This window comes from Nerophis lumbriciformis, linkage group LG22, assembly GCF_033978685.3.
Source record: "Nerophis lumbriciformis linkage group LG22, RoL_Nlum_v2.1, whole genome shotgun sequence".
In the NCBI taxonomy this organism is placed as follows: Eukaryota; Metazoa; Chordata; class Actinopteri; order Syngnathiformes; family Syngnathidae; genus Nerophis; species Nerophis lumbriciformis.
Genome location: NC_084569.2, coordinates 31,613,931 through 31,735,826, shown reverse-complemented (window position 1 = coordinate 31,735,826; position 121,896 = coordinate 31,613,931). Strand labels below are relative to the sequence as shown.

At 40.2% G+C, this 121,896-nt stretch overlaps 2 protein-coding genes across 5 annotated transcripts in view; both read left to right on the top strand.

Annotated features, from left to right (window-relative positions):
• The first annotated feature begins 887 nt into the window (after positions 1–887).
• On the top strand, positions 888–62,792 carry carhsp1 (calcium regulated heat stable protein 1). Its single transcript, XM_061973341.2, has 5 exons — positions 888–1,067; positions 42,340–42,476; positions 42,559–42,667; positions 54,135–54,257; positions 62,267–62,792. Exons 2-5 carry the CDS (start codon positions 42,389–42,391, stop codon positions 62,427–62,429), a joined length of 483 nt encoding a protein of 160 aa, XP_061829325.2. The 5' UTR covers positions 888–1,067; positions 42,340–42,388; the 3' UTR covers positions 62,430–62,792.
• Positions 62,793–67,196: 4,404 nt separating this feature from the next.
• Positions 67,197–121,896, top strand: part of LOC133615244 (neurabin-2-like) — a 137,140-nt gene continuing 82,440 nt past the window's right edge. The window contains exons 1-6 of one of the 4 annotated variants that reach the window (XM_061973690.2): positions 71,238–71,309; positions 77,043–77,161; positions 108,964–109,347; positions 109,410–109,618; positions 113,394–113,768; positions 115,372–116,067. In XM_061973690.2, coding sequence (XP_061829674.2) covers positions 109,041–109,347; positions 109,410–109,618; positions 113,394–113,768; positions 115,372–116,067 — 1,587 coding nt within the window. In that variant the 5' untranslated portion in view covers positions 71,238–71,309; positions 77,043–77,161; positions 108,964–109,040. Of the gene's footprint in view, positions 67,274–71,237; positions 71,310–77,042; positions 77,162–80,326; positions 80,420–108,963; positions 109,348–109,409; positions 109,619–113,393; positions 113,769–115,371; positions 116,068–121,896 lie in introns of those variants that run through there. The other 3 variants (XM_061973691.2, XM_061973689.2, XM_061973692.2) reach the window with 3 other exon arrangements.

Below are 121,896 nucleotides of genomic sequence, written 5' to 3'. Positions count from 1 at the left end.
TGTATTAGTGCCCAAGACATGGGTAACGTACACATCTGTGAAGGCACCATTAATGCTGAAAGGTACATACAGGTTTTGGAGCAACATATGTTGCCATCCAAGCAACGTTACCATGGACGCCCCTGCTTATTTCAGCTTCATTGTAAAAAAGTGCGGGTACTAGACTGACCTGCCTGTAGTCCAGACCTGTCTCCCATTGAAAATGTGTGGCGCATTATGAAGCCTAAAATACCACAACGGAGACCCCCGGACTGTTGAACAACTTAAGCTGTACATCAAGCAAGAATGGGAAATAATTCCACCTGAGAAGCTTCAAAAAATGTGTCTCCTCAGTTCCCAAATGTTTACTGAGTGTTGTTAAAAGGAAAGGCCATGTAACACAGTGGTGAACATGCCCTTTCCCAACTACTTTGAGTTGCAGCCATGAAATTCTAAGTTAATTATTATTTGCAAAAATAAAAAATAAAGTTTATGAGTTTGAACATCAAATATCTTGTCTTTGTAGTGCATTCAATTGAATATGGGTTGAAAATGATTTGCAAATCATTGTATTCCGTTTTTATTTACATCTAACACAATTTCCCAACTCATATGGAAACGGGGTTTGTACATCAGAGTAAACAGTTTGAAATTAAATTAAATCAGGTTGAATAGTTTCAAATGCAATAATACTTAACATATTTAAAAACATTTAATGTAATAACATTTAACATGGTTATAGTGTCGTAAATTCCTCCTTGTTTTTCAAAGTGGATGCAAACAATGACATCATTTTACATGCGTGTTTTAGTCATGAAAAAAACGGCACGGTTTTGCGTGAACGCTGGAGCCGTACTTACGGTAAATCATCATTGATTGACGTCACCGTCCGGGGCAGCCCCGCCCATTTAATAGAAGCGCGAGACAGTCTGCAAGTGCTGAAGTTCCTGGATTCTCACCCGGATTCGTCGAACGCTTTTTTTACGAGCCAGAAACTACTCAAACCTGCTCGACTCAACTCCAGTTTACCTTAATATTCCTGCTTTTATTCTGTTCGTTCTTCGGTGTGCTGGTGAAGCAGCTAGACGGTGAGTGACACAGAACAACACGCCTTTATTCGAAAATACCGTCTTTTTACTGCTTAGATAGCAACCATATGCTAACTAGACTGCACTTTCAGTGTTTTTTTAATTGTGCTTGTTATTATCTATGCCATGTTTGGTCGTGTTAACACTCTGTTAGCAGTTGCAAATATAGTTGTTTTTAATACTAGTTGCTTGCACTGCAAAGTGTTTCTGGTAATAATGATAATTATATAATAATGATTTATGCGTGTTTACTCTTTCTGCAAACTCACCACTCTCTGTAATGAAAGTGCTGGATGATGCGCATCAATAACAGGGGTGTCCAAACTGTCGTCCCGGGGGCCATTTCGTTTTTTGCTGGCCCTCTGTTAGCCGAAAGTGGAAAACATGTACGCTTCTAACATAGAAATTAAGGTTGTACGGTATACCGGTATTAGTATAGTACCGCAATACTAATGAATCATATTCGGTACTATACCGCCTCTGAAAGGTACCGGTCCGCCAGAGGTGGGTAGTAACGCGCTACATTTACTCCTGCAGACTATAGCCCGATGCAAGATGGCGCCAGTATGTGCTTTGGCCTGCCGTCTCTCGCTGTCAGCTCTGTTCGTTTTTGTGTTTTTTGCGTCTATTTTCGTCTCTGTCAGCTCACTGCTTGTGTATGACCGCCAAACACTGTTGGATCTTTGCCCCTCTCCCACTGATATGATCAACTTCGACGTTGGTTTTTCGACGTCCCAGTCAGCTTTTTCACCTGGCCGGATTCCTGCCTTCCTTTCCCGCCCCCTGGCTCCTCTCCCCCGGCGGAAGCGTCTCCGGCGCCGCGGTAAACGTGGCGGCCAGCTGGTGAAAGTTAGGGCACTCCTGGCCCGGCTTCCCGTGGCTCCCCGAAGGATGAATGGTGCGGTATCCGGTCTCCTCCTGCACCCACGCTCGCTCGATCCGATCGGCTCCTGGCTGGTTCCTATCGTTGGTTTGGAGGAAGAAGCTTGCCGTCGTCGCTCCTGCTGTCCCCGCCCCCGGAGGCGCGGGGTGGATCACCGCCACCTGCGGGCTGTGTGTCGGGCCCCACCCGGATTAATTGCGGCCTTGGACGTGCTGGCCCCCGCCAGGTTCGGTCTTGTGAACGCAAGATCTTTGACAAACAAAACTTTTATCCTGAAGGATTTCTTCACTTCCCGCGGACTGGACTTCCTCTGTGTGACGGAGACATGGCTGAGAGCCGGTGAGTCCGCCCCTCTTAATGAACTTCTGCCTTCGGAGTGTTCCTACTTTAATTCCCCACGGCCGTCCGGTCGAAAAGGAGGAGGATTAGCAGTCGTTTTTAAAAATGACTTTAAATGCCGTCAGATCCGCCTACAATCCTCCTTTTCAAGCTTCGAACTGTGCATGTTTGAACTGGGTCTTTCTGATGTCGTCCTGTGTGCCGTCATCTATCGACCACCCAAGTACCACAAAGACTTTATAACTGACTTTTCTGAATTTCTGGCTGAAATCCTGCCCAAATATGATCGTGTCCTTATTGTGGGTGATTTTAATATTCACACCTGCTGCCCAGATGAGCCGCTTTCCAGGAGCTTCCTGAATATAATCGACTCATTTAACTTTGTACAGTCTGTGTGTGGTTCTACACATGAACGCGGGCATACACTCGATTTAGTGCTCTCGTATGGTTTGTGTGTTTTTAATTTGGACATTTGCGACGCTGTGTTCTCTGATCACATGCCGATCCTGTTTGATATTGCCACGCAGTGTCCAGTTAAATTGTGCGCACCGCCCCAACGCTCTCGCATGTTTAATTCTTCGTCTCCTGCTCGGTTCTCCTCTATTTTTTTGACTCTTTGTGATGATAATTCTGCAGCATCTGTGTGTCTGAATACTGAAGAGTTGGTTTCTGGGTTCAACTCTATCTGTTCACAAACACTGGACACGATCGCGCCTTTCAAATGCCGCCGCGCTAAAACCACGCCTCAACCCTGGTTGAATGACGTCACTCGGGCTGCCAGGCGCGTATGTAGAAGAGCAGAGAGAAAATGGAAAAAAGACAGGCTGCATGTGTCCTTTGCCATTTTTAAAGAAAGCCTGTTTTCCTTTCAGATGACTGTAAAAGCAGAAATGAATATATATCTATCTCAGATTATATCTTCTAACTGTAACAACCCCAGAGTTCTGTTTAAAACTATTAACACTGTCATTGATGCTCCCAAATCTGCTGGTTTTGATGCTTCTTTTGAATTCTGTGAAAATTGTCTCCATTTTTTCACTGACAAAATTGTGTCAACTAGAGCCAGTCTATCTCAGCCTTCATATGACCCTTCTGTTCCCCTGCATTTCTCTTCTGTTTTCCATCAGTTTGAGCCGGTGTCCTTTTCTTTTTTAAGTGACACAGTTAGTCGTATGAAGCCCTCTGGTTCTCCTGCAGATGCCCTCCCACCTCGCCTGTTTAAGGAGGTACTTGCTACTATTGGATCAAGTGTCCTTAACATTATCAATAGTAGCCTCTCTTCTGGAATAGTTCCAGTAGAGTTTAAACATGCAGTGGTACGACCTCTACTTAAAAAACCCAGCCTCGACCCCTCTCTCCTCTCTAACTTCAGACCTATCTCTAATCTTCCATACATTTCCAAAATATTAGAGAAGGTTGTCTACAGTCAGTTGCTGCCCTTCTTAGAGGATAATGGTATCACTGAGCTGTTCCAGTCCGGTTTTAAAGCCCTCCACAGCACAGAGTCAGCGCTTCTAAAAGTTTTTAACGATATCCTCCTGTCCACTGATTCTGGTAAATATGTTGTCCTGGTGCTTTTAGATCTGTCTGCTGCGTTCGACACCGTCGACCACGCCACCTTAATCACTCGTCTTGAGAACTGTGTGGGCATTAAGGGCGCCGCCCTCAACTGGTTCCGGTCGTACCTAACCGACAGGAGTTTTTGTGTAAAATTAGACAGTTTTATGTCGTCCACAGCTCCTTTACCACATGGGGTCCCCCAGGGTTCAATCCTTGCCCCAATTTTATTTGCGCTTTACCTTCTCCCCCTTGGTTCTATTTTTAGGAAGTACAGTATTGCATTTCATTTTTATGCCGATGATTGCCAGATTTATTTTCCCATGGCACAAAATAACACGGTTCAAAGTCTTATTGACTGCCTGCACGACATCAAAGTCTGGCTTTCAGCTAACTTCCTGAGCCTAAATGAAGACAAAACAGAAGTTATGTTGTTCGGTCCAAGTCGCTCTCCCTCCCCCAACGTTGACCTCGGCACTCTGACCCCGTATCTCAGCGACTCTGTCACAAACCTGGGGGTAAAGTTTGACTCAGATTTTAAATTCGAAAAACAAATCAGCAGCGTCGTTCAAAAAAGCTTTTATCAATTACGCCAAATAGCGAAAGTGAAACCGCTTTTATCAAGACATGATCTTGAGAAATTAATCCACGCTTTTATCTCGACTCGTCTTGATTACTGTAATGCCCTGTATGTTGGCATTAGCCAGGCCTCCCTCGCCCGCCTGCAGCTCGTACAGAACTCTGCTGCTCGTCTGCTAACACAGACCCGCAGACGTGAGCACATCACCCCTATTTTAGCGTCCCTTCACTGGCTCCCTGTGCGTTACCGAATACATTTTAAACTCCTTTTATTTGTTTTTAAATGTCTAAACAACCTCGCGCCAACCTATCTCTCCGACCTCCTTCAGCCTTACTGCCCCACCCGATCCTTAAGATCAGCCGATCAGCTGCTGTTGACGGTCCCTGACACAAGGCTGAAGCTTAGAGGTGACAGAGCTTTCGCCGTTGCTGCTCCCAAGCTCTGGAACGACCTACCCCTGAGTGTTAGACAAGCCTCCTCTCTTCCTGTTTTTAAATCTCTCTTAAAAACATACTTTTATTCCATGGCTTTTAACACTGAGTGATATCCATCCTGCAATGGCGCCCCATAATACACCTGCTGTGATCCTGTTTTTATGTTTTTATGTTTTTATTAATTCTATTTTAATTATTTATTTTTTATCATGTTCTGTTTGTGTTGTGTTGTGTTTGCTCGGTACTCGTTTTATCTTTTAACCTGCTCATTGTACAGCACTTTGGCTACCCCTGTGGTAAATTTTAAATGTGCTTTATAAATAAAGTTGATTTGATTTGATTTGATTTACATCTACTTGAGTAACTTTTGGGATAAATTGTACTTTTAAGAGTAGTTTTATTGCAACATACTTTTACTTTTACTTGAGTATATTTATAGAGAAGAAACGCTACTTTTACTCCGCTACTTTTATCTACATTCAGCTCGCTACTCGCTACTATTTTTTATCGATCTGTTAATGCACGCTTTGTTTGTTTTGGTCTGTCAGACAGACCTCCATAGTGCCTGCGTTTCAACAAATACAGTCACTGGTGACGTTCACTCCGTTCCACCAATCAGATGCAGTCACTGGTGACGTTGGACCAATCAAACAGAGCCAGGCGGTCACATGACCTGACTTAAACAAGTTGAAAAACTTATTGGGGTGTTACCATTTAGTGGTCAATTGTACGGAATATATACTGTACTGTGCAATCTACTAATACAAGTTTCAATCAATCAATCAAAAGTGTGAAGGAAAAAAGACCCTTTTATTTCAACCGTACATCCCGTCAAAAGCCTAAAGACTGACTGCACAGTTCCTGTCTTCACAATAAAAGTGCCGCTCCATCGCGCTTGCACTTTCAAAACAAGAGTCTCCGAAAGCCAGCGCAAACAAGCTAGCAAGCTACGGAGTTTGCCGCCAATGTATTTCTTGTAAAGTGTATAAAAACGAATATGGAAGCTGGACAAATAAGATGCCAAAAATCAACCACTTTCATGTGGTATTAGAGAGAAAGGAGGAACTTTTTTCTCCTCCATTTGAAAACGTGGACGCTATCAGCACTACTGTCTGATTACAATCAATGCAAGTCATCAGAATCAGGTAATACACCAACTTATATTCTTGTCTTCATGAAAGAAAGGAATCTATATGTGTTAAACATGCATGTATATTCATTAAAACACCTTTAACATGTAAACAAAAACGGCAAAATAAATAAATGTAAATTATATACTGTATATATATATATATATATATATATATATATATATATATATGATATGTGTGTGTATGTTACTCATCAGTTACTCAGTACTTGAGTAGTTTTTTCACAACATACTTTTTACTTTTACTCAAGTAAATATTTGGGTGACTACTCCTTACTTTTACTTGAGTAATAAATCTCTAAAGTAACAGTACTCTTACTTGAGTACAATCTCTGGCTACTCTACCCACCTCTGCGGTCCGCCAACCCCACACACCCCTGTCGTCGTCACGCCGTGTCATTGCTGGTTTTACGAGCAGAGGAGCGTGTTCGGCAGCACACAATCCCGGAGTACTTACAAGCAGACACAGTGTGTAGACAGAAAAGGGACAATGGACGCAATTTGGCTCAAAAATTAACGATAAAGGTGAAGTTATAACTAGAGATGTCCGATAATGGCTTTTTTGCCGATATCCGATATTTCTATATTGTCCAACTCTTAATTACCGATTCCGATATCAACTGATACCGATATATACAGTCGTGGAATGAACACATTATTATGCCTAATTTTGTTGTGATGCCTCGCTGGATGCATTAAAGGGGAACATTATCACCAGACCTATGTAAGCGTCAATATATACCTTGATGTTGCAGAAAAAAGACCATATATTTTTTTAACCGATTTCCGAACTCTAAATGGGTGAATTTTGGCGAATTAAACGCCTTTCTAATATTCGCTCTCGGAGCGATGACGTCACATTGTGACGTCACATCGGGAAGCAATCCGCCGTTTTCTCAAACACCGAGTCAAATCAGCTCTGTTATTTTCCGTTTTTTCGACTGTTTTCCGTACCTTGGAAACATCATGCCTCGTTGGTGTGTTGTCGGAGGGTGTAACAACACGAACAGGGACGGATTCAAGTTGCACCAGTGGCCCAAAGATGCGAAAGTGGCAAGAAATTGGACGTTTGTTCCGCACACTTTACCGACGAAAGCTATGCTACGACAGAGATGGCAAGAATGTGTGGATATCCTGCGACACTCAAAGCAGATGCATTTCCAACGATAAAGTCAAAGAAATCTGCTGCCAGACCCCCATTGAATCTGCCGGAGTGTGTGAGCAATTCAGGGACAAAGGACCTCGCTAGCACGGCTAGCAATGGCGGCAGTTTGTTCCTGCAGACGAGCGAGCTAAACCCCCTGAATGTCTTGGCTCACACCGTCAAGAGAAGAATATCGACCCTAGCTTCCCTGGCCTGCTGACATGAGGGTATGTCTACAGAATATATTAATTGATGAAAATTGGGCTGTCTGCACTCTCAAAGTGCATGTTGTTGCCAAATGTATTTCATATGCTGTAAACCTAGTTCATAGTTGTTAGTTTCCTTTAATGCCAAACAAACACATACCAATCGTTGGTTAGAAGGCGATCGCCGAATTCGTCCTCGCTTTCTCCCGTGTCGCTGGCTGTCGTGTCGTTTTCGTCGGTTTCGCTTGCATACGGTTCAAACCGATATGGCTCAATAGCTTCAGTTTCTTCTTCCATTTCGTTTTCGCTACCTGCCTCCACACTACAACCATCCGTTTCAATACATGCGTAATCTGTTGAATCGCTTAAGCCGCTGAAATCCGAGTCTGAATCCGAGCTAATGTCGCTATAAACTTGCTGTTCTATCCGCCATGTTTGTTTGTGTTGGCATCACTATGTGACGTCACAGGAAAATGGACGGGTGGTTAAAATCAGGCACTTTGAAGCTTTTTTTTAGGGATATTGCGTGATGGGTAACATTTTGAAAAAAACTTCGAAAAATATAATAAGCCACTGGGAACTGATTTTTAATGGTTTTAACCCTTCTGAAATTGTGATAATGTTCCCCTTTAAACAATGTAACAAGGTTTTCCAAAATAAATGAACTCAAGTTATGGGAAAAAAAATGCCAACATGGCACTGCCATATTTATTATTGAAGTCACAAAGTGCATTATTTTTTTTAACATGCCTCAAAACAGCAGCTTGGAATTTGGGACATGCTCTCCCTGAAAGAGCACGAGGAGGTTGAGGTGGGCGGGGGGTGTATATTGTAGCGTCCCGGAAGAGTTAGTGCTGCAAGGGGTTCTGGGTATTTGTGCTGTTGTGTTTATGTTGTTACGGTGCGGATGTTCTCCCGAAATGTGTTTGTCATTCTTGTTTGGTGTGGGTTCACAGTGTGACGCATATTTGTAACAGTGTTAAAGTTATTTATACGGCCACCCTCAGTGTGACCTGTATGGCTGTTGACCAAGTATGCTTGGCATTCACTTGTGTGTGGGTGAAAAGCCGTAGATATTATGTGACTGGGCCGGCACACTAATAGAAATGATCCAAAACATGCAAATAAAATAAGAGGGGTGTCCAAACTTTTTCCACCAAGTCACAGCATTTTGAAATGTTTCTATTTCGTAACAAAAATACTGAAAATAAACATTACATACAGTACAGGCCAAAAGTTTGGACACACCTTCTCATTCAATGGGTTTTCTTTATTTTCATGACTATTTACATTGTAGATTGTCACTGAAGGCATCAAAACTATGAATGAACACATGTGGAGTTATGTACTTAACAAAAAAAGGTGAAATAACTGAAAACATGTTTTATATTCTAGTTTCTGCAAAATAGCCACCCTTTGCTCTGATTACTGTTTTGCACACGCTTAGCATTCTCTCCATGAGCTTCAAGAGGTAGTTACCTGAAATGGTTTTCACTTCACAGGTGTGCTTGAAGCTCTTTATTTATCCCACAACGGGGAAATTACAGCATTACAGCAGCAAAGAAAACAAGTACACAAACAAAAATAAGGCTAAAAAAAAAAAAAAAAAAAAAAGACACAACAAAAACAAATATTGTGTGGAATTTCTTCCAGAAAAACAACAAAAACTGCAGCAACAAGTGTCATATTGACATGTGTTGATGTAAGATTCAAGGTTAGTTGCTCGAGGCAGACGTGGATAAACACCTTTTTCCTGGATTTAGCATGCATGTTGCATAAACACTCTTGCCTTTAATTTCCATCCATCCATCCATTTTCTACCGCTTGTCCCTTTTCGAGGTCGCGGGGGGTGCTGGAGCCTATCTCGGCTGCATTTGGGTGGAAGGCGGTGTACACCCTGGACAATGAGCTAAAAGTAGTACCTGTACAGTTTGAGAACGCTACGGTACCTTTAAACTTATCGCAATTACCGCTGTTCTTGTTGTTGCGTGTCAGTCAGAGAGTTCAGTGAGACAGCTTGAGCAGGGCATGATCCACCCACCCAGTTGATCATTATGAGCGCACTTACAACGGCGCCATCATCCCCACCCCAGCTCTTCCACCAGCCAGAACCTGACACCTTGCGCTTCATTCAACCAAACTGCAGTATTGCGCCACTTCACATTCTCAGTAACGGCAACGGCGTTGCAACGACGGGAACAGTAATTAGATTACTCATTACTGAAAAAAAATAACGCCGTCATTACCAACACTGCATATTGTAGGACGACACTAAGTGTGTGTGTGTGTGTGTGTGTGTGTGTGTGTGTGTGTGTGTGTGTGTGTGTGTGTGTGTGTAAGTGCGTGTCAGGAATATTATGTGTGGTAAGTTGCTCTGTACCGTAAAGTGAAGCTGATCGTTTAAGTTTTTGGCATGTCTCTTTTTAAAAAAAGAAGCTCTACACACTCCCCTGCAACTCATATTAGTACAATCTACCACTCTATTCAATGAAAACTATTGTATTAAATAGGGCTGGCCTTTTATTAATATCTCAATATTTTTAGGCCATGACACGATATATATCTCGATATTTTGTCTTAACCTTGAATGAACACTTGATGCATATAATCACACCAATATGATGATTCTATGTGTCTACATTAAAGCATTCTTGTTCATACTGCATTAATATATGCTCATTGTAAACTTTCATGCAGAGAGGGAAACCACAACTACCGTATTTTTCGGAGTATAAGTCGCACCGGAGTATAAGTCGCACCTGCCGAAAATGCATAATAAAAAAGGAAAAAACGTATAAGTCGCACTGGAGCCCGGCCAAACTATGAAAAAAAACTGCGACTTATAGTCCGAAAAATACGGTAAGTAAATATACCAAAAGTGTATTTATTAAACAGTTAAGCAGTGGCACAAACATTCATGTCATTTCAAAACAGAAAGTGCGAGATTGTCAGAGACATTTTAAAACAAGCTACCGGTATAAGTGCACTTTTGTGAATGATGTCACCAAGATGACTTATCAAAACAACACTAAATTAAAGTGTACTTCTTGTACAGAATGCCACTACAATAGTTAAAAACAAGTAAAGTGCACTTGTGTGCATGATGTCACACAAGATATTTCAATAACTCAAATAAAAATGAGCTGCATAATAGGAAATCAAATAGTGTATGCCCTTCACTATGTGGTAGGTTCCTGCGGACGTTATCTCATTCTGTTGTTGATTTTTTTTTTTTTATACGGTGTTGATCTGGAAATAGTTGCTTGGGCATTTTGTTGGTGTGGCACAAGCCGGAGATGTTGAGAAGCGGAGTTACAAGCACTCTTCATTCTCTAGCAGGTGACTTTTCAAATGATGCTACATTAGCAGTGCTGCTACTTTTTGTAGCAACGCTTTTGCCGCATGAGTGTTGAACATATTCCCGCTTGAAGCCAAACCACCGCCGGACGATGCACTCCGTGCTGTTTTTCTTGGGAATTAATTCTTCCTTCATTTGTTACCAGATTCGCACCTTCTTTCTCTCGTATTACCACTCGCACAGCACCGTTAGCATCACAGCTAACGCTACCATGTCGCTACCTCTCTGCTCCGCGGGAGCGTGTGACGTTGCACACGTGACGTGTGTAAGAAGGTGCGCTTGTTTTATGTATCTGTGAGAAGGAGAGACGAGAGAGTCGAAAATGCATACAGTGTACTTCTCGCAGCTAAAAACAACTGCGTGAGAATGTATACTCGAATTAGGGATGTCCCGATCCGATATTTGGATCGGATCGGCCGCCGATATGTGCCAAAAAATGCGTATCGGCAAGGCATGGGGAAATTGCCGATCCAGATCCAGTTTAAAAAAAAAACTCCGGTCCGTGTTTTCCAACGCACCGATTTAAATAATACATTCCACTTTTCTGCTGCTCCCTAATTTCCTTTCCGCATTTTCCAGCACACCTTCAACACATCCACAGGTCTGTGGATTCTCATGCAGTTGCATTTAGCTGCTGGTATTACACGACCGGCTCTTCTCACTCTTTCCTGTGTCTCCCTCTCACAGACAGCAAGCGCACCTTCTTACACATGTCACATACTGTCACGTCATACGTCACATACTGTCACGTCATACGTCACATACGTCCTCCCCGAGCAGAGAGGTAGCAGCATGGCTAACGTTAGCTGTGATGCTAGCGCAGCCGTGTGACCAACGCTCCCTCTCAGGTGCGCGCCTGTGCAATTGCGCACTGCTCAAGCGTCCTCTGCCCATAGCAATTATATGCCACGCACAAAATCAAATAAAAAAATAGGCGCATAACAATTTTCTACACACGGACACGACAGAGAAAACAGTTTTTGTCATCATTGTTCAAATATTGTAACGTCTGTCGAGACGCTTATCTCCATTCGGTGCCACACGCCCACACCATCAAAATGCAGAGGCAAAAATTTCCACATCAACACCGTATGAAAAAATTAGTGATTTTTTTAGTTGTGATTTCCTTCTCTGCATGAAAGTTTAAAAGTAGCATATATTAATGCAGTATGAAGAAGAATGTTTTAATGTAGACATGCAAGCCTTGAAAGAAAATTTAGAAAATCAAGACTACATTTCCTGCAAATGGGTGCATTTCTACCCTATATTTTAACTTTAGATTTATTCTCATATCAAACTCTTTTGGCTGTCTTTTTGACACTTACATCCGGCGCCCCCCTCCACACCCTGGATTATAAATAATGTAAATAATTCAATGTGATTATCTTGTGTGATGACTGTATTATGATGATAGTATATATCTGATAGTATATATCTGTATCATGAATCAATTTAAGTGGACCCCGACTTAAACAAGTTGAAAAACTTATTCGGGTGTTACCATTTAGTGGTCAATTGTACGGAATATGTACTTCACTGTGCAACCTACTAATAAAAGTCTCAATCAATCAATCAAAACACATAGAATCATCATACTGCTGTGATTATATGCATCAAGTGTTCATTCAAGGCTAAGGCAAAATATCGAGATATATATTGTGTATCGCAATATGGCCTTAAAATATCGCAATATTAAAAAAAGGCCATATCGCCCAGCCCTAGTTCAATGATGCCATTTCTGTTTGTCATGTATAATTTTGTCTATTTTGTGTTTATCCTTGAATAAACAGGTCAGTTTCTTGTTACCAACCATTGTGTATTATTCAAACTCCCCTAATTCAGCTGGCTAGTTGTTATCAAGAGTACTAAAACCCTTTTCAACATGATTCTGACAACTAAGTAGGCTAAATAACTTTAAACTTTAATACATGCTTGGATAGGCCAGTATCGGTCAGTATCGGTATCGGTCAGTATCGGTATCGGATCGGAAATGCAAAAACAATATCGGTATCGGATCGGAAGTGCAAAAACCTGGATCGGGACATCCCTAAACACAATACAGGGTAATACAAAATGTGACCCAAATAAATAATAAGACAACAAACACCATAATCACATCTTTCAGCCAGAACTGGTCCACCAGCAATAACATCCAACCATAACATTATTTTATATTTTCACTTCTTCTTGAACATTTGTTTTCTAATTTATGGAATTTCTTTTGATTCAGCCATAAAATTAATGAAATAATCTTTGAATTGTGTTTTCAAAATGTTGAAAATAGCCTTTTAATAATGTATTCTGAAACAGTTTAAAATAATCAGAGAACTGACTAACACTGACCCTACACAACTATGTTGCACAATTAAGTCTTTTTTTTTTTTTAAAGCGAAAGAGGTAATTTCAACAGGTACAGCATCCTATGTCATATCTACATGTAATAAGATTTGTAACAAGGCAAACCGTTTGTAAATTGGTCGAAAATCGAGCAAGTTATGGTCATTTAAATAGTACATGTACCATTGACATCAATGTAATGATTGAGGCCAGCTGTCCGAGGTAAGATGGCTACAACGTTGCTACGCTGGAGAATTATTGGTCATATGAAAAATGCTCAGAGCCAATCAGAAAGGAGGGGCCGTCTAAGCATACCCGCCCCCAAAGTGCCAAAACTAAACATGACAGCGCGAGGAGAGATGCCAGGAGTACACAGAGAGCGCACAGACCGAGACGGTGCGCGCAGAAAGGCACCGCGCGCACGCAGAAAGGCACCGCGCGCACGCAAAAAGGCACCACGCACGCGCAAAAGGGTGTCGCGCGCATGAAGTGGAGAGTCAGCGCGCGATAACAGTTTTTATGCGCTTGGATTTTTGGCACTAATGTGACGCCATAGTAACGGTACGTGCATTTGTATTGAACCGTTTCGGTACGGGGGTTTCGGTTCAGAGGTGTACCGAACGAGTTTCCACACGGACATATTAAGTATCGTACCGCACGTTGTGTAAGCAATGCACACCGAGGCACAACACACGGCATGCTAGCAGCGACCGGGCTACGACAACATGTGAAAGGCAGAGCTGGAAGACCCTCCTGCCTCGTTAAGATCTCCCGTTTGGGAACACTTTGCCTTCGCGGTGCTACACAACAATGGAGGACGAGAGGCGGACAAAACGAAAGCGGTTTGCCGACATTGTTCAGCAGCGGTAGGGTATGCTTCTGGCAACACGTCAAACATGCTAACCCATTTGAAGCAGCACCACCCCCAAGTTAACATCGCTTCAACGAAGAGAAAGACGAACAAACAGCTCCCACCGCATTCAAGCAGCCTCTCCTCGGCGAGTCAGGCAGGGCTAAAGCAATAACAAATGTTTTTATAGCAGCAGATTTAAGACCACATTGCATTAAAAACTAGATTTTGACCCACTTTTATGGTGGAAGAACAATAAGCCCATATATCCTCTTACTGCCAAGTTAGCCAGGCACTACCTCGCCATACCTGCTACCTCCGTGCCCAGTGAAAGGGTATTTTGGAGGCATTGTAATTGCAAGCAGGTCTGCTCTTTCTGCAGAAAATGTGGATAAACCTGTTTTTTCTGGCAAAAAACATGAAGATTGAGTGAAAGTCACCAGGGTTAAAGGCTGGGGGGGAAAAGAAATGATAATCTGAGGCTGAGTTGACTTGAAACTGTTTAATGTTGCACTTTTTATATGTAGAAGAAAAGTTGTCATTTTATTTAATCTGAACAACAATTTGAGGCAGTTTAATGTTAAGGGGAACCCAACATAAAAAAGTTGAAAAACGTATTGGGTTGTTACCATTTAGTGGTCAATTGTATGGAATATGTACTGTACTGTGCAATCTACTAATAAAAGTCTCAATCAATCAATCAAAAAAAGCACTTTATATGTAGAAAGGTTTTGTTAAGAAACCATTCTGAGCCTTATCTTATTTAGTTTTTATTTGATATATGTTGACCACATTAACCCTGCCAATGGACCCTGTGTGTATATGTATGTTATGCCATTGTTTACAAATTTGGTAAATAACCAAAAAATGTATATTTTGTTGTTTTCTTACTGTACCGAAAATTAGCCGAACCGTGACCTCTACGTACCGAACCAAAATTTTTGTGTACCGTTACACCCCTAATATATATTGTCGGAGGCAGATATTTACATATATCCGTATTTAAGTGTTACTTCTTTATTTTCATAATCGTATTACAAAACAGCTAGTGTTCTTCTTCCAATTGTGGTCTTTTGGTTGTCTGCAAGTACTGTGTGCTAACCTTGACTTTGGAATGTAAGGAGGAGAGATACTCCTTTTCCTTATCTGTTCCTGTGTCCAGCTGAGGAGGACAATGGGCATGTGTTTGGGCGAGAAAGCGAGACAAGACAACGAGGGTGGGAGGGAGAGACACTTTATAGAAGAGAAGGTTTCCATATTTTAGATCAGACCATCTTAGCTGCGCGATTGAATGTTCTATGCTGGACTGGTCTCCTTATATTTCCAAAGCTTTGGAGATAAAATTACAAAATACCTATTCTGTCTCTGGTGGTTCTTCTACTCAGCTTTCAGTGAGAGCTTGGGAGCGACCAGAAACTTAAATTCCCTGGGAGGAACAACTGGTCCAAACGCAACAATTTATATATAACACTATATCAATTCATACATTATATTACTTTATTAATTTCCGTGTAAATAACACTCATTTTTAAGGTGTGGCGACTTTTATTTGTTGTAGTAGTAATAGCAACTTCCTTGTTCATTTACAGGATCATTCAACTCCCTCTGTTTTCATTTGATCAAACTACATGCAAGTCACGTCGAGGCCACATTGGGGCCTGTGTGCGTTTTATACTGGAGTCTGATAAAGATCACATTCTACTTGCAGTGTGAACAGTCGGCTGGAAAAAATCTAATTTAGAAAAAAATCCGATTTGGGCCGCTTTAGCCTGCATTAGTCTTTGAGTACTGCTATCAGTTCTCAGGTGCTGGGAATTGGTAGAGTATCGGTTTAAATGTGAACATACCCACCCCTACTAAGCACCAAACCAGTGAGCAATAGAAGTATTTCTCCCTAAACGCAGACACGGACTGAAATGTATCCCGGCGTGACATGATCATGCATGAACAGAAGTCATCCTTGAAGGATTTTACCGGTGGTCTGTACAGATGGTTCTCGTGTTAAGATGTTTTGCCGCACTGCCTTAAATTATTAGTAACTAGTAACATGCAGAAAGAAGTATAGGTTGGCAGAAGACAATGTAGTTGCTGGTCTGAGGGAGGACAATGTTACTTCTGTTCTTTTCAGGTAACTTTGTTCTTCTTCTTATTGTCTCCCTGGAGTGAGAGTGAAAATTGTTGAAACATCAATGAGTGGAGCCGGAGGGAATGCTCGGTTGAAGACTATTGTTGTTTGAAACATAAAAACATCAGCTGACGGGGGAAAGGGTTGTTTTGTGTCGGTGAGTTGTGGGATTATTGTGACACCGTTAAAGTCAGGATGTGTCCGGCTTCAACAGGTTGAAGTGGCCAAATTGGTAAAAAGAGGTGGTAAATCAACCTCTTAACTATGTTTTGATGCTTTGTATAGCATATCTAGCAGCTCATTCATTCATACCAATGCCTTCGCTCTACAGATAGCACTTCTCCACATTTCTCAAGTCACTTGTGAATGCTTGTGTTCAAAACCTCTTGCTGAGGGTTTTATGGCTTTACCTGCCACATTGTTTTCAAGACCCTGCATGTTGTACCATATTAGTTTTGTGTGCACATACTGCAGGCCATAGAGCTTTTAGTAGAAAAATTTGAAAAAACTCAGGTCAACTAAGGGTGTAACGGTACACAAAAATTTCGGTACGGTACGTACTTCGGTTTAGAGGTCACGGTTTGGTTCATTTTCGGTACAGTAAGAAAACAACAAAATATAAATTTGGGGTTCAGTGAGTCGGCCTCAGGGGTTCGGCGGAGCCTCCGCTGCAGAGGTCAAGACACACCTGACTAATCGTGTAAATAAAAACCTCTCCCTATTGACGTATTATGGATAACCCCAAACAATGTTCCCTCTAATTTTCCATATGCGTGGGCAAACGTAAAAACTCCTTGAGCATTCAGTGGAGCACATGTGAGCGATGTCAGACGTACACATGCACTGTGGCCACACCTGCAGCACACCTGTCCCAAACCTGACTAAATAAGTTAAATGTTTTATTATAATAATCAAATGACAACAGTCATTTCCATGACATTATTTTCTGATATAAGTGTTTTGGCCCCCTTACAATGACAATAACAAAAAAATTTGTTTTTCATGAGCTGTGCACTAGTATTGTATGTCTGGGTGGGGGTACTGCTTTGGAAATAATTTGTACCGCTTTCAGATATTGCATTTAGTTCCCACTTAAACATTCACATGTTGCACAATGAGATGTAAATATGGGATCATGTGTACATTCCTGTAACTTTCTGTTTGTAAAATATATCTTTATTAGTATTTGTTTAATATAATAACATAATTTCATGATTATTATTTATAAATTAAGATTAAATTAAGAAAAAAACATTTTATTTTTCACTAGAGAAGGGTTCGGTGAATGCACATACCTCCAACAAGGTTAAGAACCACTGTACTAGACATAGGGAGGCCCGAAAAGAACACGTTACAGTAATCGAGACGAGACGAGACGAAACGAACGCATATAAATATTAGAGCGGAAACATCCGGTTTTGGCGGTATCGATACTTGAGTATCGATCCGCACATCTTTAGCTACTACTGCTACTGCTCGCCTGTTGTGGCCGAGATCTCCGCAGCCATGTCTTAAGTCTTCATTGGTCATTTCAAACGCCATCTCCTTAAAAAACACTACTGGTTGTGTAGTTACATGACAGGCAACCAGATGCCACAAAGTGTGAAGGCTGTTAGAAAATAAGTTAAGTTAAGACACAGAAGCGTCCTGGAGAAAAAATCAAACACAGAACCTTGACTACAACGCGAGTATTGTAGCACTTTGGCTACAATAAGGATGACGTTGACCAAAAAAGTACAACAGCAGTTGGCCATGGGATAATCGCGCATTAACCGAAACTGAGGTTAATGTGGTTTCTGCCATAATCACCTTATTTAGACTGCAAGCTTCTGGCATAATTGTGTCTGGATATTTGTGATCACTCTTCTTAGTCTCAGTATAGTAGATTTAATTCGGATTGGTTGGATTCTTGGCACGGAACCAGCTTTATAGCATAGTCTACAAATGTCTTCAGGGCTTTGGAAAGGCCTAATTCAGAAGCTTAATTTTAGCCTGTTTTATCCATTCCAGAACAAGTTTTTGATGTGTTCGGGAAATTGGGATTATTGTCCTTTCGGAACATTAGCGAGTCCAAGTTTTGGCCGTCCAACTGTTGTTTTAAGGTGGATTTAGGGATTTAGTTTGTATCCTCCATGATTAACACAATAAGAGAATTCCTAGAGAGTTTCTACTGCTGAAGCTCCACAGGTCTGGCAATGAACTGGAATAGACGGTAGTAGCAGTCTAAGTCAGCTTCAAAAGAAAGTGTCTCTGCTGCATCAGCTGTGTCACGCTGGCTTTGTGCTTTTATGGATTGTGTACTTGAGGCCACTATCCCTGCCAGACAACTGGAAATCGAGCAGGTCACTCTGACTCAGATGTGACTGGAGTCCATGCAAGGACAGGCAGATATAACACAATACGATAGTATCTGTATGGAAAGTAAATAGGCTTGTTATTGTAAAATTCAGAACAGTGAATCAATAATACAATACAGTAGTATATGCGCATCCGGAAAGATTTCACAGCGCTTTACTTTTTCCACTTCTGTTACAGCCTTATTCCGAATTGGAATAAATTCATTTTTGTCCTCAACATTCTATACACAATGTCAAAAGGTTTAAAAAAAAAAAAGTTTGTTAATTTACTAAAAATAAAAACATAACAAAATCATATGCACATATGTATTTACAGACTTCGCTCAATATTTTGTTGATGCACTTTTGTTAGCAATTACAGCCTCAAGTCTTTACAATACGATGCCACAAGCTTGGCTTGTTTTACATGTAGAAAAAAAAAATCACAATATGAGCCCCAGAAAGTACCAGTATAATGGAAAAAGAAGTTGACTTTATATTAGATATGTCCGATAATGGCTTTTTTGCTGATATTCCGATATTGTCCAAATCCAAATTACCGATACCGATATCAACTGATACCGATATATACAGTTGTGGAATTAACACATTATTATGCATAATTTTGTTGTGATGCCCCGCTAGATGCATTTAACACTGTAACAAGGTTTTCCAAAAATAAGAGAACAACTTTAACTCAAGTTATGGAAAAAAGTGCCAACATGGCACTGCCATATTTATTATTGAAGTCACAAAGTGCATTATTTTTTTTGACATGCCTCAAAACAGCAGCTTGTAATTTAGGACATGCTCTCCGTGAGAGAGCATTAACAGGTTGAGGTGTGGGGGTGTGGAGGGAGGTGTATATTGTAGCGTCCCGGAAGAGTTAGTGCTGCAAGGGGTTCTGGGTATTTGTTCTGTTGTGTTTATGTTGTGTTATGGTGGGGATGTTCTCCCGAAATGTGTTTGTCATTCTTGTTTGGTGTGGGTTCACAGTGTGGCGCATATTTGTAACAGTGTTAAAGTTGTTTATACAGCCACCCTCAGTGTGACCTGTATGGCTATTGACCAAATATATAGCATTCACTTGTGTGTGTGAAAAGTCGTAGATATTATGTGACTGGGCCGGCATGCAAAGGAAGTGCCTTTAAGGTTTATTGACGCTGTGTACTTCTCCCTACGTCCGTGTACACAGCGGCGTTTTTAAAAAGTCATAAATTTTACTTTTAGAAACCGATACCGATAATTTTGAAACCGATAATTTCCGATATTACATTTCAAAGCATTTATCGGCCGATAATATCGGCAGTCCGATATTTTCGGACATCCCTAGTAATAACATCACAGAAAACAAACCGTTTAAGTAGTACAGAATTACATAACATAAATAAAATAGAAAAACATTATTTCTACACAAAATAAATAACATAGCTGTGCAAATAATACAAAATGTATCAAACTCAGATAAAAAAAAAACATTTGCTTGCGGGCACTTTTTGATTTTCTTACTTTGTTCGATGATCTTGCCTCTGATTGGCCTGTCCCTAACCAATCGTGACTCATCATAGTAAACAACCAACCAATCATGGATGTTCTTATACGTGCAAGCACGTCTTGGAAGGAGGAAGGGGAGGGGTTTAGTAGCCTGTGGAGGAGGAGCGGGGGAGAACAAGGAGCACAACAAATAAGCGGCGTTTGGTAATTTTAACGTAAAATAAATTATATCGATATTACTATATTTTCTTAATGCATATCTTGTTTAAAAATATATCGATATATCTTACAAACTTGATATATTGCCCAGCCCTAATTTTAGGTATTTAAAACAAATAAATATAACTTGGTCAAAAGATTTCCGTGTGTGGACTTTGAGCACATTCAACAATACCGCGATAATAATGATAATTGGGATAATTTTGTCCCCGATGACTGTGATATTAAATGTTCATATTATTATATCCCTAATTGGATGGTATTATATAGTTGTTTTTTTTTCCAGTATCGCACAGCACTACTCTCGTCGCAATTATTGTATTCATTAGTAGAAACGACTGCACCAGATAATATTTGCGACTCTACAGCAGGTAATTATTCCCCTCAGTTGAAATGTGATGATGCAGCGAGTGGACAATATAATATTTCAACCGCACAGTGAAGAAGGTGTGAATTGCAGTTTACATCAGTCAGAGGATGCGGCGCATGACGCACGTCGAGGATGAATCATACCATTGTGGGATCAGGACCCTCTTCTGCCGTTGCGTCAACACATCACATTTGGCCTTGGACATGCACATGCACACCCACGCACGCTTTCAAGCCCACCAAGAGAGCAATATAATAGGCTGTTTTGTGTTTAACGTTCAGGATTTTTTTGCCTCTCCACGTGAATTAGCATTTGTCACATGTCTGCGCATTCAGGTCCTCAATTACCTGCCTCCAGCTTTCAATGGGTGTCTCCTTCATGTTATGTAATATGCATACATTCTGACCTCACCCGCAACTTCTGATCTTAACATGTCATTGACACAGTGGTGGATTCTTATTAATTTGAATACATTGAACGGTTCATTTTTAAGGAAGTCGATGGTGAAAAATACTCAAAATCACTCCCTTCAGGGTTTCGCAGGCTTTGTGATTGTTTTAAACTAAAATGCCTGATTTGGCGGAAGCTTTCTGGAAAAAACGTTTTGGCAAAAGACGCAATGGTTTAAAGCTTTTTTTTTGTTTCACTGCAGTGGTTCTTAAAGGCCTACTGAAACCCATTACTACCGACCACGCAGTCTGATAGTTTATATATCAATGATGTAATCTTAACATTGCAACACATGCCAATACGGCCGGGTTAGCTTACTAAAGTGCAATTTTAAATTTCGCGCGAAATATCCTGCTGAAAACGTCTCGGTATGATGACGTCTGCGCGTGACGTCACGGATTGTGGAGGACATTTTGGGACAGCATGGTGGCCAGCTATTAAGTCGTCTGTTTTCATCGCAAAATTCCACAGTATTCTGGACATCTGTGTTGGTGAATCTTTTGCAATTTGTTCAATGAACAATGGAGACAGCAAAAAAGAAAGCTGGAGGTGGGAAGCGGTGTATTGCGGCAGGTGTTGTGCTGGATAACACACCCCCGTCGTAGAATGCACCCCTTGACTGGTGTGCCGGATAGCACAGCCGGTGTTTCATTGTTTACATTCCCGGAAGATGACAGTCAAGCTTTACCATTGGCCTGTGGAGAACTGGGACAACAGAGACTCTTACCAGGAGGACTTTGAGTTGGATACGCAGACACGGTACCGTGAGTACGCACGCAGCTGCGGCTTCCAAACATTTGATCGCTTGCCCGTACGTGCGTGCCGCTATGTGCATGTCACGTACGTTACTTTGGGGACTTTGGGGAAATATATGTGCTGTATGAACTGTGGGGAGGTGAACGGTACTTTGGGCTGTGGGATTGAGTGTGTTGTGCAGGTGTTTGAGTTGTATTGGCAGGTTATATGGACGGGAGGGGGGAGGTGTTTGTTATGCGGGATTAATTTGTGGCATATTAAATATAAGCCTGGTTGTGTTGTGGCTACTAGAGTATATATATGTCTTGTGTTTATTTACTGTTTTAGTCATTCCCAGCTGAATATCAGGTCCCACCCGCCTCTCACAGCATCTTCCCTATCTGAATCGCTCCCACTGCCCTCTAGTCCTTCACTCTCACTTTCCTAATCCACGAATCTTTCATCCTCGTTCAAATTAATGGGGAAATCGTCGCTTTCTCAGTCCGAATCGCTCTCGCTGCTGGTGGCCATGATTTTAAACAATGTGCGGATGTGAGGAGCTCCACAACCTGTGACGTCACGCTACTCGTCTGCTACTTCCGGTACAGGCAAGGCTTTTTTATCAGCGACCAAAAGTTGCGAACTTTATCGTCGATGTTCTCTACTAAATCCTTTCAGCAAAAATATGGCAATATCGCGAAATGATCAAGTATGACACATAGAATGGACCTGCTATCCCCGTTTAAATAAGAAAATCGCATTTCAGTAGGCCTTTAACCTGGGTTCGATGGAACCCTAGGGGTTCGGTGAGTTGGCCTCAGGGGTTAGAGGTAAAGACACATCCGACTTATCGTGTAAATAAAAACTTCTCCCTATCAGTGTATTATGGATACCCCCAAACAATGTTCCCTCTAATTTTCCATCTGATATGCAGGTTGTTTGATTTATCGATTGAAACTTTTACTAGCAGATTGCAAAGGAAGAGAATACACAGTACAGTACATATTCCGTACAATTGACCACTAAATGGTAACACCCGAATACATTTTTCAACTTGTTTAAGTCGGGGTCTACATTAATCAATTCATGGTAATGTGTGTAAGGTGTGTAATTTGTTGTGAGTTCATGCACTGTGTTGGTTTTGTTCTTTAAACAAGGTGATGTTCATGCATGGTTCATTTTGTGCACCAGTAAAAAAAAAAACTTTTTCTTGAATTTCAAAAAAAACATTAGATTTTTCGGGGTTCGGTGAATGCGCATATGAAACTGGTGGGGTTCGATACCTCCAACAAGGTTAAGAACTGACATTGCATCAGATTGTGTGATGTTACGGCACCCACCAAATTAAAAAAAAAAAAAGTACTTTTACATATATTAGCCGGACTGGACTATAAGCTGCAGATATACAGTACAGGCCAAAAGTTTGGACACATCTTCACAACACAACTGATGGTCCCAACCCCATTGATAAAGCAAGAAATTCCACTAATCAACCCTAATAAGGCACACCTGTGAATAGGGCTGGGCGATATATCGAATATACTCGATATATCGCTGGTTTGTCTCTGTGCGATATAGAAAATGACTATATCGTGATATTCGAGTATACATTCTCACGCAGTTGCTTTTAGCTGCGGGCATTACACTAGAGGCTTTTATCACTTTCTTGTCTGTGCTTCTTGGAGACATAAAACAAGCGCACCTACTTACATACGTCACATACGTATACGCCCTCGCGGAGCAGAGAGGTAGCGGCATGAGTAACGTTAGCTGTGGTGCGAGTGGTAATACGAGAGAAAGAAGGTGCGAATCTGGTAACAAATGAAGGAAGAATTAATTCCCAAGAAAAACAGCAGGGGTTCCATCGTCTGGCGGTGGTTTGGCTTCAAGCGGGAATATGTCGAACAGACAACCGTAATTTGTCAAATGTGTTGCTACAAAAAGTAGCTTTACTGCTAATGTGAGAAAGCTCAAACAAAATGTTGTTGACATGTATGACTTAAATGTTATGACAATGACGATAAAGGAATTGATTGATTGTATGGAGTAATGGGTAGAGCGGCCGTGCCAGAAACCTGAGGGTTGCAGGTTCGCTCCCCGGCTCTTGACATCCTAATCGCTGCCGTTGTGTCCTTGGGCAGGACACTTCACCCTTGCCCCCGATGCCGCTCACACTGGTGAATGAATGATTGAATGATGAATGAATGAATGATAGGTGGTGGTCGGAGGGGCCGTAGGCGCAAACTGGCAGCCTCGCTTCCGTCAGTCTATCGCAGGGCAGCTGTGGCTACAAATAGCTTACCACCACCAGGTGTGAATGAATGATTGGTTCCCACTTCTCTGTGAGCGCTTTGAGTATCTAATAATAAAAAAGCGCAATATGAAATCTAATCTATTATTATTATTAATTTAGCAGCTGTTTCAAAGTGACCGTATCGACATTGTTTAGTTTAGGACATGTTTTGGGGATGAATAACTGCTATTTTATAAATCTTATTTTTCAAAACAAATGTTCTTACTCCTCACAATGACAGCATTTATGTCGATTTCCCTGATATTATTTTGCGTTGAACAGCGAATTCCGTTTTATTGGCCAATTATGTGACTCAGTCCGTGGTGACGACAACGCAGAAATGAATGGGCACGTTGCGCGGCCCGTTAATTATATATATTTTTTTAGATTGTCATATTTTCATGATCGTGGAAAGCCAAAATCAAAATTAAAATAATTGTCCAGCCATTTTTGCTGTGCAGGGGAAGACCGTTATTTTATTGGGAAATATTACTGTGTGATCTCATCTTTGTTGGCATGACGCTTCCTAACCTCCCTAACCGGTTGAAATAACCTGCTGTGCTTTTACTTCCAATTAGCAGTCAATCAGAGTTATGGCCTGCTCCGATAATGTTTGTGTCACAACCACAGAGCATTGTGGTCTGCCTGTAAGGCTCAAGACAGGATGGGAGGCAACAGGACTTCCTGCCACACAGAAATGATAGTCGTATTCAAACAATACGAGGATCTCACCTTAGACATATTGTACACTCAAAACCTGAGCTCTTTTGTCGCTGTAGATGATAGTCTGTTCAGTTCAGCAAGAAACGATGGAACTCTGATTTATAAACCTAACTGGTTCTTGAACAGGGTTCGTAAATAGTAGTCTGTATAGTAAACTTCTGCGTAGGAAACAATGTAAATATGAATAATTGGTTCCAGCCTCGGCAAAAGTCCATATTTTACTGAATGTTTGTACACTTTTTTTAACACAATATAACATTCTATACAGTACTCTATACCAAACAAACATAACAAGGGGGATGGATCAGCTTTCTCTTTAATAAGAACTTAAAACAACAACAAGCTGAACTCTCTGCCAACACACACACACACACACACACAAGACCCTTTGGTGCCCCCACAAACAATCTGAATTCACAAAAATAATTAAAGGTGCCCTATGTAGAAATTTAATGTCAAGTCATCATTAAATGGCCCTTTTGATTGATTGATTGAGACTTTTATTAGTAGGTTGCACAGTGAAGTACATATTCTGTACAATTGACCACTAAATGGTAACACCCGAATAAGTTTTTCAACTTGTTTAAGTCGGGGTCCACTTAAATTGATTCATGATACAGATATATACTATCTGATATATACCATCATCCTAATACAGTCATCAAACAAGATCATCACATTGAATTATTTACATTATTTACAATCCGGGGTGTGGCGGGGGGTTAGGTTTGGTTTTTATCATCAGTCATCAACAATTGAGAACAGAGAAATGGATATTGGGAGAGATCAGAAGGCATAAGAAAAAGTATCTGCATTTGATTGTTTACATTTAATTATTAACAATCCCGGGAGGGTGTTAGTTTAGGGTTGTAGCTGCCTGGAAGTGAACTTTTATTGCGGTTTTGAAGGAGGATAGAGATGCACTTTCTTTTACACCTGTTGGGAGCGCATTCCACATTGATGTGGCATAGAAAGAGAATGAGTTAAGACCTTTGTTAGTTCGGAATCTGGGTTTAACGTGGTTAGTGGAGCTCCCCCTGGTGTTGTGGTTATGGCGGTCCTTTACGTTAAGGAAGTAGTTTGATATGTACTTCGGTATCAGGGAGGTGTAGCGGATTTTATAGACTAGGCTCAGTCGAGAGGAGCCAGATGAGGTGGTTCGGACATCTGGTCAGGATGCCACCTGATCGCCTCCCTCAGGAGGTGTTTAGGGCACGTCCGACCGGTAGGAGGCCACGGGGAAGACCCAGGACACGTTGGGAAGACTATGTCTCCCGGCTGGCCTGGGAACGCCTCGGGATCCCCCGGGAAGAGCTGGACGAAGTGGCTGGGGAGAGGGAAGTCTGGGCTTCCCTGCTTAGGCTGCTGCCCCCCGCGACCCGACCTCGGATAAGCGGAAGAAGATGAATGGATGGATGGATGGATGGCTAAGTGCAAGTTGTTTTACTCTGTCCTCCACCCTGAGCCAGCCCACTTTGGAGAAGTGGGTAGGAGTGAGGTGGGATCTGGGGTGGAGGTCTAGAAGTAATCTGACTAGCTTGTTCTGGGATGTTTGGAGTTTAGATTTGAGGGTTTTGGAGGTGCTAGGGTACCAGGAGGTGCATGCGTAATCGAAAAAGGGTTGAACGAGAGTTCCCGCCAGAATCCTCATGGTGCTTTTGTTGACCAGAGAGGAGATTCTATAGAGAAATCTCGTTCGTTGGTTGACCTTTTTGATATGATATGTCAAAAGGCATTAATAAATCATGTTCTTTTCGAATACCTCTATAACTGATAACGGCAGTACAGCCGGGATATCCTCATTTTAGGGCTGCAACAACAAATCGATTAAAATCGATTTATAAAAATAGTTGGCGATTAATTTAGTCATCGATTTGTTGGATCCATGCTATGCGCATGCGCTGAGGCTATGTTTTGTTTATTTTTTTTACAAACCTTTATTTATAAACTGCAACATTTACAAACAGCTGAGAAACAATAATCAAAATAAGTACAAAAACAGTACAAAACTGCGCCAGGGCAGCGCTGAGGCTACGTCTCATGAGGTGGCAGCAAGCCAGCCAATGATGTGTCATGTGCAGCTCACGTGACGCAGCCGTCTTCTTTGGTGGAAACATTCGAAAAATGGCTTAGGAAAACAGTGCGGATAGTTTGTTGGAGCCATGGATGAATTAACAATAGTGTCACAGTGGCTTACTCTTGCATCGCATCTCATAAGCTTGACAACACACTGTCTCCAATATTTTCACAAAGATAAAATAAGTCATATTTTTGGTTCATTTAATAGTTAAAACAAATTTACATCATTGCAATCAGTTGATAAAACATTGTCCTTTACAATTATAAAAGCTTTTTACAAAAATCTACTACTCTGCTTGCAAGTCAGCAGACTGGGGTAGATCCTGCTGAAATCCTATGTATTGAATGGATAGAGAATCTTTTTGAATCGGGAAAATATCGTTTTTGAATCGAGAATCGCATTGAATCGAAAAAAAAAAATCGATTTAGAATCGAATCGTGACCCCAAGAATCGATATTGAATCGAATCGTGGGACACCTAAAGATTTGCAGCCCTACCATCTACGCACCTGTCGCTGACTTCGTGGCCGGTCCTGGCACACCCCGCCTCGCTGCAGGCCCGCAGGCCACACACCCCTCCACAATGTGTAACTCATTCTTACGGCGGATAACAATATAACAAGAAAATATGTTTTGTTAGTTGCTGTGGCATATTCCAGGTTAATACTGCCATGCTTTTATTTTGAAGTCTACTTTGCACCGAGGAAAGTAAAGTAGCAATCTTGCTGCGGGTAACTGCAGACCGGAGGTTAAAATGATAATATAATACATTTCTACGTCATACTAAAATATATGACATAGCATTAGTCACACTTGTAGATGTTTGATTGGACTATGATCACATCAAAAGTGCAAAGTTTATTGAATAACCTCTTGTTTTATAAATGTATGTACGTACTAGTACATGTTAAATAATACGAACATCTTATTAACTAATGTACTCTATAGTTCCATAAAAATTTCACTGTTTTGATGCAAAGTTTTAGTTTTTTTTTTTTAATTACAGTGAAACCTTGATGTACGAGTTAAATTGGTTCTAAAACATGGTTCCTAAATCAAAGTTTGGATAGTGAACCAAATTTCTCCATAAGAAACAATGTAAATATGAATACTAGTTTCCAGCCTTGGCAAAAGTCCATATTTTAGTGAAGGTTTGTGTCAGTGCTGTATGTCAAACAAACATATCAAGGAGGTGATGGATCAAATTTCTGTTTGTTAAAAGCCTAAACAACAACAACAAGCTGAACTGTCCTGTATTGCCTACTCAGCCAACACGCACACACACACCCTTTGGTGCCCTTACATCAGCGATCACAAAAATTAAGGATAAATGCGTTAAAATGTAATATCGCAAATTATCGGTATCGTTTTTTTATTTTTTTTATTTTTTAGTTAAATAAACATAATAAACTCAGGATACACTTACAATTAATGCACCGACCCAAAAAACCTCCCTCCCCCATTTACCATCATTCACACTCATTCACACAAAAGGGTTGTTTCTTTCTGTTATTAATATTCTGGTTCCTACATTATATATCAATATATCAATACAGTCTGCAAGGGATACAGTCCGTAAGCACACATGATTGTGCGTGCTGCTGGTCCACTAATAGTACTAACCTTTAACAGTTAATTTGACTAATTTTCATTAATTACTAGTTTCTATGTAACTGTTTTTATATTGTTTTACTTTCTTTTTTATTCAAGAAAATGTTTTTAATTTACTGTATTTATCTTATTTTATAAATTTTTTTAAAAAGTACCTTATCTTCACCATACCTGGTTGTCCAAATTAGGCATAATAATGTGTTAATTCCACGACTGCATATATCTGTTGATATCGATATCGGTAATTAAAGAGTTGGACAATATCGGATATCGGCAAAAAGCCATTATCGGAGATCCCTAACAAAAATCCTTAACTTTACCAGCTGTATTTCTACAATAATAAATATTTAAAATAATAAAATCCACTTATCGTACTTCCGGAGTTATAGGGCGCACCGGTAAATTTTAGAATAAATAATTATTTTTACATGTATTAGCCGCACCAGACTATAAGCCACAGATACGAAAGATTTTTGTAAAAGTTTATTTACATATCTAAACTGTTTCCAAACCGCAGGATTCAAAGCGTAGGAAAAAGGGTACATGAACATTGGCAAAGGAAAAGCTGACTTGAAAAGAGCACCGGCAGCAGGCGGGTGGGGGAGGGCTCGTGTGTGTGTCTTGAAAGAGGCGCTGCTGAATATGTGTAGCTCTTCTCCGCTGTAAAATAAATCTGCTTTGGCATAATTTTCCAGAAAAGTCGGGTCTCATCAAAATTAAAATTTGCTGTGGTACGAAGCCTGCTTCGTCAATTCTTCCATACTTGTGAGCGCCATTAATGCACTCCTCGCAAAGTATTTCCTTTTTCTTTTTTTCACTTTTGCCGCCGTAAAATTCCGTGCTGCGCACACCTTTTTTCACCTAGTCCATGGGAGAATAGGGGCCTTTAAGCATTGTTTGATTGCACATGCCAAAAGGTAAGACAATAATATAACATACGATAGTGAAACCTTCTCTGAGCTGTTGTTGCCGGTACTTAATTTCCCCCCTTTGATAATTGTGATGTGTGACTTGACCAACAGCAGAGCTGTGTAGTCCAGCAGAGCTGTAATCTCATTCATTTCACGTTTATTAAGTTAGAAAGCTCACTGGCTTCAATGCTTGCTCCTCTCCGAACCGTAAGATGTGTTCAAGGACAACTGCACTTTTTAGAGAATTTTGTCACTCTAAAAGCATTCAAAAGCCTCCATTATTGTTTTAAGCACATACACTATATTGCCAAAAGTACTTGACCACCTGCCTTGACTCACATATGAACTTGAAGTGCCATCCCATTCTTAACCCATAGGGTTCAATATGATGTCGGTCCACCTTTTGCAGCTATTACAGCTTCAACTCTTCTGGGAAGGCTGTCCACAAGGTTGCAGAGTGTGTTTATAGGAATTTTCGACCATTATTCCAAAAGCGCATTGGTGAGGTCACACACTGATGTTGGTGGAAAAGGCCTGGCTCTCAGTCTCCGTTCTAATTCATCCCAAAGGTGTTCTATCGGGTTCAGGTCAGGACTCTGTGCAGGCCAGTCAAGTTCATCCACACCAGACTCTGTCATCCATGTCTTTATGGACCTTGTCATGTTGGAAGAGGAAGGGGCCCGCTCCAAACTGTTCCCACAAGGTTGGGATTATGAAATTGTCCAAAATGTTTTGGTATCCTGAAGCATTCAAAGTTCCTTTCACTGGAACTAAGGAGCCAAGCCCAACTCCTGACAAACAACCCCAAACCATAATTTCTCCGCTGACCCCTCTCTTGTCAGTTTACGTGGCCTACCACTTTGTGGCTGAGTTGCTGTTGTTCCCAAACTCTTCCATTTTCTTATAATAAAGCCGACAGTTGACTTTGGAATATTTAGGAGCGAGGAAATTTCACGACTGGATTTGTTGCACAGGTGCCATCCTATGACAGTTCCATGCTGGAAATCACTGAGCTCCTGAGAGCGGCCCATTCTTTCACAAATGTTTGTAGAAACAGTCCCAAAGCCTAAGTGCTTGATTTTATACACCTGTGGCTGGGCCAAGTGATTAGGACACCTGATTCTCATCATTTTGATGGGTGGCCAAATACTTTTGGCAATATAGTGTATATAATGTAACAGGCGCATTCCTCATAAAATGTACCGGTAATATTTACATGTTTTGCTCATTTTAAGCATACATTGTGTTATTTCTAGGGATGATGTTTGATAAGAAATGATCGAGTTCGAGCCCATTATCGAATCCTCTTATCGAACCGATTCCTTGTCGATTCTCTTATCGAACCGATTCCTTATCGATTCTCTTATCGAATCCATATAGGTTGTTGTATATGGGAAAAAAACACAATATTTGGTTTAACAAAAGCTCACTTTTATTTTATAAGATAAAAAATAAAAATAAATATTGACTGTTGTTACCCCCCTAAAAAAAAAAAAAAAAAAAAAAATATTGACTGTTGTTACCCATGGCATAGTATTTATTTATTTATTTTTGTCATTAAAAAAATACAATCATGTGTGCTTACGGACTGTATCCCTGCAGACTGTATTGATATATATTGATATATAATGTAGGAACCAGAAATATTATTAACAGAAAGAAACAACCCTTTTGTGTGAATGAGTGTAAATGGGGGAGGGAGGTTTTTTGGGTTGGTGCACTAATTGTAAGTGTATCTTGTGTTTTTTTATGCTGATTTAATTTATAAAAAATAAAAATATTTTTATTTATTTCTTGTGCGGCCCGGTACCAATCGATCCACGGACCGGTGGTTGGGGACCACTGGTGTAGGCTACAAGATAACGTTAACGTTGTCAGACACATACAAAAAGGCTAACGTTAATGTTACCGTTAGCCACTGACTATACTTAGGTAACGTTAGTCTACCTAACATTACTGCAATCCTGGATTCACATACGAGGTAACGTTATTTTAGCCTAAAGGCTACGAGTGAGCAGATATGGAAATTAACCGGCAACAGTTAACGTTAGTTACTCACCAGCACTATCACTGGAATTGGCGCTGCAGGTTGAAGACGGGCGTGCTTCGTCGCTGCTTCTCCACGACACCTTTCTCTAACCTTCAGGTTATGTGCAGCCTGAACATGTTTCAACATGCTTGTTTTACTTCCCCCCCCCCTTACATGAGAGCGAAGCCTGGCAATAATGGCAGATAGCCGTTTCCTCGTCATGTTTTTTTGTAAAATGAAGCCATGCCTTGAGGCGTTTTTTCCGGTCCATTGTTGTTGCTGCTTTCTGTATCTGCCGCCTAATGGCTGAGCTACGTCGTTTCCTGGTACGTGCCACAGGGCATTTCCTAGTAAAAAAAAAAGGGATTCGTTCCCAGAGATTCGAATAAAGAACCAACTCTTTTTCTTTACTATAGTGGCCTCAATAACGGGACCCGGTTCTCAAAAAGGGATTCGAGTCCATGGAATCGGTTCTTTTCTTATCGAACAACCGGGAGAACCGGTTTCGAACATCATCCTTAGTTATTTTACAGACACATCTCAACGTTTGCTTTTCCCTTCAACAACAAACAGTAAGCATCATGCAGCAGTATTGCTAAGTGATGAACAAGACAAACTTCGAACGTAATAAAACAATCACTTACTGTACAATGTCTGCTCTCATTGGGATGGCGACTGATGGGATGTTCATATCTTCCCGTTTAGATGAAGAATTAATCATAATCCTCACAAAGGGTTAAAAAAAAAAGTGCCACGACCGAGTGTCTTTTCGTGTCTTTCTCGCCATCTCTTGGTCTAAGTTGAATGTCAAAGTTGACCAACTTCACGTTTAATGGCCACATCCTTCTGCTATCTATCCATCCATCCATCCATCTTCTTCCGCTTATCCGAGGTCGGGTCGGGGGGGAAGCAGCCTAAGCAGGGAAGCCCAGACTTTCCTCTCCCCAGCCACTTTGTCCAGCTCTTCCCGGGGGACCCCGAGGCGTTCCCAGGCCAGCCGGGAGACATAGTCTTCCCAACGTGTCCTGGGTCTTCCCCGTGGCCTCCTGCCGGTCGGACGTGCCCTAAACACCTTCTCGGGAGGCGTTCGGGTGGCATCCTGACCAGATGCCCGAACCACCTCATCTGGCTCCTCTCGATGTGGAGGAGCAGCGGCTTTACTTTGAGCTCCTCCCGGATGACAGAGCTTCTCACCCTATCTCTAAGGGAGAGCCCCGCCACCTGACGGAGGAAACTCATTTCGACCGCTTGTACCTGTGATCTTGTCCTTTCGGTCATGACCCAAAGCTCATGACCATAGGTGAGGATGGGAACGTAGATCGACCGGTAAATTGAGAGCTTTGCCTTCCAGCTCAGCTCCTTTTTCACCACAACGGATCGATACAGCGTCCGCATTACTGAAGACGCCGCACCGATCCGCCTGTCGATCTCACGATCCACTCTTCCCTCACTCGTGAACAAGACTCTGAGGTACTTGAACTCCTCCACTTGGGGCAGGGTCTCCTCCCCAACCCGGAGATGGCACTTCACCCTTTTCCGGGCGAGAACCATGGACTCGGACTTGGAGGTGCTGATTCTCATCCCAGTCACTTCACGCTCGGCTGCGAACCAATCCAGTGAGAGCTGAAGATCTTGGCCAGATGAAGCCATCAGGACCACATCATCTGCAAAAAGCAGAGACCTGCATCCACCAAACCGGATCCCCTCAACGCCCTGACTGCGCCTAGAAATTCTGTCCATAAAAGTTATGAACAGAATCGGTGACAAAGGGCAGCCTTGGCGGAGTCCAACCCTCACTGGAAACGTGTCCGACTTACTGCCGGCAATGCGGACCAAGCTCTGACACTGATCGTACAGGGAGCGGACAGCCACAATCAGACAGTCCGATACCCCATACTCTCTGAGCACTCCCCACAGGACTTCCCGAGGGACACGGTCGAATGCCTTCTCCAAGTCCACAAAGCACATGTAGACTGGTTGGGCAAACTCCCATGCGCCCTCAAGGACCCTGCCGAGAGTATAGAGCTGGTCCACAGTTCCACGACCAGGACGAAAACCACACTGTTCCTCCTGAATCCGAGGTTCGACTATCCGGCGTAGCCTCCTCTCCAGTACACCTGAATAGACCTTACCGGGAAGGCTGAGGAGTGTGATCCCACGATATTATTTATAATATAGAATTAATTTTCACCAACTCGGAGGCGATGCAGCAGCTCAGCATGTCATTATAGCAGCATAAGCCAGTTAGCGCTCTGTGATAACCGCTAAAAATAGTTGGTCGGCGTTAGCGCTTATAATAACAATATTGCCAATACTTGGTTAATATTCAGGTTGTTGGCGGTTTGTAGATGTTTACATAAAGGGTTTAATGGGAGGAATAGTACCCTTGTTGGCCACCTCGTACAAAAAACAAATGTTCTTGGCTCACATAGGGATTGCGAACGATAGGCAAAATTCACCAAAAAGTGCAGTTGGCACTGTAAATGTGAGTTTGCATGATGTTAAGTTTAGAGATGTCCGATAATGGCTTTTTTGCCGATATCCGATATTGTCCAACTCTTAATTACCGATTCCGATATCAACCGATACCGATATATACAGTCGTGGAATGATAAATGATAAATGGGTTGTACTTGTATAGCGCTTTTCTACCTTCAAGGTACTTAAAGCGCTTTGACACTACTTCCACATTTACCCATTCACACACACATTGACACACTGATGGAGGGAGCTGCCATGAAATGCGCTAACCAGCACCCATCAGGAGCAAGGGTGAAGTGTCTTGCTCAGGACACAACGGACATGACGAGGTTGGTACTAGGTGGGGATTGAACCAGGGACCCTCGGGTCGCGCACGGCCACTCTCCCACTGCGCCACGCCGTCCCTAATGAACACATTATTATGCCTAATTTTGTTGTGATGCCCCGCTGGATGCATTAAACAATGTAATTTTACCATGTATTGATGAACGTTTAACGACTAAGTTGAAAAAGTTATTCGGGTGTTACCATTTAGTGGTCAATTGTACTGTGCAATCTACTAATACAAGTTTCAATCAATCAATGAAAAACAAGGTTTTCCAAAATAAGAGAACAACTTCAACTCCAGTTATGGAAAAAAGTGCCAACATGGCACTGCCATATTTATTATTGAAGTCAGAAAGTGCAGTATTTTTTTTAACATGCCTCAAAACAGCAGCTTGGAATTTGGGACATGCTCTCCCTGAGATAACCCTGATACCCACTACAACTATGGGAAATACTACACTTTGACTTTTACAAAGTGCATTATTTTTTTATTTTTTTTAAACATGCCTCAAAACAACAGCTACAAAAACAATGAAGGCACACAGCTTCAGTCTAGAGCAGGGGTCAGCAACCCAAAATGTTGAAAGAGCCATATTGGACCAAAAATACAAAAACAAATCTGTCTGGAGCCGCAAAAAATTAAAAGCCATATTACATACAGATAGGGTGTCATGAGATATAAATTGAATTAAGATGACTTAAAGGAAACTAAATGACCTCAAATATAGCTACAAATGAGGCATAATGATGCAATATGTACATATAGCTAGCCTAAATAGCATGTTAGCATCGATTAGCTTGCAGTCATGCAGTGACGAAATATGCCCGATTAGCACTCCACACAAGTCAATAACATCAACAAAACTCACCTTTGTCCATTCACGTACAACATTAAAAGTTTGGTGGACAAAATGAGACAGAAAAAGAAGTGGCATAAAACATGTCCTAGAAAGTCGGAGAAAGTTATACATGTATACAAACTACGGTGAGTTCAAGGACCGCCAAAATTAGTAGGACAAAACGGCGCTCGCCAAATACTTGAATCAGTGAAGCATGTTTAAAACAAACAGTGTGCTTTATAACAATTAGGGAGGTTTGTGTCATGTTTGTCCTCCTACAGAAACCACATTAAAACAAAAAATATTTTTTCCCCCCTCATCTTTTTCCATTTTTCATACATTTTTGAAAAAGCTCCAGAGAGCCACTAGGGCGGCGCTATGCGGCTCTAGAGCCACGGGTTGCCAACCCCCGGTCTATAGTATACTAGAGCAGTGATTTCAACCACTGTGCCGCGGCACACTATGCCGTGATATATTGCCTGGTGTGCCGTGGGAAATTATGGAACTTCACCTAATTGGTCCAAAAAATATTTTTTGCAAATCAATAATCATAATAATGTGCCGTTGTCTAGTGCCTGTGCTGTGTAGAGCTTGGCAGGGTAACCATGTAATACTCCATGTCAGTAGGTGGCAGCAGGTAGTTAATTGCTTTGTAGAAGTCGGAACGCGTCGAGGATGGTTTGTCGTGATCCCAATAGGCAGAGCACAGCGGGAGACAGCGTGCAGGTAAAAAGGTATGTAATGCTTAAACCAAAAATCAACAAAAGGCAAGTCCCGCTAGGAAAAGGCACTGAAGCATAGGGATGGCTATGTAAAACAAAAGTAAAACTGAACTGGCTACAATGTCAACAAAAACAGAATGCTGGACGACAGCAAAAACTTACAGCATGTGGAGCAAAGACGGCATCCACAAAGCACATCCCGTACATGACATGACAATCAACAATGTCCCCTCAAAGAAGGATAGCGTACGCACAACTTAAATAGTCTTGTTTGCGAAAACAAAGAAGGGGCGGGCAATAGCGCTCAAAGGAAGGCGTGAAGCTGCTACAGGAGAACACCAACAAAACAGGAAGGGTCACCAAAATAACAGCGCAAGACAGGAACTAAAGCAATACACACAGGAAACAACAACAAACTCAAAATAAGGCACGACAACCTGGTGGGGTTTAATTTTTTAACCTTTTCTGCTGGTGGTGTGCCTCTGTATTTTTTTTATGAAAAAAATGTGCCTTGGCTCAAAAAAGGTTGAAAAACACTGTACTAGAGCATACTTGCCAACCTTGACACCTCCGAATTCGGGAGGTGGGGGGTTTGGTGGTAACAGGGGTGTATATTCTAGCGTCCCGGAAGAGTTAGTGCTGCAAGGGGTTCTGTGTATTTGTTCTGTTGTGTTTATGTTGTGTTACGGAGCTGATGTTCTCCCGAACTGTGTTTGTCATTCTTGTTTGGTGTGGGTTCACAGTGTGGCGCATATTTGTAACAGTGTTATAGTTGTTTATACGGCCACCCTCAGTGTGACCTGTATGGTTGTTGATCACGTATGCCTTGCATTCACTTATGTGTGTGTAAAAGCCGCATAAATAATGTCACTGGGCCGGCACGCTGTTTGTATGGAGGAAAAGCGGACGTGACGACAGGTTGTAGAGGACGCTAAAGGCAGTGCCTTGAAGGCACACCCCCAATATTGTTGTCCGGGTGGAAATCGGGAGAATGGTTGCCCCGGGAGATTTTCGGGAAGGGCACTGAAATTCGGGAGTCTCCCGGGAAAATCGGGAGGGTTGGCAAGTATGCCCTACGTCCGTGTTTTATCGGATATGTACAGCAGCGTTTGAAAAAGTCATTCATTTTACTTTTTGAAACCGATACCGATAATTTCCTATATTACATTTTAAAGCATTTATCAGCTGATAATATCGGCAGGCCGATATTATCGGACATCTCTATTTAAGATTGTTATTTTCTATAAAAGCTGTAAAATACAACATCAAATATATAATTGTGCCTTTACAGAAATAATAAGTCACGGTTTTGAAACTGTCTGCAATGTTCCAATTTAATCACGCCAATATTGTTTTGTTTCATTGTCTGTTATTATGATTGATGAACGCTACTGTTGTCTTCCACTCCTATTCCTGTCATTCCCAGATGGTCTCCACTTAGCAGTCTGTTTTATTTTAAATGTCAACTCTCTTTTTTATTCTTTTTTATTTATTTATTTATTTTACTTTTGAATGTATGCTTCGTGATTTTAAACAGCTGTAAAATGTTTCGATTGAAAATACATATTTTTCCTATGTAAAATAGTGGGTAAAGATAATAAAAGTCACCCTCGTAAAACCTTTATTAACTATACAGGCACATTTCAGGTCATAATTGACTGTCATAAAGGCGTAAAAAGAAGGTAAAACTAGAGTTAAAAACAATACTATTTAAAAGGAACCAATGATTTTTTAAAATATATCCATCCATCCATTTTCTACCGCTTATTCCCTTCCGGGTCGCGGGGGCGCTGGAGCCTATCTCAGCTACAATCGGGCGGAAGGCGGGGGTACACCCTGGACAAGTCGCCATCTTATCACAGATTTTAATATATTGTACATTTAAAACATTTCCTTGTAGTCTAGGTCAAAGGTCTTCAACAAGGGTCTGTGACCGAGGAAGTACTTGAGGGGTACCGTTAATTATTTAGTTCATTTGGCTTTTTTATATATATTATTTTTCCACAAATGTAACTATTTTTAAATACACATTAACAGTGATCCAACACACTGACTGTAGTGTTGTTTATAAACAACATTGGCATGGACACCCTTCTCACAGTACCACAGTATCATTTTATTCATGTGAGCTTTTAAGATAGCGAGCGATGTTGGCATTTAATGTAGCTCGCGAAAAGCACTCTAGTTGCCATCTAGCGATTAGCGTTGCAGTTGACAATTAGCGATTTACGCGATAGTTGCCAACTACACTGCAAAAACTGAAATCTAAGTAAGATTAAATATTTCAAATAAGGGTGATATTTGCTTATTTTCTGTCTGATAAGATAATTCTTCTCACTAAGCAGATTTTATGTTAGTGTTTTACTTGTTTTAAAGGTTTTGGTCTTAAATGATCTCAGTAAGATATTACAGCTTGTTGCTGAGATGTTATGACCTATATTGAGTAAAACATGCTTGAAACTAGAATATCAACTGTTCCAAAGCTGTCGTCAACAACTACTTTTTTAAAGTAATATTTTTTTATTTCAAGCATGAAATAAAAAATCATGACTTTGACACATTTGTGGCTCATAATTAAAACAGATGACAGCCAAATGGACTTTGCTGTTTTATTTTCAATGAAACAATAGAAAATAGGTACTCATACAGTAGTACAGTTGGCACAGTACAGTAAACTGACAGTTAATATTTAAACATTTAACTTGTGACATTTCAAACAATAATGAACAGAAATAGTCCATGCATTCAGGTAAATTCTTCAAAATTACAATTAAAAAACTTTTGGCCAGGGGCCGGGCTGTATATATGCGCACTAATTGACTGAAAGAGCACGCACTTGGCGCGATGATGTCATGTTATCGATGGAAAAATGCATTTTTAGACAATGGAAAAATGCATTTTTAGACAATATGACTTGCCTGAGCGGCTAGTAACAAGCGTTGTTGCCTTTCCATTAAGAACAATAAATTAGTTTTTAGTATAAGTTTGCTGGTTTCAAGAAATGTAATGCAGAGCGCATATCATTATGTCAAGATAATGGCACTAGCATTTACTTCATTGAAGAATATTTTTCAACATATTGAGCAAAAAGGTCTCATGTTTTTTTCTACCAAGAAAAGTGCACTTATTAGTGAAAATATACTGATTTTAAGGTATTTTGGGGTTCATTGAGGTTAGCTAATTTTACTTGTTTTGGAAAGTCTTGACAAGCCAAATTTTCTTGTTCTATTGGCAGATAATTTTGCTTAGTTCAAATAAAATACCCCTCATTTCTGTATTTTTTTTTCCTTGTTTTTGAACACTGACTTTTTGCAGTGTAGCAATTAGTTTAGATTAGTTTAATTTTTATGAGGTGGTTCGGGCATCTGGTCAGGATGCCACCCGAGCGCCTCCCTAAGGAGGTGTTTAGGGCATGTCCGACCGGTGGGAGGCCACGAGGAAGACCCAGGACACGTTGGGAAGACTATGTCTCCCGGCTGGCCTGGGAACGCCTCGGGATCCCCCGGGAGGAGCTGGACGAAGTGGCTGGGGAGAGGGAAGTCTGGGCTTCCCTGCTTAGGCTGCTGCCCCCGCGACCCGACCTCGGATAAGCGGAAGAAGATGGATGGATGGATGGATAGTTTAATTTAGAGACTGCCATTGTAGTTGCCATCTCGCGATAAGTGCGCCAGGCACCAGTTAGCAATTTGGGGACTAGTTGCCAGCTAGAGATTACCGCTTTAGTCGACATCTAGCGATTAGTGCACCAGTTGCCAGCTAGCAATTTGCGTATTAGTTGCCAGCTAGCAATAAATTCTCTTGTTGCCAGCTAACAATTACCTCTTTAATTGCTAGCTAGCGATTTGCGCTGTAGTTGCCAGCTAAGAATTAACGCTCTAGTTGCCAGTTAGCGATTTGGCGGCTAGTTGCCAGCTTGCAATTAATGCTTTAGTTGCCAGCTACAGATTAGCGCTGTAGTTGCCAGCCAGCGGTTTGTGCTGCGGTTGCCAGCTCGCGATTACTGCACCAGTTTACAGCTAGCGATTGCGGACTAGTTGCCATCCAGCAATTAACGTTATAGTTGCCAGCTAGCAATTGAAACTTTAGTGGCCAGCTACTGATTAGCGCTCTAGTTGCCAGCCAGCGATTTACGCACTAGTTGCCAGCTGACAATTAGATTTTAGTTTAGTAGCTAGCTAGCAATTAGTGCGCTAGTTATCAGTTAGCGGTTAGTGCGCCAGTTGCTAGCAATTTGGGGACTAGTTGCCAGCGAGAGATTACCGCTCTAGTTGCATATTGTAAAACTCCCGCAACCCCGCGAGGGACAAGCGGTAGAAAATGGATGGATGGATATTGTGAAATTTACAAACGTTGCTTAGAGTGATGAATAAAGAATCCATTAAATCTACAAATGTGCACTACATTCGCTAACTGTGTTACAAAAAAAATCACTTAGAATAATACATAATGTTGGATATAGAGAACATACAAACCCTTTATTTATTGAGTCAAAAATATTAAAGTTCGGGGATTTGGTAAAATTGCAAACAGCTAAAATGATGTACAAAGCAAACTATAACCTGCTACCAAAGAATGTACAACAATTCTTCTCAACTAAAGAGGAGACATATAACCTTAGAGGACTTTTTTTTTTAAACATTTATATGCACGTACAACACTTAGAACCTTTAGCATATCTGTATGTGGAATTAAATTATGGAATGGATTAAGTAAAGAAGTTAAACATTGTACTGATATGATCCAGAGGTTGTTCAAAATAATAGTGCTTACAAAGCACAAAGAAGAAGAATTATGAGAAATACTTTCAACCTTATTGAAAATAAGATATTTTTCATCTCAGTATGTTAATAATGACTGAATTAATTAATTACATATTACAAAACTGTTGTGTACACTAATTCACAGATGCTATTGGACTCTAGAAAGAGGTTCCGCAACCTCCGAAGCAGAACCTCCAGGTTCTGTAACCGCTTCTTCCCTCAGGTCGTAAGACTCTTGAACGCATCATAATTAAATTATCCCTCAACTCCCCCCAAAATGGATTAACTCGCTGGAATAAAAAAAGACAATATAACATACATCCATAAACGTGGACGCATGTGAAAAAGTGCAATATATTTATCTGTACAGTAATCTATTTATTTATATATATATGTTTATGTATTTTATATATATATTTATATATTATTTATATATATATATATTTATTTATATATGCACCGTATTGCTTTTTTATCCTGCACTACCATGAGCTTATGTAACGAAATTTCGTTCCTATCTGTGCTGTAAAGTTCAAATTTGAATGACAATAAAAAGGAAGTCTAAGTCTTATTTTATTATATAAAAAGGTCAGTAAATGATTCTATATATTTGTAAACGCTCTGAAGTGGGAAAGGGGTAGGATTAAATAAGTTTAGCTTCTTCCTACTCCTTTTTGGACATGATGTAAAGTGAAATGATATGAAATTGTGTGATGTATTATACTGTAAGTGTGTTCATGTTCGAAATAAACTAAAGAAAGAAAAAAATCCAGTAAAAACACTATGGACGGCTAGAAGACGGAATGACACTTCTACTTCCGGTTGAATGCACTAAAAAGAAGAGCACTGCAGCACCTGCAATAAGCGAACTAGTCCAGAAAATGGTGCCGTGGCACGCACAAACAACACAACTCCTCAGTGTCTTTATTTTTTTTTTCAGCAAAGAAAAATCCATAAATTAGCTGCATCGCTTTATAAGCCGCAAGGTTCAAAGCGTAGGAAAAAAAAGTAGGGGTTTAAAGTCCGAAATTTACGGTAGTTTTTATGTGATCGACCGGTGTACCTAACCCAGACGTGGGCAAATTGAGGCCCAGTGGCCACATGCGGCCCATTGAGCTTTTCAATCTGGCCCGCCGGATATTCTTAAATATTTTTTTTAGATGTTTAAGATGATAAGTGTAGCTGCCATTATGATGTGCAGTGATGTTTTCTAATGACCGTACGTCTTCAACTATACTATGTCTTTCAATGCTTGGAATCTGCATGATATACTAGTTACTATGGTCATCTAATTAGTTACTATGGTAATCTAATTAGTTACTTTGGTCACTATGAGATATCTCAGATTGTAGGTGGGGTTTTTTTTTTTTTACCATTCGCGTTCATATTTCACTGTTTGTTGCATTTTGGTTGTGTTTCGGTTGATTGTAAAATATGTTGTCAATATTCAGTGTTTTATCCTTCTTGGTTAATATTGTATATGCCACATTCTTTATTTTCTTGTACATTCTGGGTGTCTCATTCAGTAAAAAAATGTCAAATTCCATTCCGTTTTTTAAGGCGGTCTGTCATAACGTTTTTAGCTTTCAATCATTATTGTGAGGTTTTGTATTAGTGTTCCTAAAAATAGATATACCGGCCCCCAAACACACTTTTTTATCTAAATCTGGACCCCCGAGTCAAATAATTGCCCAGGTCTGACCTAAACCCAGTTCACCGGTGACCCAGAATAAGGTTGCAGTAAAAAATGAATGAATGAGGAGTATTCATGATGGGCTGTAGCACCAAGACAACGTGAAACCTTACCTCTCTGAGATCATGTCAGACATGAGGTGAGATGACTTTGGAGACCAACCATAACCTTGTTTTGGAATTGAACGCATTGTACAAGAAGTAAAGAGTTTGAACTATGTGTATGTCCTCCCACTAGGTGTCTTAAACCACTTTGGAGCACCGCCCTTTCTTTGTCTCCCAACGCAATGTCCTCGCAGGCCGAGTCCATCCCCGGGGCGCGAACAACGACCCCCCCGTTGAACTCTGCCAGTTCTCCACCTTTAAAATCAGCAGGTGAATCTTAGCATATTGTCGGGAGGAAGTAACCAGAAACCGAGATGTCACATGGTTTTTTTTTTTTGTTTGTCCAATCAAGAGTCCCTGCATCCTCCAGCATGCAGACACAGAGACCGCTCCCCTTCCCCCATACGAGGCTTCAATATTCCCAGCCCCCTGCCCACTCGCAGGAACAGGACCTGCTCAGCGTGAGTACACACTCAAACACACGTGGCTAATACTTAGACAAATACTATATGAACAGTTGTGGTACAAAATGTTGCCTCTGCAGTAATTCTCGCAGATATTATTGCGGGACACTTAAAGTTAAAGGTGCATTACCGCCACCTGCTGTATTGGAATGTTAACCAGAATTCCCTCCCTCACATAAATATATATATTACAGTTGAGGCCAAAGGTTTGGACACATTCTCCTCATTCAATGCGTTTTCTTTATGTTCATGACTATTTACATTGTAGATTGTCACTGAAGGCATCAAAACTATGAATGAACACATGTGGAGTTATGTACTTAACAAAAAAAGGTGAAATAACTGAAAACATGTTTCATATTCTAGTTTCTTCAAAGTAGCCACCCTTTGCTCTGGTTACTGCTTTGCACACTCTTGGCATTCTCTCGATGAGCTTCAAGAAGTAGTCTGAAATGGTTTTCACTTCACAGGTGTGCTTGAAGCTTATCGAGAGAATGCCAAGAGTGTGCAAAGCAGTAATCAGAGCAAAGGGTGGCTATTTTGAAGAAACTAGAATATAAAACATGTTTTCAGTTACATCACCTTTATTTGTTAATTACATAACTCCACATGTGTTCATTCATAGATGTGATGCCTTCAGTGACAATCTACCATCAATTAAGGAAATAAAGAAAACGCATTGAATGAGAAGGTTTCTCTAAACTTTTGGCCTCTTGTGTGTGTGTGTGTGTGTGTGTGTGTGTGTGTGTGTGTGTGTGTGTGTGTGTGTGTGTGTGTGTGAAAATTTGTTAGTTAAGGTGGTGACTCTCCAGGGGGAGGGGACCGGGGAATGGCGATATACGATATATATATCTCTATTTTTTCCGTAAAGTAAAAACAAAACAGTCCTAGTTACCTGAGATACTAATTACCATATTTTTCGGAGTATAAGTCGCACCGGCCGAAAATGCATAATAAAGAAGGAAAAAAACATATATAAGTCGCACTGGAGTATAAGTCGCATTTTTGGGGGAAATGTATTTGATAAAACCCAACACCAAGAATAGACATTTGAAAGGCAATTTAAAATAAATAAAGAATAGTTTACAACATGGCGACTTGTCCAGGGTGTACCCCGCCTTCCGCCCGATTGTAGCTGAGATAGGCTCCAGCGCCCCCCGCGACCCCAAAGGGAATAAGCGGTAGAAAATGGATGGATGGATAGTTTACAACAGGCTGAATAAGTGTACGTTATATGAGACATAAATAACCAACTGAGAACGTGCCTGGTATGTTAACGTAACATATTATGGTAGTTATTGAATGACTCTTACCATAATATGTTACGAGTCATTCAAATAACTATAACATATAGAACATGCTATACGTTTACCAAACAATCTGTCACTCCTAATCGCTAAATCCCATGAAATCTTATACGTCTAGTGTCTTACATGAATGAGCTAAATAATATTATTTGATATATTACGGTAATGTGTTAATAATTTCACACATAAGTCGCTCCTGAGTATAAGTCGCACCCCCAGCCAAACTATGAAAAAAAACTGCGACTTATAGTCCGAAAAATACGGTACGTCGTTATTATGACTTAGTAATTTACTAAGTCAAAATAATGACTTACATAGTCAAATTAATGACTTACTGTAAGTAAGCGTTTGCAATAAGCGTTTGGAAAAAAATAGTTAAAAGTGGGGCCACATGCTGACATATGCTCAACTCATCATACTTAATTTATTACAGCATTTGGGAAGCCTGTAGTTGATTTTTATTATGTAAATGTTATATTTTTATCAACATGTGATAGCAGGGACCCTGCCATTCAAAACTAGGCTGCTACATTACTAATGATTAATGTAACTATAGCTGGAAAAAATAGTACAATACCAATAGGAGAGACTATTCATCCCTGAACACCTTGGCGTTCATGTAGGCGTTATGATGCAGTTACATTATTATATCAACTATCAGAGACAGCGTCAGGAAGCTCTTCATTTAACATAATGTCCTTTTTTGCTGCTTTAACACAGCTCAATCAACACAGAAAAAGGTAAAGTGAAATAACTTAGTTGTTAACTGTAGGTCAATAATGCGTGTCTTTCTCTCAGACAGACAGGGCTTTGCTGTCCGTAACGCACGCACACATACCGCACAGTGAGCTAAGAACTGTGAGCGAGCTGAGCTGCCGCTTATGTTTCTAGAACGTCAACGGGCTCAGAGTGATGTTACTAGTAGTTGACTTGGAAGTGTTTATTATAATTTGGAGAGAGACCGCTGCATTATGCTTACCTGCTAAAAAAAACCCTTTCTGCTCACTCCACCGGAGGAGCACTGACTCCATGCGCTCTGAATACGCACTGCTGATTGGCTGTTACATGCGCTCTGAATACGCACAACTGCTTGTTGGCTGTTACATGCGCTCTGAATGCGCACTGCTGACTGGCTGTTACCGCTCTGCTTGTAACCAATCAGATGGATTCTGTGGGTGGGATAAAGCTGGGTGCTGCAGAGACGTACTGACAGAGGCAGAGGCAGAACTAAGCGGAGCAGCTTGTTAAGACTTTAGTTTAGGTGGTGGCTATTTGTTGTTAAGGCGGCCGCCTTAACAACTAAGCGCTGCGGGAATCCCTGATATACACACACACACACATTGTTCCCTTGTTTAACGCTGGGGTTACGTTCCAAAAAATAACCGCTTTAAGTGACATCTGTGTAGTAGAAGTTAATTATAATTTTTTTATGTGCGTTTTCGTTCATTATGTATTTTTTTCGTTAACACTGTTTTTTTCCATTTACTGTGCATGTTTTTTCGTTTACAGGCTGTTTAAATTTATGTTATGTTTTTTTCGTTTACAGTACTGTACAGTTTCTTATATGTTTTAAGTTTGTAAAACCATAACCACACACTTTATAAACTTTTCTCAGACGGGCATTAACATTTTCTCACATTTCTCTCATTTAAACACTCTCTGTCATGTCTGTGTAATCATGTTTTGTTTTAAGTCATGTTTTGTTTAGTTATAGGACTCTTTAGTTTCTGTCTTTTCACTCCCTTGTCTTGTTTCCATGATTACCCCATTAGTTTCACCTGTTCCACGTTTGGACTCATTGTGCACTCTTGATTGTCACCATAGCAACCCATTATTTTTCACCTGTCACGTCACGCACCTGTTTCACGTTTTGAGTCACGCACCTGTTTTCGTTAATCATGTCTGTAGTATTTAAGTTCAGTGTTTTTCAGTTTGTCTTTCTGACGACATTTATGCTCCTGCACACTCTCCACACCCTTATGACCCTTGCTACTCTTTTTTCATGCCGGTTCCATGCCAAGTAAGTTTTTGTTTATTAAGCCACAGTTAGTGTTTTGTTTAATTGTTCATAGTTTCTGCCAATGTGCAAGTTCTGTGTTTATAGTCTAGTTTTGTACCTCCGCCCCTGTGCGCGCTTTTTGTTTGATCCTTTTTTTTGTAGTTATAGTGTTCAAATAAATCATGTATTTACCTTCACGCCACATCTGGTCCAATTCACTTGCACCTCGGGAGAACAAACCAAGCCAGAGTCCAAGTCTTGACACTCTCAAAGTTCAAACCTTCGTGGATTTAAAAAAAAAAAAATAAGTACAGTACTGTATTAAAGAATTCAACCAAAGCTCGAAACCTGTTTTTTAGGGCTCTAGGATTTTTTTTGACCCATAAATATGCCCGGGTTTTATCATAAAGCCCACAGCCTTTCCACACATAACCAAAGTCACATGATCTTTTTGGGCCTTAAATCCTGCGCTTTTGGCTTCGTCCTGCATTATAAAGGTGCAAGAGGGCATTCGTTTCCAAAATAAGTCTGTCTCATCCATATTAGTACGCATTCTGTACTGTACAGCAGTGGTCCCCAACCTTTTTGTAGCTGCGGACCGGTCAACGCTTGAAAATTTGAAAATTTGTCCCATGGACCGGGGGGGGGGTATTTATTTATTTATTTTTATTTTGTTTTCATAAAGAAATACAATCATGTGTGCTTACGGACTGTATCCCTGCAGACTGTATTGATCTATATTGATATATAATGTATATATTATGGTTTTTTATGTTGATTTAATAAAAAAATCAAAAAAAAAAAAAAAATTTTTTTTATTTTTTTTAATTTTATTTATTTATTTTTTTCTTGTGCGGCCCGGTACCTGTCCGTGGCCCGGTGGTTGGGGACCACTGCTGTACAGGACACATGGCATGAAGAAGATTGATTGACAGTGGTCTACAGTCCTTTAGCGAATCAGGATGCAGACATTGTAAAAAATTGCACACACATAAAAAATCAGTGTAACAGCGAGGCTGTGTAAAGTGAACCGTGTTGTAGCGAGGGAACACTGTATTTACATGGCAAAGTCTGACGGTTTCTGTCTTCCATTCATTGACGGCAGTCTGTGGTTATATTGTTGCTCGGATCCTTAATTACGCATTTCTGGTTGCCCTCCTCTGTGATGAGGTGGCGACTTGTCCAGGGTGTACCCCGCCTTCCGCTCGAATGCAGCTGAGTTAGGCTCCAGCACCCCCCGCGACCCCGAAAAAGGGACAAGCGGTAGAAAATGGATGGATGGATGGTTGCCCTCCTTTTGTATATCTGTTTCAAGGTTTTTTTTGAGGTTTGAAGTTCGCTAGTTAGCCACAGTTAGCTCGACTTGCGAGTAACAAGTGGCAATCGTAATTGTTTCAAATCTAATCACTACCTCACACCAGACTGTATTAAAGCCGAGGGTATCGGCACACAATCTTGTGATTGTGATCAGGAAAGTACCAAAGTCGTCATAAAATGCGAAATTCAAAACTCAGGTAGTAAACTTTCCCTTCAACAGGATGGTGTGAGTCACTGATAGCCTTGTGGTTGACTCACCTACTTTTTGTAAGTTCAATTCCTGCTCAGTGATGGTTGTCAGTCACTGTGTGTGTCCTGGCGAGCAGTTGCTCAAAAAGGTTCACTATGTCTTCATATTCATATACTTTTTCAAATGTTCTTGTTAACAGACCATATTGGAATTTTTACCTGACATGTTTCAACTGTCATCTGCAGTGTTCTTCATAAGGGTCACCTGACCACCAGGTAAAAATTCCATCTGATATACCGAAAATATGGTCTGTTTACAAGAAAATTTAAAAAAAGTGTTGACCAGTTCGGTGTACTCTACCTTTCACTCACTGTATTTATTATATGGGTGCACGGTAATGGAAATTTGGACCGATACTGATAACTTCCAGCGGACCTTTTACAACCGATAATGATAACCGATATTTATGTATTAATATTTTACACAAGGTTTTGTTAGGAGAAATTGGTTTAACAGTTCTCACTATACTCTAACAAAAATATACAAATCTTGTAGGGATAAGGATAATGTCAACTGACACTTCTTTACTTAATTAATAGAGCTGTGAATCTTTTGGCACCACACAATTTGATTGGGGGGTAACGATTCGATTCAGATCCCATTCTTGATTAATAACTATTCTCGATTCAAAATCAAAACTTTTTTAATAGCATCGGGTGCCAGTTTTATGATTACCGTATTTTTCGGACTATAAGTCGCAGTTTTTTTCGACATGCGACTTATACTCAGGAGCGACTTATGTGTGAAATTATTAACACATTACCGTAAAATATAAAATATTATTTAGCTCATTCACGTAAGAGACTAGACGTATAAGATTTCATGGGATTTAGCGATTAGGAGTGACAGATTGTTTGGTAAACGTATAGCATGTTCTATATGTTATAGTTATTTGAATGACTCTTACCATAATATGTTACGTTAACATACCAGGCACGTTCTCGGTTGGTTATTTATGCCTCATATAACGTACACTTATTCAGCCTGTTGTTCACTATTCTTTATTTATTTTAAATTGCCTTTCAAATGTCTATTCTTGGTGTTGGGTTTTATCAAATAAATTTCCCCAAAAAATGCGACTTATACTCCAGTGCGTTTTTTTCCTTCTTTATTATGCATTTTCGGCATGTGCGACTTATACTCCGAAAAATACGGTAACTACATTCCTCCATAAAATCGATAAACAGCTCTGATACATTTTTATACTACCCAAAAGAAAACTGGTTTTGTTTGATAAAATCCTATCCAAAGATTTTAAGTGGCTGGACAGGACACATTTTAGAAAAAATAAAAATATAAAAAATTTACTTTTGATTTTTTTGAAGCCATTAAGAATCGTTTCAAATAAGAATTGCGATTAATTTGACAATCGATTTCCTGTTTCCCTTTATAATTAACTATAATTTGAGTACAATATACTATAATTCTGACCCATGCAAACAATTACAATCATTGCGTAGAAAAAAAAAAGTTGGGATTGATTGATATTTCAACTTTTCAATGATTTCATTAATAGATAAGTTTAGTTTAGTTTCAAGTTTATTCACAATACCATATAACAAATACAATAGTAGTAAAATATCATCATTTAAAGATGTTGGTACGTGAAAGGGTCCCCCAAATAAGCTAGAAGAAGCTTTTGACAGGGGGTCCAGAGGATAGAATATACATGAAATGATGGAATGATGGAACATGGTAGCAAGTACAACAACAAAAAACAAAACAAAAAACAACGCTATATGATTAACACAAGATAATAGTACTAAAGCAAGCATACACATACATACATACATTCATTCAACCATGCAAATCCCAACAGTAGTCTACCCTACATGAGGCATTAAATATAGGTGGTTAATAGATAAGTTTTTAGTTTATTTTTGAAGTTGGAGAATGGATACAGCATCTTGAGGCTCTCATTAAGCCGGTTCCAAATCTTTGGTCCCCTGCATACAACACTTCGAGCGGTACAATCCAGTAAACGATGTTTCCCTGATATCAAATCTAAGTTACGAGTGTTGTGGGCATGCTGGGGATGGTAGATAGGAACCAAGCTACAGAGCCTTAAATTCAGCCTGTAAATGACTTGATAGGTTAAACAAGCATTTTGATAAATATTGAACTCTGTCAGTCTTAAGAGATGATAATTATGGAATAGATGTCGAGTGGGGGCATTAAACTTGGACCATGACAGGGCCCGTATAATTTTCTTTTGCATAGATTCTAATTTGTGGAGGTAGGTAGGGAAGGTGTTACACCAGATGACATTACAGTAGTTTAGATGTGGTTCAAAGAGAGTTTTATATAGTGTGAGTAGAGCATAAAGAGGAAGATAATGACGAAGGTGAAAGAACAGGCCAACATATTTGGATAATTTGTTTAACAGATGGCTAATGTGACATTTGAAATTGAGGTATTCGTCAATGATGACCCCCAGGAATTTTGTGGAGTACACTCTCTGTATTTCCTGCCCATTGATGTTGATATGGCAGTGCTCAGTATTTGTCCGGTTTTTATTAGAACGAAATAGAATAAAATTTGTTTTATTTACATTAAGTGAGAGCTTATTGCATTTGAACCAGGAATCTACTTTCACAAGCTCTGAATTGACAGTTACTTGTAGATCGTATAGGCTCCTGTGTGAGGTAAACAAATTTGTATCGTCAGCAAAAATTATTTTATGAAAAGTTTCGGAGGAGTTTACAAAATCATTTATGTATAGGATAAAAAGGAGAGGCCCCAAGATGGATCCCTGGGGAACCCCATAATTTATGGTCATACAGGGTGAATTGTGATCATTGACGCATACACATTGCTGCCTTCCGTATAGGTAAGAGCGGAACCAATCGAGAGGTACCCCTCTGACACCATAGTGATATAGTTTATACAATAAGATCTCAAAGTCTATTGTGTCAAAGGCCTTGGATAGATCCAAAAAAATGCCAATACCGCATTTTCCTTCTTCAATACAGTCATTGACCTTTTCCAAAAGGTCGAGTATAGCCATACAGGTGGTGCTTTTTTTACGAAAACCATATTGGGAGGGGACAAGGATATTTAGTTTTTCCAGAAAGCCATTCAGTCGGTTATAGACCACTTTCTCAAATATTTTTGAAAATGTTGGTAAAATTGAAATTGGCCTATAATTGTTCATATTATTTTTATCACCTGATTTAAAAATTGGGATTATTTTTGCCACTTTGGACATTTTGGGTACAATGCCAGCACTAAGTGACAGGTTTATACAGTAACAGAGAGGATTTATGATCACATTTGCTATGGCTTTCAAGATTTTGCTACATATCCCGTCCACTCCAGCTGTATGTGATGACTTTAGGTCCATAATGATCGTATAAAGCTCATTGATGTCGGTTGGCTGCATGAAAAGGGAGTTTGGGTAGCTGCCTGATAAAAATTCTTTAAAGGAATACCCTGGAGGTTGACCTATTTTACTGGATAGGTTTTCCCCAATAGAAGCAAAAAATGTATTAAAACTATTGGCAAGATCAGCCCTATTTGACCCTGTATCCGGAACAACAGGGGCCTTATGTCCCTTGTTGAGAACAGTATTCAACACGTTCCATGTTCTCCTACAATCCCCCTGCGATGCTTGTAATAGTTTAGAATAATAGTTGCGCTTACTTTTCCTGATAATATGAGTTAATTTATTTCTATAATATGTGTATTTTTCTTTGTTGACAGTAGTAGGGTTCGAAATATAACATTTGTAGAGTTTATTCTTTTGTCTGATGGACTTTAAGATCCCCCTTGTAATCCAGGGATTTTTTTCTGAGGTATGATTTTTGATAATTTTTTCAGGGATTGTTTCCTGAATAGCATCCTGAATCATTTTAATCAGATGTTCATATGCAGCATCAGGACAGGTGCAATTAAACACAGAGTCCCATTTCCTGGCAAGCAGATTATTATTTAGGTGTAGTAGAGTTGTATTGTTGAGTATTTTGGTTTTACTAATAACAAGCAACTCAAATATTCTGAATGATTTCGTAAAAATAAAATAAAAATCTATCCTACACAACATATATACATGAGGCCAATTGAACTAAACAAGTGAAGTCATAACTCTTATTAATGACCAAAATAAAAAAATATTTTCCCCTGACAGTAATAAATGAATACAGTAGTGCAATATGTGCCTTCTCCTTAAAAGGGCAATATTCAATTGTAGAACTTAAAGAAATCATGATTCAAATGATAATGGGTTTTTTTTCACTAAAAATGAGAAAGCTTAACTTATTTTTACTATAACAATCTACAAGGTTAATATTGTTTATTCTTTTTCTTACCCTCCATTTATCTGCTTTATTTTGTATTACATTTATGTATTGTTGCATTTGAAACAATTGTATTGTTGATCATTGGGGCAATAATTATTATTATTCATTTTCAGTAGTGTTATTTATATTGGTATTTGTATTGCTCTATTTGTAATGTAATAATGTTCATTGTCATTTCTGTGTTATTAATATTCACTTCACTAACTGCTTTTTTGCTATTATTTTTCGCATCATATTTGTATGTATCGTATTTGCTGATCTGTTTTTGTTGTTGTTGTTGTTGTTATCTTTCTGTCTTATTACCCTTTTGTCCCCGCAATTTCCCCCTATGTCTTCTTTTTTTTCTTCTTTTTATCCCTTCCGGCTATGGTCCAGCCGCGCCAAATATTAGATCCATTTTATAAAGTCAAATACAAATAAGGCAACAAGAGAAGTATCCCACACTTCTCTTTTGGGCATTTACATCAACCATATGATTTGCCTGAGTGGCTGGACAGGACAACAAAAATTGGCATTAACTGCTTTCCCTTCAAGGTATTTTCTTTCAAACTTCTGACTCTTATCAAATGCTTTTCCTTCAATCCTGTGGCTTTAAGTTTGCTGTGGTCGCCGCTATTAACGCCGGTCTCATCTTAGCAGCACAGGTAGCTTCGTACAGTTTACATAAATCCGCCCAATAGTGAATTTTAAGGTAACTTATCAGACTTTGTTGTTGAAGCTTGTCTTTAACGCTGCCTGTTTGATTTGTGTGAAACACATTTTGCAAAGTTTGAGTGAAATGTCTTCTTCTGACATGCTAATGGAAACCCCACAAATATGTGATCATATCGTAGGGGAGGGAAGGGGTTAAGGAGCCAGGCAGCAACTCAAGCCACAAACACAGAGATGATAAGCCTTTATTATTATCGGCTCGTTTTATCGGTTGTTTTTTCATTATCAGAATTATCCATGTGACGTCATAATTGCCATTATGGGTCGCCGGTAATATCAAGCATCCTTGTTTTGTAGACGCTTTCTTGTGCCTTTTCAAAAAGGGCTCTCACAAATAGGTTTATATGTTCTGTTAAATCATTTCCCAAATAATAACACAAACACACACACACACATTCTTGTATTTGTTACCTTCTTGAGACCTCCGAAAAATGCCTACCTCTTTAGGTTTACCCTTTCTAGATATATAAAGATTTGTATTTACAACATTAATAATATATACATACTATGCAAATATATAAAAGGTAAGCTTTTAGTAAAAGAAAAGTTTTGAATTTTTTGTTTTGTACCGTATTTTTCGGACTATAAGTCGCTCCGGAGTATAAGTCGCACCGGCCGAAAACACATGAAGGAAAAAAACATATATAAGTCGCACAGGAGTATAAGTTGCATTTTTGGGGGAAATGTATTTGATAAAACCCAACACCAAGAATAGACATTTGAAAGGCAATTTAAAATAAGTAAAGAATAGTGAACAACAGGCTGAATAAGTGTACGTTATATGAGGCATAAATAACCAACTGAGAACGTGCCTGGTATGTTAACGTAACATATTATTATTAACTATAACATATAGAACATGCTATACGTTTACCAAACAATCTGTCACTCCTAATCGCTAAATCCCATGAAATATTATACGTCTAGTCTCTTACGTGAATGAGCTAAATAATATTATTTGATATTTTACGGTAATGTGTTAATAATTTCACACATAAGTCGCTCCTGATTATAAGTCGCACCCCCGGCCAAACTATGAAAAAAAACTGCGACTTATAGTCCGAAAAATACGGTAATTGTTTTTTAATGTTCATTATTCACTTGAAGTTATTACAATATGTCTCTATATACATATTTATTTATTTTTTTAAATTAATTTTGGCCAAAGGGGGCGCATTTCAATTTCTTACACACACTTGTTATTACATATGTTGGCCAGAGGGGGAGCACTTGAAATTTTTTACACACACTTATTTCATGTTTTAAAACTGACACACAGTCAATTTTGAAAAATCCCTCCTTTTTGGAACCACCCTAATTTTGATGGATTTCACCACCATGGGTGCAAATGAGACATTCTCTATTAGATGCAATGGTTTTCCGTATTGGGACCATGATTTCGGTCCTAACATGTTCACCGATCTTGTTGTCTCAAGAAGGGTAGAAATACAAGAACCCACACACACTTTCTAACCAATCCCAATTCCTCATGGCTGCAACAAGTGTATCTTTGTCTTGTGCTGACAAACACATCCATGGATGTTCTTCATCATGTGCCCCTCCCCCTTTCCACTCTCTACAGGACGGCTCGTGCATCAGAGGGTCCGGTGTTTAATGGTGTGTGTAAATGTTTCAACCGCTCCAAAGGCCATGGCTTCATCACGCCATTCGAAGGGGGCAGCGACATCTTTGTCCACATCTCAGAGTAAGTGCAGTCGCCAGCATCCCTGACAACGTGAGGTTTAATAGGATGCTAAATGTTGTAATGTGTTGGTGTTTAGTAATGATGAATAGAGGGTTTTTGTGCTTTGACAACACATGGAGGGGGGGGAGTCTCAAACATACTCACCAGAATACAGTCTATCCCGCTGCACGGTGTATAACCACAAACCCATAAAAAAGCCCTAAAAATGCCTTTTTAAAAAATAAAAAAATCTCAGAATCAGAAGTACTTTATTAATTAATTAAGATTTTCAGGACAATCCCATTCAAGAGCAGACAAACATTACAGGGAGACAGAACAGGATCGCTGACGGGTCTGCCAACTTCCGGCGCCCCTTACAAAAAAGGTGAGAAACAGGTAAACGCTGGGAATAAAAAAATAAATAAATATATATATATATATATATATATATATATATATATATATATATATATATACACACATGTATATTCAGTTTTACCCTGGGCACCTGGAGAGGGGGTCCAGACTGAGGCCAGGGGGGGAAAAACGCATAGCCATAGCACACACAAACATGAGTGTATTTCGGAGATCTTAACCTTTACATTCAGTTTTACACACAAACAATTCCTTTAATGAATTTTTTTTATGTAACTTTAAAAAAATATTTTTCTATTTATTTTTATTTTATTTTTTAAATATTTTTTTTATTGTTTTGTTTTTTTAATTGTATTTATATATATACATACATATATATATATATATATATATATATATATATATATATATATATATATATATATATATATATATATATATTTATTATTATTAGAATTTTTTTAATTATTATTAATTTTTTTAAACAATTCCAAGCACCATACTTGCCAACCCTCCCGAATTTTCCGGGAGACTCCCGAAATTCAGCGCCTCTCACGAAAACCTCCCGAGACAAATATTCTCCCGAAAATCTCCCGATTTTCAGCTGGAGCTGGAAGCCACGCCCCCTCCAGCTCCATGCGGACCTGACTGAGGACAGCCTTTTTTCATGACGGGAGGACAACAGGGTGACAAGAACTAAATCATCCAGACTAGAGATAAATTGTATTATTATGTTTATTTTACCTAAAAAAAAAAAAAATTTATTAATTGAAAAAAAAAAAAATAATAAATACATTTTTACTATATTTTGCTAAAAACATCAAAATTAATTGTATTTTTATTTGTATTTTTTCCTGACTCCTTATTACATCCAGCCATAGAATTATACATTAAAATAAACATATTTGAAATAATTGATTTTAAATCATCATAATAATTCATTTAAAATGACCATATTTAATTATTAAAATAATTGCTTGTTTATCAACAACTTTAGCATTTTATTCATTACATTTTGAAACTCTCAGAAGCCAAGTTATGTTATATTCCTTAATATTTATTTATGCAAGTTTGAAGTATCAATTATATAAACACAGTTTTGTTTGCATATTTTCAGGATATATATATATATATATATATATATATATATATATATATATATATATATATATATATACCGTATTTTCCGCACTATAAGGCGCACCGGATTATTAGCCGCACCTTCTATGAATTACATATTTCATAATTTTGTCCACCAATAAGCCGCCCCGGACTATAAGCCGCGCCTACGCTGCGCTAAAGTGAATGTCAAAAAAACTCTGCGCTAAAGTGAATGTCAAAAAAACAGTCAGATAGTTCAGTCAAACTTTAATAATATATTGAAAACCAGCGTTCTAACAACTCTGTCCCAAAATGTACGCAAATGTGCAATCACAAACATAGTAAAATTCAAAATGGTGTAGAGCAATAGTAACATAATGTTGCTCGAACGTTAATGTCACAACACACAAAATAAACATAGCGCTCACCTTCTGAAGTTATTCTTCATTCGTAAATCCTTCGAATTCTTCGTCTTCGGTGTCCGAATTGAAAAGTTGCGCAAGCGTGGTATCCAAAATGGCCGGTTCCGTCTCGTCGAAGTCATCGGGAGTCAGTGTCGCTGTTGTTCTGTGAATCCTGCCTTCCGGAAAGCTCGGACCACAGTTGTGACCGAAATATCTGCCCAGGCATTTACGATCCACTGGCAGATGTTGGCGTATGTCGTCCGGCGCTGTCTGCCCGTCTTAGTGAAGGTGTGTTCGCCTTCGGAGCTGTGTGAAAAAAGCCACCCGGCCTCTTCGCGTAAACTTCCCTTAACCACTCGCTCATCTTTTCTTCATCCATCCATCCCTTCGAGTTAGCTTTTATGATGACGCCGGCTGGAAAGGTCTCTTTTGGCAAGGTCTTCCTTTTGAATATCACCATGGGTGGAAGTTAGCATGGCAAGCTAGAACCACAGTGAAGGATGACTTCTCATTCCCTGTGGTGCGAATATTCACCGTACGTGCTCCCGTTCCACAGTGCGGTTCACAGGAATATCAGTTGCTGTGAAATACGGTAGTAATCCGTGTGCGGATGGAGAGATTGCGTCTTTTTATGAACCGGATCCTTTTCGCTTAGTAGGAGCCATTTTGTGGTCTTTACAGATGTAAACAGGAAATGAAACGTACGGTGATATCCGCGCGTTTTTTCTTCTTCTTCCGGGGGCGGGCGGTAGCTTACAGTAGAAGAAGAAGCGCTTCCTGTTCTATGGGGGCGGGTGCTTACCTTGGCGGTTGCTTGCGTAGAAGAAGAAGCGCTTCCTGTTCTACCGGGAAAAAAGATGGCGGCTGTTTACCGAAGTTGCGAGATCGAAACTTTATGAAAATGAATCGTAATAAAGCGCACCGGGTTATAAGGCGCACTGTTAGCTTTTGAGAAAATTTGTGGTTTTTAGGTGCGCCTTATAGTGCGGAAAATACGGTATATATATATATGAAATACTTGACTTGGTGAATTCTAGCTGTCAATATACTACGCACCCACCCCCCACCTCCCGAAATCGGAGGTCTCAAGGTTGGCAAGTATGCCAAGCACACAGTGTACAGTATTGTCACAATAACGTGCAGTCACACATGTCTTGTCATAGCGTTTCCTGCTGGAAAATGTTGAGACGAAGAACTTGTTAGACAGCACCCTCTGCTGGATTCATAGCTGCAGTATCCCCAATACAGATGGCGCCATCAGCCCACTTAGTATTAAAAGGGAACTGCAGTTTGTTTGTTTGTTTGTTTTTCTAGTATTTACAATCCCTATGTAAGACAAGAACACTTATTATTTTTCATGCATTTTAAGTCGTAAAATACGGCAAGTACGAGGTGGCTATCAATGCAGCGCATGGTGGTACGCCGTTCCACCCATAAATCCCTCTTAAAAAAACATCCAAAAACCGCCAGAAATACTCCATTTGCCGCATTTTTCGGAATATAAGTCGCAGTTTTTTTCATAGTTTGGTGTGCGACTTATACTCAGGAGCGACTTATGTGTGAAATTATTAACACATTACCATAAAATATCAAATAATATTATTTAGCTCATTCACGTAAGAGACTAGACGTATAAGATTTCATGGGATTTAGTGATTAGGAGTGACAGATTGTTTGGTAAACGTATAGCATGTTCTATATGTTATAGTTATTTGAATGACTCTTACCATTATATGTTACGTTAACATACCAGGCACGTTCTCAGTTGGTTATTTATGCCTCATATAACGTACACTTATTCAGCCTGTTGTTCACTATTCTTTATTTATTTTAAATTGCCTTTCAAATGTCTATTCTTGGTGTTGGGTTTTATCAAATAAATTTCCCCCAAAAATGCGACTTATACTCCAGTGCGACTTATTTATGTTTTTTCCCTTCTTTATTATGCATTTTCGGCCAGTGCGACTTATATTCCGGAGCGACTTATACTCCGAAAAATACGGTACATCTTGTGACCTGAATATTAACCAAGTATTGGCGATATTGTTATTATATTTTGCGTTAACTAGCTTATGCAGCTATTGACATACTGAGCCGGTGAGCTGCTGCATCGCCTCTGAGCTGGTGAAAGTTAATTCTAGATAAATATAGGTTGTGGCCATTAATCGAGAAGTCGGTCAACTTTGACACCCAACTTATTACCGGAGATGACGAGAAAGACACAAAATAACTTTTGTTTGCGGCGCGTTTTCTTTTCAAGCGTGGGTGAGGATTAGAATTAATTTTTATTCTAAACGGTAAGATATGAACATTCCATCCGTGGGCATTCCAGTGAGAGCAGACATGGTACAGTAAGTGATTGTTTATAGTGTTTCACTAAAGCTGGATCTGTATAGCACTCAGCTTTTCAAACTTTTGGCTCATCCTCATTATGTTCAGGCTCAAAAATATAAGGTTCTGAATCATCATTCGTCCCAAAGTAGTCTTTGTTGTCTCTCACGACGTCTGCCATGGTTAGTAGTGTTGAAGGGGAAAAAGCAATGTTGTGATGCATCTGTGAAATTAATACAGTGCCAAATGCTTAAAATTAGAAAATAATGTGAATAAAACATGTTGTTATGAATATGCTGTCACTACATTACACATATACTTACAGTGTGTATATAAAATGATGATGGAGGCTTTTATAGGCAAATTAGAGTGACTACCATTACCTCCCTTGTTAGCTGACTTTTGCTAGCGTTTATTTACGAGTTAGAATGCATAAAAAAAAGAAAAACGTGTGTGCTTGTCTTACATAAGGATTGTGAATGGGAGGCAAAATACCCCAAAAAGGTGCAGTTCTCCTTTTAAAGCTACAATTTAAAGCAGACGAAAGACATCCATGGATTATGTGAGGATCAACTGGACATAATGAGCCTCACTACAGTGCCTTCGTAGGCATATTCACATTTAATTTGGCACAATTTCTGCACCCTAATTAATAGTCACTCTTTCACCCTTTGTCACCTTTCATCTTGCAAAATTGAGTATGGCTCGCCTGGTCAATTTGAACTGATTTGATTTTGATTTCAAAGAGGGGGTTGACGTCATAATCTCTTTTTGCATTTCTCATGTTTTTAAACCGTATTTATGTCCCGATCGGTTTACAAATACAACTACTTTGCAACATTGTTTCAAAGTCAGTTATAAAGGACATGTACGTATAATCAACGTTGTATCAACGTCTTGTGCCTGCTGGGTTATGATATTGTATCGGATTATTACCGGTATCGGCCATACTGAAGGCTCCGATATCAGTATCGTATCAGGACACCTATATTATTTACCAACAGGACATTGGAGTTATCAACTTTTATTTTGTGCACACGTGCTGTTTATGTTTTGTTTTGCACTTTGAGGGAGATTTTGGTTCTGTTTGATAACTGGTGTGCAGAAACTGGACGTGCATGGAGTGGCTTTCTTAGTCCTTCAGCTGTGTAGTGGTGCTGCCCCCTGGTGGACTGATTTGTAACAAGTCGTTTTAATGTGAGAGGGTGAGCAGATTAGAGATGCGCGGATAGGCAATTATTTCATCCGCAACCGCATCACAAAAGTCGTCAACCATCCGCCATCCACCCGAACCAACATTTTATCAAAACCACACCCGCCCGCACCCGCCCGTTGTTATATATCTAATATAGACGATGCAAGGCATTAGTGAGGTTATACAGCTTTTGCCTGTTAAAGAAAGGAGACTGATCCAATGCAGCAAAGACATTCAAAGCGTGCCACGCTGTCACGGCCCAGACGCACACCAGTGCGCAATCATCTGGGAGCCGCGCTGAGCGCACCTCCAAGCGCGCTCGCGCGCACGTCACTCACACTGCTGCAGGCAGCTGCATTCCATCTTCAATCAACACACCCGGCACTGATGAGAGGGACGACTACTTAAACAACCGCTACCAGAGATCCTCCTCCTGCCTCCCGACCATGCTTCCGCCCCTGGACAAACCCTGCCTGCCTCGCCCTTGTCTGACAGCACCGCTCCTCTCAACACGCACCTCCAACACTTACGGTAAAACCCTCCAGTTAAATTCCACACATAGTCTGACACCCATTTCCTGTTTGGTTACATACACATCCAATATATATATATATATATATATATATATATTACTATATCAAACGGGCGCATATCATTAGTGCACAGGTCCACACATGCATCTGTAAGCCTTGTTTTAACATCCTGTGGCACTCTTCTGGGATCACGGCGGACGAAACTGCTCATGCTCAGGGTGTTTGTGGAGGTTCGGCGTTTTGCACAAATGTGATGCACCATGTTAGATGTCCCGGTTTTGTGACTGTCGTAGACATAAACAGCGTCGCAGCTCTTGCAAATCACATAGCCAGCATTACTATCATCCTGATTTACAACCTCATAAAAACGAGTCCACGCTGAACTTTTCTGGCCTTTTTTTCCCCTGGTCTTTAGTATTCCCTTTTTTAGTTTGTCGCGTACCACGTTTGCTGCCGGCGTTGCCATCTTTTTTTTTTCTTCTGTTGTGTTGTGTGGTGGTGTGCTGCAGTGCAGTGCCTGATAAATAATTGCCTGTTTCAAAGAGTGCTGCTCGTTTTTTGTATGTGGGTAACAACATTTAACTATGTATATATATTTCCGAATTGGTTTAACCGCCACCCGCCTGAATCTATTTAAAATCTAATTTTTTTAAATTTCACCCGCCCGACCCGCGTACTCCGCGGTTGTGTCCGCAAACCGCGCATTTCTAGAGCAGATAGTGCCAGGTCTTAAAAGCCTACTGAAATGCGATTTTCTTATTTAAACGGGGATAGCAGGTCCATTCTATGTGTCATACTTGATCATTTCGCGATATTGCCATATTTTTGCTGAAAGGATTTAGTAGAGAACATCGACGATAAAGTTTGCAACTTTTGGTCGCTGATAAAAAAGCCTTGCCTGTACCGGAAGTAGCGTGACGTCACAGGTTGTGGAGCTCCTCACATCTGCACATTGTTTACAATCATGGCCACCAGCAGCGAGAGCGATTCGGACCGAGAAAGAGACGATTTCCCCATTAATTTGAGCGAGGATGAAAGATTTGTGGATGAGGAAAGTGAGAGTGAAGGACTAGAGGGCAGTGGGAGCGATTCAGATAGGGAAGATGCTGTGAGAGGCGGGTGGGACCTGATATTCAGCTGGGAATGACTAAAACAGTAAATAAACACAAGACATATATATACTCTATTAGCCACAACACAACCAGGCTTATATTTAATATGCCACAAATTAATCCCGCATAACAAACACCTCCCCCCTCCTGTCCATATAACCCGCCAATACAACTCAAACACCCGCACAACACACTCAATCCCACAGCCCAAAGTACCGTTCACCTCCCCAAAGTTCATACAGCACATATATTTCCCCAAAGTCCCCAAAGTTACGTACGTGACATGCACTTAGCGGCACGCACGTACGGGCAAGCGATCAAACGTTTGGAAGCGTACTCACGGTACCGTGTCTGCGTATCCAACTCAAAGTCCTCCTGGTAAGAGTCTCTGTTGTCCCAGTTCTCCACAGGCCAATGGTAAAGCTTGACTGTCATCTTCCGGGAATGTAAACAATGAAACACCGGCTGTGTTTGTGTTGCTGCAGCCGGCCGCTAATACACCGCTTCCCACATACAGCTTTCTTCTTTGCTGTCTCCATTGTTCATTAAACAAATTGCAAAAGATTCACCAACACAGATGTCCAGAATACTGTGGAATTTTGCGATGAAAACCGACGACTTAATAGCTGGCCACAATGGTGTCCCAAAATGTCCGCTACAATCCGTGACGTCACGCGCAAACGTCATCATACCGAGGCGTTTTCAGCAGGATATTTCGCGGGAAATTTAAAATTGCCTTTTACTAATCTAACCCGGCCGTATTGGCATGTGTTGCAATGTTAAGATTTCATCATTGATATATAAACTATCAGACTGTGTGGTCGGTAGTAGTGGGTTTCAGTAGGCCTGTAAAGGATCAAAAGTACACTAAATCCTTCTGTGGCGGTCCAAAAGTAATTGATGTGTACCGCCACAGATAAATGAGTGTGTGGAAACCTGCACTTTGCCACTGTGACACCACATTTCACCCTTCCCCCAGCATCGAGGGCGAGTATGTGCTCGTGGAAGGCGACCAGGTGAGCTACAAAGTCTGCTCCATTCCTCCGAAATACGAGAAGATCCAGGCCGTGGAGGTCACCATCACCCAACTGAAGACCGGAACCAAACACGAGACCTGGACAGGAAACGTCGTCCAAAACTGAGAGCTCGAGCGTTACCGAGGTTAGATGATGGTGCACTCGGGAACAAAAGTTGGTTTGTTAAGGGTAGATTCATCATACAGGGGTGGAGATTCCCACCTCGAAATACTCCAAATATTTGGTGTCTTGGGTTATTTAGAAATGGTGATCTATTATTTGGGAACATGTACAATGTATTTTAGGTTACTGCTGAAATCCTGCAGCGAGTGTCAAGTCATGCAGGGATCTCAGGTCGAATGCCACAAGGTTTATTGCCAGGTCAACACTGTGCCTACTTCTGAACCTAAAACTCTGCTCATGCCTATTGATACATGACCTGTGTTTGATTATGTGGGATATATAATAAATCAATTAAAGAAGGGTCAATGTGTAAGTGCTTTATGCACTGCTGTTTTAAGAATGTATTGTCCAACTTTGGTGTAATCATGTAAAATAGCAGCTTTGGCATCTTTTTCCATCTATAGAGCACACCGGGATATAAGCGACACCCACTCAATTTTAGGGGGAAAAAAATATATATATAATTTATAAGTCGCAGATAAATTTGTTGTGAAACGAGTTTGTGGAGGTCTTGCTCCTCCGGGTTCTCCGGACCACCAATGACGGACATGACAGCCTTGTTTATCTTTGCGAACAATGATTTATTTTGCAATAAGTTGTGCTTTTCAGCCAAGTTAAAGTTTCTCTCACTCATTCTCCACCATCAGGGGTCGGCAACCCAAAATGTTGAAAGAGCCATATTGGACCAAAAATACAAAAACAAATCTGTCTGGAGCCGCAAAAAATTTAAAGACATACTACATACAGATAGTGTGTCATGGAATTAAGAGGACTTAGAGGAAACTAAATGACCCCAAATATAGCTACAAATGAGGCATAATGATGCAATATGTACATATAGCTAGCCTAAATAGCCTATTAGCATCGATTAGCTTGCAGTCATGCAGTGACCAAATATGTCTGATTAGCACTCCACACAAGTCAATAACATCAACAAAACTCACCTTTCATGCACAACCTTAAAAGTTTGGTGGACAAAATGAGACAGAAAAAGAAGTGGCATAAAACACGTCCTAGAAAGTCGGAGAAAGTTATACATGTAAACAAACTACGGTGAGTTCAAGGACCGCCAAAATGAATAAGACAAAACGGCGCTCGCCAAATACTCGAATCAGTGAAGCATGTTTAATATAAACAGTGTGCTTTGTAACAATTAGGGAGGTTTGTGTCATGCTTGTCCTCCTACAGAAACCATATTAACACAAAAATAGATTTTTTTTTCCCCTCATCTTTTTCCATTTTTCATACATTTTTTGAAAAAGCTCCAGAGAGCCACTAGGGCGGCGCTAAAGAGCCGCATGCGGCTCTAGAGCCGCGGGTTGCCGACCCCTGTCCACCATCAACCAACCCCTCTCCTTCCCGACTGCTGCCTTTAACAGAGCGACAAGTGATCAGACAAACACTCGCAGCTGTGTCACTAATCCCGAAGCTGATCCTGACACACCCCGCTTCGCTGCAGGTCCGCAGGCCACGCCCCCCCCACAGAGTTATTTACGCAGAAAGATTTTGTAAATGTGTATTTACATACCTTAATTGTTTCCAAAGAGTGCCTGCAACACGGCAGTAAAACGTCTGATCATGCAAAACAGAAGTCATCGTCATGGACCCACTAACTGCGGAAGCTCGCTCTCCAATCCACTAAACAAACTCAATAACTCCAAGGGGACGTTTTGATGAATTTACTGAGGGATTTGTGAAACTGAAACATTACAAAAAGAATGCTGTTGTAAGTTAATGATACTAACATATTAGCTAATGCTAACGACATTGGCGTCATTACAATACGGTAGCACCTGCAACTATGCATGAAAACACTCCTACAGACATCACAAATGGGACGGGTTAGTAAGTAAGAATTGTTGTAGTTATATTGTAAAACTTACAAACGTTGCTTGGAGTGATAAATGAAGAATCCATACGAGTAGAAACGCTATGGACGGCTAGGAGACTGAACGGTTGAAAGGACTAAATGGAAGGACGCTGGAACACCTGCAGTGAGCGAACTTGTCCAAAAAGATGGCGCCATAGCACAAAAAACACACCTTATCAGTGTTTTGTTTTTTAACCATTCCATTACGCCCGTCAGCAAAGAAAAATCCATAAATTAACCGCAGGGTTCAAAACATAAGAAAAAAATCCCCAGCTTATTGTCATTAATTTAGGATACATTAAATTGCACTTAAAATGTTACAATTTAAGGTGTATTCACATCCTCTTTAGACACTCTTAAAAACAAATCACTGGTGACGAGTGACTAGGGGTAGTAGGTGAAACAGAACCTCATTAAAAGTACAGTGTTAGTAAAAGTGCTCTTCAAGTTATTCTTCAGATTCATTGGTGTTCTTAAAGTGCTGTCACTCGCAACTTTCTTTGGCCCCTTGGTGCCAATCATGTTATTTATACGTCCCTTAATCACAAGTGCCTCAAAGGGCTGCACAAACCACAATGACATACCCTGATCTGAAACCTACATCCGGGCAAGGAAAAACTCAAAACCCAAAATGGGAAAAAGAAGAAATCTTATTCAGGGGCGCAGATGTGGGGACCCCGCTCCTGGGTGACGGGCTGCTATGGATGCCAAGTGGGTACAGTTTTTGCAAATTATTCATGATAATGTGAGATTCCAGTCCATTGGGTGCAAGCAGAGGGTCGTAGGAGGTCTCCATCCAGGTCGTAGAGGAGTGGTCCACGACTTGGAACAGCTGGCACGTCCTCCAGACTGGAACCTCTCCAGGGATTATCCGTGGCCACCTGGCAACCTCTCCGTGCAGGAGAGGCGGGTAAGAAAAGAGAAGCGGCAGGTCAACTGGTCCAAAGCAGAGTTTATTTGTATTCCGGACTGAGTCACCAATGCTTGGAATTCTTTCTTTAGGCACTTTGATTCCACAAAGTGATTTGTGAGCAAACTAACTAGTTTGTTGCATGCGATGTTTAAACCGTGATGAAAATCCGGGTCACATGTTTGGCAAAAACTGAATGGGGCGTATAGCAGAGATACAACTGTAACAGTAATGTTCAGTTTATTTCCAACATGTTAAAAAAAAAGGTACATTTGAAAACTACGACCCATAGAAATGTTTAGAATGTTTAATTTTAGAGGGGAACAAAACATAACAGACATGACCCAAATCTAAAGTCCTTTCAAATGGCAACTTTCTGGCTTTAAGAAACACGAAAATAAATGTAGAAAAATAAATAGTGGTAATCTGTAATTGTTTCATTTTTATATCAAGCAGAGTGTAAACAATATTGATTCTATCAATTCTGAGGAAAAAGTTATGGAATTATGAACAACAAACAAAAACACTACAACATGCCACCCACTAGCACTTTATTTTATTTGCCACTTCTATAGTGTTGGGACTAACGCATTACAAAGTAACACATTACTGTAACGCCGTTACTTTCGGCGGTATATAGTAATCTAACGCGTTACTTTTTATATTCAGTAACTCAGTTACCGTTACCACATGATGCCTTACTGCGTTATTTTACGTTATTTTTTATGTAGTATCGGCTAGAAACTGAGAGGATCTGAGTGTGTTTTATTGGAGAGCTGCAGAAGAGGCGACGGAGAAGAGGCGTGCTGCTCTCTGTGTGAGTGCGTGTGTGTACTAACAAGACATGGCAGAGCCGAAGTCGAGTTTCTTAACATGTAGACATTCTCACTACTTTTCTTTTGTCGACCTCAAAGAAAATAACATTTTAGTTAAATGTAAGTTGTCTTGGACCAAAGATCCTATCCCAGCAATTCAAATCTGCTGAAACTGCTACAAAAGCAACATGCTTCGACAAAGCTAGTAAAGAGAGACACACTTCGCCTCCTAAGCAACGGCGGAAGGTACACACACTCTGTCAATTCTCTTATATACTCTTTCATTCTAGACTTCTAGAGTGTTTGATTATCACATCACTCTAAATGACTATGAAGTTCACAAACATAAAGAGGGATGCTAGTGGGCCAGGCCAATCTTTCCTTATCTCTAAACTAAAACTGGGGAAATGTGTAGAGTGTTCTGGGCTTCAGACATGATTTTATTTCAGAATTCCTTGAGAGAAAAAAACGCCTGGTTAGGCTTTGTGTATGTATTGTGTGCCTTCCTTGTTTTACAGCTATGTTGTCGTTCATGCCGTTTGTTACTTATGTATGTTATGTTGCAGCTATTTAAAATAGTTTTGTCAATTTGTTCTGGCCTGAAACAAATTGGCCCTTTGAAACATATCTTTGTCTTTGTGTGTTGTACATAGACCACATTGCTTAGCAGAGTTCAGTGATGCAATGTCAAGTTGATCAACAGATTGTATTATTCTCCAGTGCAATAACAGTACTGAAATGAAGGCTAAAAGGGCCTTAAAATATATATATATATATATATATATATATATATATATATATATAAGTAGCTAAATAGTTACTTTTCACAGTAACGCATTACTTTTTGGTGTAAGTAACTGAGTTACTTTTGAAATAAAGTAACTAGTAACTGTAACGTGTTACTGGTTTTCAGTAACTAACCCAACACTGCTTAAAAAAAACATGTATTCGTCTGTCTGTGTGATTCCAGTCACCTTTACATAGCAATGTATCTGCCGCCATCTGCTGTCCATATGTAGGTAATGCAACCCTATCCTTATAAGGAAACATCCGGCAGACCAAAGTGTTTCAGTTAGCCCGCCGAACGTCACCCAAGTAGGCTTGATGAGACCATTCAAACCAGGGTTCTTCATGGATGCAGTACTCCCGCCACCCGGAAGGGGCAACAGCGTCACAATGAAGCTTCAAATGGGTGAGTAGAAGAAGACTACTCATTCAACCAAAAAAATGGAGCTATTCACCCTGGAAACATTTTTAAATAAATCGCTAAAATCTGACTTTTAACTTTAACTGGACAACAAAGTAGGAATGTTCTGCCCCGAGCCAGCACTCTAGTCATTGTTCCCGTTCGGACCTTTTAAGCGACTGTTCCAGACGAGCAGCAGCAACGGTAGAAATCCTCACGTGTATTGATTGATTGTATTCGTGTAAGTTTCATCACAAAACTTGTTCAGATCTTTGTAAGTAGATATTGTGCATAATTATACTTAAGTTTGTTTTGTAGTGAAGTTGACTTTTTTACTGAGTAACTCTGGTAGTACTAAACTTGACCAGTAGAGGGCAATAAATCCACGCCTTAGGTCAGGGGTGAGACAACCCAAAATGTTGAAAGAGCCATATTGGACCAAAAATACAAAGAAAAAAATGAAAAGTCTTATATAGGTGTTATAATGAAGGCAACACATGATGTAAGTGTCAATATTAGCTAATTAAAATCTTTGTCGACAGAAATGTATTTAAATTTTTATCCTACACATTTTTGCAACATTGGAAGTCATTAGTCAAATGGAGGCTTCTCACAGGATGAGATAACTTCTGGAAACTGCTGGCTCAGAATGGCCAAAGGTATATCAATCAATCAATGTTTATCGCACGGTGCGCCCCCTCCCTTCCCGTATCATGACTCTTTTTGGACGTCACCACATCAAAAAATCAACACAACATGTCAAAACGGCGAAAACTGTCAGGTGCCCAGGGAAGAAAAAAGAGAAAAGAAGAGGAGGAGAAACGAGAAAAAGACAGAGGTAGCAGGTAGGTAACGTTAGCCTACATGAAATTATTTGTCTGTTACAGAATGTGATAGTAACCTGGCTTTTTAGCATTAAGCTAATGTTACATGATTCGGCAATTGCTAATCAATAAATAGCTAGTTCTGTTTTAACGTCGGGTTAATATTGTGGAAGGGGCTAAATTGTTATGGAAAATAATAATGTAACGTTAGGTAATTACAGTACTCCCACCTTACATTCCTCAGGGACATTTGTATTAGATCTTTTAAGCAGGTGTTTTTTGTTTACATTGTTATTGCCTTCTGGTTAGCTAATGTTTTCCCTGCAGGTAATAGTCACTTTTCCACCCCTTTTATATATTAGGTATAGTTGTAAGCCTAGTTGTTAAAGTGCACATCATTAATGTTAATTAAGCAATATGTATGTAAAAAATATTGTATTTCATATATTCATTTTTTATTTTTTGCATTTTATTTATTTATTCATATTTTTTTTAAATCTTGTTAACTATTCTGATTGTTAATTTGCTTTCTTTAAGTAAAAAAAAGGTCAAAGACAAAGCTATTTGGTTTCTTATGAGTATATACACTTCACTGCCGATGTGGGGGGGGCGCCACCTAAAATCTTGCCTAGGGCGCCAGATTGGTTAGGGCCGGTGTTGGTCCAGTCCATAGTGGATCTAACGTAATAGTGAGAGTCCAGTCCATAGTGAATCTAACATAATAGTGAGAGTCCAGTCCATAGTGGATCTAACATAATAGTGAGAGTCCAGTCCATAGTGGATCTAACATAATATTGTGAAAGTCCAGTCCATAGTGGATCTAACATAATATTGTGAAAGTCCAGTCCATACTGGATCTAACATAATATTGTGAAAGTCCAGTCCATAGTGGGTCTAACATAATATTGTGAAAGTCCAGTCCATGGTGGATCCAACATATCAGCGAAAATCCAGTCCATAGTGGATCCAACATAATAGTGAGAGTCCAGTCCATAGTGGATCTAACATAATATTGTGAAAGTCCAGTCCATGGTGGATCCAACATATCAGCGAAAATCCAGTCCATAGTGGATCCAACATAATAGTGAGAGTCCAGTCCATAGTGGGGCCAGCAGGAGACCATCCCGAGCGGAGACGGGTCAGCAGCGCAGAGATGTCCACAACCGATGCACAGGTGAGCGGTCCACCCCGGGTCCCGACTCTGGATAGCCAGCACTTCATCCATGGCCACCGGACCTGTGTAACTCCCCCTCCACAAGGGAGAGGGGGGCAGAGGAGAAAAGAAAAGAAACGGCAGATCAACTGGTCTAAAAGGGGGTCTATTTAAAGGCTAGAGTATACAAAGGAGTTTTAAGATGGGACTCAAATGCTTCTATTGAGGTAGCATCTCTAATTGTTACCGGGAGGGCATTCCAGAGTACTGGAGCCCGAATAGAAAACGCTCTATAGCCCGCAGACTTTTTTTTGGGCTCTGAATCACTAATAAGCCGGAGTTCTTTGAACGCAGATTTCTTGCCGGGACATATGGTACAATACAATCGGCAAGATAGGCTGGAGCTAGACCGTATAGATGTGTGTGTCCAAGTTTAAGGCTGTCTTCTTCTAATGGATTTATTACAATCTTTGCAAGCTGGGTAAAGTTTGCTGTGGTCCGGAACAACGTGGCGCACAAACAACTAATGAGAAATGCAGCCAATATTACATACAGGAAATATGTCATGAGACATCCATCCATCCATCCATCCATCCATTTTCTTCCGCTTATCTGAGGTCGGGTCGCGGGGGCAGCAGCCTAAGCAGAGAAGCCCAGACTTCCCTCTCCCCATCCACTTGGTCCAGCTCCTCCCGGGGGATCCCGAGGCGTTCCCAGGCCAGCGGGGAGACATAGTCTTCCCAACGTGTCCTGGGTCTTCCCCTTGGCCTCCTGCCGGTTGGACGTGCCCTAAACACCTCCCTAGGGAGGCCCCTGAGCAGATGCCCGAACCACCTCATCTGACTCCTCCTGATGTGGAGGAGCAGCGGCTATACTCTGAGTTCCTCCCGGATGACAGAGCTTCTCACCCTATCTCTAAGGGAGAGCCCCGCCACCCGGCGGAGGAAACTCCTTTCGGCCGCTTGTACCCGTGATCTTGTCCTTTCGGTCATAACCCAAAGCTCATGACCATAGGTGAGGATGGGAATGTAGATCGACCGGTAAATTGAGAGCTTTGCCTTCCGGCTCAGCTCCTTTTTCACCACAACGGATCGATACAGCGTCCGCATTACTGAAGACGCTGCACCGATCCGCCTGTCGGTCTCACGATCCACTCTTCCTTCACTCGTGAGCAAGACTACGAGGTACGTGAACTCCTCCACATGGGGCAAGATCTCCTCCCCAACTTGGAGATGGCACATGCAGATATAAATTAAATACACAGAGGACATAAGTAAAGGAAATTAAATGAGCTCAAATATACCTACAAATAAGGCATAATAATGCAGTATTTACATACAACTAGCCTAAATAGCATGTTAGCATCGATTACCTTGCAGTCATGGATTGACCAAACATGCCTGATTAGCACTCCACACAAGTCAATAACATCAACAAAGCTCACCTTTGTGCATTCACGCACAGCATAAAACACTTGGTGGACAAAATGAGACAGAAGGCGTGGCATAAAACACGTCTTTCTGTGGCAGCGTCGGAGAAAGTTGCACGTGTAAACAAACTACGATGGGTTCAAGGATCGCTGAAATTAGTAGGACTCACCAAATACTCTCACCAGTGAAGCATGTTTAACATAAACAGTGAGATGTCTGACAATTAGGAAGGTTTGTCTCATGTTTGTTCTCCTACAGAAAATATATATATATACAGTATATTTTTTTCCATTTTCACACATCTCTGAAAGAGGTCCAGGGAGCTAGTAGTTGCTGACCCCCGCCTTAGGCAGAGTCGTGTAGAAAGAGAGCATGGCCAGCTCGGTTTCAGGCCATGATTGGTCAAAAGGCCCTTTCGTGACAACAGGGCGCCATGACTGCTACTAACTTTGAGCTGATGCTCGCTTTCCTCCTTACTTTTTTCGACATGTATAAATGCCCTGTTGTGCTCCACCCGCGAGAATTGTGGAAAGAGTTTACATCGCTTTCCCCACAACCGGGAGAGAAGACAAGTATGGGAAGTGAAGGATCGCCATCGACACTGGAGAGCCACCGCTTACAGCGTCTCGTGCCAGGTAAACACACGACACACCTGGGATTTGTACAGGAGAGAACACACACAAGCTAATACAAATAACAGAACATATTAATAAAATTAAGAGATGCTTTGACAGAATCAAAATATCTTTGAATCTCAGTAAAACTAAAATAATACAATTTGGTAGTAGTAGAAGAGAAAGTCAAATACTAGGGATGTCCGATAATGGCTTTTTTGCCGATATTCCGATATTGTCCAACTCTTAAATACCGATACCGATATATACAGTCGTGGAATTAACACAATATTATGCCCAATTTGGACAACCAGGTATGGTGAAGATAAGGTCCTTTTTTTTTTTAATTTATAAAATAAAATAAGATAAATAAATTTAAAAAAATGTATTGAATAAAAAAGAAAGTAAAACAATATAAAAACAGTTACATAGAAACTAGTAATTAATGAAAAAGAGTAAAAGTAACTGTTAAAGGCCTACTGAAATGCGATTTTCTTATTTAAACGGGGATAGCAGGTCCATTCTATGTGTCATACTTGATAATTTCGCGATATTGCCATTTTTTTGCTGAAAGGCTTTAGTAGAGAACATCAACGATAAAGTTCGCAACTTTTGGTCGCTGATAAAAAAAAGCCTTGCCTGTTCCTGGAAGTAGCAGACGAGTAGCGTGACGTCACAGGTTGTGGAGCTCCTCACATCTGCACATTGTTTACAATCATGGCCACCAGCAGCGAGAGCGATTCGGACCGAGAAAGCGACGATTTCCCCATTAATTTGAGCGAGGATGAAAGATTTGTGGATGAGGAAAGTGAGAGTGAAGGACTAGAGGGCAGTGGGAGCGATTCAGATAGGGAAGATGCTGTGAGAGGCGGGTGGGACCTGATATTCAGCTGGGAATGACTAAAACAGTAAATAAACACAAGACATATATATACTCTATTAGCCACAACACAACCAGGCTTATATTTAATATGCCACAAATTAATCCCGCATAACAAACACCTCCCCCCTCCTGTCCATATAACCCGCCAATACAACTCAAACACCTGCACAACACACTCAATCCCACAGCCCAAAGTACCGTTCACCTCCCCAAAGTTCATACAGCACATATATTTCCCCAAAGTCCCCAAAGTTACGTACGTGACATGCACATAGCGGCACGCACGTACGGGCAAGCGATCAAATGTTTGGAAGCCGCAGCTGCATGCGTACTCACGGTACAGAGTCTGCGTATCCAACTCAAAGTCCTCCTGGTAAGAGTCTCTGTTGTCCCAGTTCTCCACAGGCCAATGGTAAAGCTTGACTGTCATCTTCCGGGAATGTAAACAATGAAACACCGGCTGTGTTTTCAGTCAGGGTGGTGCATTCTACGGCGGGGGTGCGTTATACAGCACAACACCTGCCGCAATACACCGCTTCCCACCTACAGCTTTCTTCTTTGCCGTCTCCATTGTTCATTGAACAAATTGCAAAAGATTCACCAACACAGATGTCCAGAATACTGTGGAATTTTGCGATGAAAACAGACGACTTAATAGCTGGCCACCATGCTGTCCCAAAATGTCCTCTACAATCCGTGACGTCACGCGCTGGCGTCATCATACCGAGACGTTTTCAGCAGGATATTTCGCGCAAAATTTAAAATTGCACTTTAGTAAGCTAACCCGGCCGTATTGGCATGTGTTGCAATGTTAAGATTTCATCATTGATAAAACTATCAGACTGCGTGGTCGGTAGTAGTGGGTTTCAGTAGGCCTTTAAAGGTTAGTACTATTAGTGGACCAGCAGCACGCACAATCATGTGTGCTTACGGACTGTATCCCTTGCAGACTGTATTGATATATATTGATATATAATGTAGGAACCAGAATATTAATAACAGAAAGAAACAACCCTTTTGTGTGAATGAGTGTAAATGTAAATGGGGGAGGGAGGTTTTTTGGGTTGGTGCACTAATTGTAAGTGTATCTTGTGTTTTTTATGTTGATTTAATAAAAACTAAAAAAATGATACCGTTAATAAAAAAACGATACCGATATATTCCGATATTACATTTTTAAAGCATTTATCGGACATCTCTAACAAATACACATAGACCAGGGGTGTCAAACGTGCGGCCCAGATCAGGCCCGTAAACAGGATTTTTCGGCCCGCGGGATGAGTTTGCTAAGTATAAAAATGAGCCGAAAATTTTGATTGAAAGAAACTGTTGTTCAGTAGATGTCGCAATAGCAATTCATTGTATCTTTGTAGATTATGCACCATATGTAAAAAACAAAAACAAAAAAAAACCACATGTTAGTGCACCAGTCGATTAAGGTGAGCAAACTACATAAATAACATCCTGTAATTTGATTTTGATATTATTTTTTTTAATCTTGATTGAAAATGAACACCAATGAGTTGACTAATCCAATCCAATCCACTTTATTTATATAGCACATTTAAACAACAAAATGTTTCCAAAGTGCTGCACAACAATATTAAACACAATTAAAAACAATATAAAAATAAATATGATTAAAAACGATTTTAAAGGGTAAAACCAATTAAAACAGTAAATAGAAATCAAAATTTTAAAAACACGGAGGACAACAGAGGACCACACAACTCACGTTGTGTTAAAAGCCAGAGAATAAAAGTGGGTCTTAAGACGAGACTTAAAACACTCCACTGTGGGAGCAGTTGGAACATGGAGGGGCAGAGTCTTCCAGAGCTTAGGGCCGACCACAGAGAAGGCCCTGTCTCCCCTGGTTTTAAGTCTCGTCTTGGGCACCACGAGCTGGAGCTGGCTCTCGGACCACTGACTCCACTGATGAACATTATCACATCATTTATTCAGAAAGTATAAATAATGACAAATAAAGATAGAATACTATTAGGGGTGTAACGGTACACAAAAATTTCTGTTCGGTACGTACCTCGGTTTAGAGGTCACTGTTCGGTTCATTTTCGGTACAGTAAGAAAACAACAAAATATACATTTTCGGGTTATTTATTTACCAAATTTGCTAAATCTTCCACCAAAAATATTTTTCTTAGTGGAATATTTGATGTGAAGTAATGGGAACCTTGGATAGGTCAATAATTCATAATAACATTGATTTTGATTCAATATTATGTTTTGAGCAATGACAGTTTGAAAGGAAAAAAAAAACAGCTTTGTTTTATTAGTCAACATTGCAACTTTTTCTAAATTACATTTCACCTTTAAGCTTTTTTATTTCACTTTTGTTATGTTTTTGTTTATTTTAATAGTATTTTTAGAATGTGCCGTGGGCCTTTAAAACATTAGCTGTGGGCCGCAAATGGCCTCCGGGGCACACTTTTGACATCCCTGCTATAGATAATAAAAAATTAAATCTGATAAATCTATGGATAAAAAGCAGAGCCTGGCGACGCATGCGCGTTTATCATAACTCTCTCTCTCTCTCTGTCTCTGCCCCTCCCTCACCAATGCTGCTGCGCGCACAATTTGTTTTGTTTGTAACCCCTTCTTAACCCTGAACGTACATTGAAAATACACGCAACCCTAACTCAAAAAGCCGGACATTCGAGGCATTTAAGAAACTCCGCCCTGACAGCTCCGCAAAAGAGGACATGTCCGGTGAAAAGAGGACGTATGGTCAGTCTATCGTAGCCCGTTAGCTGCTAGCATGCCGTGTGTTGTGCCTCGGTGTGCATTGTTTACACAACGTGCATTACGCTACTTAATATGGCCGTGCGGAAACTCGTTCGGTACAACTCCGAACCGAACCGGAAACCCTATACCGAAACGATTCAATACAAATACACGTACCGATACACCCCTAAATACTATTAACCGCAACATGTAAGTGTAAAAAAACAACCCAACATTATGATTTGTACATTTTCAGAATGTGCTCGTTCTATTTTCAAAAAAAGAAACAATCTGAAGTTGTCTTTATTTTTAAGTTATCATGCCGTGATTTTACCAGTACAGCCCACTTGGAAGTAGCTTTTTCTCCACCTGGCCCCCGATCGAAAATGAGTTTGACACCCCTGACATAGACGGGACATTGAATAAGTCAAATAAACCAAATTTTGAGTGTAATAATAGATGAGAAAATGAACTGAAAATCTCATTAAAAATATACAATATAAAGTGGCAAGTAAAACGTCAATAATGAATAAAGAAAGATATGTTCTTGACCACAAATCACTCCATTTTCTCTAGTGCTCACCAGTGTTACCATATCTGAGTTATTGTGTAGAAATAACTACGAAAGTACACTTATTCACTTAGCATGTGCAAAGAAAGAAAGATGAGAACAAGTTCAATCCGGCCCGCGAGATGAGTTTAAGTGTAAAATTGAGCTGCATTTTTAAATGAAAGAAACTGCTGTTTTAAATGTGTCCACTGGATGTCGCAATAGCAATTCTGTTAGGCATGCAAATAGTTTATATAGGGGCAAGCAAGTATACCATGCACAAGGTACACGGTAAAGCGGGGCTGCACCAATTTTTTTCCTCAGAATTTTCAACTAACTCGAAGTGTTTGGTCAAGAGGATTGTTTGTGATATGTACATTTTCAGAATGTGCTTGTTCTAATTTGGGCCAAAGTAAATCAAAGAAAACGATCTGAAGTTGTCATAGTTGTATTTTTAAGTTATTATGCCATGATTTTACCCAAGTGGGAATAGATTTTCCTCCACGGCGGCCCCTGAGCTAAAATAAGTTTGACACCCCTGAGCTAGAATATTACATAAAGAGTGATAGACACCACCGTTGACACAAAAGTCATCATTTCTCTGTGATTGTTGGTCCAAAGCTAATAAAGATTTTGTCAAAATGAGGATAATACGTTTTGGTTTTTTTACGTTTATTGCGCCGTCGGGTGAATGTTGGAGTGCCCGCAGGTCACCAAATACGGCCTGAAAATTATACAAAAAAAAGCATGTTTTATTGTAAGTTTAGGAGCTGGAGTACACTACATTGCCAAAACTATTTGGCCACCCATCTAAATGATCAGAATCAGAATTGGAGCGGGCCCCTTCCTCTTCCAACATGACTGTGCACCAGTGCACAAAGCAAAGTCCATAAAGACATGGATGGCAGAGTCTGGTGTGGATGAACTTGACTGGCCTGCACAGAGTCCTGACCTGAACCCGATAGAACACCTTTGGGATGATTTCGAACGGAGACTGAGAGCAAGGCCTTCTCAACCAACATCAGTGTGCGACCTCACCAATAGATTTTTGGAAGAATGGTGGAAAATTCCTATAAACACACTCCGCAACCTTGTGGACAGCCTTCCCAGAAGAGTTGAAGCTGTAATAGCTGCAAAAGGTGGACCGACATCATATTGAACCCTATGGGTTAGGAATGGGGTGGCACTTCAAGTTCATATGTGAGTCAAGGCAGGTGGCCAAATACATTTGGCAATATAGTGTATGTTTAGAATTATACTGTATATAGATGGAACGTTTTGGTTTATTTTGTCAAAACGACAGCAATTGCATGCATCCAGGCACATTTGCACACGTCCTTGGTAGCAATCATGGCGCCTGTTTAGTTGGCCATACTCTCTTCAGACACCACTCTGACCTCAAGTTTAATTGTTTTGAGCCATTGTGTGCAATGTTTGCTGTGGATTTTTAATATCTATATGTGTGAACATCTGTAGTTTATTGTGTTAATGTACTAATACTAAACCGATTTTTATTTGTGTAAAATACACAATGGACGTGATACTTTAGTAAAGTTTATTTTATGCTTATATTTTTTAGTCTTACAAACCTAAATGAAGGAAGAAGGGTAAAGAAATACAACTGAGGAAGGAAAAGAATGCAAGAGATGGAACATCAATCCTCAACAAAACTTCTGGAGCTTCTGTTTCTTCATGCTGGTAACTATTTGCATACGCTGATAACGAGTAGCGAAGGCAGCATAAGGAATTTATTGACAGTGCAGTATATGATGTGTTTGCTTTGCAATCAAGTCTCAAAAGAATGTAACTTTCTTATGAAAAAAATGTTACAAAATCCATAAAAGAAACAAAAACAGATTGGATTATATTAAGATTTTGTGTAAATAATTTAAATAATAAAAACATGTCTCAGTTAATAAAGTGCTATATGCTGCCACAGCCAAAATAAATTACTTAAATTATTAACCCGAGTTGACTGATATTGACCAAAAATATTATATTAGTGGTCTGCATTAGTCAAAGTGATTCAAATATATTTACTTGAATATGATTGCATACATTTAGTAATATGTGTACTGTACACACCCGCTTATGTACTGCATCAACACACACACTTAACCTAAATTACATTGTGTTTACTATTTTTTTAAATTTATTTTCAACTATTGCAACCACTCTCCTAACAAATTATTAAAGACAGAAAGATAAATAATCAGGAACGCTCGCGATAAGATTGGAAATTATCAACAAAAATCAGGTAAATTCATTTGAACAGGATTTCAATACTTTTCGCCAGCAGATAACACCAAACATCTCTTTTGTGAGCCAAAGGTTGCACACCGTATCAGGTACAGTTTTTCAAGAAAGTTCAATGGCTTTGTGATTTCCCCCCCTTTGATTTGTTGATTAAGATTATAATCACAATAAAACACAGGATTTATATTTTAGGGATTTTTTATGTATTTATTAAATCAATCAACAAACTTATTTGTGAACAATATATACTAATAGTGATGGGTCAAACGATACTGAAGCATCAATGCCTTATGAAACACAACTAGTGATACTGCGTCCCTCGATGGCTTGATGTGTGTGTGTCACTTTAAGAAAAAAAATCATGTGACCGATACAGCTGCCTTGTTTATCAGAAAGCGCTTATTTAATCTCACAAGTCGGTGCATTTTAAACTTATTGCGCCAATTAAGGTAAATGTTTTTCTTTTCCTGCAAAAAAAAAGAAGGGAGAATACAATACTAAAAAAGAGAGAAATACTAATAAAAGCAACAATATCAGTAATATTATTATTTTTTTTAAAGAAGCTGTTTCAATGTTTAAATCTAAACATTGATTCTTAAAAAAAAATCGAATTAAAAAAAAAAAAAAGTACTTAAAAATTTACTTTTAAATGGATTTAGTATGGGAATAAATAAAAATTGCAATTTGGATAATACTGTACATACGTAAGTAAACAATATTACACAGAAAGAAATATCGATCCGACTAGTACAGATGTGCTGTTTGTTTACCTTTGAATTAGCTTTATTTGAACACTTTTTATACATACGTAATGAATCAGTATTTTGGGGGATTATCAGGCTGGAATGTTTATCAGAAAGCGCTTATTTAATCTCACAAATCGGTGCATCTTAAACTTATTGCGCCAATTAAGGTAAATGTTTTTCTTTTCCTGCAAAAAAAAAGAAGGGAGAATACAATACTAAAAAAGGGAGAAATACTAATAAAAGCAACAATATCAGTAATATTAATTAAAAAAAAAAAAAGCTGTTTCAATGTTTGAATCTAAACATTGATTATTAAAAAAAAATCTAATTAAAAAAAAAAAGTACTTAAAATTTTACCTTTTAAATGGATTTAGTATGGGAATAAATAAAAATTGCAATTTGGATAATACTGTACATACGTAAGTAAACAATATTACACAGAAAAATAAATATGTTTGTGAAAAAAACACGTAAAATATACTGGTATCAATAGTATCGATTTTTGGGTAGATCCGACTAGTACAGATGTGCTGTTTGTTTACCTTTGAATTAGCTTTATTTGGACACTTTTTATACATACGTATTGAATCAGTATTTTGGGGATTATTGGGCTGGAATGTTTATCAGAAAGCGCTTATTTAATCTCACAAATCGGTGCATTTTAAATTTATTGCGCCAATTAAGGTAAATGTTTTTCTTTTCCTGTAAAAAAAAAAAAGGGAGAATACAATACTAAAAAAGGGACAAATACTATTAAAAGCAACAATATCAGTAATATTAATAATTTAAAAAAAGAAGCTGTTTCTACAGAGCCTCTAAAGGGATATGGGGGAGGGGGGAGTTGGACAATTTTTTATTTATTTTTTTCGTGCGCACGAGATACATGTCTAAAAAAACAAATTAAAAAAAATAAAATCAAATTATTATTATTATTTTTTATAACTTTATAAAAAGTTTCTTGTGCGCACGAGATACATGTCTAAAAAAAAATACAAAAATTATAACTTTTTAAAATTTTTTATAGCTTTATAAAAAGTTTCTCGTGCGCACGAGATACATGTCTGAAAAAACAAACAAAAAAACCTAAATAATATAATTATTTTTTTTTTTTATAACTTTATAAAAAGTTTCTCGTGCGCACGAGAAAGTTTCTTCTGCGAACGAGATACATGTCTAAAAAAATAAAATTGAATAAAAATAAAATGTAAAAAAAATTCTCCCATGTCCCCTTAGGGGCTCCGTATTTAATCTCACAAATCGGTGCATTTTAAACTTATTGCGCCAATTAAGGTAAATGTATTTCTTTTCCTGCAAAAAAAAAAAAAAAAGGGAGAATACAATATTAAAAAAGGGAGAAATACTAATAAAAGCAACAATATCAGTAATATTAATTAAAAAAAAAAGCTGTTTCAATGTTTAAATATAAGCATTGATTCTTAAAAAAAATCGAATTAAAAAAAAAAAGTACTTAAAAATATACTTTTAAATTGATTTAGTATGGGAATAAATACAAATTTCAATTTGGATAATACTGTACATACGTAAGTAAACAATATTACTATATACTTGTAAAAAAAAAACACGTAAAATATACTGGTATCAATAGTATCAATTTTTGGGTCGATCCGACTAGTACAGATGTGCTATTTGTTTACCTTTGAATTAGCTTTTTTGGACACTTTTTATACATACGTAATCTATAATGAATTAATATTTTTGGGGATTATTGGGCTGGAATGTAAGACAAAACAAAAGGAGAGGATGTTAAGATAAGATAAGATAAGATAAGGGGATGGAGGAAAGCAGATGATGGGAGGGGGAAGAAGAGGAGGAGGAGGAGGAGGAGGAGCAGAAGGGAGGAAGGCTGTCGGGGTGTCGAGCAGCCAGGAGGACTCAGTCGGTAGCAGCGGACGAAGCGGGACAATGGACGGAGCAAACACCGCCGGATAGAACGGTAAGGCTACCCGAACGAGGCGTGCGTCCGACGGCGTGACGGCTGCCCGACGAGGAGCCATATTGTCCGCGAAGACGGTGGGGGGAAGGAAGGAAGGAAGGAAGCGACGCGGCTGAGCGGGGCCTGTGGCTCCTCTCTGAGCCCGCCTCCTGGCTGCTCCTAACCCGGCGCCGGTGACACGTTATTACTCCTCGTTTATGCTCTATAACAGCCATATTCTCCCTCTATTCTCGCCCTCTTCGGCGCACGTTTATGGGATGCCAGGGCATTTATTGACGCGTTTCGACACAATGAATACAGCCGATTTGTGATCAATATAATAGGCAACTCAATCCCGGTGTTTTTTTTAGCGTGGCGTCTTGATAATCGACGTCAAAGTGGGAGTATGGAGTTTTTCAATGGGAGTTCGTAGCGTGCAGCAGCAGCAGATGCTCCCAGTGTGTGTGAACACACCGCACAAGGCCAGCAGGCCTGCGAGTTTTCCTGCACTTAAACACGGACTGTGGAATAGATGGACGCATTGTGTTTTCCATAATGCGTCCTCTGTTTCATGCTGTGCAGGCAGCATATTCAAAGACAGATGATACATTTGGCTTTGACCCCCATGCTGTCAGCTTGCGTCACGCTTCAGTATCTTAGGCTGCCTTTACAGTCCAGTCCAGTCCAGTCCTTGTGGTCTTCAAGGTTTTCCTGGCCAGGGACCCCCAAACTGCGAGAAGGAAGCCCCTATTTATATATCTTGCATGAAATCATGATTTCATTGTACATTAAGTTGATTCTAAAGGTACCTTGTTATTGTGCTATACTATCCATTTTCTACCGCTTGTCCCTTTTGGGGTGACGGGGGGGTGCTGGAGCCTATCTCAGCTGCCTTCGGGCGGAAGGCGGGGTAATAATAATAATAATAATAGATTTTATTTGTAAAAAAAACACTTTACATTGAGTAAACAACCTCAAAGTACTGCAGTGTATTAAAAAAATAAAAATAAAAACTAGAACCGCCAAATAGCTAGAACTAGTATGCATACCGCATTTTTCGGAGTATAAATCGCTCCGGAGTATAAGTCGCACCGGCCGAAAATGCATAATAAAGAAGGAAAAAAACATATATAAGTCGCACTGGAGTATAAGTCACATTTTTGGGGGAAATGTATTTGATAAAAGCCAACACCAAGAATAGACATTTGAAAGGCAATTTAAAATAAATAAAGAATAGTGAACAACAGGCTGAATAAGTGTACGTTATATGAGGCATAAATAACCAACTGAGAACGTGCCTGGTATGTTAACGTAACATATTATGGTAAGAGTCATTCAAGTAACTATAACATATAGAACATGCTATACGTTTACCAAACAATCTGTCACTCCTAATCGCTAAATCCCATGAAATCTTATACGTCTAGTCTCTTACGTGAATGAGCTAAATAATATGATTTGATATTTTACGGTAATGCGTTAATAATTTCACACATAAGTCGCTCCTGAGTATAAGTCGCACCCCCGGCCAAACTATGAAAAAAACTGCGACTTAAAGTCCGAAAAATACGGTAGTATGCATATATCTAAAAAGAAAAAGGCTTTTTTTTTAAAAGGAAGGGTTTTTAAGCCTTTTTTAAAAGCATGCACAGTCTGTGGTACCCTCAGGTGGTCAGGGAGAGCGTTCCACAGACTGGGAGTGGCGGTGCAGAAAGCCCGGTCTCCCATTGTTGGTAGCTTTGCTGGAGCCTATCTCAGCTGCAATTGGGCGGAAGGCGGGGTAATAATAATAATAATAATAATAATAGATTTTATTTCTAAAAAACACTTTACATTGAGTAAACAACCTCAAAGTGCTACAGTGTATTAAAAAAATAAAAAGATAATAAAAAATAAATAAAAATAAAAACTAGAACTGCCAAATAGATATAACTAGTATGCATATATCTAAAAAAAAGGCTTTTTTAAAAAGGGTTTTTTTTCACAGTCTGTGGTGCACTCAGGTGGTCAGGGAGAGCGTTCCACAGACTGGGAGCGGCAGAGCAGAAAGCCCGGTCTCCCATTGTTCGTAGCTTTGTCCTCGGAGGTTGGAGGAGGTTACACCCTCGACAAGTCGCCGCCTCATCACAGATATTCAAATAACAGTATCGTGCCGCTAATAGCTAGCTGACAACTATATAGCCAATCGCCATCTGACAACCAGAGCGCTAATCGTTAGCTGACAAGTAAAGCTCTAATCGGTAGCTGACCACTAGGGTGTTAATAGCTAGCTGGCAACTGGAGCTATAATCGCTAGCTGGCAATTAGAGCGCTAATCGCTTGCTGGCAACTAGCTCACTAATCACTAGCTGACAGCTGGAGCATGAATCGCTAGCTAGCAACAAGAGCGCTAATTGCTAGCTAACAACCAGCACGACATTGGCTATCTGAGAGGTAGGGCATTAATCGCTAGCTGACAACTAGAGCGCTAATCGATAGCTAGCAACTAGAGCGCTAATTGCCATTTGACAACCAGGACGTTAATCGCTAGCTGGCAATTAGAGCGTTAATCGCTTGCTGGCAACTAGCTCACTAATCACTAGCTGACAACTGGAGCGTAAATCGCTAGCTAGCAACTAGAGCGCTAATTGCTAGCTAACGACCAGCACACCAATGACTAGTTGACAACTAGGGGCGTTAAGCGCAAGCTGGCAACCAGAACAATAATTGTTAGCTGGTTACTAAAACTCTTAATTTCTAGCTGGCATCTAGCGCGCTAATCGCTAGCCAAGCTAGAGCTTACAACTAAAGTGCTAGTTGCTAGCCGACAACCAGCACGCCAATGGCTATCTGACAGCTATGGCGTTAATCCCTGGCTGGCAGCTACAGCGCTAATCGCTTGCTGGCAACTAGAAGGCTAACCACTAGCTGACAACTACAGCGCTAATCGCTGGCTAGCAACTACAGTGATGATCGCTAGCTTACAACAAAAGCGCTAGTCGCTCGCTGACAACCAGCACGTCAATGGCTATCTGACAGCTAGGGCGTTAATCGTTTGCTGGCAACTAGCTCACTAATCACTAGCTGACAACTGGAGCGTGAATCCCTAGTTAGCAACTATAGCGCTAATTGCTAGCTAACGACCAGCACACCAATGGCTAGCTGACAACGAGGGGCGTTAAGCGCAAGCTGGCAACTAGAGCGATCATTTTTAGCTGGTTACTAGAACTCTAATTTGTAGCTAGCATCTAGAGCGCTAATCGCTAGCTTAGCTAGAGCTTACAACTAAAGTGCTAGTCGCTAGCCGACAACCAGCATGCCAATGGCTATATGACAGCTAGGGTGTTAATCGCTAGCTGACAACTAGAGCGCTAATCACTAGCTGACAACAAGAGCACTAATCGATAGCTAGCACCTAGAGCGTTAATCGATAGCTTGCAACTAGAGCGCTAATTGCTATTTGACAACTAGGGCGTTAATCGCTAGCTGGCAACTGGAGGGATAATTGTTAACTGGTTACTAGAGCGCTAATTGCTAGCTTACAACTAAATTGCTGGTCGCTAGCTGACAACCAGCACGCCAATGGCTATATGACAGCTAGCGCGTTAATCGCTAGCTGGCAACTACAGCGCTAATCGTTTGCTGGCAACTAGAAGGCTAATCCCTAGCAGACAACTACAGCGATAATCGCTGGTTAGCAGCTAGAGTGATAATCGCTACCTTACAACAAAAGCGCTAGTCGCTAGCTGACAACCGGCACGCCAATGGCTATCTGACAGCTAGGGTGTTAATCGCTAGATATATATATATATATATATATATATGTATTTTGCCGATATTCCGATATTGTCCAACTCTGAATTACCGATTCCGATATCAACCGATACCAAGATATACAGTTGTGGAATTAACACATTATTATGCCTAATTTTGTTGTGCTGTTTTTAATATGCCTCAAAACAGCAGCTTGGAATTTGGAACATGCTCTCCCTGAGAGAGCATGAGGAGGTTGAGGTGGGCGGGGTTGAGGTGGGTGCGGGGGGGCTTAGGGGGTACCGGGGGTGTATATTGTAGCTTCCCAGAAGAGTTAGTGCTGCAAGGGGTTCTGGGTATTTGTTCTGTTGTGTTTATGTTGTGTTACGGTGCGGATGTTCTCTCGAATGTGTTTGTCATTCTTGTTTGGTGTGGGTTCACAGTGTGGCGCATATTTGTAACAGTGTTAAAGTTGTTTATACAGCCACCTGTATGGCTGTTGACCAAATATGCATTGCATTCACTTGTGTGTGTGTGTAAAAGCCGCATATATTATGTGACTGGGCCGGCACGCTGTTTGTATGGAGGAAAAGCGGACGTGAGACAGGTTGTAGAGGACGCTAAAGGCAGTACCTTTAAGGCACGACCCCAATATTGTTGTCTGGGTGAAAATCGGGAGAATGGTTGCCCCGCGAGATTTTCGGAAGGGGCACTGAAATTCGGGAGTCTCCCGGGAAAATCGGGAGGTTGTAACTGATACCGATAATTTCCGATATTACATTTTAAAGCATTTATCGGCCGATAATATCGAACATCTCTATTTATTACGTTGTAATATTCATGTGAAGATGTCGAAAATCCACTTATTTATGTTTATATACTCAGACATGAATTAGATCGCTGCATAGCCAGGTAAAATCCGCACTGTTAAAATATCTAAAACAGGCTTCCGTGTCATACCAGTGCACAGTTGCAGGGGGGTGCAAAACTCCATGGGAATGCACATTTCCTCAGAAGAAAATTAATGTATAATTAACACCTGAGCAACTGGCCCAAAATGACATTTTCTAACCCATAATACTGTACATGACAAGAACATGTTATGTTACCTTTTAGTGGTTTAATACAGTGGTCCCCAACCACCGGGCCGCGGCCCGGTACCGGTCCGTGGATCGATTGGTACCGGGCCGCACAAGACATTAAAAAAAAAAAAAATATATATATATATATATATATATGTATATATATATATATATATATATATATATATATATATATATATATTTTAAATTTATTTCTGGTTCCTACATTATATATCAATATAGATCAATACAGTTTCAGTTTGCAGGGATACAGTCCGTAAGCACATGTGATTGTATTTTTTTATGACAAAAAAAAACAAAACAAACAAAAAAAAAACCCGGTCCATGGGACAAATTTTCAAGCGTTGACCGGTCCGCAGCTACAAAAAGGTTGGGGACCACTGGTTTAATATATACATTTTTTTTTTTTAAATAACCATATTTTTTACAAATACTATTTATACTGAGTAAAAATTGTTCATCTGCCTTGTCGCGACTGTCTCATACACACGTGCACTAGACTCGTACATTGTCATCACCGTCATCGGCGGTCACTCGAACGAGTATGACGATCCTCCTGGTAGGGGTGTATCCCTTTATGGAGGATGCCTGTTCGTGACTTTGTTTTACGTATATATCAATATAGATCAATACAGTCTGCAGGGATACAGTCCGTAAGCACACATGATTGTATTTTTTTATGACAAAAAAAAACAAAACAAACAAAAAAAAAACCGGTCCGTGGGACAAATTTTCCGCAGTTACAAAATGGTTGGGGACCACTGGTTTAATATATAATTTTTTTTAAAATAACCATATTTTTTACAAATACTATTTATACTGAGTAAAAATTGTTCATCTGCCTTGTCGCGACTGTCTCATACACACGTGCACTAGACTCGTACATTGTCATCACCGTCATCGGCGGTCACTCGAACGAGTATGACGATCCTCCTGGTAGGAGTGTATCCCTTTATGGAGGATGCTTGTGCGTGACTTTGTTTTACGTGGGGAGACCATACTTGCCAACCATCCCGATTTTCCCAGGAGACTCCAGAATTTCAGTGCCCCTCCCGAAAATCTCCCGGGGCAACCATTCTCCCGAATTTCTCCCGATTTCCACCCGGACAACAATATTGGGGGCGTGCCTTAAAGGCACTGTCTTTAGCGTCCTCTACAACCTGTCATCACGTTCCGCTTTTCCTCCATACAAACAGCGTGCCGGCCCAGTCACATAATATATGCGGCTTTTATGCACACATAAGTGAATGTAAAGCATACTTGATCAACAGCCATACAGGTCACACTGAGGGTGGCCGTATAAACAAATTTACACTGTTACAAATATGCGCCACACTGTGAACCCACACCAAACAAGAATGACAAACACATTTCGGGAGAACATTCGCAACGTAACACAACATAAACACAACAGAACAAGTACCCAGAACCCCTTGCAGCACTAACTCTTCCGGGACGCTACAATATACACCCCCCGCTACCACCAAACCCCTCCGCCCCAACCTCGCCCACCTCAACCCCCCCCCCCCCCCCCCCCCACCCCCCCCCCACCCATCTCCCGAATTTGGAGGTCTCAAGGTTGGCAAGTATGGGGGAGACTGGTGCACAGACAGTCACCACACGATCCTTGACAGAATCGGGTCAGGGTCCAGTGGCATGGAGTCCAAGACGATTGGGGACCCTTTTCTGCTGAAGCCTTCTCCCGCCATCGCAGCCGTTGTGGTAGTTCTTAAAGGGGTACATTATCACAATTTCAGAATTATTAAAACCATTAAAAATCAGTTCCCAGTGGCTTATTATTTTTCGAAGTTTTTTTCAAAATTTTGCCCATCACGCAATATCCCTAAAAAAAGCTTCAAAGTGCCTGATTTTAACCATCGTTATATACACCTGTCCATTTTCCTGTGACGTCACATAGTGAAGCCAACACAAACAAACATGGCGGAAAGAACAGCAAGCTATAGCGACATTAGCTCGGATTCAGACTCGGATCTCAGCGGCTTAAGCGATTCAACAGATTATGTATTGAATGTATTGAAACGGATGGTTGTAGTGTGGAGGCAGGTAGCGAAAACGAAATTGAAGAAGAAACTGAAGCTATTGAGCCATATCGGTTTGAACCGTATGCAAGCGAAACCGACGAAAACGACACGACAGCCAGCGACACGGGAGAAAGCGAGGACGAATTCGGCGATCGCCTTCTAACCAACGATTGGTATGTGTTTGTTTGGCATTAAAGGAAACTAACAACTATGAACTAGGTTTACAGCATATGAAATACATTTGGCAACAACATGCACTTTGAGAGTGCAGACAGCCCAATTTTCAGCAATTAATATATTCTGTAGACATACCCTCATGTCAGCAGGCCAGGGAAGCTAGGGTCGATATTCTTCTCTTGATCATCTTCGGGACGGTGTGAGCCAAGACATCCAGGGGGTTTAGCTCGCTCGTCTGCGGGAACAAACGGCCGTCATTGCTTGCCGTGCTACCGAGGGCCTTTGTCCCTGAATTGCTCACACACTCCGGCAGATTCAATGGGGGTCTGGCGGCAGATTTCTTTGACTTTATCGTTGGAAATGCATCTGCTTTGAGTGTCGCAGGATATCCACACATTCTTGCCATCTCTGTCGTAGCATAGCTTTCATCGGTAAAGTGTGCGGAACAAACGTCCAATTTCTTGCCACTTTCGCATCTTTGGGCCACTGGTGCAACTTGAATCCGTCCCTGTTCGTGTTGTTACACCTTCCGACAACACACCGACGAGGCATGATGTCTCCAAGGTACGGAAAACAGTCGAAAAAACGGAAAATAACAGCTGATTTGACTCTGTGTTTGAGAAAATGGTGGATTGCTTCCCGATGTGATGCCACGTTGTGATGTCATCGCTCCGAGAGCGAATATTAGAAAGGCGTTTAATTCGCCAAAATTCACCTATTTAAAGTTCGGAAATCGGTTAAAAAAATATATGGTCTTTTTTCTGCAACATCAAGGTATATATTGACGCTTACATAGGTCTGGTGATAATGTTCCCCTTTAAATCTACTGTCTTCCGCCTGCTCCGCTGTTGAGGTCTAGGGGGCAGTCAGGTACTAAGCCTTTGCCAAGGGCCACCTGGGGTAACAGTAGTGGGGACGGCGTGGCGCAGTTGGGAGAGTGGCCGTGCCAGCAACCTGAGGGTTCCTGGTTCGATCCCCACCTTCTACCAACCTTTTCACGTCCGTTGTGTCCTTGAGCAAGACACTTCACCCTTGCTCCTGATGGTTCCTGGTTAGGGCCTTGCATGGCAGCTCCCGCCACCAGTGTGTGAATGTGTGTGTGAATGGGTGAATGTGGAAATAGTGTCAAAGCGCTTTGAGTACCTTGAAGGTAGAAAAGCGCTATACAAGTATAACCCATTTACCATTCATTTAGTAAAGGGATTAACCTCCTAGTACCTCAAGACCCCATAGAGCAGCCTCCACTGCCGGATGCACTTTAACGTCATGCCCAGGACATGTTGTACCGGTACTAATAAAGTACTGTGGTACTATTACATTCAAAACAGTACTATACTGCTTCTGAAAAACACAGTTGTTTTTTTCCCGGACATGACCGCACAACGTCGTGACATTGCTGGCAATATGAACAGACGCGCGTAGTGGCCTAGTACCTACTCAGTGGCCTAGTGGTTAGAGTGTCCGCCCTGAGATCGGTAGGTTGTGAGTTCAAACCCCGGCCGAGTCATACCAAAGACTATAAAAATGGGACCCATTACCTCCCTGCTTGGCACTCAGCATCAAGGGTTGGAATTGGGGGTTAAATCACCAAAAATGATTCCCGGGCGCGGCCACCGCTGCTGCCCACTGCTCCCCTCACCTCCCAGGGGGTGATCAAGGGTGATGGGTCAAATGCAGAGAATAATCTCGCCACACCTAGTGTGTGTGTGACAATCATTGGTACTTTAACTTTTAACTTTATTAGGCAACGCACACGCACGGAGCACTTACAAGCAGAAACAGTGTGGAGATCGAAAAGGGAGAATGGACGCATTTTGACTTCAAAACTAACGATACAGCTATAAACACTGAAGCGCCGGTCTGCAAGAGGTTTGTAGCTCTTGCTCTTGATAGCCATTAGCGAGCTAGCGGCTAACGTCTATCCGCAGTCGGCAGTGATTTAGCGACTTCTAAATCACTAATCCCCGTCTCCATGGCGACAAATAAAGTAAGTTTCTTACAAGTATCATCCCTGCAGGACGAGGAATAGCTAAACATGCTTCACTACACACCGTAGGAGGATACAATAGCTCACTGCTAACAGCAAGCTAGCTCTCCTCAATGCAAACAAATGCCATGGGTGGATCTACACTAGGGCTGCAACAACTAATCGATTAAAATCGATTATAAAAATAGTTGGCGATTAATTTAGTCATCGATTCGTTGGATCTATGCTATGTGCATGCGCAGAGGCAATGTTATATATATATTTTTTAAGTTTTTTATTTTATTTTTTATAAACCTTTATTTATAAACTGCAACATGTATAAACAGCTGAGAAACAATAATCAAAATAAGTATGGTGCCAGTATGCTGTTTTTTTTCAATAAAACACTGGAAAGGATAGAAATGTAGTTTGCCTCTTTTATCCGATTATTAATCGATTAATCAAAGTAATAATCGACAGATTAATCGATGATCAAATTAATCGTTAGTTGAAGCCCTATTATACACAGACATCGACTGTAACGATACCAAGTACAAGAGCCGTACAGAGTCCATAGTACAATGATTCAATGATTGATATTTATTATTATCATAAAATATTTTGTCTTTTTTATTGTTTATAAACCCATTAAATACGTCCCTGGACACAGAAGGACTTTAATTATGACCAATGTATGATCCTGTAACTACTTGGTATCGGATTGATAGCAAAATATGTAGCATCACCCAAAACTTATGTTAAGTATCAAACAACAGAAGAATAAGTGATTATTACATTTTAACAGAAGTGTAGATAGAACATGTTAAAAGAGAAAGTAAGCAGATATTAACAGTAAATGAACAAGTAGATTAATAATCCATCATAATGTTGACAAAATAATAGAATGACAAATGACACAATGTTACTGCATATGTCAGCAGACAATCAGGAGCCTTTGTTTGTTTACTACTAAAAGTGAAGTGAATGATATTTATATAGCGCTTTTCTCTAGTGACTCATAGCGCTTTACATAGTCAAACCCAATATCTAAGTTACATTTAAACCAGTGTGGGTGGCACTGGGAGCAGGTGGGTAAAGTGTCTTGCCCAAGGACACAATGGCAGTGACTAAAAGACAAGTTGTCTCGTATGTTCACTATTTTACTGAATGACAAAATTATTCTTTAATTGCAATAAGCAACATATTAAAATAAAGCCAATAATGACATTTTGTTGTGGTCCCCTTTATTTAGAAAAGTATCGAAAGTATCGAAATACATTTTGGTACCGGTTCCGCCCGGAAAAACACGAGTGATGACGTCACGGCTATCGTCGACAAATATAATGTTATTGTTATTGTCGACTAATCGTTGGAGCCCTAATGGACACAACCTTTTGTTATTCAAGTGTGAGGCATGATTTATAACCCAGCACAAACTTTTACCAACTCGCCACACAGGCAGTGTCTTTTGCTGTGTTTGTGAATATATTAGGGGTGTAACGGTACGTGTGTTTGTATTGAACCGTTTCGGTACGGGGGGTTCGGTTCGGAGGTGTACCGAACGAGTTTCTACACGAACATATTAAGTAGCCGCCTGTCTCTGTCAGTACTCTACACAGCACCCAGCATTGTCCCACCCACACAACCATCTGATTGGTTACACACAGAGCGGTAACAGCCAATCAGCAGTGCATATTCAGAGCTGTAACAGCCAATCAGCAGTGCGTATTCAGAGCGCAGTAGTCAGTGCTTAGCGTTTAGCAGGTAATCATCAGGCTGCGGACTCTCCCCAAATTATAATAAACACCTCCCAGTCAACTACTAGTAACATCACTATGAGCCCGTTGACCTTCTAGAAACAAACGGCAGCTCAGCTCGCTCGCAGTCCTGGCTTGAGGTGAAGGCTAATTTGCTATTAGCGTAACGTTAGCTCATTTTGCGGTGTGTGTGTGTGTGTGTGTGTTACGGACAGCAAAGCCCTGTCTGTCTGTTATTTCACTTGACCTTTTTCTGTGTTGATTGAGCTGTGTTGAAGCAGCAAAAAAGGACATTATGTTAAATGAAGAGTTTCTGTCTCTGATAGTTGATATAATAATGTAACTGCATCATTAAGCCTACATGAACTCCATGGTGTTCAGGGATGAATAGTCTCTCCTATTGCTATTGTACCATTTTTTCAGCTATAGTTACATTAATCAATAGTAATACAGCAGCCTAGTTTTGAATGGCAGGGTCCCTGCTATCACATGTTGATAAAAATATAACATTTACATAATAAAAATCAACTACAGGCTTCCCAAATGCTGTAATAAATTAAGCATGATGAGTCGATTGTAGCTGAGATAGGCTCCAGTGACCCCGAAGGGAATAAGCGGTAGAAAATGGATGGATAGATGGATGGAGTTGACTTGAAACTGTTTAATGTTGCACTTTTTATATGTAGAAGAAAAGTTTTGTCATTTTATTTAATCTTAGCAACAACTTGAGGCAGTTTAATGTTGATTAACGTGGGCAGAAGTATTATAGTGTTCCCAATGTTAAAAGGATAAAGCCATTGTTTACAAATTTGGTAAATAAATAACCAATAAATTTATATTTTGTTGTTTTCTTACTGTACCGAAAATGAACCGAACTGTGACCTCTAAACCGAGGTACGTACCGAACTGAAATTTTTGTGTACCGTTACACCCCTAGAATATACGCAAGCGCCTGTGTAAATATTTCATGCTTCAATGTGTACAGCTGCGCCCAAAATATGTACAAAATTTAATCCGTCACAAAATTATGTGGGTGTGTCTTATCAAATAGGTGCTCTCCCCAGCCCGGAAATTACGGTAGTTACCTCTCGGTAATCAATGTGCAGTGTTATTAAAAGTAGTTCCTCGGTGTTACCTTTTATAATAACGACGACGGCATGTAAATGGAGTGTTGTTGATGGTTTTTGCATGTTTTTTTAGAGGGCTTAGTAGGCTGATTAGATGCATTATTAGCTGTTCAATACGAGCCATATTTTATCATTTAGATTACACATAAAAGAGGAGGGATTGTGGATGATAGGCAACATTTCAATAAAGTGCAGTTCCCTTTTAAGGTTGCAAACAACCCCTTTTACAAAAACTTTTACCTATTTAAATTCCAGAACAGTCAGATTATATCAGACGTGTCAAAATCGTAGTTATGGTTCGCTTGTTACAGTGAATAATATATGAATATAAATGTATAAGAATTACATAATTGCCTCTGCATTTGACTGTTTTTTTTATGTACGCTGTAAAAAAACAAATCTTAAGATTTGACTGTAAAAAAACTGGCAGCTCAGTCACCAGAAAATATTTGTATGAATATTTGTAAAAATATTTATAAAATTTAGAAATGACAAATTACTGTAAATTGAATCAGGGTATCCTAACCATTTTCGACCGCGGGGCCCATTCTTTCCACTACAGAGGGCCCCAGGGCCCACTCAAATATTAACACTGAATTAAGTCATCTTACTCTTGATTTTAATGGTATTCAATGGTATATCTAATCTATATGGAATAAATCTTTTCAAATGATATGAAAGCATGCGTTAATATCAAAGATTATTATCAAGGCTTAAGTCAGGCTTATTACAAAAATAAATAATGATCAAATACACTGCAAAAGAAGGGACTCATAAAAACTGATAACAGTAATAATGATATAATAATTAATTAATAATAAAAAATAACTATATGTTTCTTACATAAACTGTCGATATATTTAAAATGCGCATTTTAAAACAGCTTCAGCAATTTTTTCGCAATTTTTGCGCTTAAATGCCTACTGAAATGCGGTTTTCCTATTTAAACGGGGATAGCAGGTCCATTCTATGTGTCATACTTGATCATTTCGCGATATTGCCATATTTTTGCTGAAAGGATTTAGTAGAGAATATCGACGATAAAGTTCGCAACTTTTGTTCGCTGATAAAAAAGCCTGGCCTGTGCCGGAAGTAGCAGACGAGTAGCGTGACGTCACAGGTTGTGGAGCTCCTCACATCCGCACATTGTTTACAATCATGGCCACCAGCAGCGAGAGCGATTCGGACCGAGAAAGCGACGATTTCCCCATTAATTTGAGAGAGGATGAAAGATTCGTGGATGAGGAAAGTGAGAGTGAAGGACTAGAGGGCAGTGGGAGCGATTCAGATAGGGAAGATGCTGTGAGAGGCGGGTGGGACCTGATATTCAGCTGGGAATGACTAAAACAGTAAATAAACACAAGACATATTTATACTCTATTAGCCACAACACAACCAGGCTTTTATTTAATATGCCACAAATTAATCCCGCATAACAAACACCTCCCCCCTCCCATCCATATAACCCGCCAATACAACTCAAACACCTGCTCAACACACTCAATCCCACAGCCCAAAGTACCGTTCACCTCCCCAAAGTTCATACAGCACATATATTTCCCCAAAGTCCCCAAAGTTACGTACGTGACATGCACATAGCGGCACGCACGTACGGGCAAGCGATCAAATGTTTGGAAGCCGCAGCTGCATGCGTACTCACGGTACCGTGTCTGCGTATCCAACTCAAAGTCCTCCTGGTAAGAGTCTCTGTTGTCCCAGTTCTCCACAGGCCAATGGTAAAGCTTGACTGTCATCTTTCGGGAATGTAAACAATGAAACACCGGCCGTGTTTGTGTTGCTGAAGTCGGCCGCAATACACCGCTTCCCACCTACAGCTTTCTTCTTTGCTGTCTCCATTGTTCATTGAACAAATTGCAAAAGATTCACCAACACAGATGTCCAGAATACTGTGGAATTTTGCGATGAAAACAGATGACTTAATAGCTGGCCACCATGCTGTCCCAAAATGTCTTCTACAATCCGTGACATCACGCGCTGACGTCATCATACCGAGACGTTTTCAGCAGGATATTTTGCGTGAAATTTAAAATTGCACTTTAGTAAGCTAACCCGACCGAATTGGCATGTGTTGCAATGTTAAGATTTCATCATTGATGTATAAACTATCAGACTGCATGGTCGGTAGTAGTGGGTTTCAGTAGGCCTTTAAGAAACTTCTCTATAACTTGTTCTGTTTGTTTGGTATTGTCATTACTGCCACAAGTGGTGATAAAGTATTACAACTGAGTACCATACTGACCACAGCTGAGAAACATATTTTTTTGGCGGCCCTCTAGGAGGCCCTCGCGGCCCAAAAATGGGCCCCTGCCCTATGGCTAAGAAACACGGAATTAAATGATAAAATCGGCACCACTGTTTTTTTACAGTAAAATTCCGTCAACTGAGCTGCCAGTTTTTTTACCGTGAAATCTTCGGTTAACGGTACTAAAGTTGATTACATGGCAAACAATAAATAAATTACTGTAAAACGTCATTTTTACAGTGTACAGTTTGATGGATAACTTGTTTTGAAATCTTAAGGCAAGCAGATATTTATGTATTTATCTTTATTTTAACAAAAAAATGTTTTGGAACATACGATAATATAATATTTTGATGCATCATTAGATAATATTGAAATTTAAAGATATCCAATTGCATACAGTACATGTATTCTATATGTCAAAATGGAAAGATCAAAAAGATTTACCGCATTTTTCGGAGTATAAGTCGCTCCGGAGTATAAGTCGCACCGGCCGAAAATGCATAATAAAGAAGGAAAAAAACATATATAAGTCGCACTGGAGTATAAGTCGCATTTTTGGGGGAAATGTATTTGATAAAACCTAACACCAAGAATAGACATTTGAAAGGCAATTTAAAATAAATAAAGAATAGTGAACAACAGGCTGAATAAGTGTACGTTATATGAGGCATAAATAACCAACTGAGAACGTGCCTGGTATGTTAACGTAACATATTATGGTAAGAGTCATTCAAATAACTATAACATATAGAACATGCTATACGTTTACCAAACAATCTGTCACTCCTAATCGCTAAATCCCATGAAATCTTATACGTCTAGTCTCTTACGTGAATGAGCTAAATAATATTATTTGATATTTTACGGTAATGTGTTAATCATTTCACACATAAGTCGCTCCTGAGTATAAGTCGCACCCCCGACCAAACTATGAAAAAAACTGCGACTTATTGTCCGAAAAATTATTTCCAGGCTGAAGTGGCGGGCCACATCTGGGCCCCGGAACTTGAGTTTGACACATGTGCATTATGCTCTCCACGGCCGCTATTTACCCAAACCTTAAAAGACTCAGGCTTGGCGCGGTGGTTAAGTGTGTCGTAAGGCCTGTATTTAGCTGATGGTTCATATATAAACTGTTGTCTCTTTAAGTTCCAAAAGCAGAGGCAGATTGTGGTTTCTAGTATTCTGCTGCGCCTTTTTAGAAACCGTTTTAGAGAAGTTGAATGGAGCTGCTCTGTGTGTGGACATTTACACAATTGTGCAACGTCTGCATGATCGTCGTTTTGTTCCTATTTTTATCCTGAGTAGCGTTATAGTCTTTTTCACCAAACGCATGCACACATTGTTGATGCAGCTCGCCTGCTGTCTTGCTCTCAAACAAATGACAGGAAGTGACCCCAAACCACAAAGGAGTATGGGTAGCACAGGACACAGTCGAGTTGTTCTTGGACAAATGAAACGGTGCGGAAAATGTCGTTTTGGCCGACAATTGGGCTGTCGTTAGCCTTTTTTCGTTCTGTTCACACTGGCCCACTGAAGTTCACATGATCTCTCGATGAGAATCCTCGGATTTGTCAGGATAGGATCACAAGACGTGCAGTGTGGTTGCAGTGTGTGTGAATATCTTTAGCATCTTGTTTGTGTTGCCACTGACAACCAGAGGGTCATGCAGCTGCACTTCTTTTAAAACTCTGTCTTACAACACATTCCTTACTAGAGATGGGACTCTTTGGGCACCTCACTATTCGATGACAATTATTATTTATACATCTTTAATTATTATGTTGTGTATTATTGTTGTTATATTGTTATTATATTGTATATTAGTATTGATAATGAGAATATGTCTACAAGGCTCCTCTGGCTACTGACATATGCAGTATTGTGTCATTTCCTGTTTTTATACTGTATGTTAGTGCGCACAGCACTATATATATAAGTCTATATATATATATACTATATATATATATATATATAGTACAGGCCAAAAGTTTGGACACACCTTCTCATTCAATGTGTTTTCTTTATTTTCATGACTATTTACATTGTAGATTGTCACTGAAGGCATCAAAACTATGAATGAACACATGTGGAGTTATGTACTTAACAAAAAAAGGTGAAATAACTGGAAACATATTTTTATGTTCTAGTTTCTTCAAAATAGCCACCCCTTTGCTCTAATTACTGCTTTGCACACTCTTGGCATTCTCTAGATGAGCTTCAAGCACACCTGTGGAGTGAGAACCCTTTCAGGCGACTACCTCTTGAAGCTCATCGAGAGAATACCAAGAGTGTGCGAAAAAGTAATCAGAGCAAAGTTTTTTTTAAATTAAGAAGCTAGAATATAAAACATGTTTTCAGTTATTTCACCTTTTTTTGTTAAGTACATAACTCCACGTGTGTTTGTGTATGTATGTTTGTGTATATATATATATATATATATATATATATATATATATATATATACACATACACACATGTATATGCATATACATCCATCGATCCATTTTCTACCACATGTCCTTTTCGGGGTCGCGGGGTGCTGGAGCATATATATATATATATATATATATATATATATATATATATATATATATATATATATATATATATAGATATAGATATATATATAGATATATATATATATATATATATATATAGATATATATATAGATATAGATATATATATAGATATATATGTGTACATATATATGTATATACATATATATGTACATACATATATATATATGTATATATATATTAGGGCTGCAACAACTAATCGATTAAAATCCATTATAAAAGTAGTTGGCGATTAATTTAGTCATCGATTCGTTGGATCCCGAGTCATATCAAAGACTATAAAAATGGGACCCATTCCCTCCCTGCTTGGCACTCAGCATCAAGGGTTGGAATTGGGGGTTAAATCACCAAAAATGATTCCCGGGCGCGGCCACCGCTGCTGCTCACTACTCCCCTCACCTCCCAAGGGGGTGATCAAGGGTGATGGGTCAAATGCAGAGAATAATTTTGCCACACCGAGTGTGTGTGTGACAATCATTGGTACTTTAACTTTAACTTAACTATGCTATGCGCATGTGCAGAAGCAATTTTTTAATTTTTTTTAAATTTTTTTATAAACCTTTATTTATAAACTGCAACATGTACAAACAGCTGAGAAACAATAATCAAAATAAGTATGGTGCCAGTATGTTTTTTTTTTTCAATAAAATACTGGAAAGGATAGAAATGTAGTTTGTCTCTTTTATCCGATTATTAATAGATTAATCGAAGTAATAATGGACAGATTAATCGATTATCAAATTAATCGTTAGTTGCAGCCCTAATATATATGTACACATATATATATATATATATATATATATATATATATATATATATATATATATATATATATATATATATATATACAGTATGTGTATACTGGCCCTAACAGTGTCTGTTGAAAAAATGTGTGTCCCTTGGACAAATGTGATTGAGGACACCCAAAATACTTTGTCAACTGCTTCTGTCGATATCAAATCAACGATCCATGAATCACCGGTCCATTTATGTTGACGTGTTTTATTCCTATTCATCATCGCTCGCTAGTTTTTGCAAAAGCAGATTTATTATGTCAAAATAAGGGGTGTCTTATAGGAGTTTTCTCCTTATATCTCTGGCTAAAGTCCCAACAATGTCAGTTTTCAGTTATGTGGACGTGATTCCAGTGATGTCGACTTGAACGGGTTCCACTGTAAATGACAATCATGTTCATTTTTTCCATATTTAAACCATAAGGTCTATTCGAATGCCCATCCATGTGTGTTCTCCGGCTGTACAAAACTGTTGGGTTAAAAATAAAGCAAATAAACGTTGTTCGGAAACTTATTATCCAATAATTATACCCAGCTCGGTAGCCTTGAAGTCTAGAGTGACAAAGTACGTCCCACTTTATGTTTTAAAATTCTGTTTTTCCACACTAGTTTATATCAAAGCTCAGATGGATTTTCACCATCGAGGCTTTTATTGTGGCATTGCCTGTCACTGCTATTGGAACATGTCCCTTGATCTTGTTGACATCAATTAAACCATTAATTTAGGATAATAGTTGCTCCATATGGTTCTTATTCATCTCAACTACAGGGGGGGAAAACAAAACTCATCTGCAGAAATTATATTTCACTGTTTCTGTGTTTACTATTAGGGATGTAATGATATGAACGGCTCGCTAGCTCAAATGCTAACATGAATACAAGAGACATTAACGTCTCGCCCCATTAAGAAAAACAATTTTCCAAGCTAAACTTACAACACGTTATGTAGCATATTAATTAGTCTGAGTAACAAAGATATTCAATTGTGCACCTTAAATATATAAGCTCTGATCTCTAAAAACAGACTTATTGTTCTATACTCCAAGGAATACAAGATGGAGGTGGTTTTACCGTGCAAACAAATCAGCTAAACAAAGTAGAACGCCACAATGCCCGCCAGAAGTAATAATAGATTTTATTTGTGTGGCACCTTTCATTTAAATAAATCCTAAAGTGCTACAGTACAAACCAATCTTTAACACACTAAAAGCTTAGCCATTAAACCAGATAGAATACTAAGACTAAAAGTTAATCACAAAACATGCACAAATAGTGGGTTTTTAAACAGTGTCTCTCATTTTTGTAGTTATTTAAAAGAAAAAGAAAATAACTGTCACAAAATGTCAATGTGTGCCAGGTTTCCCCTAGATTGGCAACATACCAGTGGCAGTGTGGGCGTGGTCAGCATGACACCATTATATACAGTACAGGCCAAACGTTTGGACACACTTTCTCATTTCAATGTGTTTTCTTTATTTTCATGACTATTTACATTGTAGATCAGGCCTGGGCAATTATTTTACTCGAGGGGCCAGATTTAGATTAAAAAAAGGGTGTCTGGAGGCCGGTATATCTATTTTTAGGAACACTAATACAAAGCCTCACAATAAGGATTGAAAGCTAAAAACGTTATGACAGACCGCCTTAAAAAACAGAATGGAATATGACATTTTTTTTTACTGAATGAGACACCCAGAATGTACATGAAAATAAAGAATGTGGGATTTACAATATTAACTATGAATGATAAAACACTGACTATTTACAACATATTTTACAATCAACTGAAACGCAACCAAAATGCAACAAACATAGTGATAAAAACCCCACCTACAATCTGAGATATCTCATAGTGACCACAGTAAGTAATTAGATGACCATAGTAACTAATTAGATGACCATAGTGACTAGTATATGATGCAGATTCCAAGCATTGAAAGACGTAGTATAGTTGAAGACTTCCAGTCATTAGAAAACATGAGTGCACATCATAATGGCAGCTACACTTTCCATCTTAAACATCTAAAACAATTATTTGGGAATATCCGGTGGGCCAAATTGAAAAGCTCAACGGGCTGCATGTGGCCCCCGGGCCTTAATTTGCCCAGATCTGTTGTAGATTATCCCGGAAGGCATCAAAACAATGACACCTGTGAAGTGAAAACCCTTTCTGGTGACTGCCTCTTGAAGCTCATCGAGAGAATGCCAAGAGTGTGCAAAACAGTAATCAGAGCAAAGGGTGGCTATTTTGAAGAAACTAGAATATAAAACATGTTTTCAGTTATTTCACCTTTTTTTGTTAAGTACATAACTCCACATGTGTTCATTCATAATTTTGGATGCCTTCAGTGACAATCTACAATGTAAATAGTCATGAAAATAAAGAAAACCCATTGAATGAGAAGGTGTGTCCAAACTTTTGGACTGTGCTGTAATTTGTTATCTTAGATAATATACAATAAAATATGCTTACAATTTAATATGTATAAAAAAATATACAAACCCCATTTCCATATGAGTTGGGAAATTGTGTTAGATGTAAATATAAACGAAATACAATGATTTGCAAATAATTTTCAACCCATATTCAATTGAATATGCTACAAAGACAACATATTTGATGTTCAGACTGATAAACTTTTTTTTGTGTGCAAATAATCATTAACTTTAGAATTTGATGCCAGCAACACGTGACAAAGAAGTTGGGAAAGGTGGCAATAAATACTGAAAAAGTTGAGGAATGCTCATCAAACACTCATTTGGAACATCCCACAGGTGTGCAGGCTAATTGGGAACAGATGGGTGCCATGATTGGGTATAAAATGTAGATTCCATGAAATGCTCAGTCATTCACAAACAAGGATGGGGCGAGGGTCACCACTTTGTCAACAAATGCGTGAGCAAATCGTTGAACAGTTTAAGAAAAACCTTTCTCAAGCAGCTATTTCAAGGAATTTAGGGATTTCACCATGTACTGTCCGTAATATCATCAAAGGGTTCAGAGAATCTGTAGAAATCACTGCACGTAAGCAGCTAAGCCCGTGACCTTCGATCCCTCAGGCTGTACTGCATCAACAAGCGACATCAGTGTGTAAAGGATATCACCACATGGGTTCAGGAACACTTCAGAAACCCACTGTCAGTAACTACAGTTGGTCGCTACATCTGTAAGTGCAAGTTAAACTCTCCTATGCAAGGCGAAAACCTTTTATTAACAACACCCAGAAACGCAGTCGGCTTCGCTAGGCCTGAGCTCATCTAAGATGGACTGATACAAAGTGGAAAAGTGTTCTGTTGCCTGACGAGTCCACATTTCAACTTGTTTTTGGAAACTGTGGACGTCGTGTCCTCCGGACCAAAGAGGAAAAGAACCATCCGGATTGTTATAGGCGCAAAGTTGAAAAGCCAGCATCTGTGATGGTATGGGGGTGTATTAGTGCCCAAGACATGGGTAACTTACACATCTGTGAAGGCGCCATTAATGCTGAAAGGTACATACAGGTTTTAGAGCAACATATGTTGCTATCCAAGCAACGTTACCATGGACGCCCCTGCTTATTTCAGCAAGACAATGCCAAGCCACGTGTTACATCAACGTGGCTTCATAGTAAAAGAGTGCGGGTACTAGACTGGCCTGTCTGTAGTCCAGACCTGTCTCCCATTGAAAATGTGTGGCGCATTATGAAGCCTAAAATACCACAACGGAGACCCCCGGACTGTTGAACAACTTAAGCTGTACATCAAGCAAGAATGGGAAAGAATTCCACCTGAGAAGCTTAAAAATGTGTCTCCTCAGTTCCCAAACGTTTACTGACTGTTGTTAAAAGGAAAGGCCATGTAACATAGTGGTGAACATGCCCTTTCCCAACTACTTTGGCACGTGATGCAGCCATGAAATTCTAAGTTAATTATTATTTGCAAAAAACAAAAAAAGTTTATGAGTTTGAACATCATATATCTTGTCTTTGTAGTGCATTCAACTAAATATGGGTTGAAAAGGATTTGCAAATCATTGTATTCCGTTTATATTTACATCTAACACAATTTCCCAACTCATATGGTAACGGGGTTTTACATACATTTTAAAAATATATGTTTTTGATGGATATTAACATTAATATTTTTCTTATATTATATTGTTTTGCTCTATTTTTAAATAGTCGTACAATGTACTTTGTTGGGATTTTTTTTCAAGTTTCTTCCTTCTCCAATCCTTTAGGTCACTTTCTCTTTATTAAAAACAACGAACAACAACTCTTGCATCGTTTTCCGGTCTTATTGTAGACCGTAATCGTTTTTCAAGACTTTTCTGTCGCTCCCCGGCCAACATCGGAAGCAGCAGCGAACCGTACACACCATGAAGCAAATGCATTGGGAAAAATCTGCAAATGAAAAAGGCTACAATAACAAACCAAAATAACAAAAATACACACACACACAAAACATGCATGTCAGAAATACTGCGAGTTAACGAAACACAACGGAAGTTTGCCAAGGCTGCCACACCCGAGGGATATCCACCCATCATTGCCAGACTTACGATATTTAGCCTATTTTCAATAATTACCGTACGATCAACAATTCCAATAATCCGATAATTTGAATACATGAATGTTAGCAAAAAACAAATTGGACACATTCTGCACTGCGCTTGATCTTTTTTCAACAGTGCAGCCTACAATTATTTTAGTAATCAATTTGTTTGTTTGATTTATCGAGTAATTGGATAAAGCTAAAAACACGTTATAGCGTCAATACGTTATTTAGGGAAACGTCGAAGCACCAAAATATACATTTCAGCTTTTTTTCCTCATCAAATTAATGGTTGCAGCCCAAGTGCTGTTAGTTTATTTTATAAAAAATAACAATGCTTTATACGGCTATACCAGGGGTGTCCAAACTACGGTCTGAAGACGCTGGAATGTTTTTTTAATTATTCTTAAATACCAGGCGGTCTCTGAATATTACAGCATTGCTGCCATCTCGTGGACAATGTGAGTAATTCAGATCAATGACCTTTGAATGTATTCTGACATGATAGCACTGCATTTACTTATATGACACAATCCAAACAACCTTCCCTAGTCATGGGGCGACAAAACAAATGCAGGTGAACACACAAGGTCACACATAACACAAACTGCTCACTGAACTTTGTGGATATTATGAAAAACGTCCAAACATCATCAACATTTTCAAAATTAGAGTGCATGATGGGAAAAATGTGAAGTATTATGCACGGTCTGTGTAATGTAAAATCGGGTACCGTATTTTTCGGAGTATAAGTCTCTCCGGCCGAAAATGCATAATAAAGAAGGGAAAAAACATATATAAGTCGCACTGGAGTATAAGTCGCATTTTTCGGGGAAATTTATTTGATAAAACCCAACACCAAGAATAGACATTTGAAAGGCAATTTAAAATAAATAAAGAATAGTGAACAACAGGCTGAATAAGTGTACGTTATATGAGGCATAAATAACCAACTGAGAACGTGCCTGGTATGTTAACGTAACATATTATGGTAAGAGTCATTCAAATAACTATAACATATAGAACATCTAGTCTCTTACGTGAATGAGCTAAATAATATTATTTGATATTTTACGGTAATGTGTTAATAATTTCACACATAAGTCGCTCCTATATAGTATAAGTTGCACCCCCGGCCAAACTATGAAAAAAACTGCGACTTATAGTCCGAAAAATACGGTACGTACAATCATTTTCTCGGAATTCGCAAATGTAAAGCTTCTAATATTCGATACTTGGTCGTTTCCCATCTGGCTTAACTGTATCCTTCTCTAAAGAAGAAAATTGGCGGGAAAAAAACTTACATTTTTCTCGAAGTCTTTGTTAAAGTTAAAGTACCAATGATTGTCACACACACACTAGGTGTGGTGAAATTTGTCCTCTGCATTTGACCCATCCCCTTGTTCACCCCCTGGGAAGTGAGGGGAGCAGTAAGCAGCAGCGGTGCCGCGCCGAGGAGTCATTTTTGGTGTTTTAACCCCCAATTCCAACCCTTGATGCTGAGTGCCAAGCAGGGAGGTAATGGGTCCCATTTTTATAGTCTTTGGTATGACTCGGCCGGGGTTTGAACTCACAACCTACCGATCTCAAGGCGGACACTCTAACCACTTGGCCACTGAGTAGCACTTGGTTGGTTTTCTCTATCACACTGTAAAATTTTATATTGTAAGTCTTTAAAGACGGATAACCCTCCGGTGCGGGTAGCCTAGCTAACTTCTAGATAGCCCGGCTGACTTTTGTTTTGTTCCACGTTGTGGTGGTTTGTATTTTCGGCATTCAGCAATTTTCCAGTTGCAGGGTTGTCATGGTGATTTTGGTTTTGGGTCATTTCTGTGTTTGGCCGTTGCTTCGCTTTTGGCCACTGTACTGAAGCAACATAAGAGGCAGCATAGACAACTTCAAGCGCCATTGTTTTTGGTCTGTTATCCAGAGTGTCAAATATTAAAATGTGACTGTTTTCTCACCTCAGCTTTGAGGTGGGATTTTCACAACAAATAGCCATTGTCCACCAAATACAGAAACGATAAATCCCTTCCAATGTCCGCAAACATCATCATTTTCTTAAATTTGCGTGTTTTCAGTTGTGGAGATGTCACCTTTTGACTTGTCTGTTCTTTGAAAAGAATGACGGCACTCAGATGAAGTCTGGTCATAGAAGGGACTTGTTACAGAGCCGATCTAAATGAACAGACCTCAACCTTGTTAGATAGGGTGTTTAATTATTGGAACAGTCAGAGATTGCAGTGGGTGGTATGGCACCAAGTGGGAGAAGGTGTTTGACTGTTTAGAGATAGAGAGTAGGCGCTGTCTTTTCGTATTATGTAGTTATTGACTCACTGGTCTTCAGTCACACATGATTTACCTGTCCCTTGACAATTGTTATTATTAGCACACTCCTATCTCCTGAACACAATGGGAAAAGCAAAATATTTTGCAATGGACCGTGAAATGTTGCATTATTTTGTGTGAGACGATCACACTGCCATGACCTCCTGTAGACAAAGGCAAAAAGTATTTCTGTCTTTGAACGTTTTGAGTGTGGTGGGATTGTTGATCTTCACAAGCGAAGCCTATTTATTGCGGTGTGCCATTTCTGGACGCAGTAAGACTGTCATTTTACATTTCTCAAGAGACCCCCGAGGGTTATGGGACACAAAAGTGAAGACGTGATAAACCCATAACAATTTCACCTTGAGGAGCCTATTTAAAGGCCCTTAATGATGCTGACTACAGCCCAATAACCATAAGACGGTATTGCGAGCCAAGGGCTTAAAGGGGAACATTATCACAATTTCAGAAGGGTTAAAACCATTAAAAATCAGTTCCCAGTGGCTTATTTTATTTTTCGAAGTTTTTTTCAAAATTTTACCCATCACGCAATATCCCTAAAAAAAAGCTTCAAAGTGCCTGATTTTAACCATCGTTATAAACACCCGTCCATTTTCCTGTGACGTCACATAGTGAAGCCAACACAAACAAACATGGCGCATAGAACAGCAAGCTATAGCGACATTAGCTCGGATTCAGACTCGGATTTCAGCGGCTTAAGCAATTCAACAGATTACGCATGTATTGACACGGATGGTTGTAGTCTGGAGGCAGGTGGTGAAAACGAAATTGAAGAAGAAACTGAAGCTATTGAGCCATATCGGTTTGAACCGTATGCAAGCGAAACCGACGAAAACGACACGAGAGCCAGCGACACGGGAGAAAGCGAGGACGAATTCGGCGATCGCCTTCTAACCAACGATTGGTATGTGTTTGTTTGGCATTAAAGGAAACTAACAACTATGAACTAGGTTTACAGCATATGAAATACATTTGGCAACAACATGCACTTTGAGAGTGCAGACAGCCCAATTTTCATCAATTAATATATTCTGTAGACATACCCTCATCCGCTGTCTTTTCCTGAAAGCTGATCTGTCCAGTTTTGGAGTTGATGTCAGCAGGCCAGGGAAGCTAGGGTCGATATTCTTCTCTTGATCATCTTCGGTGGCATAAGGGACGGTGTGAGCCAAGACATCCAGGGGGTTTAGCTCGCTCGTCTGCGGGAACAAACTGCCGCCATTGCTTGCCGTGCTACCGAGGCCCTTTGTCCCTGAATTGCTCACACACTCCGGCAGATTCAATGGGGGTCTGGCGGCAGATTTCTTTGACTTTAACATTGGAAATGCATCTGCTTTGAGTGTCGCAGGATATCCACACATTCTTGCCATCTCTGTCGTAGCATAGCTTTCGTCGGTAAAGTGTGCGGAACAAACGTCCAATTTCTTGCCACTTTCGCATCTTTGGGCCACTGGTGCAGCTTGAATCCGTCCCTGTTCGTGTTGTTACACCCTCCGACAACACACCGACGAGGCATGATGTTTCCAAGGTACGGAAAACAGTCGAAAAAACGGAAAATAACAGAGCTGATTTGACTCGGTGTTTGAGAAAATGGCGGATTGCTTCCCGATGCGAATATTAGAAAGGCGTTTAATTCGCCAAAATTCACCCATTTAGAGTTCGGAAATCGGTTAAAAAAATATATGGTCTTTTTTCTGCAACATCAAGGTATATATTGATGCTTACATAGGTCTGGTGATAATGTTCCCCTTTAAGTACGGAGCTTCAGGTTGTGCAGTTGGGTATGCAGTAATGTTGCAGAGAGCGTCCCTCTTGAAGACCCCGGTTTGTGTAGGGATGTCAACAGGACAGCACTGCTAATTCAAGCTCCCTGGTTTTGTTTGTGAGTACAATAGCTGCAACTTAGACTTAGACTTAGACTTCCTTTTATTGTCATTCAAATTTGAACTTTACAGTACAGATAAGAACGAAATGTTGTTGCATTAGCTCATGGTAGTGCAGGATAAAAGAGCATCCACCCATGCATTTTCTACCGCTTATCTCCTTTGGGGTCGCGGGGGGGGGCTGGAGCCTATCTCAGCTACAATCGGGCGGAAGGCGGGGTACACCCTGGACAAGTGATAAATATATTGCACTTTTGCATATGCATCCACGTTTATGGATGTATGTTATCCATCCATCCATCCATTTTCTACCGCTTGTCTCTTTTGGGGTCACGGGGGGTGCTGGAGCCTATCTCAGCTGCATTCGGGCGGAAGGCGGGGTATGACTATTTCCCTAAAAAAGCATTAAGGCTATAAAGTGTGTTTTATTAGATTACTTGATTACTAAAATAATCGAGATGTGTGTATACAGTATATATATATATATATATATATATATATATATATATATATATATATATATATTATTGTAATCGCCAAGCGTCAGGAAACGACAACAGCAAAATAACTACAACAACGTAAACCAACGCACGGTGACTTCCTGTTCATTGCTAGGTAAGCTTCAAAATAAAAGCATAGTAATATTAACCTGGATTGTACCACAGCACCAATTATTATCATATTTTTTTTTTAGCTTGTTAGCCACTGGAAAAAAGATTTGCACATGTACGAAATCTAAATTGCCGCACTTAGATAAGAGTACAAAACGATCTGAATAAAAGTATGCACAAATGGGAAGACAATATTAAACTGACATAAGTACAGAAATCCTTCAATATCATGGCTAGTTTCAGTTTACATTTTTATTACATCGATGACTGCTTATGTTCGTGTCAGTCAGCTAGTCTGAAGGGCATCGACATAAACCATACTTGCCAACCTTGAGACCTCCGAATTCGGGAGGAGGGGAGGTTGAGGTGTGGGGGGGTGGAGTTGGGGGGGGGTTTGGTGGTAGCGGGGGGTGTATATTGTAGCCCGAAAGACTTAGGGCTGCAAGGGATTCTGGGTATTTGTTCTGTTGTGTTACGGTGCGGATGTTCTCCCGAAATGTGTTTGTCATTCTTGTTTGGTGTGGGTTCACAGTGTGGCGCATATTTGTAACAGTGTTAAAGTTGTTTATACGTTTCTCAGTTCGAAAATTGAATATATTGTCTTAGTGAGATGTGTAGTGAAATGATTACATTTCTTGTTTTTGCCGTCAAATTTTGTTTTGAAGAAGAAAAAAAATTTGCTTTTCAATGTTGGATTTTTTTTTGTTAGAAAAAGAAGCTTTAAAACCAACAATTAGATCCATACTGCGATGTCAAAATAATTCTCAGAGGTTTTTAGTCGTGAGGTTGGATTTCCTGTTAGTAAAGCATTGTTATTATTGCACTTTTTTTTTTCTATTTAATATAAGTTGAAAAGGATTCGCAAATCATTGTATTTTGTTTTTATTTACGAATTACACAACGTGCCAACTTCACTGGTTTTGGGTTTTGTACCTTAACCGCTATACGGTTGTCGATCAGGTCGTTGCATAAATGAGCGAGAAGGCTCTGACTGGTGTGCTCGCTGGAAAATGTCACTCCAAAATACAGCCTCAGAGAACTTTAGACAAAACTGTCACCAAGTAAAATAAATGACATGCATTCACGTAAAAACGTTTAAAGACCTTCCTGGAAAAATTGCATTTGTGTAAAAATATCGGGGTCTTTCCTTAAGCTAATATCAATTATGCCAGCGAGTAATCACCTGTGATTAATCATGGTTAATCCAAATTCCAAAATGTGGTTAATCTCATTTAAAAAAAAAAGACCATTTGACAGCTGTGGTTGAAATCCTAACATTGTTGCCCTCCACCCATTGTGAATCATTTGAAACCTGTTTAATATGACATCATCAATCAATTAGTCATCAAAATGCATGATTTTGTCATAGAGGATTGAAAAAAAAGTTCATATATTTCATGACGTCATCAGTGTATTTGTCACCAAATTGTATTTTAATATTCGTTGCCCGCTATAATTATGGACATTTTTTAAAGAGTTGTTCGTGTTTAGCTTTGGGATTATTTATGGCATCCTTGGTTAAATGGGAACATACTTGGAAGAATACCCACGAAAAGTAGCGAGCCTGCCTTCGAAAACGATACACATTTGCGTTTCTGATAAAGTTGTTCATTGATTCTTTTTTTTCTCCATTCTTGTCTCACAGCCCATGTTCTCCAGACATGCTGCTACCCTCGTCTGCATTGACCTGCTGTTCACCTGCTGGCATTTGAATGATCAAACATGATGAAGACAGAACCGTCGTCGACCACGGGGGACAAGGGCTCCTCCGGTGGCAACAGCGGGGGAAGCGGGAGCTCCAGCCTGCGCAGCGCCTCGCCGCACCGCAACGCGTACGAGGCGGGGCTGGCGGCGCTGAAGAAAGCCACCGATCACCTCAACGGAGGCTATGACCCCGCCTCCAAGCCGGCGCCCCTCCCCCGGCCGACCGGGAGGGGCCGTAAATACGGCTCCAACGTTCACCGCATCAAAAACATGTTCATGCAGATGCAGTCTCCGGGCGATGACGAAGAAGGAGACAAAATGATAGGTAAAGAACACCTTCCTCCGTGCGCGCGCGCGCCTCGTAGTTAACCGTCCTCTCATTGGCAGGGAAAGAGCAGGCCGTCAAACTGTCTTTGCCGAGAGCGTCCAGCCTCAACGAGAATGTTGACCACAGCGCCTTGCTCAAACTGGGAGGATCCGTTTCGGAGAGGGTGAACCGCTTTGACACCAAAGGAGACGGAGAAGGCGGGAGCTCCTCGTCGGGCTTGTCCAAACTCCAGGAAACCAGGAGGATGTTCGAACAACGAACGTTACAGGTCAGACATGGCATTGTTTTTAAAGGCGTCCTATCCAACTATTCAGACTAGAGATGTCCGATGATGGCTTTTTTGCCGATATTCCTATATTGTCCAACTCTTAATTACCGATAACGATATCAACCAATACCGATATATACAGTCGTGGAATTAACACTTTATTATGCCTAATTTTGTTGTGATGCCCCGCTGGATGCATTAAACAATGTACCGTATTTTTCGGACTATAAGTCGCAGTTTTTTTCATAGTTTGGCCGGGGGTGCGACTTATACTCAGGCGCAACTTATGTGTGAAATTATTAACACATTACCGTAAAATACCAAATAATATTATTTAGCTCATTCACGTAAGAGACTAGACGTGCAAGATTTCATGGGATTTAGCGATTAGGAGTGACAGATTGTTTGGTAAACGTATAGCATGTTCGATATGTTATAGTTATTTGAATGACTCTTACCATAATATGTTACATTAACATACCAGGCACGTTCTCAGTTGGTTATTTATGCCTCATATAACGTACACTTATTCAGCCTGTTGTTCACTATTCGGATGAAAAATGTGGGGATTGTGGAACTTTGAAAAATGTCCCATTCATTTCAATGGGAATTTCATGGAAATTTGGTAATTTCGGGAAAAGCGAGAATTTTTTGGAAAATGGAAGAGAGACTTGAATGAGTTGAAATGGTTAGTGTTGGAATTTTTCGAATTGGTCGAGAAACGTTGAAGTACCGTATTTTTCGGACTATAAGTCACAGTTTTTTTCATAGTTTGGCCGGGGGTGTGACTTATACTCAGGCGCGACTTATGTGTGAAATTATTGACACATTACCGTAAAATACCAAATAATATTATTTAGCTCATTCACATAAGAGAATAGACGTATAAGATTTCATGGGATTTAGCGATTAGGAGTGACAGATTGTTTGGTAAACGTATAGCATGTTCTATATGTTATAGTTATTTGAATGACTCTTACCATAATATGTTACGTTAACATACCAGGCACGTTCTCAGTTGGTTATTTATGCCTCATATAACGTACACTTATTCAGCCTGTTGTTCACTATTCTTTATTTATTTTAAATTGCCTTTCAAATGTCTATTCTTGGTGTTGGATTTTATCAAATAAATTTCCCCCAAAAATGCGACTTATATGTTTTTTCTTTCTTTATTATGCATTTTCGGCCGGTGCGACTTATACTCCGAAAAATACGGTAACAAGGTTTTCCAGAATAAATCAACTCAAGTTATGAAAAAAAGTCCCAACATGGCACTGCCATATTTATTATTGAAGTCACAAAGTGCATTATTTTTTTTAACATGCCTCAAAACAGCAGCTTGGAATTTGGGACACGCTCTCCCTGAGAGAGCATGAGGAGGTTGAGGTGGGCGAGGTTGAGGTGGGGTGCAGGGGAGGGGGTGTATATTGTAGCGTCTCGGAAGAGTCAGTGCTGCAAGGGGTTCTGGGTATTTGTTCTGTTGTGTTCATGTTGTGTTACGGTGCTTCTCCCGAAATGTGTTTGTCATTCTTGTTTGGTGTGGGTTCACAGTGTGGTGCATATTTGTAACAGTGTTAAAGTTTTTTATACGGCCACCCTCAGTGTGACCTGTATGGCTGTTGACCAAGTATGCCTCGCATTCACTTGTGTGTGAGAAAGGCTGTAGATATTATGTGACTGGGCCGGCACGCAAAGGCAGTGCCTTTAAGGTTTATTGGCGCTTTGTACTTCTCCCTACGTCCGTGTACACAGCGGCGTTTTAAAAAGCCATGAATTTCACTTTTTGAAACCGATATCGATCATTTTGAAATCGATACCAATAATTTCCGATATTACATTTTAAAGCATTTATGACATCCCTAATTCAGACTTGTGTTAAAGGGGTCAATATGATTGGTTCTACATTTAAAACACTTCCTTGTGGTCTACATAACATGTTATGGTGCTTCTTTGGTCAAAATTGTGCATAGATTATGTTTTACAGACCGTCTTTAAAGACCGTCTTTAGGATGTGCCGTTATGTGGGCGGTCTTATACACTTTGACTGCGTCTTCTCTCCGCCATCCATGTCGGCGTTTTTAACCGTTTCCATAGGGCAGGGGTCGGCAACCCGCGGCTCCGGAGCCGCATGCGTCTCTTTGATCACTCTGATGCGGCTCGGCAGCTTACTTGCCGACCCCCCGATTTTCCCGGGAGACTTCCGGATTTCAATGCCTCTCGCAGAAAACTCCCGGGATTAATATTCTCCGATTTTCACCCTTACAGTTATAATAAGGGCGTGCCATGATGGTACAGCATTTGGCGCCCTCTACAAGCTTCATTAACAGCATGCCAGCCCAACCCCTTGTTACGCAGTATGCGTCGTCCGTTTGCATAAGTACGTGACAGCAAGGCATACTTGGTCAACAGCCACACAGGTTACACTGACGGTGACCATATAAAACAACTTTAACACTCTTACTAATAACGCGCCACACTTTGAACTAAAACCAAACAAGAATGACAAACACATTTCGGGAGAACATCTGCACCTTAACACAACATAAACACAACAAAACAAATATCCAGAATCCCATGCAGCCCTGACTCTTCCGGGCTACATTATACACCCCTTCTACCACCAAACCCCGCCCCCACCCCAACCCTTCTCCCTCACACATCAACCCCTCCCCCCTCTGTGCATCGGTTGAGGTGGGCGGGGTTTGGTAGCGGGGGTGTATAATGTAGCCCGGAAGAGTTAGGGCTGCATGGGATTCTGGGTATTTGTCCTGTTGTGTTTATGTTGTGTTACGGTGCAGATGTTCTCCCGAAATGTGTTTGTCATTCTTGTTTGGTGTGGGTTCACAGTGTGGCGCATTATTAGTAAGAGAGTTAAAGTTTTTTTTTTTTATACCGCCACCGTCAGTGTAACCTGTGTGGTTGTTGACCAAGTATGCCTTGCTGTCACCTACGTGAGCAAGCGGAAGCCCCATATAACGTGTAATTGATCATGCACGCTGGTTGTAGTGGATGTTATATGCTGTACCGTCACGGCACGCATGACGCTGACAAGCGCCATTTATATAAAACCTGCGTGCTGCACCAGCATTCAAATTCCATAGTAAGGTATGGGCAGCCTGTCTGAGACCCCTGGTTTATACATAGCACAAAGCAAAAAAAATACTTTTTATGTAGTGTTATTTCGTTTTAAATTAAAAAAAAAATTTGTGGCTCCCATTGTTATCTTTAATTTGTGAAACTGGTCAAAATGGCTCTTTGACTGCCATAGGGAGTCTAGTTGCCTCCCGCTGTGGTCTGCATATTGGGATCACAACAAACCATCCTCGTCTCACCCGACTTTTACAAGGCAATGAACTACCTGCTGCCACCTACTGACATGGAGTATTACGTGGTTACCCTGCTGAGTTCTACACAGCACAGACACTAAGCAACGGCACATTATTTGCAGACTATAATTATTGATTTGCAAATAATATTTTTTGGACGAATTGGGTGAAGTTGCATAATTTCCCACGGCACACCAGACAATATCTCACGGCACAATTGTGGTTGAAAAACACTGCTATAAGACGCATAGGTAGTCGGCAATTTTTGGCTTGTCTGTGCCATTTTTTTCTGTGTGGCCTAAATACTCAGTCACAATGTTCTAATGGTCGTCATTTTTAGAATTACGAAAATAAGTTATGGGCCACAATTGGCCCCCGAGCCACACTTTGAAGAGCTCAGACTTAAATAAGCCTGACATGAGATGTTTTTTTTTTTCCCCCTCCAGGAGAAACAAGCTGCCACCAACAGGATTTTGCTGAAGAAGGAGCGCGCGTCTGGTTTCCAGGACAGTCGCCTGGACGTTGTAGCACGTTTTAATGGTTCTACGGAGGCTCTGGACCGATTGGACGACCCCCCGATTCCCGTCCCTGTACCAACTACCGCCCCCGTTTCACTTCCTGCTCCAGTTCCAGTTCCAGTTCCTGCCACTGCGGCTTCTCTCGGGCCTGGTGAGGCCGTCAGCCCCACCGTGAGCCAGCTCAGTGCCGTGTTTGAGAAGGCTGACTTGCAAAACAACCTCTACCTCCCCAACCGTCGGTCAAGACCTGCCCCAGCGCCAAAGCCAAAGCTTCCAGCCAAAGCAGGGACCGCCAGGAGCCAGGTAAAAAGGATTTCCTCGTAACACTTTTTTTTTACCGAAGAGGTGACCTCAGTGTGCTGCAGTGTTTCCTCTGCTACACCACAATACAAAAAGTGAAAATTAATGAAATCAAATCACTTTAAACAAAGTACAGCATGCTTCTATTTTACTGGAGAGTAAAATATAGGGGTCTGAATACAAAGAGGCTGATCTACTAAGATCCAAATACTACGGTTATACATATACAGCGTGTGCAAACTATAAAATTGCTAGTACCGTGTTTTTCGGAGTATAAGTCGCTCCAGAGTATAAGTCACACCTGCCGAAAATGCATAATAAAGAAGGAAAAAACATATATAAGTCGCACTGGAGTATAAGTCGCATTTTTGGGGGAAATGTATTTGATAAAACCCAACACCAAGAATAGACATTTGAAAGGCAATTTAAAATAAATAAAGAATAGTGAACAACAGGCTGAATAAGTGTACGTTATATGAGGCATAAATAACCAACTGAGAACGTGCCTGGTATGTTAACGTAACATATTATGGTAAGATTCATTCAAATAACTATAACATATAGAACATGCTATACGTTTACCAAACAATCTGTCACTCCTAATCGCTAAATCCCATGAAATCTTATACGTCTAGTCTCTTACGTGAATGAGCTAAATAATATTATTTGATATTTTACGGTAATGTGTTAATAATTTCACACATAAATCGCTCCTGAGTATAAGTCGCACCTGTGTTTATGTTGTGTTACGGTGCGGATGTTCTCCCAAAATGTGTTTGTCATTCTTGTTTGGTGTGGGTTCACAGTGTGGCGCATATTTGTAACAGTGTTAAAGTTGTTTATACGGCCACCCTCAGTGTGACCTGTATGGCTGTTGATCAAGTATGCTTGCATTCACTTGTGAGTGTGTGAAAAGCCGTAGATATTATGTGACTGGACCGGCACGAAAAGACAGTGCCTTCAGGTTTTAATTGGCGCTCTGTACTTCTCCCTACGTCCGTGTGCACAGCTGCGTTTTAGAAAGTCATACATTTTACGTTTTGAAACCGATACCGATAATTTCCGATATATTACATTTTAAAGCATTTATCGGCCGATAATATCGACAGTCCGATATTATCGGACATCCCTAATTTTTAGACAATATGATTTGCCTGAGCGGCTAGGAGACCCCGAGATTAACAAGCGGTAGACAATGGATTGATGGATGGGCTAGAAAGGACAGATGAAAAAACTAATAATTAAAAAAAAAATTCTTGGGACTACCCGCCAGATTTTAGATGCTGGCGGGCCGTAGTTTGGGGACCCCTGATCTAAACTAAATGCCGTTTTTTTCTACTGATATCATCTCCATAGCTTGTGTATACCAATCAGTATGAGTTGGACTAGCAACTTCTATCCATTTTTTTTTAATATTACCGTTTTTGTTTTGATGCATATTGAAAGAAATGCATTTTTACTCTTTGATGACACGTTTCTAGATTGATGCAGATCACCAAGAATAGAAGTTTACAACTTTTTAGTGACATGATGCCTTGTTGGTGTGCGGTGAGAACCGTGAAGTTTGTGTGAAGCAACGATGATGACATTTGTCTCACTCTCCCAGATAAAAGCGCCTCTTCCAAGCGAGGAGGACTCCGAGGGGGTGACAGCCGGAACTGTGACCAGCCAGGGAGCGGAGACTGAAGTGATAGATCCACTTCCACAGAGAGGCATAGAAGGAGAGGCGGTCAGCGAGGAGGAGAGATGTGGACATTCAGGAGATCTGCTCTTCAGCTCTTTGCCGTCGTCTCTGGCGGCCACTTTATCTTCTTCCTTTTCCGAGGCTAAGCCAGCGTCAGAGCCCCAGTCCGGGTCGACTGAAGACAGGGGCTCGAGTACGGTGGACGGGTCCGCCCCGAAGCCGCTCGCCGTGGAACAGCATTGCTGTATGGGGGACTCTGATGCCGGAGCCAGGTTGGTGCAGGCGGAGGTGCACGCCACGCTTGAAAACGGACAGAAAGAGCCGCCGGTGTTTGAAGTGACACCCGCCGACTCTGAGACAAGATGCGACGAAGAGGAGAACGACGAGGACGGCTCCAGGAAGGAGGATTACTCCGAGGGGGATCTGGTGGATGTCAGCGCGTACAGCGGCCTCGGTGAGGACGACTCCGGGGGAAGCCAGCTGGACGATGACGAGGACGAGGACGAGGACGAAGCATATCAACCGGAGAGCAGCTGCACGGAAATCGCCGGCCTTCCGGAGGAGGAGGAGCCTGCGCCCGCCAATAGAAAGATCCGCTTCAGCACTGAGCCAATCATGGTGAGTGTTCAGCTGCTGAGTCTGGCATCCATTCATTACTTAGGTACGTGGTCACAGTCCATTATGGATTAGTCGGAGGTAATCAATCACTGTGACTGTGGTTCAATTCTCATACTTAGCGGTGCTTAAGTGAGCGCACTTAAAGGGGAACATTATCACCAGACCTATGTAAGCATCAGTATATACCTTGATGTTGCAGAAAAAAGACCATATATTTTTTTAACCGATTTCCGAACTCTAAATGAGTGAATTTTGGCGAATTAAATGCCTTTCTAATATTCGCTCTCGGAGCGATGACGTCGCAACGTGGCGTCACATCGGGAAGCAATCCGCCATTTTCTCAAACACCGAGTCAAATCAGCTCTGTTATTTTCCGTTTTTTCAACTGTTTTCCGTACCTTGGAGACATCATGCCTCATCGGTGTGTTGTCGGAGGGTGTAACAACACGAACAGGGATGGATTCAAGTTGCACCAGTGGCCCAAAGATGCGAAAGTGGCAAGAAATTGGACGTTTGTTCCGCACACTTTACCAACGAAAGCTATGCTACGACAGAGATGGCAAGAATGTGTGGATATCCTGCGACACTCAAAGCAGATGCATTTCCAACGATAAAGTCAAAGAAATCTGCCGCCAGATCCCCATTGAATCTGCCGGAGTGTGTGAGCAATTCAGGGACAAAGGACTTCGGTAGCACGGCAAGCAATGGCGGCAGTTTGTTCCCGCAGACGAGCGAGCTAAACCCCCTATCGACCCTAGCTTCCGTGGCCTGCTGACATCAACTCCAAAACTGGACAGATCAGCTTTCAGGAAAAGAGCGCGGATGAGGGTATGTCTACAGAATATATTAATTGATGAAAATTGGGCTGTCTGCACTCTCAAAGTGCATGTTGTTGCCAAATGTATTTCATATGCTGTAAAGCTAGTTCATAGTTGTTAGTGTCCTTTAATGCCAATCAAACACATACCAATCGTTGGTTAGAAGGCGATCGCCGAATTCGTCCTCGCTTTCTCCCGTGTCACTGGCTGTCGTGTCGTTTTCGGCGGTTTCGCTTGCATACGGTTCAAACCGATATGGCTCAATAGCTTCAGTTTCTTCTTCAATTTCGTTTTCGCTACCTGCCTCCACACTACAACCATCCGTTTCAATACATTCGTAATCTGTTGAATCGCTTAAGCCGCTGAAATCCGAGTCTGAATCCGAGCTAATGTCGCTATAGCTTGCTGTTCTTTCCGCCATGTTTGTTTGTGTTGGCTTCACTATGTGACGTCACAGGAAAATGGACGGGTGGTTAAAATCAGGCACTTTAAAGCTTTTTTAGGGATATTGCGTGATGGGTAAAATTTTGAAAAAAACTTCGAAAAATATAATAAGCCACTGGGAACTGATTTTTAATGGTTTTAACAATTCTGAAATTGTGATAATGTTCCCCTTTAAGGAAGTGCGGACATTGAGACAGCCTGGTTGTTTAAAGCAAAGGTTATTTGACGAGTTGTGTGGAAATGTAACAGTTGATCAGTTGTGCCATCCATCCATTTTCTGTACGGCCCATCTTAGCTGACTTTTTGCAAGAAGCGGGGTACACTCTGGACTGGTCGTCAACCAATCACGGGGTACAAGATTGTAAAATAAGAATTTGAATAGGGACCATACAGTCCAACATGGTTTAAAACATTGTAACTGATGTGTTGTGCAGAGTTTATAACCAATGCTAATGTCTAAGGGTGTAACGGTACACAAAAATCTCAGTTCGGTACGTACCTCGGTTTAGAGGTCACGGTTCGGTTCATTTTCGGTACAGTAAGAAAACAACAAAATATAAATTTTTTGGTTATTTATTTACCAAATTTGTAAACAATGGCTTTATCCTTTTAACGTTGGGAACACGATAATAATTCTGCCCAAAAATAGAAATAGCTCTGTGTGTGTTCCAATTCAATTATTTAGTGTCTCTGGATCTTGTTTAAATCTCAGCTCAGATAATACAGTTCTTGGAGAAAGGTTTTGGAGAGTAAAGCAGTACAGTCTGTATTATGTATTATACATTATGAAAATAGTATATATCTGTATCATGAATCAATTTAAGTGGACCCCGACTTAAACAAGTTGGAAAACGTATTCGGGTGTTACCATTTAGTGGTCAATTGTACGGAATATGTACTTCACTGTGCAATCTACTAATAAAAGTTTCCATCAAAAAAAAAAAAAAAAAGTCCATGTGCTGCGGTTAAGGGTGAAAATGTGTAGAGGGTTGGCTCAAGAGCCTCCTATCAAGCCCAGACAGAACAGGTGGTGGGGTTCCTGGCTGGAATCTCCCAAGAACGATCCTTGGACTAGATGCTTTGTTTCCTTAGCTCGCCATCATAAAGAGAAGCCTGGCCTGTGTAAAAACCAGGACCATCCTTATAAATCAATGTGTACACAAATCAAATATCTTCATTAAATAACACTAATTGCATTATAAAGTGTTCAGAACAGATTCTAGTTTTTTCCTCAATATTGTACAATATAAATCAACACACATGTCAGAATCACAATATGCAATAAAGTGCTAAAATAACCATTAGCAGCATGAGTGAAGTGAAGTGAATTATATTTATATAGCGCTTTTCTCTAGTGACTCAAAGCGCTTTACATAGTGAAACCCAATATCTAAGTTACATTTAAACCAGTGTGGGTGGCACTGGGAGCAGGTGGGTAAAGTGTCTTGCCCAAGGACACAACGGCAGTGGCCAGGATGGCGGAAGTGGGGATCGAACCTGCAACCCTCAAGTTGCTGGCACGGCCGCTCTACTAACCGAGCTATACCGCCCCATAAATATGACTTACCGTATTTTTCGGACTATAAGTCGCTGCGAAGTATAAGTCGCACTGGCTGAAAATGCATAATAAAGAAGGAAAAAAAAACATATATAAGTCGCACTGGAGTATAAGTCGCATTTTTTGGGGAAATGTATTTGATAAAACCCAACACCAAGAATAGATATTTGAAAGGCAATTTAAAATAAATAAAGAATAGTGAACAACAGGCTGAATAAGTGTACGTTATATGAGGCATAAATAACCAACTGAGAACGTGCCTGGTATGTTAACGTAACATATCATGGTAAGAGTCATTCAAATAACTATAACATATAGAACATGCTATACGTTTACCAAACAATCTGTCACTCCTAATCGCTAAATCCCATGAAATCTTACGTGAATGAGCTAAATAATATTATTTGACATTTTACGGTAATGTGTTAATAATTTCACACATAAGTCGCTCCTGAGTATAAGTCGCACCCCCGGCCAAACTATGAAAAAAACTGCGACTTATAGTCCGAAAAATACGGTATACAATTCGGTCAGTGCACTAAACGTGCTTATTATCAAACACATTCAAAAGTACATTCAATATACAATAGTTATCATTGGTTCAAGTCATAAACCTTGTATATGGACCATTGAGAATTATGCCACAAAGACTGTTGTAATGAAACAATGGAAGAAAGACTAATATATTTTCATAAACATGGACTCACCAACTCCGCTTCTACAGTCACACACAGCTTAATGACAAAAAATCCGGCGCTGGTAGTCTGCTCTATAAAGTTAACAAATAGGCATTGAGTTTAGAATCCCGTCAGCACAATATTTCGGGTGAAAACGAGAATAAGAACCTACCTCGAGCAGAAATACAATTTGTCTCCCCTCACGTCCTGTCTACTGGCCACTTCCTGCTACCGGCTTATAAGCACAGCTGATTGGACCGCGGCTGCGCGCTCTCCCTAGTCACGTGACGAAGAGTAATAGATAGCAAGAGCCTAATAGTCTCCGCAATAGTAAGTATTTGACACCTGAGTTACACCAGCATGTTGTGTGGTGTGCCTCCGTGTGCATTGTTTACACAACGTGCGGTGCGCTACTTAATATGTTCATGTGGAAACTCGTTCGGTACATCTCCGAACCGAACCGAACCCCCCGTACCGAAACGGTTCAATACAAATACACGTACCGTTACACCCTTACTAATGTCCAACTCTTGTCCCGAGCTGGGCTTTCAAATAAATAACATACTGAAGGCGCCCTTGAAATCCTTTCATTTTCTCTAAAATCGACAGTGAGCCTTATAACCCGATGTGCTTAATGTCCGGATTAATTCTGGTTGTGCTTACCGACCTCGAAGCAATTTTATTTGGTACATGGTGTAATGATAAGTGCGACTAGTAGATGGAAGCCACACATAAGAGATACATGTGTACTGCAGGTTGACACCCCTGGTTCAATAAATGACGCTAGCAAGTACAGGTTAGCAAGCCAGCCCAAAACTTTGATGTTTCATTGAGAATATAGAACATTACACACAGCGCTCAAAAATTGGTCAAAATGTTTTAGTTCGACTTTGGTAAGCTACAAAGCCGCACCGCTTGATTACGGCTCCTATAGTCAGTCGCGCCCACTCCAAGTTGCCCCTGCAGGCATGTCTTTAAATGGACGCGACTTAGAGTAGTTCTGCGTGGCCGCAGCTACATATATTTGACGTGCTGTACTTATGGTGTTTGTATAACACATGGCCCGAGGGCCACATCTGGCCCGCCCCATTATTCTTTGTGACCCACGATTGCCTGGAAAGAATGTGCATCAACTTTATTTCATATTTATTAATTAACGTATCTAAATTTTGACAGAAAAAAAGCATGAAGGCATGCAAATGCAGCTCTTAATTCAATATTATTTGATGCAACAAGCTACAGTAGGAAAGGGATTTATACGGCCTCATTCCTGGGTGGATCGCGCACGAGAGGAAGAGGGAAAGGGTAATCATTTTGCAATGCAGTCTGTCGAAAATGAGGGAAAGCTCCACTCTATATAGCAACTGACGCTGTGGTCAAAGTTGGAATGGCGGTTAAAGTGGATAGTGCACTCCCGCAATTCGTCACGTTTCATGTGTCAGGTAAACCAAATAGTGCTTTCTAGAGATGTCCGATAATGGCTTTTTTGCTGATATTCCGATATTGTCCAACTCTTAATTACTGATTCCGATATCAACCGATACAGATATATACAGTCGTGGAATAAACACATTATTATGCCTAATCTTGTTGTGATGCCCCACTGGATGCATTAAACAATGTAACTTTACCATTAATTGATTAACGTGGACCCCGACTTAAACAAGTTGAAAAACGTATTGGGGTGTTACCATTTAGTGGTCATTGTACGGAATATGTACTGTACTGTGCAATCTACTAATACAAGTTTCAATCAATTGATCAAAAACAAGGTTTTCCAAAATAAGAGAACAACTTCAACTCCAGTTATGGAAAAAAATGCCAACATGGCACTGCCATATGTATTATTGAAGTCACAAAGTGCATTATTTTTTTAAAACATGCCTCAAAACAGCAGCTTGGAATTTGAGACATGCTCTCCCTGAGAGAGCATGAGGAGGTTGAGGTGGGCGGGGTTGAGATTTGTTATGTTGTGTTTATGTTGTGTTACGGTGCGGATGTTCTCCCGAAATGTGTTTGTCATTCTTGTTTGGTGTGGGTTCACAGTGTGGCGCATATTTTTAACAGTGTTAAAGTTGTTTATACAGCCACCCTTAGTGTGACCTGTATGGCTGTTGACCAAGTATCCTTTGCATTCACTTGTGTGTGTGAAAGGCTGTAGATATTGTGTGACTGGGCCGGCACGCAAAGGCAGTGCCTTTAAGGTTTATTGGCGCTCTGTACACAGCGGCATTTTAAATAGACATACCTTTTACTTTTTGAAATCGATACCGATAATTTTGAAACCGATACCGATAATATCCGATATTACATTTTAAAGCATTTATCGGCC

What these genes read in the sequence shown, in the direction of transcription:
- carhsp1 (XM_061973341.2), top strand. Translation starts at nt 42,389, where the DNA reads ATGTCCTCGCAGGCCGAGTCCATCCCCGGGGCGCGAACAACGACCCCC. An exon ending in TCCACCTTTAAAATCAGCAG is followed by an intron (nt 42,477 to 42,558) that starts GTGAATCTTAGC and finishes TGTCCAATCAAG; the next exon opens with AGTCCCTGCATCCTCCAGCA. An exon ending in AGGAACAGGACCTGCTCAGC is followed by an intron (nt 42,668 to 54,134) that starts GTGAGTACACAC and finishes CACTCTCTACAG; the next exon opens with GACGGCTCGTGCATCAGAGG.